We start from the raw sequence: 144179 nt of genomic DNA on the forward strand, positions 1-144179 counted from the left end.
CTTTTTTCCACTATTACCCACTTAGCGCTACGAATGTCCAGTTGCATTTTCTACAGACAGAGTGTTTCAAAACTGCTCAATCAAAAGTATGGTTTAACTCTGTTAGCTGAATGCTCAGATCAGAAAGAAGTTTCACAGAATGCTTCTGTGTAGTTTATATTTGAATATATTCCTTTTTCCACTACTACGCTCTTAGCGCTCCAAATGTCCAGTTGCATTTTCTACAGAAAGAGTGTTCAGATCTGCTCAATCAAAAGTATGGTTTAACTCTGTTAGCTGAATGCAAGGATCAGAAAGAAGTTTCACCGAATGATTCTGTGTAGTTTATATTTGAAGACATTCCTTTTTCCACTATTACCCTCTTAGCGCTCCGAATCTCCACTTGCATTTTCTACAAAAAGAGTGTTTCATAACTGCTCAATCAAAGATATGGTTTATCTCTGTTAACTGAATTTACAGATCAGAAATAAGTTTCACAGAATGCATCTGTGTAGTTTTTATTTGAAGATATTCTTTTTCCCAATGTAGGCCTCTTAGCGCTTAGCATGTCCAATTGCAGTTTCTACAGAAAGAGTGTTTCAGAACGGCTCAATCAAAAGTAAGGTTCAACTCTGTTAGTTGAATGCACAGAACAGAAAGAATTTTCACAGAATGCTACTGTGTAGTTTATATTTGAATATATTCCTTTTTCCACTATTACCCTCTTAGCGCTCCGAATGTCCACTTGCATTTTCTACAGAAAGAGTGTTCAGAACTGCGCAATCAAAAGTATGGTTTAACTCTGTTAGCTTAATGAACATATCAGAAATAAGTTTCACACAATGCTTCTGTGTAGTTTTTATTTGAAGATATTATTTTTCCAAATATAGGCCTCTTAGCGCTCAGAATGTCCAATTGCAGTTTCTAGAGAAAGAGTGTTTCAGAAAGGCTCAATCAAAAGTCAGGTTCAACTCTGTTAGTTGAATGCACAGAACAGAAAGAAGTTTCATACAATGCTTCTGTGTAGTTTATATTTGAACATATTCTTTTTTCCACTATTACCCACTTAGCGCTACGAATGTCCAGTTGCATTTTCTACAGACAGAGTGTTTCAAAACTGCTCAATCAAAAGTATGGTTTAACTCTGTTAGCTGAATGCTCAGATCAGAAAGAAGTTTCACAGAATGCTTCTGTGTAGTTTATATTTGAATATATTCCTTTTTCCACTACTACTCTCTTAGCGCTCCAAATGTCCAGTTGCATTTTCAACAGAAAGAGTGTTCAGATCTGCTCAATCAAAAGTATGGTTTAACTCTGTTAGCTGAATGCACAGATCAGAAAGAAGTTTCACAGAATGATTCTGTGTAGTTTATATTTGAAGAAATTCCTTTTTCCACTATTACCCTCTTAGCGCTCCGAATCTCCACTTGCATTTTCTACAGAAAGAGTGTTTCAGAACGGCTCAATCAAAACTAAGGTTCAACTCTTTTAGTTGAACAAACAGAACAGAAAGAAGTTTCACACAATTCTTCTGTGTAGTTTTTATTTGTAGACATTCTTTTTCCCAATATAGGCCTCTTAGCGCTCAGAATGTCCAATTGCAGTTTCTACAGAAAGAGTGTTTCAGAACGGCTCAATCAAAAGTAAGGTTCAACTCTGTTAGTTGAATGCACAGAACAGAAAGAAGTTTCATACAATGCTTCTGTGTAGTTTATATTTGAACATATTCTTTTTTCCACTATTACCCACTTAGTGCTACGAATGTCCAGTTGCATTTTCTACAGACAGAGTGTTTCAAAACTGCTCAATCAAAAGTATGGTTTAACTCTGTTAGCTGAATGCTCAGATCAGAAAGAAGTTTCACAGAATGCTTCTGTGTAGTTTATATTTGAATATATTACTTTTTCCACTACTACGCTCTTAGCGCTCCAAATGTCCAGTTGCATTTTCTACAGAAAGAGTGTTCAGATCTGCACAATCAAAAGTATGGTTTAACTCTGTTAACTGAATGCACAGATCAGAAAGAAGTTTCACAGAATGATTCTGTGTAGTTTATATTTGGAGACATTCCTTTTTCCACTATTACCCTCTTAGCGCTCCGAATCTCCACTTGCATTTTCTACAGAAAGAGTGTTTCAGAACGGCTCAATCAAATCTAAGGTTCAACTCTTTTAGTTGAACAAACAGAACAGAAAGAAGTTTCACACAATTCTTCTGTGTAGTTTTTATTTGTAGACATTCTTTTTCCCAATATAGGCCTCTTAGCGCTCAGAATGTCCAATTGCAGTTTCTACAGAAAGAGTGTTTCAGAACGGCTCAATCAAAAGTAAGGTTCAACTCTGTTAGTTGAATGCACAGAACAGAAAGAATTTTCACAGAATGCTACTGTGTTGTTTATATTTGAATATATTCCTTTTTCCACTATTACCCTCTTAGCGCTCCGAATGTCCACTTGCATTTTCTACAGAAAGAGTGGTCAGAACTGCGCAATCAAAAGTATGGTTTAACTCTGTTAGCTTAATGAACATATCAGAAATAAGTTTCACACAATGCTTCTGTGTAGTTTTTATTGAAGATATTATTTTTCCCAATAGAGGCCTCTTAGCGCTCAGAATGTCCAATTGCAGTTTCTACAGAAAGAGTGTTTCAGAAAGGCTCAATCAAAAGTAAGGTTCAACTCTGTTAGTTGAATGCACAGAACAGAAAGAAGTTTCATACAATGCTTCTGTGTAGTTTATATTTGAACATATTCTTTTTTCCACTATTACCCACTTAGCGCTACGAATGTCCAGTTGCATTTTCTACAGACAGAGTGTTTCAAAACTGCTCAATCAAAAGTATGGTTTAACTCTGTTAGCTGAATGCTCAGATCAGAAAGAAGTTTCACAGAATGCTTCTGTGTAGTTTATATTTGAATATATTCCTTTTTCCACTACTACGCTCTTAGCGCTCCAAATGTCCAGTTGCATTTTCTACAGAAAGAGTGTTCAGATCTGCTCAATCAAAAGTATGGTTTAACTCTGTTAGCTGAATGCAAGGATCAGAAAGAAGTTTCACCGAATGATTCTGTGTAGTTTATATTTGAAGACATTCCTTTTTCCACTATTACCTTCTTAGCGCTCCGAATCTCCACTTGCATTTTCTACAAAAAGAGTGTTTCATAACTTCTCAATCAAAAATATGGTTTATCTCTGTTAACTGAATTTACAGATCAGAAATAAGTTTCACAGAATGCATCTGTGTAGTTTTTATTTGAAGATATTCTTTTTCCCAATGTAGGCCTCTTAGCGCTTAGCATGTCCAATTGCAGTTTCTACAGAAAGAGTGTTTCAGAACGGCTCAATCAAAAGTAAGGTTCAACTCTGTTAGTTGAATGCACAGAACAGAAAGAATTTTCACAGAATGCTACTGTGTAGTTTATATTTGAATATATTCCTTTTTCCACTATTACCCTCTTAGCGCTCCGAATGTCCACTTGCATTCTCTACAGAAAGAGTGTTCAGAACTGCGCAATCAAAAGTATGGTTTAACTCTGTTAGCTTAATGAACATATCAGAAATAAGTTTCACACAATGCTTCTGTGTAGTTTTTATTTGAAGATATTATTTTTCCCAATATAGGCCTCTTAGCGCTCAGAATGTCCAATTGCAGTTTCTACAGAAAGAGTGTTTCAGAAAGGCTCAATCAAATGTCAGGTTCAACTCTGTTAGTTGAATGCACAGAACAGAAAGAAGTTTCATACAATGATTCTGTGTAGTTTATATTTGAACATATTCTTTTTTCCACTATTACCCACTTAGCGCTACGAATGTCCAGTTGCATTTTCTACAGACACAGTGTTTCAAAACTGCTCAATCAAAAGTATGGTTTAACTCTGTTAGCTGAATGCTCAGATCAGAAAGAAGTTTCACAGAATGCTTCTGTGTAGTTTATATTTGAATATATTCCTTTTTCCACTACTACTCTCTTAGCGCTCCAAATGTCCAGTTGCATTTTCTACAGAAAGAGTGTTCAGATCTGCTCAATCAAAAGTATGGTTTAACTCTGTTAGCTGAATGCACAGATCAGAAAGAAGTTTCACAGAATGATTCTGTGTAGTTTATATTTGGAGACATTCCTTTTTCCACTATTACCCTCTTAGCGCTCCGAATCTCCACTTGCATTTTCTACAGAAAGAGTGTTTCAGAACGGCTCAATCAAAACTAAGGTTCAACTCTTTTAGTTGAACAAACAGAACAGAAAGAATTTTCACACAATTCTTCTGTGTAGTTTTTATTTGTAGACATTCATTTTCCCAATATAGGCCTCTTAGCGCTCAGAATGTCCAATTGCAGTTTCTACAGAAAGAGTGTTTCAGAACGGCTCAATCAAAAGTAAGGTTCAACTCTGTTAGTTGAATGCACAGAACAGAAAGAATTTTCATACAATGCTTCTGTGTAGTTTATATTTGAACATATTCTTTTTTCCACTATTACCCACTTAGTGCTACGAATGTCCAGTTGCATTTACTACAGACAGAGTGTTTCAAAACTGCTCAATCAAAAGTATGGTTTAACTCTGTTAGCTGAATGCTCAGATCAGAAAGAAGTTTCACAGAATGCTTCTGTGTAGTTTATATTTGAATATATTCCTTTTTCCACTGCTACGCTCTTAGCGCTCCAAATGTCCAGTTGCATTTTCTACAGAAAGAGTGTTCAGATATGCTCAATCAAAAGTATGGTTTAACTCTGTTAGCTGAATGCACAGATCAGAAAGATGTTTCACCGAATGATTCTGTGTAGTTTATATTTGAAGACACTCCTTTTTCCACTATTACCCACTTAGCGCTCCGAATTTTCACTTGCATTTTCTACAAAAAGAGTGTTTCATAACTGCTCAATCAAAAATATGTTTTATCTCTGTTAACTGAATTTACAGATCAGAAATAAGTTTCACAGAATGCATCTGTGTAGTTTTTATTTGAAGATATTCTTTTTCCCAATATAGGCCTCTTAGCGCTTAGCATGTCCAATTGCAGTTTCTACAGAAAGAGTGTTTCAGAACGGCTCAATCAAAAGTAAGGTTCAACTCTGTTAGTTGAATGCACAGAACAGAAAGTATTTTCACAGAATGCTACTGTGTAGTTTATATTTGAATATATTCCTTTTTCCACTATTACCCTCTTAGCGCTCCGAATGTCCACTTGCATTTTCTACAGAAAGAGTGTTCAGAACTGTGCAATCAAAAGTATGGTTTAACTCTGTTAGCTTAATGAACATATCAGTAATAAGTTTCACACAATGCTTCTGTGTAGTTTTTATTTGAAGATATTATTTTTCCCAATAGAGGCCTCTTAGCGCTCAGAATGTCCAATTGCAGTTTCTACAGAAAGAGTGTTTCAGAAAGGCTCAATCAAAAGTAAGGTTCAACTCTGTTAGTTGAATGCACAGAACAGAAAGAAGTTTCATACAATGCTTCTGTGTAGTTTATATTTGAACATATTCTTATTTCCACTATTACCCACTTAGCGCTACGAATGTCCAGTTGCATTTTCTACAGACAGAGTGTTTCAAAACTGCTCAATCAAAAGTATGGTTTAACTCTGTTAGCTGAATGCTCAGATCAGAAAGAAGTTTCACAGAATGCTTCTGTGTAGTTTATATTTGAATATATTCCTTTTTCCACTACTACTCTCTTAGTGCTCCAAATGTCCAGTTGCATTTTCTACAGAAAGAGTGTTCAGATCTGCTCAATCAAAAGTATGGTTTAACTCTGTTAGCTGAATGCACAGATCAGAAAGAAGTTTCACAGAATGATTCTGTGTAGTTTATATTTGGAGACATTCCTTTTTCCACTATTACCCTCTTAGCGCTCCGAATCTCCACTTGCATTTTCTACAGAAAGAGTGTTTCAGAACGGCTCAATCAAATCTAAGGTTCAACTCTTTTAGTTGAACAAACAGAACAGAAAGAAGTTTCACACAATTCTTCTGTGTAGTTTTTATTTGTAGACATTCTTTTTCCCAATATAGGCCTCTTAGCGCTCAGAATATCCAATTGCAGTTTCTACAGAAAGAGTGTTTCAGAACGGCTCAATCAAAAGTAACATTCAACTCTGTTAGTTGAATGCACAGAACAGAAAGAAGTTTCATACAATGCTTCTGTGTAGTTTATATTTGAACATATTCTTTTTTCCACTATTACCCACTTAGCGCTACGAATGTCCAGTTGCATTTTCTACAGACAGTGTGTTTCAAAACTGCTCAATCAAAAGTATGGTTTAACTCTGTTAGCTGAATGCTCAGATCAGAAAGAAGTTTCACAGAATGCTTCTGTGTAGTTTATATTTGAATATATTCCTTTTTCCACTACTACTCTCTTAGCGCTCCAAATGTCCAGTTGCATTTTCTACAGAAAGAGTGTTCAGATCTGCTCAATCAAAAGTATGGTTTAACTCTGTTAGCTGAATGCACAGATCAGAAAGAATTTTCACAGAATGCTACTGTGTAGTTTATATTTGAATATATTCCTTTTTCCACTATTACCCTCTTAGCGCTCCGAATGTCCACTTGAATTTTCTACAGAAAGAGTGTTCAGAACTGCGCAATCAAAAGTATGGTTTAACTCTGTTAGCTTAATGAACATATCAGAAATAAGTTTCACACAATGCTTCTGTGTAGTTTTTATTTGAAGATATTCTTTTTCCCAATATAGGCCTCTTAGCGCTTAGCATGTCCAATTGCAGTTTCTACAGAAAGAGTGTTTCAGAACGGCTCAATCAAATGTAAGGTTCAACTCTGTTAGTTGAATGCACAGAACAGAAAGTATTTTCACAGAATGCTACTGTGTAGTTTATATTTGAATATATTCCTTTTTCCACTATTACCCTCTTAGCGCTCCGAATGTCCACTTGCATTTTCTACAGAAAGAGTGTTCAGAACTGAGCAATCAAAAGCATGGTTTAACTCTGTTAGCTTAATGAACATATCAGAAATAAGTTTCACACAATGCTTCTGTGTAGTTTTCATTTGAAGATATTATTTTTCCCAATATAGGCCTCTTAGAGCTCAGAATGTCCAATTGCAGTTTCTACAGAAAGAGTGTTTCAGAAAGGCTCAATCAAAAGTAAGGTTCAACTCTGTTAGTTGAATGCACAGAACAGAAAGAAGTTTCATACAATGCTTCTGTGTAGTTTATATTTGAACATATTCTTTTTTCCACTATTACCCACTTAGCGCTACGAATGTCCAGTTGCATTTTCTACAGACAGAGTGTTTCAAAACTGCTCAATCAAAAGTATGGTTTAACTCTGTTAGCTGAATGCTCAGATCAGAAAGAAGTTTCACAGAATGCTTCTGTGTAGTTTATATTTGAATATATTCCTTTTTCCACTACTACTGTCTTAGCGCTCCAAATGTCTAGTTGCATTTTCTACAGAAAGAATGTTCAGATCTGCTCAATCAAAAGTATGGTTTAACTCGGTTAGCTGAATGCACAGATCAGAAACAAGTTTCACAGAATGATTCTGTGTAGTTTATATTTGGAGACATTCATTTTTCCACTATTACCCTCTTAGCGCTCCGAATCTCCACTTGCATTTTCTACAGAAAGAGTGTTTCAGAATGGCTCAATCAAAACTAAGGTTCAACTCTTTTAGTTGAACAAACAGAACAGAAAGAAGTTTCACACAATTCTTCTGTGTAGTTTTTATTTGTAGACATTCTTTTTCCCAATATAGGCCTCTTAGCGCTCAGAATGTCCAATTGCAGTTTCTACAGAAAGAGTGTTTCAGAACGGCTCAATCAAAAGTAAAGTTCAACTCTGTTAGTTGAATGCACAGAACAGAAAGTAGTTTCATACAATGCTTCTGTGTAGTTTATATTTGAACATATTTTTTTTCCACTATTACCCACTTAGCGCTACGAATGTCCAGTTGCATTTTCTACAGACAGAGTGTTTCAAAACTGCTCAATCAAAAGTATGGTTTAATTCTGTTAGCTGAATGCTCAGATCAGAAAGAAGTTTCACAGAATGCTTCTGTGTAGTTTATATTTGAATATATTCCTTTTTCCACTACTACGCTCTTAGCGCTCCAAATGTCCAGTTGCATTTTCTACAGAAAGAGTGTTCAGATCTGCTCAACAAAAGTATGGTTTAACTCTGTTAGCTGAATGCACAGATCAGAAAGAAGTTTCACCGAATGATTCTGTGTAGTTTATATTTGAAGACATTCCTATTTCCACTATTACCCTCTTAGCGCTCCGAATCTCCACTTGCATTTTCTACAAAAAGAGTGTTTCATAACTGCTCAATCAAAAATATGTTTTATCTCTGTTAACTGAATTTACAGATCAGAAATAAGTTTCACAGAATGCATCTGTGTAGTTTTTATTTGAAGATATTCTTTTTCCCAATGTAGGCCTCTTAGCGCTTAGCATGTCCAATTGCAGTTTCTACAGAAAGAGTGTTTCAGAACGGCTCAATCAAAAGTAAGGTTCAACTCTGTTAGTTGAATGCACAGAACAGAAAGAATTTTCACAGAATGCTACTGTGTAGTTTATATTTGAATATATTCCTTTTTCCACTATTACCCTCTTAGCGCTCCGAATGTCCACTTGCATTTTCTACAGAAAGAGTGTTCAGAACTGCGCAATCAAAAGTATGGTTTAACTCTGTTAGCTTAATGAACATATCAGAAATAAGTTTCACACAATGCTTCTGTGTAGTTTTTATTTGAAGATATTATTTTTCCCAATAGAGGCCTCTTAGCGCTCAGAATGTCCAGTTGCAGTTTCTACAGAAAGAGTGTTTCAGAAAGGCTCAATCAAAAGTAAGGTTCAACTCTGTTAGTTGAATGCACAGAACAGAAAGAAGTTTCATACAATGCTTCTGTGTAGTTTATATTTGAACATATTCTTTTTTCCACTATTACCCACTTAGCGCTACGAATGTCCAGTTGCATTTTCTACAGACAGAGTGTTTCAAAACTGCACAATCAAAAGTATGGTTTAACTCTGTTAGCTGAATGCTCAGATCAGAAAGAAGTTTCACAGAATGCTTCTGTGTAGTTTATATTTGAATATATTCCTTTTTCCACTACTACTCTCTTAGCGCTCCAATTGTCCAGTTGAATTTTCTACAGAAAGAGTGTTCAGATCTGCTCAATCAAAACTATGGTTTAACTCTGTTAGCTGAATGCACAGATCAGAAAGAAATTTCACAGAATGATTCTGTGTAGTTTATATTTGGAGACATTCCTTTTTCCACTATTACCCTCTTAGCGCTCGGAATCTCCACTTGCATTTTCTACAGAAAGAGTGTTTCAGAACGGCTCAATCAAAACTAAGGTTCAACTCTTTTAGTTGAACAAACAGAACAGAAAGTAGTTTCACACAATTCTTCTGTGTAGTTTTTATTTGTAGACATTCCTTTTCCCAATATAGGCCTCTTAGCGCTCAGAATGTCCAATTGCAGTTTCTACAGAAAGAGTGTTTCAGAACGGCTCAATCAAAAGTAAGGTTCAACTCTGTTAGTTGAATGCACAGAACAGAAAGATGTTTCATACAATGCTTCTGTGTAGTTTATATTTGAACATATTCTTTTTTCCACTATTACCCACTTAGCGCTACGAATGTCCAGTTGCATTTTCTACAGAGAGAGTGTTTCAAAACTGCTCAATCAAAAGTATGGTTTAACTCAGTTAGCTGAATGCTCAGATCAGAAAGAAGTTTCACAGAATGCTTCTGTGTAGTTTATATTTGAATATATTCCTTTTTCCACTACTACGCTCTTAGCGCTCCAAATGTCCAGTTGCATTTTCTACAGAAAGAGTGTTCAGATCTGCTCAATCAAAAGTATGGTTTAACACTGTTAGCTGAATGCACAGATCAGAAAGAAGTTTCACCGAATGATTCTGTGTAGTTTATATTTGAAGACATTCCTTTTTCCACTATTACCCTCTTAGCGCTCCGAATCTCTACTTGCATTTTCTACAAAAAGAGTGTTTCATAACTGCTCAATCAAAAATATGTTTTATCTCTGTTAACTGAATTTACAGATCAGAAATAAGTTTCACAGAATGCATCTGTGTAGTTTTTATTTGAAGATATTCTTTTTCCCAATGTAGGCCTCTTAGCGCTTAGCATGTCCAATTCCAGTTTCTACAGAAAGAGTGTTTCAGAACGGCTCAATCAAAAGTAAGTTTCAACTCTGTTAGTTGAATGCACAGAACAGAAAGAATTTTCACAGAATGCTTCTGTGTAGTTTATATTTGAATATATTCCTTTTTCCACTATTACCCTCTCAGCGCTCCGAATGTCCACTTGCATTTTCTACAGAAAGAGTGTTCAGAACTGCGCAATCAAAAGTATGGTTTAACTCTGTTAGCTTAATGAACATATCAGAAATAAGTTTCACACAATGCTTCTGTGACGTTTTTATTTGAAGATATTATTTTTCCCAATATAGGCCTCTTAGCGCTCAGAATGTCCAATTGCAGTTTCTACAGAAAGAGTGTTTCAGAAAGGCTCAATCAAAAGTACGGTTCAACACTGTTAGTTGAATGCACAGAACAGAAAGAAGTTTCATACAATGCTTCTGTGTAGTTTATATTTGAACATATTCTTTTTTCCAGTATTACCTACTTAGCGCTACGAATGTCCAGTTGCATTTTCTACAGACTGAGTGTTTCAAAACTGCTCAATCAAAACTATGGTTTAACTCTGTTAGCTGAATGCTCAGATCGGAAAGAAGTTTCACAGAATGCTTCTGTGTAGTTTATATTTGAATATATTCCTTTTTCCACTACTACTCTCTTAGCGCTCCAAATGTCCAGTTGCATTTTCTACAGAAAGAGTGTTCAGATCTGCTCAATCAAAAGTATGGTTTAACTCTGTTAGCTGAATGCACAGATCAGAAAGAAGTTTCACAGAATGATTCTGTGTAGTTTATATTTGGAGACATTCCCTTTTCCACTATTACCCTCTTAGGGCTCTGAATCTCCACTTGCATTTTCTACAGAAAGTGTGTTTCAGAACGGCTCAATCAAAACTAAGGTTCAACTCTTTTAGTTGAACAAACAGAACAGAAAGAAGTTTCACACAATTCTTCTGTGTAGTTTTTATTTGTAGACATTCTATTTCCCAATATAGGCCTCTTAGCGCTCAGAATGTCCAATTGCAGTTTCTACAGAAAGAGTGTTTCAGAACGGCTCAATCAAAAGTAAGGTTCAACTCTGTTAGTTGAATGCACAGAACAGAAAGAAGTTTCATACAATGCTTCTGTGTAGTTTATATTTGAACATATTTTTTTTCCACTATTACCCACTTAGCGCTACGAATGTCCAGTTGCGTTTTCTACAGACAGAGTGTTTCAAAACTGCTCCATCAAAAGTATGGTTTAACTCTGTTAGCTGAATGCTCAGATCAGAAAGAAGTTTCACAGAATGCTTCTGTGTAGTTTATATTTGAATATATTCCTTTTTCCACTACTACGCTCTTAGCGCTCCAAATGTCCAGTTGCATTTTCTACAGAAAGAGTGTTCAGATCTGCTCAATCAAAAGTATGGTTTAACTCTGTTAGCTGAATGCACAGATCAGAAAGAAGTTTCACAGAATGCTTCTGTGTAGTTTATATTTGAATATATTCCTTTTTCCACTACTACGCTCTTAGCGCTCCAAATGTCCAGTTGCATTTTCTACAGAAAGAGTGTTCAGATCTGCTCAATCAAAAGTATGGTTTAACTCTGTTAGCTGAATGCACAGATCAGAAAGAAGTTTCACCGAATGATTCTGTGTAGTTTATTTTTGAAGACATTCCTTTTTCCACTATTACCCTCTTAGCGCTCCGAATCTCTACTTGCATTTTCTACAAAAAGAGTGTTTCATAACTGCTCAATCAAAAATATCTTTTATCTCTGTTAACTGAATTTACAGATCAGAAATAAGTTTCACAGAATGCATCTGTGTAGTTTTTATTTGAAGATATTCTTTTTCCCAATGTAGGCCTCTTAGCGCTTTGCATGTCCAATTGCAGTTTCTACAGAAAGAGTGTTTCAGAACGGCTCAATCAAAAGTAAGGTTCAAATCTGTTAGTTGAATGCACAGAACAGAAAGAATTTTCACAGAATGCTACTGTGTAATTTATATTTGAATATATTCCTTTTTCCACTATTACCCTCTTAGCGCTCCGAATGTCCACTTGCATTTTCTACAGAAAGAGTGTTCAGAACTGCGCAATCAAAAGTATGGTTTAACTCTGTTAGCTTAATGAACATATCAGAAATCAGTTTCACACAATGCTTCTGTGAAGTTTTTATTTGAAGATATTATTTTTCCCAATATAGGCCTCTTAGCGCTCAGAATGTCCAATTGCAGTTTCTACAGAAAGAGTGTTTCAGAAAGGCTCAATCAAAAGTAAGGTTCAACTCTGTTAGTTGAATGCACAGAACAGAAAGAAGTTTCATACAATGCTTCTGTGTAGTTTATATTTGAACATATTCTTTTTTCCAGTATTACCCACTTAGCGCTACGAATGTCCAGTTGCATTTTCTACAGACTGAGTGTTTCAAAACTGCTCAATCAAAACTATGGTTTAACTCTGTTAGCTGAATGCTCAGATCGGAAAGAAGTTTCACAGAATGCTTCTAAGTAGTTTATATTTGTATATATTCCTTTTTCCACTACTACTCTCTTAGCGCTCCAAATGTCCAGTTGCATTTTCTACAGAAAGAGTGTTCAGATCTGCTCAATCAAAAGTATGGTTTAACTCTGTTAGCTGAATGCACAGATCAGAAAGAAGTTTCACAGAATGATTCTGTGTAGTTTATATTTGGAGACATTCCCTTTTCCACTATTACCCTCTTAGGGCTCCGAATCTCCACTTGCATTTTCTACAGAAAGAGTGTTTCAGAACGGCTCAATCAAAACTAAGGTTCAACACTTTTAGTTGAACAAACAGAACAGAAAGAAGTTTCACACAATTCTTCTGTGTAATTTTTATTTGTAGACATTCTTTTTCCCAATATAGGCCTCTTAGCGCTCAGAATGTCCAATTGCAGTTTCTACAGAAAGAGTGTTTCAGAACGGCTCAATCAAAAGTAAGGTTCAACACTGTTAGTTGAATGCACAGAACAGAAAGAAGTTTCATACAATGCTTCTGTGTAGTTTATATTTGAACATATTTTTTTTCCACTATTACCCACTTAGCGCTACGAATGTCCAGTTGCGTTTTCTACAGAAAGAGTGTTCAGATCTGCTCAATCAAAAGTATGGTTTAACTCTGTTAGCTGAATGCACAGATCAGAAAGAAGTTTCACCGAATGATTCTGTGTAGTTTATATTTGAAGACATTCCTTTTTCCACTATTACCCGCTTAGCGCTCCGAATCTCCACTTGCATTTTCTACAAAAAGTGTGTTTCATAACTGCTCAATCAAAAATATGTTTTATCTCTGTTAACTGAATTTACAGATCAGAAATAAGTTTCACAGAATGCATCTGTGTAGTTTTTATTTGAAGATATTCTTTTTCCCAATGTAGGCCTCTTAGCGCTTTGCATGTCCAATTGCAGTTTCTACAGAAAGAGTGTTTCAGAACGGCTCAATCAAAAGTAAGGTTCAACTCTGTTAGTTGAATGCACAGAACAGAAAGAATTTTCACAGAATGCTTCTGTGTAGTTTATATTTGAATATATTCCTTTTTCCACTATTACCCTCTTAGCGCTCCGAATGTCCACTTGCATTTTCTACAGAAAGAGTGTTCAGAACTGCGCAATCAAAAGTATGGTTTAACTCTGTTAGCTTAATGAACATATCAGAAATAAGTTTCACACAATGCTTCTGTGTAGTTTTTATTTGAAGATATTATTTTTCCCAATAGAGGCCTCTTAGCGCTCAGAATGTCCAATTGCAGTTTCTACAGAAAGAGTGTTTCAGAAAGGCTCAATCAAAAGTAAGGTTCAACTCTGTTAGTTGAATGCACAGAACAGAAAGTAGTTTCATACAATGCTTCTGTGTAGTTTATATTTGAACATATTTTTTTTTCCACTATTACCCACTTAGCGCTACGAATGTCCAGTTGCATTTTCTACAGACAGAGTGTTTCAAAACTGCTCAATCAAAAGTATGGTTTAACTCTGTTAGCTGAATGCTCAGATCAGAAAGAAGTTTCACAGAATGCTTCTGTGTAGTTTATATTTGAATATATTCCTTTTTCCACTACTACTCTCTTAGCGCTCCAAATGTCCAGTTGAATTTTCTACAGAAAGAGTGTTCAGATCTGCTCAGTCAAAAGTATGGTTTAACTCTGTTAGCTGAATGCACAGATCAGAAAGAAGTTTCACAGAATGATTCTGTGTAGTTTTTATTTGGAGACATTCCTTTTTCCACTATTACCCTCTTAGCGCTCCGAACCTCCACTTGCATTTTCTACAGAAAGAGTGTTTCAGAACGACTCAATCAAAACTAAGGTTCAACTCTTTTAGTTGAACAAACAGAACAGAAAGTAGTTTCACACAATTTTTCTGTGTAGTTTTTATTTGTAGACATTCCTTTTCCCAATATAGGCCTCTTAGCGCTCAGAATGTCCAATTGCAGTTTCTACAGAAAGAGTGTTTCAGAACGGCTCAATCAAAAGTAAGGTTCAACTCTGTTAGTTGAATGCACAGAACAGAAAGATGTTTCATACAATGCTTCTGTGTAGTTTATATTTGAACATATTCTTTTTTCCACTATTACCCACTTAGCGCTACGAATGTCCAGTTGCATTGTCTACAGACAGAGTGTTTCAAAACTGCTCAATCAAAAGTATGGTTTAACTCAGTTAGCTGAATGCTCAGATCAGAAAGAAGTTTCACAGAATGCTTCTGTGTAGTTTATATTTGAATATATTCCTTTTTCCACTACTACGCTCTTAGCGCTCCAAATGTCCAGTTGCATTTTCTACAGAAAGAGTGTTCAGATCTGCTCAATCAAAAGTATGGTTTAACTCTGTTAGCTGAATGCACAGATCAGAAAGAAGTTTCACCGAATGATTCTGTGTAGTTTATATTTGAAGACATTCCTTTTTCCACTATTACCCTCTTAGCGCTCCGAATCTCCACTTGCATTTTCTACAAAAAGAGTGTTTCATAACTGCTCAATCAAAAATATGTTTTATCTCTGTTAACTGAATTTACAGATCAGAAATAAGTTTCACAGAATGCATCTGTGTAGTTTTTATTTGAAGATATTCTTTTTCCCAATATAGGCCTCTTAGCGCTTAGCATGTCCAATTGCAGTTTCTACAGAAAGAGTGTTTCAGAACGGCTCAATCAAAAGTAAGGTTCAACTCTGTTAGTTGAATGCACAGAACAGAAAATATTTTCACAGAATGCTACTGTGTAGTTTATATTTGAATATATTCCTTTTTCCACTATTACCCTCTTAGCGCTCCGAATGTCCACTTGCATTTTCTACAGAAAGAGTGTTCAGAACTGTGCAATCAAAAGTATGGTTTAACTCTGTTAGCTTAATGAACATATCAGTAATAAGTTTCACACAATGCTTCTGTGTAGTTTTTATTTGAAGATATTATTTTTCCCAATAGAGGCCTCTTAGCGCTCAGAATGTCCAATTGCAGTTTCTACAGAAAGAGTGTTTCAGAAAGGCTCAATCAAAAGTAAGGTTCAACTCTGTTAGTTGAATGCACAGAACAGAAAGAAGTTTCATACAATGCTTCTGTGTAGTTTATATTTGAACATATTCTTATTTCCACTATTACCCACTTAGCGCTACGAATGTCCAGTTGCATTTTCTACAGACAGAGTGTTTCAAAACTGCTCAATCAAAAGTATGGTTTAACTCTGTTAGCTGAATGCTCAGATCAGAAAGAAGTTTCACAGAATGCTTCTGTGTAGTTTATATTTGAATATATTCCTTTTTCCACTACTACTCTCTTAGTGCTCCAAATGTCCAGTTGCATTTTCTACAGAAAGAGTGTTCAGATCTGCTCAATCAAAAGTATGGTTTAACTCTGTTAGCTGAATGCACAGATCAGAAAGAAGTTTCACAGAATGATTCTGTGTAGTTTATATTTGGAGACATTCCTTTTTCCACTATTACCCTCTTAGCGCTCCGAATCTCCACTTGCATTTTCTACAGAAAGAGTGTTTCAGAACGGCTCAATCAAATCTAAGGTTCAACTCTTTTAGTTGAACAAACAGAACAGAAAGAAGTTTCACACAATTCTTCTGTGTAGTTTTTATTTGTAGACATTCTTTTTCCCAATATAGGCCTCTTAGCGCTCAGAATATCCAATTGCAGTTTCTACAGAAAGAGTGTTTCAGAACGGCTCAATCAAAAGTATGGTTTAACTCTGTTAGCTGAATGCTCAGATCAGAAAGAAGTTTCACAGAATGCTTCTGTGTAGTTTATATTTGAAGACATTCCTTTTTCCACTATTACTCTCTTAGCGCTCCAAATGTCCAGTTGCATTTTCTACAGAAAGAGTGTTCAGATCTGCTCAATCAAAAGTATGGTTTAACTCTGTTAGCTGAATGCACAGATCAGAAAGAATTTTCACAGAATGCTACTGTGTAGTTTATATTTGAATATATTCCTTTTTCCACTATTACCCTCTTAGCGCTCCGAATGTCCACTTGAATTTTCTACAGAAAGAGTGTTCAGAACTGCGCAATCAAAAGTATGGTTTAACTCTGTTAGCTTAATGAACATATCAGAAATAAGTTTCACACAATGCTTCTGTGTAGTTTTTATTTGAAGATATTCTTTTTCCCAATATAGGCCTCTTAGCGCTTAGCATGTCCAATTGCAGTTTCTACAGAAGGAGTGTTTCAGAACGGCTCAATCAAATGTAAGGTTCAACTCTGTTAGTTGAATGCACAGAACAGAAAGTATTTTCACAGAATGCTACTGTGTAGTTTATATTTGAATATATTCCTTTTTCCACTATTACCCTCTTAGCGCTCCGAATGTCCACTTGCATTTTCTACAGAAAGAGTGTTCAGAACTGAGCAATCAAAAGCATGGTTTAACTCTGTTAGCTTAATGAACATATCAGAAATAAGTTTCACACAATGCTTCTGTGTAGTTTTCATTTGAAGATATTATTTTTCCCAATATAGGCCTCTTAGAGCTCAGAATGTCCAATTGCAGTTTCTACAGAAAGAGTGTTTCAGAAAGGCTCAATCAAAAGTAAGGTTCAACTCTGTTAGTTGAATGCACAGAACAGAAAGAAGTTTCATACAATGCTTCTGTGTAGTTTATATTTGAACATATTCTTTTTTCCACTATTACCCACTTAGCGCTACGAATGTCCAGTTGCATTTTCTACAGACAGAGTGTTTCAAAACTGCTCAATCAAAAGTATGGTTTAACTCTGTTAGCTGAATGCTCAGATCAGAAAGAAGTTTCACAGAATGCTTCTGTGTAGTTTATATTTGAATATATTCCTTTTTCCACTACTACTGTCTTAGCGCTCCAAATGTCTAGTTGCATTTTCTACAGAAAGAATGTTCAGATCTGCTCAATCAAAAGTATGGTTTAACTCGGTTAGCTGAATGCACAGATCAGAAACAAGTTTCACAGAATGATTCTGTGTAGTTTATATTTGGAGACATTCATTTTTCCACTATTACCCTCTTAGCGCTCCGAATCTCCACTTGCATTTTCTACAGAAAGAGTGTTTCAGAATGGCTCAATCAAAACTAAGGTTCAACTCTTTTAGTTGAACAAACAGAACAGAAAGAAGTTTCACACAATTCTTCTGTGTAGTTTTTATTTGTAGACATTCTTTTTCCCAATATAGGCCTCTTAGCGCTCAGAATGTCCAATTGCAGTTTCTACAGAAAGAGTGTTTCAGAACGGCTCAATCAAAAGTAAAGTTCAACTCTGTTAGTTGAATGCACAGAACAGAAAGTAGTTTCATACAATGCTTCTGTGTAGTTTATATTTGAACATATTTTTTTTCCACTATTACCCACTTAGCGCTACGAATGTCCAGTTGCATTTTCTACAGACAGAGTGTTTCAAAACTGCTCAATCAAAAGTATGGTTTAATTCTGTTAGCTGAATGCTCAGATCAGAAAGAAGTTTCACAGAATGCTTCTGTGTAGTTTATATTTGAATATATTCCTTTTTCCACTACTACGCTCTTAGCGCTCCAAATGTCCAGTTGCATTTTCTACAGAAAGAGTGTTCAGATCTGCTCAACAAAAGTATGGTTTAACTCTGTTAGCTGAATGCACAGATCAGAAAGAAGTTTCACCGAATGATTCTGTGTAGTTTATATTTGAAGACATTCCTATTTCCACTATTACCCTCTTAGCGCTCCGAATCTCCACTTGCATTTTCTACAAAAAGAGTGTTTCATAACTGCTCAATCAAAAATATGTTTTATCTCTGTTAACTGAATTTACAGATCAGAAATAAGTTTCACAGAATGCATCTGTGTAGTTTTTATTTGAAGATATTCTTTTTCCCAATGTAGGCCTCTTAGCGCTTAGCATGTCCAATTGCAGTTTCTACAGAAAGAGTGTTTCAGAACGGCTCAATCATAAGTAAGGTTCAACTCTGTTAGTTGAATGCACAGAACAGAAAGAATTTTCACAGAATGCTACTGTGTAGTTTATATTTGAATATATTCCTTTTTCCACTATTACCCTCTTAGCGCTCCGAATGTCCACTTGCATTTTCTACAGAAAGAGTGTTCAGAACTGCGCAATCAAAAGTATGGTTTAACTCTGTTAGCTTAATGAACATATCAGAAATAAGTTTCACACAATGCTTCTGTGTAGTTTTTATTTGAAGATATTATTTTTCCCAATAGAGGCCTCTTAGCGCTCAGAATGTCCAGTTGCAGTTTCTACAGAAAGAGTGTTTCAGAAAGGCTCAATCAAAAGTAAGGTTCAACTCTGTTAGTTGAATGCACAGAACAGAAAGAAGTTTCATACAATGCTTCTGTGTAGTTTATATTTGAACATATTCTTTTTTCCACTATTACCCACTTAGCGCTACGAATGTCCAGTTGCATTTTCTACAGACAGAGTGTTTCAAAACTGCACAATCAAAAGTATGGTTTAACTCTGTTAGCTGAATGCTCAGATCAGAAAGAAGTTTCACAGAATGCTTCTGTGTAGTTTATATTTGAATATATTCCTTTTTCCACTACTACTCTCTTAGCGCTCCAAATGTCCAGTTGAATTTTCTACAGAAAGAGTGTTCAGATCTGCTCAATCAAAACTATGGTTTAACTCTGTTAGCTGAATGCACAGATCAGAAAGAAGTTTCACAGAATGATTCTGTGTAGTTTATATTTGGAGACATTCCTTTTTCCACTATTACCCTCTTAGCGCTCGGAATCTCCACTTGCATTTTCTACAGAAAGAGTGTTTCAGAACGGCTCAATCAAAACTAAGGTTCAACTCTTTTAGTTGAACAAACAGAACAGAAAGTAGTTTCACACAATTCTTCTGTGTAGTTTTTATTTGTAGACATTCCTTTTCCCAATATAGGCCTCTTAGCGCTCAGAATGTCCAATTGCAGTTTCTACAGAAAGAGTGTTTCAGAACGGCTCAATCAAAAGTAAGGTTCAACTCTGTTAGTTGAATGCACAGAACAGAAAGATGTTTCATACAATGCTTCTGTGTAGTTTATATTTGAACATATTCTTTTTTCCACTATTACCCACTTAGCGCTACGAATGTCCAGTTGCATTTTCTACAGAGAGAGTGTTTCAAAACTGCTCAATCAAAAGTATGGTTTAACTCAGTTAGCTGAATGCTCAGATCAGAAAGAAGTTTCACAGAATGCTTCTGTGTAGTTTATATTTGAATATATTCCTTTTTCCACTACTACGCTCTTAGCGCTCCAAATGTCCAGTTGCATTTTCTACAGAAAGAGTGTTCAGATCTGCTCAATCAAAAGTATGGTTTAACACTGTTAGCTGAATGCACAGATCAGAAAGAAGTTTCACCGAATGATTCTGTGTAGTTTATATTTGAAGACATTCCTTTTTCCACTATTACCCTCTTAGCGCTCCGAATCTCTACTTGCATTTTCTACAAAAAGAGTGTTTCATAACTGCTCAATCAAAAATATGTTTTATCTCTGTTAACTGAATTTACAGATCAGAAATAAGTTTCACAGAATGCATCTGTGTAGTTTTTATTTGAAGATATTCTTTTTCCCAATGTAGGCCTCTTAGCGCTTAGCATGTCCAATTCCAGTTTCTACAGAAAGAGTGTTTCAGAACGGCTCAATCAAAAGTAAGTTTCAACTCTGTTAGTTGAATGCACAGAAGAGAAAGAATTTTCACAGAATGCTTCTGTGTAGTTTATATTTGAATATATTCCTTTTTCCACTATTACCCTCTCAGCGCTCCGAATGTCCACTTGCATTTTCTACAGAAAGAGTGTTCAGAACTGCGCAATCAAAAGTATGGTTTAACTCTGTTAGCTTAATGAACATATCAGAAATAAGTTTCACACAATGCTTCTGTGACGTTTTTATTTGAAGATATTATTTTTCCCAATATAGGCCTCTTAGCGCTCAGAATGTCCAATTGCAGTTTCTACAGAAAGAGTGTTTCAGAAAGGCTCAATCAAAAGTACGGTTCAACACTGTTAGTTGAATGCACAGAACAGAAAGAAGTTTCATACAATGCTTCTGTGTAGTTTATATTTGAACATATTCTTTTTTCCAGTATTACCCACTTAGCGCTACGAATGTCCAGTTGCATTTTCTACAGACTGAGTGTTTCAAAACTGCTCAATCAAAACTATGGTTTAACTCTGTTAGCTGAATGCTCAGATCGGAAAGAAGTTTCACAGAATGCTTCTGTGTAGTTTATATTTGAATATATTCCTTTTTCCACTACTACTCTCTTAGCGCTCCAAATGTCCAGTTGCATTTTCTACAGAAAGAGTGTTCAGATCTGCTCAATCAAAAGTATGGTTTAACTCTGTTAGCTGAATGCACAGATCAGAAAGAAGTTTCACAGAATGATTCTGTGTAGTTTATATTTGGAGACATTCCCTTTTCCACTATTACCCTCTTAGGGCTCTGAATCTCCAATTGCATTTTCTACAGAAAGTGTGTTTCAGAACGGCTCAATCAAAACTAAGGTTCAACTCTTTTAGTTGAACAAACAGAACAGAAAGAAGTTTCACACAATTCTTCTGTGTAGTTTTTATTTGTAGACATTCTATTTCCCAATATAGGCCTCTTAGCGCTCAGAATGTCCAATTGCAGTTTCTACAGAAAGAGTGTTTCAGAACGGCTCAATCAAAAGTAAGGTTCAACTCTGTTAGTTGAATGCACAGAACAGAAAGAAGTTTCATACAATGCTTCTGTGTAGTTTATATTTGAACATATTTTTTTTCCACTATTACCCACTTAGCGCTACGAATGTCCAGTTGCGTTTTCTACAGACAGAGTGTTTCAAAACTGCTCCATCAAAAGTATGGTTTAACTCTGTTAGCTGAATGCTCAGATCAGAAAGAAGTTTCACAGAATGCTTCTGTGTAGTTTATATTTGAATATATTCCTTTTTCCACTACTACGCTCTTAGCGCTCCAAATGTCCAGTTGCATTTTCTACAGAAAGAGTGTTCAGATCTGCTCAATCAAAAGTATGGTTTAACTCTGTTAGCTGAATGCACAGATCAGAAAGAAGTTTCACAGAATGCTTCTGTGTAGTTTATATTTGAATATATTCCTTTTTCCACTACTACGCTCTTAGCGCTCCAAATGTCCAGTTGCATTTTCTACAGAAAGAGTGTTCAGATCTGCTCAATCAAAAGTATGGTTTAACTCTGTTAGCTGAATGCACAGATCAGAAAGAAGTTTCACCGAATGATTCTGTGTAGTTTATTTTTGAAGACATTCCTTTTTCCACTATTACCCTCTTAGCGCTCCGAATCTCCACTTGCATTTTCTACAAAAAGAGTGTTTCATAACTGCTCAATCAAAAATATGTTTTATCTCTGTTAACTGAATTTACAGATCAGAAATAAGTTTCACAGAATGCATCTGTGTAGTTTTTATTTGAAGATATTCTTTTTCCCAATGTAGGCCTCTTAGCGCTTTGCATGTCCAATTGCAGTTTCTACAGAAAGAGTGTTTAAGAACGGCTCAATCAAAAGTAAGGTTCAAATCTGTTAGTTGAATGCACAGAACAGAAAGAATTTTCACAGAATGCTACTGTGTAATTTATATTTGAATATATTCCTTTTTCCACTATTACCCTCTTAGCGCTCCGAATGTCCACTTGCATTTTCTACAGAAAGAGTGTTCAGAACGGCGCAATCAAAAGTATGGTTTAACTCTGTTAGCTTAATGAACATATCAGAAATCAGTTTCACACAATGCTTCTGTGAACTTTTTATTTGAAGATATTATTTTTCCCAATATAGGCCTCTTAGCGCTCAGAATGTCCAATTGCAGTTTCTACAGAAAGAGTGTTTCAGAAAGGCTCAATCAAAAGTAAGGTTCAACTCTGTTAGTTGAATGCACAGAACAGAAAGAAGTTTCATACAATGCTTCTGTGTAGTTTATATTTGAACATATTCTTTTTTCCAGTATTACCCACTTAGCGCTACGAATGTCCAGTTGCATTTTCTACAGACTGAGTGTTTCAAAACTGCTCAATCAAAACTATGGTTTAACTCTGTTAGCTGAATGCTCAGATCGGAAAGAAGTTTCACAGAATGCTTCTAAGTAGTTTATATTTGAATATATTCCTTTTTCCACTACTACTCTCTTAGCGCTCCAAATGTCCAGTTGCATTTTCTACAGAAAGAGTGTTCAGATCTGCTCAATCAAAAGTATGGTTTAACTCTGTTAGCTGAATGCACAGATCAGAAAGAAGTTTCACAGAATGATTCTGTGTAGTTTATATTTGGAGACATTCCCTTTTCCACTATTACCCTCTTAGGGCTCCGAATCTCCACTTGCATTTTCTACAGAAAGAGTGTTTCAGAACGGCTCAATCAAAACTAAGGTTCAACACTTTTAGTTGAACAAACAGAACAGAAAGAAGTTTCACACAATTCTTCTGTGTAATTTTTATTTGTAGACATTCTTTTTCCCAATATAGGCCTCTTAGCGCTCAGAATGTCCAATTGCAGTTTCTACAGAAAGAGTGTTTCAGAACGGCTCAATCAAAAGTAAGGTTCAACACTGTTAGTTGAATGCACAGAACAGAAAGAAGTTTCATACAATGCTTCTGTGTAGTTTATATTTGAACATATTTTTTTTCCACTATTACCCACTTAGCGCTACGAATGTCCAGTTGCGTTTTCTACAGAAAGAGTGTTCAGATCTGCTCAATCAAAAGTATGGTTTAACTCTGTTAGCTGAATGCACAGATCAGAAAGAAGTTTCACCGAATGATTCTGTGTAGTTTATATTTGAAGACATTCCTTTTTCCACTATTACCCGCTTAGCGCTCCGAATCTCCACTTGCATTTTCTACAAAAAGTGTGTTTCATAACTGCTCAATCAAAAATATGTTTTATCTCTGTTAACTGAATTTACAGATCAGAAATAAGTTTCACAGAATGCATCTGTGTAGTTTTTATTTGAAGATATTCTTTTTCCCAATGTAGGCCTCTTAGCGCTTTGCATGTCCAATTGCAGTTTCTACAGAAAGAGTGTTTCAGAACGGCTCAATCAAAAGTAAGGTTCAACTCTGTTAGTTGAATGCACAGAACAGAAAGAATTTTCACAGAATGCTTCTGTGTAGTTTATATTTGAATATATTCCTTTTTCCACTATTACCCTCTTAGCGCTCCGAATGTCCACTTGCATTTTCTACAGAAAGAGTGTTCAGAACTGCGCAATCAAAAGTATGGTTTAACTCTGTTAGCTTAATGAACATATCAGAAATAAGTTTCACACAATGCTTCTGTGTAGTTTTTATTTGAAGATATTATTTTTCCCAATAGAGGCCTCTTAGCGCTCAGAATGTCCAATTGCAGTTTCTACAGAAAGAGTGTTTCAGAAAGGCTCAATCAAAAGTAAGGTTCAACTGTGTTAGTTGAATGCACAGAACAGAAAGTAGTTTCATACAATGCTTCTGTGTAGTTTATATTTGAACATATTTTTTTTTCCACTATTACCCACTTAGCGCTACGAATGTCCAGTTGCATTTTCTACAGACAGAGTGTTTCAAAACTGCTCAATCAAAAGTATGGTTTAACTCTGTTAGCTGAATGCTCAGATCAGAAAGAAGTTTCACAGAATGCTTCTGTGTAGTTTATATTTGAATATATTCCTTTTTCCACTACTACTCTCTTAGCGCTCCAAATGTCCAGTTGAATTTTCTACAGAAAGAGTGTTCAGATCTGCTCAGTCAAAAGTATGGTTTAACTCTGTTAGCTGAATGCAAAGATCAGAAAGAAGTTTCACAGAATGATTCTGTGTAGTTTTTATTTGGAGACATTCCTTTTTCCACTATTACCCTCTTAGCGCTCCGAACCTCCACTTGCATTTTCTACAGAAAGAGTGTTTCAGAACGACTCAATCAAAACTAAGGTTCAACTCTTTTAGTTGAACAAACAGAACAGAAAGTAGTTTCACACAATTTTTCTGTGTAGTTTTTATTTGTAGACATTCCTTTTCCCAATATAGTCCTCTTAGCGCTCAGAATGTCCAATGGCAGTTTCTACAGAAAGAGTGTTTCAGAAAGGCTCAATCAAAAGTAAGTTTCAACTCTGTTAGTTGAATGCACAGAACAGAAAGAAGTTTCATACAATGCTTCTGTGTAGTTTATATTTGAACATATTCTTTTTTCCAGTATTACCCACTTAGCGCTACGAATGTCCAGTTGCATTTTCTACAGACAGAGTGTTTCAAAACTGCTCAATCAAAAGTATGGTTTAACTCTGTTAGCTGAATGCTCAGATCGGAAAGAAGTTTCATAGAATGCTTCTGTGTAGTTTATATTTGAATATATTCCTTTTTCCACTACTACTCTCTTAGCGTTCCAAATGTCCAGTTGCATTTTCTACAGAAAGAGTGTTCAGATCTGCTCAATCAAAAGTATGGTTTAACTCCGTTAGCTGAATGCACAGATCAGAAAGATGTTTCACAGAATGATTCTGTGTTGTTTATATTTGGAGACATTCCTTTTTCCACTATTACCCTCTTAGCGCTCCGAATCTCCACTTGCATTTTCTACAGAAAGAGTGTTTCAGAACGGCTCAATCAAAACTAAGGTTCAACTCTTTTAGTTGAACAAACAGAACAGAAAGAAGTTTCACACAATTCTTCTGTGTAGTTTTTATTTGTAGACATTCATTTTCCCAATATAGCCCTCTTAGCGCTCAGAATGTCCAATTGCAGTTTCTACATAAAGAGTGTTTCAGAACGGCTCAATCAAAAGTAAGGTTCAACTCTGTTAGGTGAATGCACAGAACAGAAAGGAGTTTCATACAATGCTTCTGTGTAGTTTATATTTGAACATATTTTTTTTCCACTATTACCCACTTAGCGCTACGAATGTCCAGTTGCATTTTCTACAGACAGAGTGTTTCAAACCTGCTCAATCAAAAGTATGGTTTAACTCTGTTAGCTGAATGCTCAGATCAGAAAGAAGTTTCACAGAATGCTTCTGTGTAGTTTATATTTGAATATATTCCTTTTTCCACTACTACTCTCTTAGCGCTCCAAATGTCCAGTTGCATTTTCCACAGAAAGAGTGTTCAGATCTGCTCAATCAAAAGTATGGTTTAACTCTGTTAGCTGAATGCACAGATCAGAAAGAAGTTTCACAGAATGATTCTGTGTAGTTTATATTTGGAGACATTCCTTTTTCCACTATTACCCTCTTAGCGCTCCGAATCTCCACTTGCATTTTCTACAGAAAGAGTGTTTCAGAACGGCTCAATCAAAAATATGTTTTATCTCTGTTAACTGAATTTACAGATCAGAAATAAGTTTCACAGAATGCATCTGTGTAGTTTTTATTTGAAGATATTCTTTTTCCCAATGTAGGCCTCTTAGCGCTTAGCATGTCCAATTGCAGTTTCTACAGAAAGAGTGTTTCAGAACGGCTCAATCAAAAGTAAGGTTCAACTCTGTTAGTTGAATGCACAGAACAGAAAGAAGTTTCATACAATGCTTCTGTGTAGTTTATATTTGAACATATTCTTTTTTCCACTATTACCCACTTAGCGCTACGAATGTCCAGTTGCATTTTCTACAGACAGAGTGTTTCAAAACTGCTCAATCAAAAGTATGGTTTAACTCTGTTAGCTGAATGCTCAGATCAGAAAGAAGTTTCACAGAATGCTTCTGTGTAGTTTATATTTGAATATATTCCTTTTTCCACTACTACTGTCTTAGCGCTCCAAATGTCTAGTTGCATTTTCTACAGAAAGAATGTTCAGATCTGCTCAATCAAAAGTATGGTTTAACTCGGTTAGCTGAATGCACAGATCAGAAACAAGTTTCACAGAATGATTCTGTGTAGTTTATATTTGGAGACATTCATTTTTCCACTATTACCCTCTTAGCGCTCCGAATCTCCACTTGCATTTTCTACAGAAAGAGTGTTTCAGAATGGCTCAATCAAAACTAAGGTTCAACTCTTTTAGTTGAACAAACAGAACAGAAAGAAGTTTCACACAATTCTTCTGTGTAGTTTTTATTTGTAGACATTCTTTTTCCCAATATAGGCCTCTTAGCGCTCAGAATGTCCAATTGCAGTTTCTACAGAAAGAGTGTTTCAGAACGGCTCAATCAAAAGTAAAGTTCAACTCTGTTAGTTGAATGCACAGAACAGAAAGTAGTTTCATACAATGCTTCTGTGTAGTTTATATTTGAACATATTTTTTTTCCACTATTACCCACTTAGCGCTACGAATGTCCAGTTGCATTTTCTACAGACAGAGTGTTTCAAAACTGCTCAATCAAAAGTATGGTTTAATTCTGTTAGCTGAATGCTCAGATCAGAAAGAAGTTTCACAGAATGCTTCTGTGTAGTTTATATTTGAATATATTCCTTTTTCCACTACTACGCTCTTAGCGCTCCAAATGTCCAGTTGCATTTTCTACAGAAAGAGTGTTCAGATCTGCTCAACAAAAGTATGGTTTAACTCTGTTAGCTGAATGCACAGATCAGAAAGAAGTTTCACCGAATGATTCTGTGTAGTTTATATTTGAAGACATTCCTATTTCCACTATTACCCTCTTAGCGCTCCGAATCTCCACTTGCATTTTCTACAAAAAGAGTGTTTCATAACTGCTCAATCAAAAATATGTTTTATCTCTGTTAACTGAATTTACAGATCAGAAATAAGTTTCACAGAATGCATCTGTGTAGTTTTTATTTGAAGATATTCTTTTTCCCAATGTAGGCCTCTTAGCGCTTAGCATGTCCAATTGCAGTTTCTACAGAAAGAGTGTTTCAGAACGGCTCAATCAAAAGTAAGGTTCAACTCTGTTAGTTGAATGCACAGAACAGAAAGAATTTTCACAGAATGCTACTGTGTAGTTTATATTTGAATATATTCCTTTTTCCACTATTACCCTCTTAGCGCTCCGAATGTCCACTTGCATTTTCTACAGAAAGAGTGTTCAGAACTGCGCAATCAAAAGTATGGTTTAACTCTGTTAGCTTAATGAACATATCAGAAATAAGTTTCACACAATGCTTCTGTGTAGTTTTTATTTGAAGATATTATTTTTCCCAATAGAGGCCTCTTAGCGCTCAGAATGTCCAGTTGCAGTTTCTACAGAAAGAGTGTTTCAGAAAGGCTCAATCAAAAGTAAGGTTCAACTCTGTTAGTTGAATGCACAGAACAGAAAGAAGTTTCATACAATGCTTCTGTGTAGTTTATATTTGAACATATTCTTTTTTCCACTATTACCCACTTAGCGCTACGAATGTCCAGTTGCATTTTCTACAGACAGAGTGTTTCAAAACTGCACAATCAAAAGTATGGTTTAACTCTGTTAGCTGAATGCTCAGATCAGAAAGAAGTTTCACAGAATGCTTCTGTGTAGTTTATATTTGAATATATTCCTTTTTCCACTACTACTCTCTTAGCGCTCCAAATGTCCAGTTGAATTTTCTACAGAAAGAGTGTTCAGATCTGCTCAATCAAAAGTATGGTTTAACTCTGTTAGCTGAATGCACAGATCAGAAAGAAGTTTCACAGAATGATTCTGTGTAGTTTATATTTGGAGACATTCCTTTTTCCACTATTACCCTCTTAGCGCTCGGAATCTCCACTTGCATTTTCTACAGAAAGAGTGTTTCAGAACGGCTCAATCAAAACTAAGGTTCAACTCTTTTAGTTGAACAAACAGAACAGAAAGTAGTTTCACACAATTCTTCTGTGTAGTTTTTATTTGTAGACATTCTATTTCCCAATATAGGCCTCTTAGCGCTCAGAATGTCCAATTGCAGTTTCTACAGAAAGAGTGTTTCAGAACGGCTCAATCAAAAGTAAGGTTCAACTCTGTTAGTTGAATGCACAGAACAGAAAGAAGTTTCATACAATGCTTCTGTGTAGTTTATATTTGAACATATTTTTTTTCCACTATTACCCACTTAGCGCTACGAATGTCCAGTTGCGTTTTCTACAGACAGAGTGTTTCAAAACTGCTCCATCAAAAGTATGGTTTAACTCTGTTAGCTGAATGCTCAGATCAGAAAGAAGTTTCACAGAATGCTTCTGTGTAGTTTATATTTGAATATATTCCTTTTTCCACTACTACGCTCTTAGCGCTCCAAATGTCCAGTTGCATTTTCTACAGAAAGAGTGTTCAGATCTGCTCAATCAAAAGTATGGTTTAACTCTGTTAGCTGAATGCACAGATCAGAAAGAAGTTTCACAGAATGCTTCTGTGTAGTTTATATTTGAATATATTCCTTTTTCCACTACTACGCTCTTAGCGCTCCAAATGTCCAGTTGCATTTTCTACAGAAAGAGTGTTCAGATCTGCTCAATCAAAAGTATGGTTTAACTCTGTTAGCTGAATGCACAGATCAGAAAGAAGTTTCACCGAATGATTCTGTGTAGTTTATTTTTGAAGACATTCCTTTTTCCACTATTACCCTCTTAGCGCTCCGAATCTCCACTTGCATTTTCTACAAAAAGAGTGTTTCATAACTGCTCAATCAAAAATATGTTTTATCTCTGTTAACTGAATTTACAGATCAGAAATAAGTTTCACAGAATGCATCTGTGTAGTTTTTATTTGAAGATATTCTTTTTCCCAATGTAGGCCTCTTAGCGCTTTGCATGTCCAATTGCAGTTTCTACAGAAAGAGAGTTTAAGAACGGCTCAATCAAAAGTAAGGTTCAAATCTGTTAGTTGAATGCACAGAACAGAAAGAATTTTCACAGAATGCTACTGTGTAATTTATATTTGAATATATTCCTTTTTCCACTATTACCCTCTTAGCGCTCCGAATGTCCACTTGCATTTTCTACAGAAAGAGTGTTCAGAACGGCGCAATCAAAAGTATGGTTTAACTCTGTTAGCTTAATGAACATATCAGAAATCAGTTTCACACAATGCTTCTGTGAAGTTTTTATTTGAAGATATTATTTTTCCCAATATAGGCCTCTTAGCGCTCAGAATGTCCAATTGCAGTTTCTACAGAAAGAGTGTTTCAGAAAGGCTCAATCAAAAGTAAGGTTCAACTCTGTTAGTTGAATGCACAGAACAGAAAGAAGTTTCATACAATGCTTCTGTGTAGTTTATATTTGAACATATTCTTTTTTCCAGTATTACCCACTTAGCGCTACGAATGTCCAGTTGCATTTTCTACAGACTGAGTGTTTCAAAACTGCTCAATCAAAACTATGGTTTAACTCTGTTAGCTGAATGCTCAGATCGGAAAGAAGTTTCACAGAATGCTTCTAAGTAGTTTATATTTGAATATATTCCTTTTTCCACTACTACTCTCTTAGCGCTCCAAATGTCCAGTTGCATTTTCTACAGAAAGAGTGTTCAGATCTGCTCAATCAAAAGTATGGTTTAACTCTGTTAGCTGAATGCACAGATCAGAAAGAAGTTTCACAGAATGATTCTGTGTAGTTTATATTTGGAGACATTCCCTTTTCCACTATTACCCTCTTAGGGCTCCGAATCTCCACTTGCATTTTCTACAGAAAGAGTGTTTCAGAACGGCTCAATCAAAACTAAGGTTCAACACTTTTAGTTGAACAAACAGAACAGAAAGAAGTTTCACACAATTCTTCTGTGTAATTTTTATTTGTAGACATTCTTTTTCCCAATATAGGCCTCTTAGCGCTCAGAATGTCCAATTGCAGTTTCTACAGAAAGAGTGTTTCAGAACGGCTCAATCAAAAGTAAGGTTCAACACTGTTAGTTGAATGCACAGAACAGAAAGAAGTTTCATACAATGCTTCTGTGTAGTTTATATTTGAACATATTTTTTTTCCACTATTACCCACTTAGCGCTACGAATGTCCAGTTGCGTTTTCTACAGAAAGAGTGTTCAGATCTGCTCAATCAAAAGTATGGTTTAACTCTGTTAGCTGAATGCACAGATCAGAAAGAAGTTTCACCGAATGATTCTGTGTAGTTTATATTTGAAGACATTCCTTTTTCCACTATTACCCGCTTAGCGCTCCGAATCTCCACTTGCATTTTCTACAAAAAGTGTGTTTCATAACTGCTCAATCAAAAATATGTTTTATCTCTGTTAACTAAATTTACAGATCAGAAATAAGTTTCACAGAATGCATCTGTGTAGTTTTTATTTGAAGATATTCTTTTTCCCAATGTAGGCCTCTTAGCGCTTTGCATGTCCAATTGCAGTTTCTACAGAAAGAGTGTTTCAGAACGGCTCAATCAAAAGTAAGGTTCAACTCTGTTAGTTGAATGCACAGAACAGAAAGAATTTTCACAGAATGCTTCTGTGTAGTTTATATTTGAATATATTCCTTTTTCCACTATTACCCTCTTAGCGCTCCGAATGTCCACTTGCATTTTCTACAGAAAGAGTGTTCAGAACTGCGCAATCAAAAGTATGGTTTAACTCTGTTAGCTTAATGAACATATCAGAAATAAGTTTCACACAATGCTTCTGTGTAGTTTTTATTTGAAGATATTATTTTTCCCAATAGAGGCCTCTTAGCGCTCAGAATGTCCAATTGCAGTTTCTACAGAAAGAGTGTTTCAGAAAGGCTCAATCAAAAGTAAGGTTCAACTCTGTTAGTTGAATGCACAGAACAGAAAGTAGTTTCATACAATGCTTCTGTGTAGTTTATATTTGAACATATTTTTTTTTCCACTATTACCCACTTAGCGCTACGAATGTCCAGTTGCATTTTCTACAGACAGAGTGTTTCAAAACTGCTCAATCAAAAGTATGGTTTAACTCTGTTAGCTGAATGCTCAGATCAGAAAGAAGTTTCACAGAATGCTTCTGTGTAGTTTATATTTGAATATATTCCTTTTTCCACTACTACTCTCTTAGCGCTCCAAATGTCCAGTTGAATTTTCTACAGAAAGAGTGTTCAGATCTGCTCAGTCAAAAGTATGTTTTAACTCTGTTAGCTGAATGCACAGATCAGAAAGAAGTTTCACAGAATGATTCTGTGTAGTTTTTATTTGGAGACATTCCTTTTTCCACTATTACCCTCTTAGCGCTCCGAACCTCCACTTGCATTTTCTACAGAAAGAGTGTTTCAGAACGACTCAATCAAAACTAAGGTTCAACTCTTTTAGTTGAACAAACAGAACAGAAAGTAGTTTCACACAATTTTTCTGTGTAGTTTTTATTTGTAGACATTCCTTTTCCCAATATAGGCCTCTTAGCGCTCAGAATGTCCAATTGCAGTTTCTACAGAAAGAGTGTTTCAGAACGGCTCAATCAAAAGTAAGGTTCAACTCTGTTAGTTGAATGCACAGAACAGAAAGATGTTTCATACAATGCTTCTGTGTAGTTTATATTTGAACATATTCTTTTTTCCACTATTACCCACTTAGCGCTACGAATGTCCAGTTGCATTGTCTACAGACAGAGTGTTTCAAAACTGCTCAATCAAAAGTATGGTTTAACTCAGTTAGCTGAATGCTCAGATCAGAAAGAAGTTTCACAGAATGCTTCTGTGTAGTTTATATTTGAATATATTCCTTTTTCCACTACTACGCTCTTAGCGCTCCAAATGTCCAGTTGCATTTTCTACAGAAAGAGTGTTCAGATCTGCTCAATCAAAAGTATGGTTTAACTCTGTTAGCTGAATGCACAGATCAGAAAGAAGTTTCACCGAATGATTCTGTGTAGTTTATATTTGAAGACATTCCTTTTTCCACTATTACCCTCTTAGCGCTCCGAATCTCCACTTGCATTTTCTACAAAAAGAGTGTTTCATAACTGCTCAATCAAAAATATGTTTTATCTCTGTTAACTGAATTTACAGATCAGAAATAAGTTTCACAGAATGCATCTGTGTAGTTTTTATTTGAAGATATTCTTTTTCCCAATGAAGGCCTCTTAGCGCTTTGCATGTCCAATTGCAGTTTCTACAGAAAGAGTGTTTAAGAACGGCTCAATCAAAATTAAGGTTCAACTCTGTTAGTTGAATGCACAGAACAGAAAGAATTTTCACAGAATGCTACTGTGTAATTTATATTTGAATATATTCCTTTTTCCACTATTACCCTCTTAGCGCTCCGAATGTCCACTTGCATTTTCTACAGAAAGAGTGTTCAGAACTGCGCAATCAAAAGTATGGTTTAACTCTGTTAGCTTAATGAACATATCAGAAATCAGTTTCACACAATGCTTCTGTGAAGTTTTTATTTGAAGATATTATTTTTCCCAATATAGTCCTCTTAGCGCTCAGAATGTCCAATGGCAGTTTCTACAGAAAGAGTGTTTCAGAAAGGCTCAATCAAAAGTAAGTTTCAACTCTGTTAGTTGAATGCACAGAACAGAAAGAAGTTTCATACAATGCTTCTGTGTAGTTTATATTTGAACATATTCTTTTTTCCAGTATTACCCACTTAGCGCTACGAATGTCCAGTTGCATTTTCTACAGACAGAGTGTTTCAAAACTGCTCAATCAAAAGTATGGTTTAACTCTGTTAGCTGAATGCTCAGATCGGAAAGAAGTTTCACAGAATGCTTCTGTGTAGTTTATATTTGAATATATTCCTTTTTCCACTACTACTCTCTTAGCGTTCCAAATGTCCAGTTGCATTTTCTACAGAAAGAGTGTTCAGATCTGCTCAATCAAAAGTATGGTTTAACTCCGTTAGCTGAATGCACAGATCAGAAAGATGTTTCACAGAATGATTCTGTGTTGTTTATATTTGGAGACATTCCTTTTTCCACTATTACCCTCTTAGCGCTCCGAATCTCCACTTGCATTTTCTACAGAAAGAGTGTTTCAGAACGGCTCAATCAAAACTAAGGTTCAACTCTTTTAGTTGAACAAACAGAACAGAAAGAAGTTTCACACAATTCTTCTGTGTAGTTTTTATTTGTAGACATTCATTTTCCCAATATAGGCCTCTTAGCGCTCAGAATGTCCAATTGCAGTTTCTACATAAAGAGTGTTTCAGAACGGCTCAATCAAAAGTAAGGTTCAACTCTGTTAGGTGAATGCACAGAACAGAAAGAAGTTTCATACAATGCTTCTGTGTAGTTTATATTTGAACATATTTTTTTTCCACTATTACCCACTTAGCGCTACGAATGTCCAGTTGCATTTTCTACAGACAGAGTGTTTCAAACCTGCTCAATCAAAAGTATGGTTTAACTCTGTTAGCTGAATGCTCAGATCAGAAAGAAGTTTCACAGAATGCTTCTGTGTAGTTTATATTTGAATATATTCCTTTTTCCACTACTACTCTCTTAGCGCTCCAAATGTCCAGTTGCATTTTCCACAGAAAGAGTGTTCAGATCTGCTCAATCAAAAGTATGGTTTAACTCTGTTAGCTGAATGCACAGATCAGAAAGAAGTTTCACAGAATGATTCTGTGTAGTTTATATTTGGAGACATTCCTTTTTCCACTATTACCCTCTTAGCGCTCCGAATCTCCACTTGCATTTTCTACAGAAAGAGTGTTTCAGAACGGCTCAATCAAAAATATGTTTTATCTCTGTTAACTGAATTTACAGATCAGAAATAAGTTTCACAGAATGCATCTGTGTAGTTTTTATTTGAAGATATTCTTTTTCCCAATGTAGGCCTCTTAGCGCTTAGCATGTCCAATTGCAGTTTCTACAGAAAGAGTGTTTCAGAACGGCTCAATCAAAAGTAAGGTTCAACTCTGTTAGTTGAATGCACAGAACAGAAAGAATTTTCACAGAATGCTACTGTGTAGTTTATATTTGAATATATTCCTTTTTCCACTATTACCCTCTTAGCGCTCCGAATGTCCACTTGCATTTTCTACAGAAAGAGTGTTCAGAACTGCGCAATCAAAAGTATGGTTTAACTCTGTTAGCTTAATGAACATATCAGAAATAAGTTTCACACAATGCTTCTGTGTAGTTTTTATTTGAAGGTATTATTTTTCCCAATATAGGCCTCTTAGCGCTCAGAATGTCCAATTGCAGTTTCTACAGAAAGAGTGTTTCAGAAAGGCTCAATCAAAAGTACGGTTCAACACTGTTAGTTGAATGCACAGAACAGAAAGAAGTTTCATACAATGCTTTTGTGTAGTTTATATTTGAACATATTCTTTTTTCCAGTATTACCCACTTAGCGCTACGAATGTCCAGTTGCATTTTCTACAGACTGAGTGTTTCAAAACTGCTCAATCAAAACTATGGTTTAACTCTGTTAGCTGAATGCTCAGATCGGAAAGAAGTTTCACAGAATGCTTCTGTGTAGTTTATATTTGAATATATTCCTTTTTCCACTACTACTCTCTTAGCGCTCCAAATGTCCAGTTGCATTTTCTACAGAAAGAGTGTTCAGATCTGCTCAATCAAAAGTATGGTTTAACTCTGTTAGCTGAATGCACAGATCAGAAAGAAGTTTCACAGAATGATTCTGTGTAGTTTATATTTGGAGACATTCCCTTTTCCACTATTACCCTCTTAGGGCTCTGAATCTCCACTTGCATTTTCTACAGAAAGTGTGTTTCAGAACGGCTCAATCAAAACTAAGGTTCAACTCTTTTAGTTGAACAAACAGAACAGAAAGAAGTTTCACACAATTCTTCTGTGTAGTTTTTATTTGTAGACATTCTATTTCCCAATATAGGCCTCTTAGCGCTCAGAATGTCCAATTGCAGTTTCTACAGAAAGAGTGTTTCAGAACGGCTCAATCAAAAGTAAGGTTCAACTCTGTTAGTTGAATGCACAGAACAGAAAGAAGTTTCATACAATGCTTCTGTGTAGTTTATATTTGAACATATTTTTTTTCCACTATTACCCACTTAGCGCTACGAATGTCCAGTTGCGTTTTCTACAGACAGAGTGTTTCAAAACTGCTCAATCAAAAGTATGGTTTAACTCTGTTAGCTGAATGCTCAGATCAGAAAGAAGTTTCACAGAATGCTTCTGTGTAGTTTATATTTGAATATATTCCTTTTTCCACTACTACGCTCTTAGCGCTCCAAATGTCCAGTTGCATTTTCTACAGAAAGAGTGTTCAGATCTGCTCAATCAAAAGTATGGTTTAACTCTGTTAGCTGAATGCACAGATCAGAAAGAAGTTTCACAGAATGCTTCTGTGTAGTTTATATTTGAATATATTCCTTTTTCCACTACTACGCTCTTAGCGCTCCAAATGTCCAGTTGCATTTTCTACAGAAAGAGTGTTCAGATCTGCTCAATCAAAAGTATGGTTTAACTCTGTTAGCTGAATGCACAGATCAGAAAGAAGTTTCACAGAATGATTCTGTGTAGTTTATATTTGGAGACATTCCCTTTTTCACTATTACCCTCTTAGGGCTCCGAATCTCCACTTGCATTTTCTACAGAAAGAGTGTTTCAGAACGGCTCAATCAAAACTAAGGTTCAACTCTTTTAGTTGAACAAACAGAACAGAAAGAAGTTTCACACAATTCTTCTGTGTAGTTTTTATTTGTAGACATTCTTTTTCCCAATATAGGCCTCTTAGCGCTCAGAATGTCCAATTGCAGTTTCTACAGAAAGAGTGTTTCAGAACGGCTCAATCAAAAGTAAGGTTCAACACTGTTAGTTGAATGCACAGAACAGAAAGAAGTTTCATACAATGCTTCTGTGTAGTTTATATTTGAACATATTTTTTTTCCACTATTACCCACTTAGCGCTACGAATGTCCAGTTGCGTTTTCTACAGAAAGAGTGTTCAGATCTGCTCAATCAAAAGTATGGTTTAACTCTGTTAGCTGAATGCACAGATCAGAAAGAAGTTTCACCGAATGATTCTGTGTAGTTTATATTTGAAGACATTCCTTTTTCCACTATTACCCGCTTAGCGCTCCGAATCTCCACTTGCATTTTCTACAAAAAGTGTGTTTCATAACTGCTCAATCAAAAATATGTTTTATCTCTGTTAACTGAATTTACAGATCAGAAATAAGTTTCACAGAATGCATCTGTGTAGTTTTTATTTGAAGATATTCTTTTTCCCAATGTAGGCCTCTTAGCGCTTTGCATGTCCAATTGCAGTTTCTACAGAAAGAGTGTTTCAGAACGGCTCAATCAAAGTAAGGTTCAACTCTGTTAGTTGAATGCACAGAACAGAAAGAATTTTCACAGAATTCTTCTGTGTAGTTTATATTTGAATATATTCCTTTTTCCACTATTACCCACTTAGCGCTACGAATGTCCAGTTGCATTTTCTACAGACAGAGTGTTTCAAAACTGCTCAATCAAAAGTATGGTTTAACTCTGTTAGCTGAATGCTCAGATCAGAAAGAAGTTTCACAGAATGCTTCTGTGTAGTTTATATTTGAATATATTCCTTTTTCCACTACTACTCTCTTAGCGCTCCAAATGTCCAGTTGAATTTTCTACAGAAAGAGTGTTCAGATCTGCTCAGTCAAAAGTATGGTTTAACTCTGTTAGCTGAATGCACAGATCAGAAAGAAGTTTCACAGAATGATTCTGTGTAGTTTTTATTTGGAGACATTCCTTTTTCCACTATTACCCTCTTAGCGCTCCGAACCTCCACTTGCATTTTCTACAGAAAGAGTGTTTCAGAACGACTCAATCAAAACTAAGGTTCAACTCTTTTAGTTGAACAAACAGAACAGAAAGTAGTTTCACACAATTTTTCTGTGTAGTTTTTATTTGTAGACATTCCTTTTCCCAATATAGGCCTCTTAGCGCTCAGAATGTCCAATTGCAGTTTCTACAGAAAGAGTGTTTCAGAACGGCTCAATCAAAAGTAAGGTTCAACTCTGTTAGTTGAATGCACAGAACAGAAAGATGTTTCATACAATGCTTCTGTGTAGTTTATATTTGAACATATTCTTTTTTCCACTATTACCCACTTAGCGCTACGAATGTCCAGTTGCATTTTCTACAGACAGAGTGTTTCAAAACTGCTCAATCAAAAGTATGGTTTAACTCAGTTAGCTGAATGCTCAGATCAGAAAGAAGTTTCACAGAATGCTTCTGTGTAGTTTATATTTGAATATATTCCTTTTTCCACTACTACGCTCTTAGCGCTCCAAATGTCCAGTTGCATTTTCTACAGAAAGAGTGTTCAGATCTGCTCAATCAAAAGTATGGTTTAACTCTGTTAGCTGAATGCACAGATCAGAAAGAAGTTTCACCGAATGATTCTGTGTAGTTTATATTTGAAGACATTCCTTTTTCCACTATTACCCTCTTAGCGCTCCGAATCTCCACTTGCATTTTCTACAAAAAGAGTGTTTCATAACTGCTCAATCAAAAATATGTTTTATCTCTGTTAACTGAATTTACAGATCAGAAATAAGTTTCACAGAATGCATCTGTGTAGTTTTTATTTGAAGATATTCTTTTTCCCAATGAAGGCCTCTTAGCGCTTTGCATGTCCAATTGCAGTTTCTACAGAAAGAGTGTTTAAGAACGGCTCAATCAAAATTAAGGTTCAACTCTGTTAGTTGAATGCACAGAACAGAAAGAATTTTCACAGAATGCTACTGTGTAGTTTATATTTGAATATATTCCTTTTTCCACTATTACCCTCTTAGCGCTCCGAATGTCCACTTGCATTTTCTACAGAAAGAGTGTTCAGAACTGCGCAATCAAAAGTATGGTTTAACTCTGTTAGCTTAATGAACATATCAGAAATAAGTTTCACACAATGCTTCTGTGTAGTTTTTATTTGAAGATATTATTTTTCCCAATATAGGCCTCTTAACGCTCAGAATGTCCAATTGCAGTTTCTACAGAAAGAGTGTTTCAGAAAGGCTCAACCAAAAGTAAGGTTCAACTCTGTTAGTTGAATGCACAGAACAGAAAGAAGTTTCATACAATGCTTCTGTGTAGTTTATATTTGAATATATTCTTTTTTCCAGTATTACCCACTTAGCGCTACGAATGTCCAGTTGCATTTTCTACAGACAGAGTGTTTCAAACCTGCTCAATCAAAAGTATGGTTTAACTCTGTTAGCTGAATGCTCAGATCAGAAAGAAGTTTCACAGAATGCTTCTGTGTAGTTTATATTTGAATATATTCCTTTTTCCACTACTACTCTCTTAGCGCTCCAAATGTCCAGTTGCATTTTCTACAGAAAGAGTGTTCAGATCTGCTCAATCAAAAGTATGGTTTAACTCTGTTAGCTGAATGCACAGATCAGAAAGAACTTTCACAGAATGATTCTGTGTAGTTTATATTTGGAGACATTCCTTTTTCCACTATTACCCTCTTAGCGCTCCGAATCTCCACTTGCATTTTCTACAGAAAGAGTGTTTCAGAACGGCTCAATCAAAAATATGTTTTATCTCTGTTAACTGAATTTACAGATCAGAAATAAGTTTCACAGAATGCATCTGTGTAGTTTTTATTTGAAGATATTCTTTTTCCCAATGTAGGCCTCTTAGCGCTTAGCATGTCCAATTGCAGTTTCTACAGAAAGAGTGTTTCAGAACGGCTCAATCAAAAGTAAGGTTCAACTCTGTTAGTTGAATGCACAGAACAGAAAGAATTTTCACAGAATGCTACTGTGTAGTTTATATTTGAATATATTCCTTTTTCCACTATTACCCTCTTAGCGCTCCGAATGTCCACTTGCATTTTCTACAGAAAGAGTGTTCAGAACTGCGCAATCAAAAGTATGGTTTAACTCTGTTAGCTTAATGAACATATCAGAAATAAGTTTCACTCAATGCTTCTGTGAAGTTTTTATTTGAAGATATTATTTTTCCCAATAGAGGCCTCTTAGCGCTCAGAATGTCCAATTGCAGTTTCTACAGAAAGAGTGTTTCAGAAAGGCTCAATCAAAAGTAAGGTTCAACTCTGTTAGTTGAATGCACAGAACAGAAAGAAGTTTCATACAATGCTTCTGTGTAGTTTATATTTGAACATATTCTTTTTTCCACTATTACCCACTTAGCGCTACGAATGTCCAGTTGCATTTTCTACAGACAGAGTGTTTCAAAACTGCTCAATCAAAAGTATGGTTTAACTCTGTTAGCTGAATGCACAGATCAGAAAGAAGTTTCACAGAATGATTCTGTGTAGTTTATATTTGGAGACATTCCTTTTTCCACTATTACCCTCTTAGCGCTCCGAATCTCCACTTGCATTTTCTACAGAAAGAGTGTTTCAGAACGGCTCAATCTAAACTAAGGTTCAACTCTTTCAGTTGAACAAACAGAACAGAAAGAAGTTTCACACAATTCTTCTGTGTAGTTTTTATTTGTAGACATTCTTTTTCCTAATATAGGCCTCTTAGCGCTCAGAATGTCCAATTGCAGTTTCTACAGAAAGAGTGTTTCAGAACGGCTCAATCAAAAGTAAGGTTCAACTCTGTTAGTTGAATGCACAGAACAGAAAGAAGTTTCATACAATGCTTCTGTGTAGTTTATATTTGAACATATTTTTTTTCCACTATTACCCACTTAGCGCTACGAATGTCCAGTTGCATTTTCTACAGACAGAGTGTTTCAAAACTGCTCAATCAAAAGTATGGTTTAACTCAGTTAGCTGAATGCTCAGATCAGAAAGAAGTTTCACAGAATGCTTCTGTGTAGTTTATATTTGAATATATTCCTTTTTCCACTACTACGCTCTTAGCGCTCCAAATGTCCAGTTGCATTTTCTACAGAAAGAGTGTTCAGATCTGCTCAATCAAAAGTATGGTTTAACTCTGTTAGCTGAATGCACAGATCAGAAAGAAGTTTCACCGAATGATTCTGTGTAGTTTATATTTGAAGACATTCCTTTTTCCACTATTACCCTCTTAGCGCTCCGAATCTCCACTTGCATTTTCTACAAAAAGAGTGTTTCATAACTGCTCAATCAAAAATATGTTTTATCTCTGTTAACTGAATTTACAGATCAGAAATAAGTTTCACAGAATGCATCTGTGTAGTTTTTATTTGAAGATATTCTTTTTCCCAATGTAGGCCTCTTAGCGCTTAGCATGTCCAATTGCAGTTTCAACAGAAAGAGTGTTTCAGAAAGGCTCAATCAAAAGTAAGTTTCAACTCTGTTAGTTGAATGCACAGAACAGAAAGAATTTTCACAGAATGCTACTGTGTAGTTTATATTTGAATATATTCCTTTTTCCACTATTACCCTCTTAGTGCTCCGAATGTCCACTTGCATTTTCTACAGAAAGAGTGTTCAGAACTGCGCAATCAAAAGTATGGTTTAACTCTGTTAGCTTAATGAACATATCAGAAATAAGTTTCACACAATGCTTCTGTGTAGTTTTTATTTGAAGATATTATTTTTCCCAATATAGGCCTCTTAGCGCTCAGAATGTCCAATTGCAGTTTCTACAGAAAGAGTGTTTCAGAAAGGCTCAACCAAAAGTAAGGTTCAACTCTGTTATTTGAATGCACAGAACAGAATGAAGTTTCATACAATGCTTCTGTGTAGTTTATATTTGAACATATTCTTTTTTCCAGTATTACCCACTTAGCGCTACGAATGTCCAGTTGCATTTTCTACAGACAGAGTGTTTCAAAACTGCTCAATCAAAAGTATGGTTTAACTCTGTTAGCTGAATGCTCAGATCCGAAAGAAGTTTCACAGAATGCTTCTGTGTAGTTTATATTTGAATATATTCCTTTTTCCACTACTACTCTCTTAGCGCTCCAAATGTCCAGTTGCATTTTCTACAGAAAGAGTGTTCAGATCTGCTCAATCAAAAGTATGGTTTAACTCTGTTAGCTGAATGCACAGATCAGAAAGAAGTTTCACAGAATGATTCTGTGTAGTTTATATTTGGAGACATTCCTTTTTCCACTATTACCCTCTTAGCGCTCTGAATCTCCACTTGCATTTTCTACAGAAAGAGTGTTTCAGAACGGCTCAATCAAAACTAAGGTTCAACTCTTTCAGTTGAAAAAACAGAACAGAAAGAAGTTTCACACAATTCTTCTGTGTAGTTTTTATTTGTAGATATTCTTTTTCCCAATATAGGCCTCTTAGCGCTCAGAATGTCCAATTGCAGTTTCTACAGAAAGAGTGTTTCAGAACGGCTCAATCAAAAGTAAGGTTCAACTCTGTTAGTTGAATGCACAGAACAGAAAGAAGTTTCATACAATGCTTCTGTGTAGTTTATATTTGAACATATTTTTTTTCCACTATTACCCACTTAGCGCTACGAATGTCCAGTTGCATTTTCTACAGACAGAGTGTGTCAAAACTGCTCAATCAAATGTATGGTTTAACTCTGTTAGCTGAATGCTCAGATCAGAAAGAAGTTTCACAGAATGCTTCTGTGTAGTTTATATTTGAATATATTCCTTTTTCCACTACTACGCTCTTAGCGCTCCAAATGTCCAGTTGCATTTTCTACAGAAAGAGTGTTCAGATCTGCTCAATCAAAAGTATGGTTTAACTCTGTTAGCTGAATGCACAGATCAGAAAGAAGTTTCACAGAATGATTCTGTGTAGTTTATATTTGGAGACATTCCTTTTTCCACTATTACCCTCTTAGCGCTCCGAATCTCCACTTGCATTTTCTACAGAAAGTGTGTTTCAGAACGGCTCAATCAAAACTAAGGTTCAACTCTTTTAGTTGAACAAACAGAACAGAAAGGCGTTTCACACAATTCTTCTGTGTAGTTTTTATTTGTAGACATTCGTTTTCCCAATATAGGCCTCTTAGCGCTCAGAATGTCCAATTGCAGTTTCTACAGAAAGAGTGTTTCAGAACGGCTCAATCAAAAGTAAGGTTCCACTCTGTTAGTTGAATGCACAGAACAGAAAGAATTTTCACAGAATGCTACTGTGTAGTTTATATTTGAATATATTCCTTTTTCCACTATTACCCTCTTAGCGCTCCGAATGTCCACTTGCATTTTCTACAGAAAGAGTGTTCAGAACTGCGCAATCAAAAGTATGGTTTAACTCTGTTAGCTTAATGAACATATCAGAAATAAGTTTCACACAATGCTTCTGTGTAGTTTTTATTTGAAGATATTATTTTTCCCAATATAGGCCTCTTAGCGCTCAGAATGTCCAATTGCAGTTTCTACAGAAAGAGTGTTTCAGAAAGGCTCAACCAAAAGTAAGGTTCAACTCTGTTAGTTGAATGCACAGAACAGAAAGAAGTTTCATACAATGCTTCTGTGTAGTTTATATTTGAACATATTCTTTTTTCCAGTATTACCCACTTAGCGCTACGAATGTCCAGTTGCATTTTCTACAGACAGAGTGTTTCAAAACTGCTCAATCAAAAGTATGGTTTAACTCTGTTAGCTGAATGCTCAGATCAGAAAGAAGTTTCACAGAATGCTTCTGTGTAGTTTATATTTGAATATATTCCTTTTTCCACTACTACTCTCTTAGCGCTCCAAATGTCCAGTTGCATTTTCTACAGAAAGAGTGTTCAGATCTGCTCAATCAAAAGTATGGTTTAACTCTGTTAGCTGAATGCACAGATCAGAAAGAAGTTTCACAGAATGATTCTGTGTAGTTTATATTTGGAGACATTCCTTTTTCCACTATTACCCTCTTAGCGCTCCGAAACTCCACTTGCATTTTCTACAGAAAGAGTGTTTCAGAACGGCTCAATCAAAACTAAGGTTCAACTCTTTCAGTTGAACAAACAGAACAGAAAGAAGTTTCACACAATTCTTCTGTGTAGTTTTTATTTGTAGACATTCTTTTTCCTAATATAGGCCTCTTAGCGCTCAGAATGTCCAATTGCAGTTTCTACAGAAAGAGTGTTTCAGAACGGCTCAATCAAAAGTAAGGTTCAACTCTGTTAGTTGAATGCACAGAACAGAAAGTAGTTTCATACAATGCTTCTGTGTAGTTTATATTTGAACATATTTTTTTTCCACTATTACCCACTTAGCGCTACGAATGTCCAGTTGCATTTTCTACAGACAGAGTGTTTCAAAACTGCTCAATCAAAAGTATGGTTTAACTCAGTTAGCTGAATGCTCAGATCAGAAAGAAGTTTCACAGAATGCTTCTGTGTAGTTTATATTTGAATATATTCCTTTTTCCACTACTACGCTCTTAGCGCTCCAAATGTCCAGTTGCATTTTCTACAGAAAGAGTGTTCAGATCTGCTCAATCAAAAGTATGGTTTAACTCTGTTAGCTGAATGCACAGATCAGAAATATGTTTCACCGAATGATTCTGTGTAGTTTATATTTGAAGACATTCCTTTTTCCACTATTACCCTCTTAGCGCTCCGAATCTCCACTTGCATTTTCTACAAAAAGAGTGTTTCATAACTGCTCAATCAAAAATATGTTTTATCTCTGTTAACTGAATTTAAAGATCAGAAATAAGTTTCACAGAATGCATCTGTGTAGTTTTTATTTGAAGATATTCTTTTTCCCAATGAAGGCCTCTTAGCGCTTTGCATGTCCAATTGCAGTTTCTACAGAAAGAGTGTTTAAGAACGGCTCAATCAAAAGTAAGGTTCAACTCTGTTAGTTGAATGCACAGAACAGAAAGAATTTTCACAGAATGCTACTGTGTAATTTATATTTGAATATATTCCTTTTCCCACAATTACCCTCTTAGCGCTCCGAATGTCCACTTGCATTTTCTACAGAAAGAGTGTTCAGAACTGCGCAATCAAAAGTATGGTTTAACTCTGTTAGCTTAATGAACATATCAGAAATCAGTTTCACAAAATGCTTCTGTGAAGTTTTTATTTGAAGATATTATTTTTCCCAATATAGGCCTCTTAGCGCTCAGAATGTCCAATTGCAGTTTCTACAGAAAGAGTGTTTCAGAAAGGCTCAATCAAAAGTAAGTTTCAACTCTGTTAGTTGAATGCACAGAACAGAAAGAAGTTTCATACAATGCTTCTGTGTAGTTTATATTTGAACATATTCTTTTTTCCAGTATTACCCACTTAGCGCTACGAATGTCCAGTTGCATTTTCTACAGACAGAGTGTTTCAAAACTGCTCAATCAAAAGTATGGTTTAACTCTGTTAGCTGAATGCTCAGATCGGAAAGAAGTTTCACAGAATGCTTCTGTGTAGTTTATATTTGAATATATTCCTTTTTCCACTACTACTCTCTTAGCGCTCCAAATGTCCAGTTGCATTTTCTACAGAAAGAGTGTTCAGATCTGCTCAATCAAAAGTATGGTTTAACTCTGTTAGCTGAATGCACAGATCAGAAAGATGTTTCACAGAATGATTCTGTGTTGTTTATATTTGGAGACATTCCTTTTTCCACTATTACCCTCTTAGCGCTCCGAATCTCCACTTGCATTTTCTACAGAAAGTGTGTTTCAGAACGGCTCAATCAAAACTAAGGTTCAACTCTTTTAGTTGAACAAACAGAACAGAAAGGCGTTTCACACAATTCTTCTGTGTAGTTTTTATTTGTAGACATTCGTTTTCCCAATATAGGCCTCTTAGCGCTCAGAATGTCCAATTGCAGTTTCTACAGAAAGAGTGTTTCAGAACGGCTCAATCACAAGTAAGGTTCAACTCTGTTAGTTGAATGCACAGAACAGAAAGAATTTTCACAGAATGCTACTGTGTAGTTTATATTTGAATATATTCCTTTTTCCACTATTACCCTCTTAGCGCTCCGAATGTCCACTTGCATTTTCTACAGAAAGAGTGTTCAGAACTGCGCAATCAAAAGTATGGTTTAACTCTGTTAGCTTAATGAACATATCAGAAATAAGTTTCACACAATGCTTCTGTGTAGTTTTTATTTGAAGATATTATTTTTCCCAATATAGGCCTCTTAGCGCTCAGAATGTCCAATTGCAGTTTCTACAGAAAGAGTGTTTCAGAAAGGCTCAATCAAAAGTAAGGTTCAACTCTGTTAGTTGAATGCACAGAACAGAAAGGAGTTTCATACAATGCTTCTGTGTAGTTTATATTTGAACATATTCTTTTTTCCAGTATTACCCACTTAGCGCTACGAATGTCCAGTTGCATTTTCTACAGACAGAGTGTTTCAAAACTGCTCAATCAAAAGTATGGTTTATCTCTGTTAGCTGAATGCTCAGATCAGAAAGAAGTATCACAGAATGCTTCTGTGTAGTTTATATTTGAATATATTCCTTTTTCCACTACTACTCTCTTAGCGCTCCAAATGTCCAGTTGCATTTTCTACAGAAAGAGTGTTCAGATCTGCTCAATCAAAAGTATGGTTTAACTCTGTTAGCTGAATGCACAGATCAGAAAGAAGTTTCACAGAATGATTCTGTGTAGTTTATATTTGGAGACATTCCTTTTTCCACAACAACCCTCTTAGCGCTCTGAATCTCCACTTGCATTTTCTACACAAAGAGTGTTTCAGAACGGCTCAATCAAAACTAAGGTTCAACTCTTTTAGTTGAACAAACAGATCAGAAAGAAGTTTCACACAATTCTTCTGTGTAGTTTTTATTTGTAGACATTCTTTTTCCCAATATAGGCCTCTTAGCGCTCAGAATGTCCAATTGCAGTTTCTACAGAAAGAGTGTTTCAGAACGGCTCAATCTAAAGTAAGGTTCAACTCTGTTAGTTGAATGCACAGAACAGAAAGAAGTTTCATACAATGCTTCTGTGTAGTTTATATTTGAACATATTCTTTTTTCCACTATTACCCACTTAGCGCTACGAATGTCCAGTTGCATTTTCTACAGACAGAGTGTTTCAAAACTGCTCAATCAAAAGTATGGTTTAACTCAGTTAGCTGAATGCTCAGATCAGAAAGAAGTTTCACAGAATGCTTCTGTGTAGTTTATATTTGAATATATTCCTTTTTCCACTACTACGCTCTTAGCGCTCCAAATGTCCAGTTGCATTTTCTACAGAAAGAGTGTTCAGATCTGCTCAATCAAAAGTATGGTTTAACTCTGTTAGCTGAATGCACAGATCAGAAATAAGTTTCACCGAATGATTCTGTGTAGTTTATATTTGAAGACATTCCTTTTTCCACTATTACCCTCTTAGCGCTCCGAATCTCCACTTGCATTTTCTACAAAAAGAGTGTTTCATAACTGCTCAATCAAAAATATGTTTTATCTGTGTTAACTGAATTTACAGATCAGAAATAAGTTTCACAGAATGCATCTGTGTAGTTTTTATTTGAAGATATTCTTTTTCCCAATGAAGGCCTCTTAGCGCTTTGCATGTCCAATTGCAGTTTCTACAGAAAGAGTGTTTAAGAACGGCTCAATCAAAAGTAAGGTTCAACTCTGTTAGTTGAATGCACAGAACAGAAAGAATTTTCACAGAATGCTACTGTGTAATTTATATTTGAATATATTCCTTTTTCCACTATTACCCTCTTAGCGCTCCGAATGTACACTTGCATTTTCTACAGAAAGAGTGTTCAGAACTGCGCAATCAAAAGTATGGTTTAACTCTGTTAGCTTAATGAACATATCAGAAATCAGTTTCACACAATGCTTCTGTGAAGTTTTTATTTGAAGATATTATTTTTCCCAATATAGGCCTCTTAGCGCTCAGAATGTCCAATTGCAGTTTCTACAGAAAGAGTGTTTCAGAAAGGCTCAATCAAAAGTAAGTTTCAACTCTGTTAGTTGACTGCACAGAACAGAAAGAAGTTTCATACAATGCTTCTGTGTAGTTTATATTTGAACATATTCTTTTTTCCAGTATTACCCACTTAGCGCTACGAATGTCCAGTTGCATTTTCTACAGACAGAGTGTTTCAAAACTGCTCAATCAAAAGTATGGTTTAACTCTGTTAGCTGAATGCTCAGATCGGAAAGAAGTTTCACAGAATGCTTCTGTGTAGTTTATATTTGAATATATTCCTTTTTCCACTACTACTCTCTTAGCACTCCAAATGTCCAGTTGCATTTTCTACAGAAAGAGTGTTCAGATCTGCTCAATCAAAAGTATGGTTTAACTCGGTTAGCTGAATGCACAGATCAGAAAGATGTTTCACAGAATGATTCTGTGTTGTTTATATTTGGAGACATTCCTTTTTCCACTATTACCCTCTTAGCGCTCCGAATCTCCACTTGCATTTTCTACAGAAAGAGTGTTTCAGAACGGCTCAATCAAAACTAAGGTTCAACTCTTTTAGTTGAACAAACAGAACAGAAAGAAGTTTCACACAATTCTTCTGTGTAGTTTTTATTTGTAGACATTCATTTTCCCAATATAGGCCTCTTAGCGCTCAGAATGTCCAATTGCAGTTTCTACAGAAAGAGTGTTTCAGAACGGCTCAATCAAAAGTAAGGTTCAACTCTGTTAGTTGAATGCACAGAACAGAAAGAAGTTTCATACAATGCTTCTGTGTAGTTTATATTTGAACATATTTTTTTTCCACTATTACCCACTTAGCGCTACGAATGTCCAGTTGCATTTTCTACAGACAGAGTGTTTCAAAACTGCTCAATCAAAAGTATGGTTTAACTCAGTTAGCTGAATGCTCAGATCAGAAAGAAGTTTCACAGAATGCTTCTGTGTAGTTTATATTTGAATATATTCCTTTTTCCACTACTACGCTCTTAGCGCTCCAAATGTCCAGTTGCATTTTCTACAGAAAGAGTGTTCAGATCTGCTCAATCAAAAGTATGGTTTAACTCTGTTAGCTGAATGCACAGATCAGAAATATGTTTCACCGAATGATTCTGTGTAGTTTATATTTGAAGACATTCCTTTTTCCACTATTACCCTCTTAGCGCTCCGAATCTCCACTTGCATTTTCTACAAAAAGAGTGTTTCATAACTGCTCAATCAAAAATATGTTTTATCTCTGTTAACTGAATTTAAAGATCAGAAATAAGTTTCACAGAATGCATCTGTGTAGTTTTTATTTGAAGATATTCTTTTTCCCAATGAAGGCCTCTTAGCGCTTTGCATGTCCAATTGCAGTTTCTACAGAAAGAGTGTTTAAGAACGGCTCAATCAAAAGTAAGGTTCAACTCTGTTAGTTGAATGCACAGAACAGAAAGAATTTTCACAGAATGCTACTGTGTAATTTATATTTGAATATATTCCTTTTTCCACTATTACCCTCTTAGCGCTCCGAATGTCCACTTGCATTTTCTACAGAAAGAGTGTTCAGAACTGCGCAATCAAAAGTATGGTTTAACTCTGTTAGCTTAATGAACATATCAGAAATCAGTTTCACACAATGCTTCTGTGAAGTTTTTATTTGAAGATATTATTTTTCCCAATATAGGCCTCTTAGCGCTCAGAATGTCCAATTGCAGTTTCTACAGAAAGAGTGTTTCAGAAAGGCTCAATCAAAAGTAAGTTTCAACTCTGTTAGTTGAATGCACAGAACAGAAAGAAGTTTCATACAATGCTTCTGTGTAGTTTATATTTGAACATATTCTTTTTTCCAGTATTACCCACTTAGCGCTACGAATGTCCAGTTGCATTTTCTACAGACAGAGTGTTTCAAAACTGCTCAATCAAAAGTATGGTTTAACTCTGTTAGCTGAATGCTCAGATCGGAAAGAAGTTTCACAGAATGCTTCTGTGTAGTTTATATTTGAATATATTCCTTTTTCCACTACTACTCTCTTAGCGCTCCAAATGTCCAGTTGCATTTTCTACAGAAAGAGTGTTCAGATCTGCTCAATCAAAAGTATGGTTTAACTCTGTTAGCTGAATGCACAGATCAGAAAGATGTTTCACAGAATGATTCTGTGTTGTTTATATTTGGAGACATTCCTTTTTCCACTATTACCCTCTTAGCGCTCCGAATCTCCACTTGCATTTTCTACAGAAAGAGTGTTTCAGAACGGCTCAATCAAAACTAAGGTTCAACTCTTTTAGTTGAACAAACAGAACAGAAAGAAGTTTCACACAATTCTTCTGTGTAGTTTTTATTTGTAGACATTCATTTTCCCAATATAGGCCTCTTAGCGCTCAGAATGTCCAATTGCAGTTTCTACAGAAAGAGTGTTTCAGAACGGCTCAATCAAAAGTAAGGTTCAACTCTGTTAGTTGAATGCACAGAACAGAAAGAAGTTTCATACAATGCTTCTGTGTAGTTTATATTTGAACATATTTTTTTTCCACTATTACCCACTTAGCGCTACGAATGTCCAGTTGCATTTTCTACAGACACAGTGTTTCAAAACTGCTCAATCAAAAGTATGGTTTAACTCAGTTAGCTGAATGCTCAGATCAGAAAGAAGTTTCACAGAATGCTTCTGTGTAGTTTATATTTGAATATATTCCTTTTTCCACTACTACGCTCTTAGCGCTCCAAATGTCCAGTTGCATTTTCTACAGAAAGAGTGTTCAGATCTGCTCAATCAAAAGTATGGTTTAACTCTGTTAGCTGAATGCACAGATCAGAAAGAAGTTTCACCGAATGATTCTGTGTAGTTTATATTTGAAGACATTCCTTTTTCCACTATTACCCTCTTAGCGCTCCGAATCTCCACTTGCATTTTCTACAAAAAGAGTGTTTCATAACTGCTCAATCAAAAATATGTTTTATCTCTGTTAACTGAATTTACAGATCAGAAATAAGTTTCACAGAATGCATCTGTGTAGTTTTTATTTGAAGATATTCTTTTTCCCAATGTAGGCCTCTTAGCGCTTAGCATGTCCAATTGCAGTTTCAACAGAAAGAGTGTTTCAGAAAGGCTCAATCAAAAGTAAGTTTCAACTCTGTTAGTTGAATGCACAGAACAGAAAGAATTTTCACAGAATGCTACTGTGTAGTTTATATTTGAATATATTCCTTTTTCCACTATTACCCTCTTAGCGCTCCGAATGTCCACTTGCATTTTCTACAGAAAGAGTGTTCAGAACTGCGCAATCAAAAGTATGGTTTAACTCTGTTAGCTTAATGAACATATCAGAAATAAGTTTCACACAATGCTTCTGTGTAGTTTTTATTTGAAGATATTATTTTTCCCAATATAGGCCTCTTAGCGCTCAGAATGTCCAATTGCAGTTTCTACAGAAAGAGTGTTTCAGAAAGGCTCAACCAAAAGTAAGGTTCAACTCTGTTAGTTGAATGCACAGAACAGAAAGAAGTTTCATACAATGCTTCTGTGTAGTTTATATTTGAACATATTCTTTTTTCCAGTATTACCCACTTAGCGCTACGAATGTCCAGTTGCATTTTCTACAGACAGAGTGTTTCAAAACTGCTCAATCAAAAGTATGGTTTAACTCTGTTAGCTGAATGCTCAGATCAGAAAGAAGTTTCACAGAATGCTTCTGTGTAGTTTATATTTGAATATATTCCTTTTTCCACTACTACTCTCTTAGCGCTCCAAATGTCCAGTTGCATTTTCTACAGAAAGAGTGTTCAGATCTGCTCAATCAAAAGTATGGTTTAACTCTGTTAGCTGAATGCACAGATCAGAAAGAAGTTTCACAGAATGATTCTGTGTAGTTTATATTTGGAGACATTCCTTTTTCCACTATTACCCTCTTAGCGCTCCGAATCTCCACTTGCATTTTCTACAGAAAGAGTGTTTCAGAACGGCTCAATCAAAACTAAGGTTCAACTCTTTCAGTTGAACAAACAGAACAGAAAGAAGTTTCACACAATTCTTCTGTGTAGTTTTTATTTGTAGACATTCTTTTTCCCAATATAGGCCTCTTAGCGCTCAGAATGTCCAATTGCAGTTTCTACAGAAAGAGTGTTTCAGAACGGCTCAATCAAAAGTAAGGTTCACCTCTGTTAGTTGAATGCACAGAACAGAAAGAAGTTTCATACAATGCTTCTGTGTAGTTTATATTTGAACATATTTTTTTTCCACTATTACCCACTTAGCGCTACGAATGTCCAGTTGCATTTTCTACAGACAGAGTGTTTCAAAACTGCTCAATCAAAAGTATGGTTTAACTCTGTTAGCTGAATGCTCAGATCAGAAAGAAGTTTCACAGAATGCTTCTGTGTAGTTTATATTTGAATATATTCCTTTTTCCACTACTACGCTCTTAGCGCTCCAAATGTCCAGTTGCATTTTCTACAGAAAGAGTGTTCAGATCTGCTCAATCAAAAGTATGGTTTAACTCTGTTAGCTGAATGCACAGATCAGAAAGAAGTTTCACCGAATGATTCTGTGTAGTTTATATTTGAAGACATTCCTTTTTCCACTATTACCCTCTTAGCGCTCCGAATCTCCACTTGCATTTTCTACAAAGAGTGTGTTTCATATCTGCTCAATCAAAAATATGTTTTATCTCTGTTAACTGAATTTACAGATCAGAAATAAGTTTCACAGAATGCATCTGTGTAGTTTTTATTTGAAGATATTCTTTTTCCCAATGTAGGCCTCTTAGCGCTTTGCATGTCCAATTGCAGTTTCTACAGAAAGAGTGTTTCAGAACGGCTCAATCAAAAGTAAGGTTCAACTCTGTTAGTTGAATGCACAGAACAGAAAGAATTTTCACATAATGCTTCTGTGTAGTTTATATTTGAATATATTCCTTTTTCCACTATTACCCTGTTAGCGCTCCGAATGTACAGTTGCATTTTCTACAGAAAGAGTGTTCAGAACTGCGCAATCAAAAGTATGGTTTAACTCTGTTAGCTTAATGAACATATCAGAAATAAGTTTCACACAATGCTTCCGTGAAGTTTTTATTTGAAGATATTTTTTTTCCCAACAGAGGCCTCTTAGCGCTCAGAATGTCCAATTGCAGTTTCTACAGAAAGAGTGTTTCAGAACAGCTCAATCAAAACTAAGGTTCAACTCTTTTAGTTGAACAAACAGAACAGAAAGGCGTTTCACACAATTCTTCTGTGTAGTTTTTATTTGTAGACATTCGTTTTCCCAATATAGGCCTCTTAGCGCTCAGAATGTCCAATTGCAGTTTCTACAGAAAGAGTGTTTCAGAACGGCTCAATCAAAAGTAAGGTTCAACTCTGTTAGTTGAATGCACAGAACAGAAAGAAGTTTCATACAATGCTTCTGTGTAGTTTCTATTTGAACATATTATTTTTTCCACTATTACCCACTTAGCGCTACGAATGTCCAGTTGCATTTTCTACAGACAGAGTGTTTCAAAACTGCTCAATCAAAAGTATGGTTTAACTCTGTTAGCTGAATGCTCAGATCAGAATGAAGTTTCACAGAATGCTTCTGTGTAATTTATATTTGAATATATTCCTTTTTCCACTACTACGCTCTTAGCGCTCCAAATGTCCAGTTGCATTTTCTACAGAAAGAGTGTTCAGATCTGCTCAATCAAAAGTATGGTTTAATTCTGTTAGCTGAAAGCACAGATCAGAAAGAAGTTTCACCGAATGATTCTGTGTAGTTTATATTTGAAGACATTCCTTTTTCCACTATTACCCTCTTAGCGCTCCGAATCTCCACTTGCATTTTCTACAAAAAGAGTGTTTCATAACTGCTCAATCAAAAATATGTTTTATCTCTGCTAACTGAATTTACAGATCCGAAATAAGTTTCACAGAATGCATCTGTGTAGTTTTTATTTGAAGATATTTTTTTCCCAATGTAGGCCTCTTAGCGCTTAGCATGTCCAATTGCAGTTTCTACAGAAAGAGTGTTTCAGAACGGCTCAATCAAAAGTAAGGTTCAAATCTGTTAGTTGAATGCACAGAACAGAAAGAATTTTCACAGAATTCTACTGTGTAGTTTATATTTGAATATATTCCTTTTTCCACTATTACCATCTTAGCGCTCCGAATGTCCACTTGCATTTTCTACAGAAAGAGTGTTCAGAACTGCGCAATCAAAAGTATGGTTTAACTCTGTTAGCTTAATGAACATATCAGAAATAGGTTTCACACAATGCTTCTGCGTAGTTTTTATTTGAAGATATTATTTTTCCCAATATAGGCCTCTTAGCGCTCAGAATGTCCAATTGCAGTTTCTACAGAAAGAGTGTTTCAGAACGGCTCAATCAAAACTAAGGTTCAACTCTTTTAGTTGAACAAACAGAACAGAAAGAAGTTTCACACAATTCTTCTGTGTAGTTTTTATTTGTAGACATTCTTTTTCCCAATATAGGCCTCTTAGCGCTCAGAACGTCCAATTGCAGTTTCTACAGAAAGAGTGTTTCAGAACGGCTCAATCAAAAGTAAGGTTCAACTCTGTTAGTTGAATGCACAGAACAGAAAGAAGTTTCATACAATGCTTCTGTGTAGTTTCTATTTGAACATTTTCTTTTTTCCACTATTACCCACTTAGCGCTACGAATGTCCAGTTGCATTTTCTACAGACAGAGTGTTTCAAAACTGCTCAATCAAAAGTATGGTTTAACTCTGTTAGCTGAATGCTCAGATCAGAATGAAGTTTCACAGAATGCTTCTGTGTAGTTTATATTTGAATAAATTCCTTTTTCCACTACTACGCTCTTAGCGCTCCAAATGTACAGTTGCATTTTCTACAGAAAGAGTGTTCAGATCTGCTCAATCAAAAGTATGGTTTAACTCTGTTAGCTGAATGCACAGATCAGAAAGAAGTTTCACCGAATGATTCTGTGTAGTTTATATTTGAAGACATTCCTTTTTCCACTATTACCCTCTTAGCGCTCCGAATCTCCACTTGCATTTTCTACAAAAAGAGTGTTTCATAACTGCTCAATCAAAAATATGTTTTATCTCTGTTAACTGAATTTACAGATCAGAAATAAGTTTCACAGAATGCATCTGTGTAGTTTTTATTTGAAGATATTCTTTTTCCCAATGTAGGCCTCTTAGCGCTTAGCATGTCCAATTGCAGTTTCTACAGAAAGAGTGTTTCAGAACGGCTCAATCAAAAGTAAGGTTCAAATCTGTTAGTTGAATGCACAGAACAGAAAGAATTTTCACAGAATGCTACTGTGTAGTTTATATTTGAATATATTCCTTTTTCCACTATTACCCTCTTAGCGCTCCGAATGTCCACTTGCATTTTCTACAGAAAGAGTGTTCAGAACTGCGCAATCAAAAGTATGGTTTAACTCTGTTAGCTTAATGAACATATCAGAAATAAGTTTCACACAATGCTTCTGTGTAGTTTTTATTTGAAGATATTATTTTTCCCAATATAGGCCTCTTAGCGCTCAGAATGTCCAATTGCAGTTTCTACAGAAAGAGTGTTTCAGAAAGGCTCAATCAAATGTCAGGTTCAACTCTGTTAGTTGAATGCACAGAACAGAAAGAAGTTTCATACAATGCTTCTGTGTAGTTTATATTTGAACATATTCTTTTTTCCACTATTACCCACTTAGCGCTACGAATGTCCAGTTGCATTTTCTACAGACAGAGTGTTTCAAAACTGCTCAATCAAAAGTATGGTTTAACTCTGTTAGCTGAATGCTCAGATCAGAAAGAAGTTTCACAGAATGCTTCTGTGTAGTTTATATTTGAATATATTCCTTTTTCCACTACTACGCTCTTAGCGCTCCAAATGTCCAGTTGCATTTTCTACAGAAAGAGTGTTCAGATCTGCTCAATCAAAAGTATGGCTTAACTCTGTTAGCTGAATGCAAGGATCAGAAAGAAGTTTCACCGAATGATTCTGTGTAGTTTATATTTGAAGACATTCCTTTTTCCACTATTACCCTCTTAGCGCTCCGAATCTCCACTTGCATTTTCTACAAAAAGAGTGTTTCATAACTGCTCAATCAAAAATATGGTTTATCTCTGTTAACTGAATTTACAGATCAGAAATAAGTTTCACAGAATGCATCTGTGTAGTTTTTATTTGAAGATATTCTTTTTCCCAATGTAGGCCTCTTAGCGCTTAGCATGTCCAATTGCAGTTTCTACAGAAAGAGTGTTTCAGAACGACTCAATCAAAAGTAAGGTTCAACTCTGTTAGTTGAATGCACAGAACAGAAAGAATTTTCACAGAATGCTACTGTGTAGTTTATATTTGAATATATTCCTTTTTCCACTATTACCCTCTTAGCGCTCCGAATGTCCACTTGCATTTTCTACAGAAAGAGTGTTCAGAACTGCGCAATCAAAAGTATGGTTTAACTCTGTTAGCTTAATGAACATATCAGAAATAAGTTTCACACAATGCTTCTGTGTAGTTTTTATTTGAAGATATTATTTTTCCAAATATAGGCCTCTTAGCGCTCAGAATGTCCAATTGCAGTTTCTACAGAAAGAGTGTTTCAGAAAGGCTCAATCAAAAGTCAGGTTCAACTCTGTTAGTTGAATGCACAGAACAGAAAGAAGTTTCATACAATGCTTCTGTGTAGTTTATATTTGAACATATTCTTTTTTCCACTATTACCCACTTAGCGCTACGAATGTCCAGTTGCATTTTCTACAGACAGAGTGTTTCAAAACTGCTCAATCAAAAGTATGGTTTAACTCTGTTAGCTGAATGCTCAGATCAGAAAGAAGTTTCACAGAATGCTTCTGTGTAGTTTATATTTGAATATATTCCTTTTTCCACTACTAATCTCTTAGCGCTCCAAATGTCCAGTTGCATTTTCTACAGAAAGAGTGTTCAGATCTGCTCAATCAAAAGTATGGTTTAACTCTGTTAGCTGAATGCACAGATCAGAAAGAAGTTTCACAGAATGATTCTGTGCAGTTTATATTTGGAGAAATTCCTTTTTCCACTATTACCCTCTTAGCGCTCCGAATCTCCACTTGCATTTTCTACAGAAAGAGTGTTTCAGAACGGCTCAATCAAAACTAAGGTTCAACTCTTTTAGTTGAACAAACAGAACAGAAAGAAGTTTCACACAATTCTTCTGTGTAGTTTTTATTTGTAGACATTCTTTTTCCCAATATAGGCCTCTTAGCACTCAGAATGTCCAATTGCAGTTTCTACAGAAAGAGTGTTTCAGAACGGCTCAATCAAAAGTAAGGTTCAACTCTGTTAGTTGAATGCACAGAACAGAAAGAAGTTTCATACAATGCTTCTGTGTAGTTTATATTTGAACATATTCTTTTTTCCACTATTACCCACTTAGTGCTACGAATGTCAAGTTGCATTTTCTACAGACAGAGTGTTTCAAAACTGCTCAATCAAAAGTATGGTTTAACTCTGTTAGCTGAATGCTCAGATCAGAAAGAAGTTTCACAGAATGCTTCTGTGTAGTTTATATTTGAATATATTCCTTTTTCCACTACTACGCTCTTAGCGCTCCAAATGTCCAGTTGCATTTTCTACAGAAAGAGTGTTCAGATCTGCACAATCAAAAGTATGGTTTAACTCTGTTAACTGAATGCACAGATCAGAAAGAAGTTTCACCGAATGATTCTGTGTAGTATATATTTGAAGACATTCCTTTTTCCACTATTACCCACTTAGCGCTCCGAATCTCCACTTGCATTTTCTACAAAAAGAGTGTTTCATAACTGCTCAATCAAAAATATGTTTTATCTCTGTTAACTGAATTTACAGATCAGAAATAAGTTTCACAGAATGCATCTGTGTAGTTTTTATTTGAAGATATTCTTTTTCCCAATATAGGCCTCTTAGCGCTTAGCATGTCCAATTGCAGATTCTACAGAAAGAGTGTTTCAGAACGGCTCAATCAAAAGTAAGGTTCAACTCTGTTAGTTGAATGCACAGAACAGAAAGAATTTTCACAGAATGCTACTGTGTAGTTTATATTTGAATATATTCCTTTTTCCACTATTACCCTCTTAGCGCTCCGAATGTCCACTTGCATTTTCTACAGAAAGAGTGTTCAGAAATGCGCAATCAAAAGTATGGTTTAACTCTGTTAGCTTAATGAACATATCAGAAATAAGTTTCACACAATGCTTCTGTGTAGTTTTTATTTGAAGATATTATTTTTCCCAATATAGGCCTCTTAGCGCTCAGAATGTCCAATTGCAGTTTCTACAGAAAGAGTGTTTCAGAAAGGCTCAATTAAATGTCAGGTTCAACTCTGTTAGTTGAATGCACAGAACAGAAAGAAGTTTCATACAATGCTTCTGTGTAGTTTATATTTGAACATATTCTTTTTTCCACTATTACCCACTTAGCGCTACGAATGTCCAGTTGCATTTTCTACAGACAGAGTGTTTCAAAACTGCTCAATCAAAAGTATGGTTTAACTCTGTTAGCTGAATGCTCAGATCAGAAAGAAGTTTCACAGAATGCTTCTGTGTAGTTTATATTTGAATATAATCCTTTTTCCACTACTACGCTCTTAGCGCTCCAAATGTCCAGTTGCATTTTCTACAGAAAGAGTGTTCAGATCTGCTCAATCAAAAGTATGGTTTAACTCTGTTAGCTGAATGCAAGGATCAGAAAGAAGTTTCACCGAATGATTCTGTGTAGTTTATATTTGAAGACATTCCTTTTTCCACTATTACCCTCTTAGCGCTCCGAATCTCCACTTGCATTTTCTACAAAAAGAGTGTTTCATAACTGCTCAATCAAAAATATGGTTTATCTCTGTTAACTGAATTTACAGATCAGAAATAAGTTTCACAGAATGCATCTGTGTAGTTTTTATTTGAAGATATTCTTTTTCCCAACGTAGGCCTCTTAGCGCTTAGCATGTCCAATTGCAGTTTCTACAGAAAGAGTGTTTCAGAACGGCTCAATCAAAAGTAAGGTTCAACTCTGTTAGTTGAATGCACAGAACAGAAAGAATTTTCACAGAATGCTACTGTGTAGTTTATATTTGAATATATTCCTTTTTCCACTATTACCCTCTTAGCGCTCCGAATGTCCACTTGCATTTTCTACAGAAAGAGTGTTCAGAACTGCGCAATCAAAAGTATGGTTTAACTCTGTTAGCTTAATGAACATATCAGAAATAAGTTTCACACAATGCTTCTGTGTAGTTTTTATTTGAAGATATTATTTTTCCAAATATAGGCCTCTTAGCGCTCAGAATGTCCAAATGCAGTTTCTACAGAAAGAGTGTTTCAGAAAGGCTCAATCAAAAGTCAGGTTCAACTCTGTTAGTTGAATGCACAGAACAGAAAGAAGTTTCATACAATGCTTCTGTGTAGTTTATATTTGAACATATTCTTTTTTCCACTATTACCCACTTAGCGCTACGAATGTCCAGTTGCATTTTCTACAGACAGAGTGTTTCAAAACTGCTCAATCAAAAGTATGGTTTAACTCTGTTAGCTGAATGCTCAGATCAGAAAGAAGTTTCACAGAATGCTTCTGTGTAGTTTATATTTGAATATATTCCTTTTTCCACTACTAATCTCTTAGCGCTCCAAATGTCCAGTTGCATTTTCTACAGAAAGAGTGTTCAGATCTGCTCAATCAAAAGTATGGTTTAACTCTGTTAGCTGAATGCACAGATCAGAAAGAAGTTTCACAGAATGATTCTGTGCAGTTTATATTTGGAGAAATTCCTTTTTCCACTATTACCCTCTTAGCGCTCCGAATCTCCACTTGCATTTCCTACAGAAAGAGTGTTTCAGAACGGCTCAATCAAAACTAAGGTTCAACTCTTTTAGTTGAACAAACAGAACAGAAAGAAGTTTCACACAATTCTTCTGTGTAGTTTTTATTTGTAGACATTCTTTTTCCCAATATAGGCCTCTTAGCACTCAGAATGTCCAATTGCAGTTTCTACAGAAAGAGTGTTTCAGAACGGCTCAATCAAAAGTAAGGTTCAACTCTGTTAGTTGAATGCACAGAACAGAAAGAAGTTTCATACAATGCTTCTGTGTAGTTTATATTTGAACATATTCTTTTTTCCACTATTACCCACTTAGTGCTACGAATGTCCAGTTGCATTTTCTACAGACAGAGTGTTTCAAAACTGCTCAATAAAAGTATGGTTTAACTCTGTTAGCTGAATGCTCAGATCAGAAAGAAGTTTCACAGAATGCTTCTGTGTAGTTTATATTTGAATATATTCCTTTTTCCACTACTACGCTCTTAGCGCTCCAAATGTCCAGTTGCATTTTCTACAGAAAGAGTGTTCAGATCTGCACAATCAAAAGTATGGTTTAACTCTGTTAACTGAATGCACAGATCAGAAAGAAGTTTCACCGAATGATTCTGTGTAGTATATATTTGAAGACATTCCTTTTTCCACTATTACCCACTTAGCGCTCCGAATCTCCACTTGCATTTTCTACAAAAAGAGTGTTTCATAACTGCTCAATCAAAAATATGTTTTATCTCTGTTAACTGAATTTACAGATCAGAAATAAGTTTCACAGAATGCATCTGTGTAGTTTTTATTTGAAGATATTCTTTTTCCCAATATAGGCCTCTTAGCGCTTAGCATGTCCAATTGCAGATTCTACAGAAAGAGTGTTTCAGAACGGCTCAATCAAAAGTAAGGTTCAACTCTGTTAGTTGAATGCACAGAACAGAAAGAATTTTCACAGAATGCTACTGTGTAGTTTATATTTGAATATATTCCTTTTTCCACTATTACCCTCTTAGCGCTCCGAATGTCCACTTGCATTTTCTACAGAAAGAGTGTTCAGAACTGCGCAATCAAAAGTATGGTTTAACTCTGTTAGCTTAATGAACATATCAGAAATAAGTTTCACACAATGCTTCTGTGTAGTTTTTATTTGAAGATATTATTTTTCCCAATATAGGCCTCTTAGCGCTCAGAATGTCCAATTGCAGTTTCTACAGAAAGAGTGTTTCAGAAAGGCTCAATCAAATGTCAGGTTCAACTCTGTTAGTTGAATGCACAGAACAGAAAGAAGTTTCATACAATGCTTCTGTGTAGTTTATATTTGAACATATTCTTTTTTCCACTATTACCCACTTAGCGCTACGAATGTCCAGTTGCATTTTCTACAGACAGAGTGTTTCAAAACTGCTCAATCAAAAGTATGGTTTAACTCTGTTAGCTGAATGCTCAGATCAGAAAGAAGTTTCACAGAATGCTTCTGTGTAGTTTATATTTGAATATATTCCTTTTTCCACTACTACGCTCTTAGCGCTCCAAATGTCCAGTTGCATTTTCTACAGAAAGAGTGTTCAGATCTGCTCAATCAAAAGTATGGTTTAACTCTGTTAGCTGAATGCAAGGATCAGAAAGAAGTTTCACCGAATGATTCTGTGTAGTTTATATTTGAAGACATTCCTTTTTCCACTATTACCCTCTTAGCGCTCCGAATCTCCACTTGCATTTTCTACAAAAAGAGTGTTTCATAACTGCTCAATCAAAAATATGGTTTATCTCTGTTAACTGAATTTACAGATCAGAAATAAGTTTCACAGAATGCATCTGTGTAGTTTTTATTTGAAGATATTCTTTTTCCCAATGTAGGCCTCTTAGCGCTTAGCATGTCCAATTGCAGTTTCTACAGAAAGAGTGTTTCAGAACGACTCAATCAAAAGTAAGGTTCAACTCTGTTAGTTGAATGCACAGAACAGAAAGAATTTTCACAGAATGCTACTGTGTAGTTTATATTTGAATATATTCCTTTTTCCACTATTACCCTCTTAGCGCTCCGAATGTCCACTTGCATTTTCTACAGAAAGAGTGTTCAGAACTGCGCAATCAAAAGTATGGTTTAACTCTGTTAGCTTAATGAACATATCAGAAATAAGTTTCACACAATGCTTCTGTGTAGTTTTTATTTGAAGATATTATTTTTCCAAATATAGGCCTCTTAGCGCTCAGAATGTCCAATTGCAGTTTCTACAGAAAGAGTGTTTCAGAAAGGCTCAATCAAAAGTCAGGTTCAACTCTGTTAGTTGAATGCACAGAACAGAAAGAAGTTTCATACAATGCTTCTGTGTAGTTTATATTTGAACATATTCTTTTTTCCACTATTACCCACTTAGCGCTACGAATGTCCAGTTGCATTTTCTACAGACAGAGTGTTTCAAAACTGCTCAATCAAAAGTATGGTTTAACTCTGTTAGCTGAATGCTCAGATCAGAAAGAAGTTTCACAGAATGCTTCTGTGTAGTTTATATTTGAATATATTCCTTTTTACACTACTAATCTCTTAGCGCTCCAAATGTCCAGTTGCATTTTCTACAGAAAGAGTGTTCAGATCTGCTCAATCAAAAGTATGGTTTAACTCTGTTAGCTGAATGCACAGATCAGAAAGAAGTTTCACAGAATGATTCTGTGCAGTTTATATTTGGAGAAATTCCTTTTTCCACTATTACCCTCTTAGCGCTCCGAATCTCCACTTGCATTTTCTACAGAAAGAGTGTTTCAGAACGGCTCAATCAAAACTAAGGTTCAACTCTTTTAGTTGAACAAACAGAACAGAAAGAAGTTTCACACAATTCTTCTGTGTAGTTTTTATTTGTAGACATTCTTTTTCCCAATATAGGCCTCTTAGCACTCAGAATGTCCAATTGCAGTTTCTACAGAAAGAGTGTTTCAGAACGGCTCAATCAAAAGTAAGGTTCAACTCTGTTAGTTGAATGCACAGAACAGAAAGAAGTTTCATACAATGCTTCTGTGTAGTTTATATTTGAACATATTCTTTTTTCCACTATTACCCACTTAGTGCTACGAATGTCAAGTTGCATTTTCTACAGACAGAGTGTTTCAAAACTGCTCAATCAAAAGTATGGTTTAACTCTGTTAGCTGAATGCTCAGATCAGAAAGAAGTTTCACAGAATGCTTCTGTGTAGTTTATATTTGAATATATTCCTTTTTCCACTACTACGCTCTTAGCGCTCCAAATGTCCAGTTGCATTTTCTACAGAAAGAGTGTTCAGATCTGCACAATCAAAAGTATGGTTTAACTCTGTTAACTGAATGCACAGATCAGAAAGAAGTTTCACCGAATGATTCTGTGTAGTATATATTTGAAGACATTCCTTCTTCCACTATTACCCACTTAGCGCTCCGAATCTCCACTTGCATTTTCTACAAAAAGAGTGTTTCATAACTGCTCAATCAAAAATATGTTTTATCTCTGTTAACTGAATTTACAGATCAGAAATAAGTTTCACAGAATGCATCTGTGTAGTTTTTATTTGAAGATATTCTTTTTCCCAATATAGGCCTCTTAGCGCTTAGCATGTCCAATTTCAGATTCTACAGAAAGAGTGTTTCAGAACGGCTCAATCAAAAGTAAGGTTCAACTCTGTTAGTTGAATGCACAGAACAGAAAGAATTTTCACAGAATGCTACTGTGTAGTTTATATTTGAATATATTCCTTTTTCCACTATTACCCTCTTAGCGCTCCGAATGTCCACTTGCATTTTCTACAGAAAGAGTGTTCAGAACTGCGCAATCAAAAGTATGGTTTAACTCTGTTAGCTTAATGAACATATCAGAAATAAGTTTCACACAATGCTTCTGTGTAGTCTTTATTTGAAGATATTATTTTTCCCAATATAGGCCTCTTAGCGCTCAGAATGTCCAATTGCAGTTTCTACAGAAAGAGTGTTTCAGAAAGGCTCAATCAAATGTCAGGTTCAACTCTGTTAGTTGAATGCACAGAACAGAAAGAAGTTTCATACAATGCTTCTGTGTAGTTTATATTTGAACATATTCTTTTTTCCACTATTACCCACTTAGCGCTACGAATGTCCAGTTGCATTTTCTACAGACAGAGTGTTTCAAAACTGCTCAATCAAAAGTATGGTTTAACTCTGTTAGCTGAATGCTCAGATCAGAAAGAAGTTTCACAGAATGCTTCTGTGTAGTTTATATTTGAATATATTCCTTTTTCCACTACTACGCTCTTAGCGCTCCAAATGTCCAGTTGCATTTTCTACAGAAAGAGTGTTCAGATCTGCTCAATCAAAAGTATGGTTTAACTCTGTTAGCTGAATGCAAGGATCAGAAAGAAGTTTCACCGAATGATTCTGTGTAGTTTATATTTGAAGACATTCCTTTTTCCACTATTACCCTCTTAGCGCTCCGAATCTCCACTTGCATTTTCTACAAAAAGAGTGTTTCATAACTGCTCAATCAAAAATATGGTTTATCTCTGTTAACTGAATTTACAGATCAGAAATAAGTTTCACAGAATGCATCTGTGTAGTTTTTATTTGAAGATATTCTTTTTCCCAATGTAGGCCTCTTAGCGCTTAGCATGTCCAATTGCAGTTTCTACAGAAAGAGTGTTTCAGAACGACTCAATCAAAAGTAAGGTTCAACTCTGTTAGTTGAATGCACAGAACAGAAAGAATTTTCACAGAATGCTACTGTGTAGTTTATATTTGAATATATTCCTTTTTCCACTATTACCCTCTTAGCGCTCCGAATGTCCACTTGCATTTTCTACAGAAAGAGTGTTCAGAACTGCGCAATCAAAAGTATGGTTTAACTCTGTTAGCTTAATGAACATATCAGAAATAAGTTTCACACAATGCTTCTGTGTAGTTTTTATTTGAAGATATTATTTTTCCAAATATAGGCCTCTTAGCGCTCAGAATGTCCAATTGCAGTTTCTACAGAAAGAGTGTTTCAGAAAGGCTCAATCAAAAGTCAGGTTCAACTCTGTTAGTTGAATGCACAGAACAGAAAGAAGTTTCATACAATGCTTCTGTGTAGTTTATATTTGAACATATTCTTTTTTCCACTATTACCCACTTAGCGCTACGAATGTCCAGTTGCATTTTCTACAGACAGAGTGTTTCAAAACTGCTCAATCAAAAGTATGGTTTAACTCTGTTAGCTGAATGCTCAGATCAGAAAGAAGTTTCACAGAATGCTTCTGTGTAGTTTATATTTGAATATATTCCTTTTTCCACTACTACTCTCTTAGCGCTCCAAATGTCCAGTTGCATTTTCTACAGAAAGAGTGTTCAGATCTGCTCAATCAAAAGTATGGTTTAACTCTGTTAGCTGAATGCACAGATCAGAAAGAAGTTTCACAGAATGATTCTGTGTAGTTTATATTTGGAGAAATTCCTTTTTCCACTATTACCCTCTTAGCGCTCCGAATCTCCACTTGCATTTTCTACAGAAAGAGTGTTTCAGAACGGCTCAATCAAAACTAAGGTTCAACTCTTTTAGTTGAACAAACAGAACAGAAAGAAGTTTCACACAATTCTTCTGTGTAGTTTTTATTTGTAGACATTCTTTTTCCCAATATAGGCCTCTTAGCGCTCAGAATGTCCAATTGCAGTTTCTACAGAAAGAGTGTTTCAGAACGGCTCAATCAAAAGTAAGGTTCAACTCTGTTAGTTGAATGCACAGAACAGAATATAGTTTCATACAATGCTTCTGTGTAGTTTATATTTGAACATATTCTTTTTTCCACTATTACCCACTTAGTGCTACGAATGTCCAGTTGCATTTTCTACAGACAGAGTGTTTCAAAACTGCTCAATCAAAAGTATGGTTTAACTCTGTTAGCTGAATGCTCAGATCAGAAAGAAGTTTCACAGAATGCTTCTGTGTAGTTTATATTTGAATATATTCCTTTTTCCACTACTAAGCCCTTAGCGCTCCAAATGTCCAGTTGCATTTTCTACAGAAAGAGTGTTCAGATCTGCTCAATCAAAATTATGGCTTAACTCTGTTAGCTGAATGCACAGATCAGAAAGAAGTTTCACCGAATTATTCTGTGTAGTATATATTTGAAGACATTCCTTTTTCCACTATTACCCACTTAGCGCTCCGAATCTCCACTTGCATTTTCTACAAAAAGAGTGTTTCATGACTGCTCAATCAAAAATATGTTTTATCTCTGTTAACTGAATTTACAGATCAGAAATAAGTTTCACAGAATGCATCTGTGTAGTTTTTATTTGAAGATATTCTTTTTCCCAATGTAGGCCTCTTAGCGCTTAGCATGTCCAATTGCAGTTTCTACAGAAAGAGTGTTTCAGAACGGCTCAATCAAAAGTAAGGTTCAACTCTGTTAGTTGAATGCACAGAACAGAAAGAATTTTCACAGAATGCTACTGTGTTGTTTATATTTGAATATATTCCTTTTTCCACTATTACCCTCTTAGCGCTCCGAATGTCCACTTGCATTTTCTACAGAAAGAGTGTTCAGAACTGCGCAATCAAAAGTATGGTTTAACTCTGTTAGCTTAATGAACATATCAGAAATAAGTTTCACACAATGCTTCTGTGTAGTTTTTATTTGAAGATATTATTTTTCCCAATAGAGGCCTCTTAGCGCTCAGAATGTCCAATTGCAGTTTCTACAGAAAGAGTGTTTCAGAAAGGCTCAATCAAAAGTAAGGTTCAACTCTGTTAGTTGAATGCACAGAACAGAAAGATGTTTCATACAATGCTTCTGTGTAGTTTATATTTGAACATATTCTTTTTTCCACTATTACCCACTTAGCGCTACGAATGTCCAGTTGCATTTTCTACAGACAGAGTGTTTCAAAACTGCTCAATCAAAAGTATGGTTTAACTCTGTTAGCTGAATGCTCAGATCAGAAAGAAGTTTCACAGAATGCTTCTGTGTAGTTTATATTTGAATATATTCCTTTTTCCACTACTACGCTCTTAGCGCTCCAAATGTCCAGTTGCATTTTCTACAGAAAGAGTGTTCAGATCTGCTCAATCAAAAGTATGGTTTAACTCTGTTAGCTGAATGCAAGGATCAGAAAGAAGTTTCACCGAATGATTCTGTGTAGTTTATATTTGAAGACATTCCTTTTTCCACTATTACCCTCTTAGCGCTCCGAATCTCCACTTGCATTTTCTACAAAAAGAGTGTTTCATAACTGCTCAATCAAAAATATGGTTTATCTCTGTTAACTGAATTTACAGATCAGAAATAAGTTTCACAGAATGCATCTGTGTAGTTTTTATTTGAAGATATTCTTTTTCCCAATGTAGGCCTCTTAGCGCTTAGCATGTCCAATTGCAGTTTCTACAGAAAGAGTGTTTCAGAACGGCTCAATCAAAAGTAAGGTTCAACTCTGTTAGTTGAATGCACAGAACAGAAAGAATTTTCACAGAATGCTACTGTGTAGTTTATATTTGAATATATTCCTTTTTCCACTATTACCCTCTTAGCGCTCCGAATGTCCACTTGCATTTTCTACAGAAAGAGTGTTCAGAACTGCGCAATCAAAAGTATGGTTTAACTCTGTTAGCTTAATGAACATATCAGAAATAAGTTTCACACAATGCTTCTGTGTAGTTTTTATTTGAAGATATTATTTTTCCAAATATAGGCCTCTTAGCGCTCAGAATGTCCAATTGCAGTTTCTACAGAAAGAGTGTTTCAGAAAGGCTCAATCAAAAGTAAGGTTCAACTCTGTTAGTTGAATGCACAGAACAGAAAGAAGTTTCATACAATGCTTCTGTGTAGTTTATATTTGAACATATTCTTTTTTCCACTATTACCCACTTAGCGCTACGAATGTCCAGTTGCATTTTCTACAGACAGAGTGTTTCAAAACTGCTCAATCAAAAGTATGGTTTAACTCTGTTAGCTGAATGCTCAGATCAGAAAGAAGTTTCACAGAATGCTTCTGTGTAGTTTATATTTGAATATATTCCTTTCTCCACTACTAATCTCTTAGCGCTCCAAATGTCCAGTTGCATTTTCTACAGAAAGAGTGTTCAGATCTGCTCAATCAAAAGTATGGTTTAACTCTGTTAGCTGAATGCACAGATCGGAAAGAAGTTTCACAGAATGATTCTGTGCAGTTTATATTTGGAGAAATTCCTTTTTCCACTATTACCCTCTTAGCGCTCCGAATCTCCACTTGCATTTTCTACAGAAAGAGTGTTTCAGAACGGCTCAATCAAAACTAAGGTTCAACTCTTTTAGTTGAACAAACAGAACAGAAAGAAGTTTCACACAATACTTCTGTGTAGTTTTTATTTGTAGACATTCTTTTTCCCAATATAGGCCTCTTAGCACTCAGATTGTCCAATTGCAGTTTCTACAGAAAGAGTGTTTCAGAACGGCTCAATCAAAAGTAAGGTTCAACTCTGTTAGTTGAATGCACAGAACAGAAAGAAGTTTCATACAATGCTTCTGTGTAGTTTATATTTGAACATATTCTTTTTTCCACTATTACCCACTTAGTGCTACGAATGTCCAGTTGCATTTTCTACAGACAGAGTGTTTCAAAACTGCTCAATCAAAAGTATGGTTTAACTCTGTTAGCTGAATGCTCAGATCAGAAAGAAGTTTCACAGAATGCTTCTGTGTAGTTTATATTTGAATATATTCCTTTTTCCACTACTACGCCCTTAGCGCTCAAAATGTCCAGTTGCATTTTCTACAGAAAGAGTGTTCAGATCTGCTCAATCAAAATTATGGTTTAACTCTGTTAGCTGAATGCACAGATCAGAAAGAAGTTTCACCGAATGATTCTGTGTAGTATATATTTGAAGACATTCCTTTTTCCACTATTACCCACTTAGCGCTCCTAATCTCCACTTGCATTTTCTACAAAAAGAGTGTTTCATGACTGCTCAATCAAAAATATGTTTTATCTCTGTTAACTGAATTTACAGATCAGAAATAAGTTTCACAGAATGCATCTGTGTAGTTTTTATTTGAAGATATTCTTTTTCCCAATGTAGGCCTCTTAGCGCTTAGCATGTCCAATTGCAGTTTCTACAGAAAGAGTGTTTCAGAACGGCTCAATCAAAATTAAGGTTCAACTCTGTTAGTTGAATGCACAGAACAGAAAGAATTTTCACAGAATGCTACTGTGTAGTTTATATTTGAATATATTCCTTTTTCCACTATTACCCTCTTAGCGCTCCGAATGTCCACTTGCATTTTCTACAGAAAGAGTGTTCAGAACTGCGCAATCAAAAGTATGGTTTAACTCTGTTAGCTTAATGAACATATCAGAAATAAGTTTCACACAATGCTTCTGTGTAGTTTTTATTTGAAGATATTATTTTTCCCAATAGAGGCCTCTTAGCGCTCAGAATGTCCAATTGCAGTTTCTACAGAAAGAGTGTTTCAGAAAGGCTCAATCAAAAGTAAGGTTCAACTCTGTTAGTTGAATGCACAGAACAGAAAGAAGTTTCATACAATGCTTCTGTGTAGTTTATATTTGAACATATTCTTTTTTCCACTATTACCCACTTAGCGCTATGAATGTCCAGTTGCATTTTCTACAGACAGAGTGTTTCAAAACTGCTCAATCAAAATTATGGTTTAACTCTGTTAGCTGAATGCTCAGATCAGAAAGAAGTTTCACAGAATGCTTCTGTGTAGTTTATATTTGAATATATTCCTTTTTCCACTACTACGCTCTTAGCGCTCCAAATGTCCAGTTGCATTTTCTACAGAAAGAGTGTTCAGATCTGCTCAATCAAAAGTATGGTTTAACTCTGTTAGCTGAATGCAAGGATCAGATATAAGTTTCACCGAATGATTCTGTGTAGTTTATATTTGAAGACATTCCTTTTTCCACTATTACCCTCTTAGCGCTCCGAATCTCCACTTGCATTTTCTACAAAAAGAGTGTTTCATAACTGCTCAATCAAAAATATGTTTTATCTCTGTTAACTGAATTTACAGATCAGAAATAAGTTTCACAGAATGCATCTGTGTAGTTTTTATTTGAAGATATTCTTTTTCCCAATGTAGGCCTCTTAGCGCTTAGCATGTCCAATTGCAGTTTCTACAGAAAGAGTATTTCAGAACGGCTCAATCAAAAGTAAGGTTCAACTCTGTTAGTTGAATGCACAGAACAGAAAGAATTTTCACAGAATGCTACTGTGTAGTTTATATTTGAATATATTCCTTTTTCCACTATTACCCTCTTAGCGCTCCGAATGTCCACTTGCATTTTCTACAGAAAGAGTGTTCAGAACTGCGCATTCAAAAGTATGGTTTAACTCTGTTAGCTTAATGAACATATCAGAAATAAGTTTCACACAATGCTTCTGTGTAGTTTTTATTTGAAGATATTATTTTTCCAAATATAGGCCTCTTAGCGCTCAGAATGTCCAATTGCAGTTTCTACAGAAAGAGTGTTTCAGAAAGGCTCAATCAAAAGTCAGGTTCAACTCTGTTAGTTGAATGCACAGAACAGAAAGAAGTTTCATACAATGCTTCTGTGTAGTTTATATTTGAACATATTCTTTTTTCCACTATTACCCACTTAGCGCTACGAATGTCCAGTTGCATTTTCTACAGACAGAGTGTTTCAAAACTGCTCAATCAAAAGTATGGTTTAACTCTGTTAGCTGAATGCTCAGATGAGAAAGAAGTTTCACAGAATGCTTCTGTGTAGTTTATATTTGAATATATTCCTTTTTCCACTACTACTCTCTTAGCGCTCCATATGTCCAGTTGCATTTTCTACAGAAAGAGTGTTCAGATCTGCTCAATCAAAAGTATGATTTAACTCTGTTAGCTGAATGCACAGATCAGAAAGAAGTTTCACAGAATGATTCTGTGTAGTTTATATTTGGAGAAATTCCTTTTTCCACTATTACCCTCTTAGCGCTCCGAATCTCCACTTGCATTTTCTACAGAAAGAGTGTTTCAGAACGGCTCAATCAAAACTAAGGTTCAACTCTTTTAGTTGAACAAACAGAACAGAAAGAAGTTTCACACAATTCTTCTGTGTAGTTTTTATTTGTAGACATTCTTTTTCCCAATATAGGCCTCTTAGCGCTCAGAATGTCCAATTGCAGTTTCTACAGAAAGAGTGTTTCAGAACGGCTCAATCAAAAGTAAGGTTCAACTCTGTTAGTTGAATGCACAGAACAGAAAGAAGTTTCATACAATGCTTCTGTGTAGTTTATATTTGAACATATTCTTTTTTCCACTATTACCCACTTAGTGCTACGAATGTCCAGTTGCATTTTCTACAGACAGAGTGTTTCAAAACTGCTCAATCAAAAGTATGGTTTAACTCTGTTAGCTGAATGCTCAGATCAGAAAGAAGTTTCACAGAATGCTTCTGTGTAGTTTATATTTGAATATATTCCTTTTTCCACTACTACGCTCTTAGCGCTCCAAATGTCCAGTTGCATTTTCTACAGAAAGAGTGTTCAGATCTGCACAATCAAAAGTATGGTTTAACTCTGTTAACTGAATGCACAGATCAGAAAGAAGTTTCACCGAATGATTCTGTGTAGTATATATTTGAAGACATTCCTTTTTCCACTATTACCCACTTAGCGCTCCGAATCTCCACTTGCATTTTCTACAAAAAGAGTGTTTCATAACTGCTCAATCAAAAATATGTTTTATCTCTGTTAACTGAATTTACAGATCAGAAATAAGTTTCACAGAATGCATCGGTGTAATTTTTATTTGAAGATATTCTTTTTCCCAATATACGCCTCTTAGCGCTTAGCATGTCCAATTGCAGTTTCTACAGAAAGAGTGTTTCAGAACGGCTCAATCAAAAGTAAGGTTCAACTCTGTTAGTTGAATGCACAGAACAGAAAGAATTTTCACAGAATGCTACTGTGTAGTTTATATTTGAATATATTCCTTTTTCCACTATTACCCTCTTAGCGCTCCGAATGTCCACTTGCATTTTCTACAGAAAGAGTGTTCAGAACTGTGCAATCAAAAGTATGGTTTAACTCTGTTAGCTTAATGAACATATCAGTAATAAGTTTCACACAATGCTTCTGTGTAGTTTTTATTTGAAGATATTATTTTTCCCAATAGAGGCCTCTTAGCGCTCAGAATGTCCAATTGCAGTTTCTACAGAAAGAGTGTTTCAGAAAGGCTCAATCAAAAGTAAGGTTCAACTCTGTTAGTTGAATGCACAGAACAGAAAGAAGTTTCATACAATGCTTCTGTGTAGTTTATATTTGAACATATTCTTATTTCCACTATTACCCACTTAGCGCTACGAATGTCCAGTTGCATTTTCTACAGACAGAGTGTTTCAAAACTGCACAATCAAAAGTATGGTTTAACTCTGTCAGCTGAATGCTCAGATCAGAAAGAAGTTTCACAGAATGCTTCTGTGTAGTTTATATTTGAATATATTCCTTTTTCCACTACTACTCTCTTAGCGCTCCAAATGTCCAGTTGCATTTTCTACAGAAAGAGTGTTCAGATCTGCTCAATCAAAAGTATGGTTTAACTCTGTTAGCTGAATGCACAGATCAGAAAGAAGTTTCACAGAATGATTCTGTGTAGTTTATATTTGGAGACATTCCTTTTTCCACTATTACCCTCTTAGCGCTCCGAATCTCCACTTGCATTTTCTACAGAAAGAGTGTTTCAGAACGGCTCAATCAAAACTAAGGTTCAACTCTTTTAGTTGAACAAACAGAACAGAAAGTAGTTCCACACAATTCTTCTGTGTAATTTTCATTTGTAGACATTCCTTTTCCCAATATAGGCCTCTTAGCGCTCAGAATGTCCAATTGCAGTTTCTACAGAAAGAGTGTTTCAGAACGGCTCAATCAAAAGTAAGGTTCAACTCTGTTAGTTGAATGCACAGAACAGAAAGATGTTTCATACAATGCTTCTGTGTAGTTTATATTTGAACATATTCTTTTTTCCACTATTACCCACTTAGCGCTACGAATGTCCAGTTGCATTTCCTACAGACAGAGTGTTTCAAAACTGCTCAATCAAAAGTATGGTTTAACTCAGTTAGCTGAATGCTCAGATCAGAAAGTAGTTTCACAGAATGCTTCTGTGTAGTTTATATTTGAATATATTCCTTTTTCCACTACTACGCTCTTAGCGCTCCAAATGTCCAGTTGCATTTTCTACAGAAAGAGTGTTCAGATCTGCTCAATCAAAAGTATGGTTTAACTCTGTTAGCTGAATGCACAGATCAGAAAGAAGTTTCACCGAATGATTCTGTGTAGTTTATATTTGAAGACATTCCTTTTTCCACTATTACCCTCTTAGCGCTCCGAATCTCCACTTGCATTTTCTACAAAAAGAGTGTTTCATAACTGCTCAATCAATAATATGTTTTATCTCTGTTAACTGAATTTACAGATCAGAAATAAGTTTCACAGAATGCATCTGTGTAGTTTTTATTTGAAGATATTCTTTTTCCCAATGTAGGCCTCTTAGCGCTTAGCATGTCCAATTGCAGTTTCTACAGAAAGAGTGTTTCAGAACGGCTCAATCAAAAGTAAGGTTCAACTCTGTTAGTTGAATGCACAGAACAGAAAGAATTTTCACAGAATGCTACTGTGTAGTTTATATTTGAATATATTCCTTTTTCCACTATTACCCTCTTAGCGCTCCGAATGTCCACTTGCATTTTCTACATAAAGAGTGTTCAGAACTGCGCAATCAAAAGTATGGTTTAACTCTGTTAGCTTAATGAACATATCAGAAATAAGTTTCACACAATGCTTCTGTGTAGTTTTTATTTGAAGATATTATTTTTCCCAATAGAGGCCTCTTAGCGCTCAGAATGTCCAATTGCAGTTTCTACAGAAAGAGTGTTTCAGAAAGGCTCAATCAAAATTAAGGTTCAACTCTGTTAGTTGAATGCACAGAACAGAAAGAAGTTTCATACAATGCTTCTGTGTAGTTTATATTTGAACATATTCTTTTTTCCACTATTACCCACTTAGCGCTACGAATGTCCAGTTGCATTTTCTACAGACAGAGTGTTTCAAAACTGCTCAATCAAAAGTATGGTTTAACTCTGTTAGCTGAATGCTCAGATCAGAAAGAAGTTTCACAGAATGCTTCTGTGTAGTTTATATTTGAATATATTCCTTTTTCCACTACTACTCTCTTAGCGCTCCATATGTCCAGTTGCATTTTCTACAGAAAGAGTGTTCAGATCTGCTCAATCAAAAGTATGATTTAACTCTGTTAGCTGAATGCACAGATCAGAAAGAAGTTTCACAGAATGATTCTGTGTAGTTTATATTTGGAGAAATTCCTTTTTCCACTATTACCCTCTTAGCGCTCCGAATCTCCACTTGCATTTTCTACAGAAAGAGTGTTTCAGAACGGCTCAATCAAAACTAAGGTTCAACTCTTTTAGTTGAACAAACAGAACAGAAAGAAGTTTCACACAATTCTTCTGTGTAGTTTTTATTTGTAGACATTCTTTTTCCCAATATAGGCCTCTTAGCGCTCAGAATGTCCAATTGCAGTTTCTACAGAAAGAGTGTTTCAGAACGGCTCAATCAAAAGTAAGGTTCAACTCTGTTAGTTGAATGCACAGAACAGAAAGAAGTTTCATACAATGCTTCTGTGTAGTTTATATTTGAACATATTCTTTTTTCCACTATTACCCACTTAGTGCTACGAATGTCCAGTTGCATTTTCTACAGACAGAGTGTTTCAAAACTGCTCAATCAAAAGTATGGTTTAACTCTGTTAGCTGAATGCTCAGATCAGAAAGAAGTTTCACAGAATGCTTCTGTGTAGTTTATATTTGAATATATTCCTTTTTCCACTACTACGCTCTTAGCGCTCCAAATGTCCAGTTGCATTTTCTACAGAAAGAGTGTTCAGATCTGCACAATCAAAAGTATGGTTTAACTCTGTTAACTGAATGCACAGATCAGAAAGAAGTTTCACCGAATGATTCTGTGTAGTATATATTTGAAGACATTCCTTTTTCCACTATTACCCACTTAGCGCTCCGAATCTCCACTTGCATTTTCTACAAAAAGAGTGTTTCATAACTGCTCAATCAAAAATATGTTTTATCTCTGTTAACTGAATTTACAGATCAGAAATAAGTTTCACAGAATGCATCTGTGTAATTTTTATTTGAAGATATTCTTTTTCCCAATATACGCCTCTTAGCGCTTAGCATGTCCAATTGCAGTTTCTACAGAAAGAGTGTTTCAGAACGGCTCAATCAAAAGTAAGGTTCAACTCTGTTAGTTGAATGCACAGAACAGAAAGAATTTTCACAGAATGCTACTGTGTAGTTTATATTTGAATATATTCCTTTTTCCACTATTACCCTCTTAGCGCTCCGAATGTCCACTTGCATTTTCTACAGAAAGAGTGTTCAGAACTGTGCAATCAAAAGTATGGTTTAACTCTGTTAGCTTAATGAACATATCAGTAATAAGTTTCACACAATGCTTCTGTGTAGTTTTTATTTGAAGATATTATTTTTCCCAATAGAGGCCTCTTAGCGCTCAGAATGTCCAATTGCAGTTTCTACAGAAAGAGTGTTTCAGAAAGGCTCAATCAAAAGTAAGGTTCAACTCTGTTAGTTGAATGCACAGAACAGAAAGAAGTTTCATACAATGCTTCTGTGTAGTTTATATTTGAACATATTCTTATTTCCACTATTACCCACTTAGCGCTACGAATGTCCAGTTGCATTTTCTACAGACAGAGTGTTTCAAAACTGCACAATCAAAAGTATGGTTTAACTCTGTTAGCTGAATGCTCAGATCAGAAAGAAGTTTCACAGAATGCTTCTGTGTAGTTTATATTTGAATATATTCCTTTTTCCACTACTACTCTCTTAGCGCTCCAAATGTCCAGTTGAATTTTCTACAGAAAGAGTGTTCAGATCTGCTCAATCAAAAGTATGGTTTAACTCTGTTAGCTGAATGCACAGATCAGAAAGAAGTTTCACAGAATGATTCTGTGTAGTTTATATTTGGAGACATTCCTTTTTCCACTATTACCCTCTTAGCGCTCCGAATCTCCACTTGCATTTTCTACAGAAAGAGTGTTTCAGAACGGCTCAATCAAAACTAAGGTTCAACTCTTTTAGTTGAACAAACAGAACAGAAAGTAGTTTCACACAATTCTTCTGTGTAGTTTTTATTTGTAGACATTCCTTTTCCCAATATAGGCCTCTTAGCGCTCAGAATGTCCAATTGCAGTTTCTACAGAAAGAGTGTTTCAGAACGGCTCAATCAAAAGTAAGGTTCAACTCTGTTAGTTGAATGCACAGAACAGAAAGATGTTTCATACAATGCTTCTGTGTAGTTTATATTTGAACATATTCTTTTTTCCACTATTACCCACTTAGCGCTACGAATGTCCAGTTGCATTTTCTACAGACAGAGTGTTTCAAAACTGCTCAATCAATAGTATGGTTTAACTCAGTTAGCTGAATGCTCAGATCAGAAAGTAGTTTCACAGAATGCTTCTGTGTAGTTTATATTTGAATATATTCCTTTTTCCACTACTACGCTCTTAGCGCTCCAAATGTCCAGTTGCATTTTCTACAGAAAGAGTGTTCAGATCTGCTCAATCAAAAGTATGGTTTAACTCTGTTAGCTGAATGCACAGATCAGAAAGAAGTTTCACCAAATGATTCTGTGTAGTTTATATTTGAAGACATTCCTTTTTCCACTATTACCCTCTTAGCGCTCCGAATCTCCACTTGAATTTTCTACAAAAAGAGTGTTTCATAACTGCTCAATCAATAATATGTTTTATCTCTGTTAACTGAATTTACAGATCAGAAATAAGTTTCACAGAATGCATCTGTGTAGTTTTTATTTGAAGATATTCTTTTTCCCAATGTAGGCCTCTTAGCGCTTAGCATGTCCAATTGCAGTTTCTACAGAAAGAGTGTTTCAGAACGGCTCAATCAAAAGTAAGGTTCAACTCTGTTAGTTGAATGCACAGAACAGAAAGAATTTTCACAGAATGCTACTGTGTAGTTTATATTTGAATATATTCCTTTTTCCACTATTACCCTCTTAGCGCTCCGAATGTCCACTTGCATTTTCTACATAAAGAGTGTTCAGAACTGCGCAATCAAAAGTATGGTTTAACTCTGTTAGCTTAATGAACATATCAGAAATAAGTTTCACACAATGCTTCTGTGTAGTTTTTATTTGAAGATATTATTTTTCCCAATAGAGGCCTCTTAGCGCTCAGAATGTCCAATTGCAGTTTCTACAGAAAGAGTGTTTCAGAAAGGCTCAATCAAAATTAAGGTTCAACTCTGTTAGTTGAATGCACAGAACAGAAAGAAGTTTCATACAATGCTTCTGTGTAGTTTATATTTGAACATATTCTTTTTTCCACTATTACCCACTTAGCGCTACGAATGTCCAGTTGCATTTTCTACAGACAGAGTGTTTCAAAACTGCTCAATCAAAAGTATGGTTTAACTCTGTTAGCTGAATGCTCAGATCAGAAAGAAGTTTCACAGAATGCTTCTGTGTAGTTTATATTTGAATATATTCCTTTTTCCACTACTACTCTCTTAGCGCTCCAAATGTCCAGTTGCATTTTCTACAGAAAGAGGGTTCAGATCTGCTCAATCAAAAGTATGGTTTAACTCTGTTAGCTGAATGCACAGATCAGAAAGAAGTTTCACAGAATGATTCTGTGTAGTTTATATTTGGAGACATTCCTTTTTCCACTATTACCCTCTTAGCGCTCCGAATCTCCACTTGCCTTTTCTACAGAAAGAGTGTTTCAGAACGGCTCAATCAAAACTAAGTTTCAAATCTTTCAGTTGAACAAACAGAACAGAAAGAAGTTTCACACAATTCTTCTGTGTAGTTTTTATTTGTAGACATTCTTTTTCCCAATATAGGCCTCTTAGCGCTCAGAATGTCCAATTGCAGTTTCTACAGAAAGAGTGTTTCAGAACGGCTCAATCAAAAGTAAGGTTCAACTCTGTTAGTTGAATGCACAGAACAGAAAGAAGTTTCATACAATGCTTCTGTGTAGTTTATATTTGAACATATTTTTTTTCCACTATTACCCACTTAGCGCTACGAATGTCCAGTTGCGTTTTCTACAGACAGAGTGTTTCAAAACTGCTCAATCAAAAGTATGGTTTAACTCTGTTAGCTGAATGCGCAGATCAGAAAGAAGTTTCACAGAATGCTTCTGTTTTGTTTATATTTGAATATATTCCTTTTTCCACTACTACGCTCTTAGCGCTCCAAATGTCCAGTTGCATTTTCTACAGAAAGAGTGTTCAGATCTGCTCAATCAAAAGTATGGTTTAACTCTGTTAGCTGAATGCACAGATCAGAAAGAAGTTTCACAGAATGCTTCTGTGTAGTTTATATTTGAATATATTCCTTTTTCCACTACTACGCTCTTAGCGCTCCAAATGTCCAGTTGCATTTTCTACAGAAAGAGTGTTCAGATCTGCTCAATCAAAAGTATGGTTTAACTCTTTTAGCTGAATGCACAGATCAGAAAGAAGTTTCACCGAATGATTCTGTGTAGTTTATATTTGAAGACATTCCTTTTTCCACTATTACCCTCTTAGCGCTCCGAATCTCCACTTGCATTTTCTACAAAAAGAGTGTTTCATAACTGCTCAATCAAAAATATGTTTTATCTCTGTTAACTGAATTTACAGATCAGAAATAAGTTTCACAGAATGCATCTGTGTAGTTTTTATTTGAAGATATTCTTTTTCCCAATGTAGGCCTCTTAGCGCTTTGCATGTCCAATTGCAGTTTCTACAGAAAGAGTGTTTAAGAACGGCTCAATCAAAAGTAAGGTTCAAATCTGTTAGTTGAATGCACAGAACAGAAAGAATTTTCACAGAATGCTACTGTGTAATTTATATTTGAATATATTCCTTTTTCCAGTATTACCCTCTTAGCGCTCCGAATGTCCACTTGCATTTTCTACAGAAAGAGTGTTCAGAACTGCGCAATCAAAAGTATGGTTTAACTCTGTTAGCTTAATGAACATATCAGAAATCAGTTTCACACAATGCTTCTGTGAAGTTTTTATTTGAAGATATTATTTTTCCCAATATAGGCCTCTTAGCGCTCAGAATGTCCAATTGCAGTTTCTACAGAAAGAGTGTTTCAGAAAGGCTCAATCAAAAGTAAGGTTCAACTCTGTTAGTTGAATGCACAGAACAGAAAGAAGTTTCATACAATGCTTCTGTGTAGTTTATATTTGAACATATTCTTTTTTCCAGTATTACCCACTTAGCGCTACGAATGTCCAGTTGCATTTTCTACAGACTGAGTGTTTCAAAACTGCTCAATCAAAATTATGGTTTAAATCTGTTAGCTGAATGCTCAGATCGGAAAGAAGTTTCACAGAATGCTTCTGTGTAGTTTATATTTGAATATATTCCTTTTTCCACTACTACTCTCTTAGCGCTCCAAATGTCCAGTTGCATTTTCTACAGAAAGAGTGTTCAGATCTGCTCAATCAAAAGTATGGTTTAACTCTGTTAGCTGAATGCACAGATCAGAAAGAAGTTTCACAGAATGATTCTGTGTAGTTTATATTTGGAGACATTCCCTTTTCCACTATTACCCTCTTAGGGCTCCGAATCTCCACTTGCATTTTCTACAGAAAGAGTGTTTCAGAACGGCTCAATCAAAACTAAGGTTCAAATCTTTTAGTTGAACAAACAGAACAGAAAGAAGTTTCACACAATTCTTCTGTGTAGTTTTTATTTGTAGACATTCTTTTTCCCAATATAGGCCTCTTAGCGCTCAGAATGTCCAATTGCAGTTTCTACAGAAAGAGTGTTTCAGAACGGCTCAATCAAAAGTAAGGTTCAACTCTGTTAGTTGAATGCACAGAACAGAAAGAAGTTACATACAATGCTTCTGTGTAGTTTATATTTGAACATATTTTTTTTCCACTATTACCCACTTAGCGCTACGAATGTCCAGTTGCGTTTTCTACAGACAGAGTGTTTCAAAACTGCTCAATCAAAAGTATGGTTTAACTCTGTTAGCTGAATGCTCAGATCAGAAAGAAGTTTCACAGAATGCTTCTGTGTAGTTTATATTTGAATATATTCCTTTTTCCACTACTACGCTCTTAGCGCTCCAAATGTCCAGTTGCATTTTCTACAGAAAGAGTGTTTAGATCTGCTCAATCAAAAGTATGGTTTAACTCTATTAGCTGAATGCACAGATCAGAAAGAAGTTTCACAGAATGCTTCTGTGTAGTTTATATTTGAATATATTCCTTTTTCCACTACTACGCTCTTAGCGCTCCAAATGTCCAGTTGCATTTTCTACAGAAAGAGTGTTCAGATCTGCTCAATCAAAAGTATGGTTTAACTCTGTTAGCTGAATGCACAGATCAGAAAGAAGTTTCACCGAATGATTCTGTGTAGTTTATATTTGAAGACATTCCTTTTTCCACTATTACCCTCTTAGCGCTCCGAATCTCCACTTGCATTTTCTACAAAAAGAGTGTTTCATAACTGCTCAATCAAAAATATGTTTTATCTCTGTTAACTGAATTTACAGATCAGAAATAAGTTTCACAGAATGCATCTGTGTAGTTTTTATTTGAAGATATTCTTTTTCCCAATGTAGGCCTCTTAGCGCTTTGCATGTCCAATTGCAGTTTCTACAGAAAGAGTGTTTAAGAACGGATCAATCAAAAGTAAGGTTCAACTCTGTTAGTTGAATGCACAGAACAGAAAGAATTTTCACAGAATGCTACTGTGTAATTTATATTTGAATATATTCCTTTTTCCACTATTACCCTCTTAGCGCTCCGAATGTCCACTTGCATTTTCTACAGAAAGAGTGTTCAGAACTGCGCAATCAAAAGTATGGTTTAACTCTGTTAGCTTAATGAACATATCAGAAATCTGTTTCACACAATGCTTCTGTGAAGTTTTTATTTGAAGATATTATTTTTCCCAATATAGGCCTCTTAGCGCTCAGAATGTCCAATTGCAGTTTCTACAGAAAGAGTGTTTCAGAAAGGCTCAATCAAAAGTAAGGTTCAACTCTGTTAGGTGAATGCACAGAACAGAAAGAAGTTTCATACAATGCTTCTGTGTAGTTTATATTTGAACATATTCTTTTTTCCAGTATTACCCACTTAGCGCTACGAATGTCCAGTTGCATTTTCTACAGACAGAGTGTTTCAAAACTGCTCAATCAAAAGTATGGTTTAACTCTGTTAGCTGAATGCTCAGATCGGAAAGAAGTTTCACAGAATGCTTCTGTGTAGTTTATATTTGAATATATTCCTTTTTCCACTACTACTCTCTTAGCGCTCCAAATGTCCAGTTGCATTTTCTACAGAAAGAGTGTTCAGATCTGCTCAATCAAAAGTATGGTTTAACTCTGTTAGCTGAATGCACAGATCAGAAAGAAGTTTCACCGAATGATTCTGTGTAGTTTATATTTGAAGACATTCCTTTTTCCACTATTACCCTCTTAGCGCTCCGAATCTCCACTTGCATTTTCTACAAAAAGAGTGTTTCAGAACGGCTCAATCAAAACTAAGGTTCAACTCTTTTAGTTGAACAAACAGAACAGAAAGAAGTTTCACACAATTCTTCTGTGTAGTTTTTATTTGTAGACATTCTTTTTCCCAATATAGGCCTCTTAGCGCTCAGAATGTCCAATTGCAGTTTCTACAGAAAGAGTGTTTCAGAACGGCTCAATCAAAAGTAAGTTTCAACTCTGTTAGTTGAATGCACAGAACAGAAAGAAGTTTCATACAATGCTTCTGTGTAGTTTATATTTGAACATATTTTTTTTCCACTATTACCCACTTTGCGCTACGAATGTCCAGTTGCATTTTCTACAGACAGAGTGTTTCAAAACTGCTCAATCAAAAGTATGGTTTAACTCAGTTAGCTTAATGCTCAGATCAGAAAGTAGTTTCACAGAATGCTTCTGTGTAGTTTATATTTGAATATATTCCTTTTTCCACTACTACGCTCTTAGCGCTCCAAATGTCCAGTTGCATTTTCTACAGAAAGAGTGTTCAGATCTGCTCAATCAAAAGTATGGTTTAACTCTGTTAGCTGAATGCACAGATCAGAAATAAGTTTCACCGAATGATTCTGTGTAGTTTATATTTGAAGACATTCCTTTTTCCACTATTACCCTCTTAGCGCTCCGAATCTCCACTTGCATTTTCTACAAAAAGAGTGTTTCATAACTGCTCAATCAAAAATATGTTTTATCTCTGTTAACTGAATTTACAGATCAGAAATAAGTTTCACAGAATGCATCTGTGTAGTTTTTATTTGAAGATATTCTTTTTCCCAATGAAGGCCTCTTAGCGCTTTGCATGTCCAATTGCAGTTTCTACAGAAAGAGTGTTTAAGAACGGCTCAATCAAAAGTAAGGTTCAACTCTGTTACTTGAATGCACAGAACAGAAAGAATTTTCACAGAATGCTACTGTGTAATTTATATTTGAATATATTCCTTTTTCCACTATTACCCTCTTAGCGCTCCGAATGTCCACTTGCATTTTCTACAGAAAGAGTGTTCAGAACTGCGCAATCAAAAGTATGGTTTAACTCTGTTAGCTTAATGAACATATCAGAAATCAGTTTCACACAATGCTTCTGTGAAGTTTTTATTTGAAGATATTATTTTTCCCAATATAGGCCTCTTAGCGCTCAGAATGTCCAATTGCAGTTTCTACAGAAAGAGTGTTTCAGAAAGGCTCAATCAAAAGTAAGGTTCAACTCTGTTAGTTGAATGCACAGAACAGAAAGAAGTTTCATACAATGCTTCTGTGTAGTTTATATTTGAACATATTCTTTTTTCCAGTATTACCCACTTAGCGCTACGAATGTCCAGTTGCATTTTCTACAGACAGAGTGTTTCAAAACTGCTCAATCAAAAGTATGGTTTAACTCTGTTAGCTGAATGCTCAGATCGGAAAGAAGTTTCACAGAATGCTTCTGTGTAGTTTATATTTGAATATATTCCTTTTTCCACTACTACTCTCTTAGCGCTCCAAATGTCCAGTTGCATTTTCTACAGAAAGAGTGTTCAGATCTGCTCAATCAAAAGTATGGTTTAACTCTGTTAGCTGAATGCACAGATCAGAAAGATGTTTCACAGAATGATTCTGTGTAGTTTATATTTGGAGACATTCCTTTTTCCACTATTACCCTCTTAGCGCTCCGAATCTCCACTTGCATTTTCTACAGAAAGAGTGTTTCAGAACGGCTCAATCAAAACTAAGGTTCAACTCTTTTAGTTGAACAAACAGAACAGAAAGAAGTTTCACACAATTCTTCTGTGTAGTTTTTATTTGTAGACATTCTTTTTCCCAATATAGGCCTCTTAGCGCTCAGAATGTCCAATTGCAGTTTCTACACAAAGAGTGTTTCAGAACGGCTCAATCAAAAGTAAGGTTCAACACTGTTAGTTGAATGCACAGAACAGAAAGAAGTTTCATACAATGATTCTGTGTAGTTTATATTTGAACATATTTTTTTTCCACTATTACCCACTTAGCGCTACGAATGTCCAGTTGCATTTTCTACAGACAGAGTGTTTCAAAACTGCTCAATCAAAAGTATGGTTTAACTCAGTTAGCTGAATGCTCAGATCAGAAAGAAGTTTCACAGAATGCTTCTGTGTAGTTTATATTTGAATATATTCCTTTTTCCACTACTGCGCTCTTAGCGCTCCAAATGTCCAGTTGCATTTTCTACAGAAAGAGTGTTCAGATCTGCTCAATCAAAAGTATGGTTTAACTCTGTTAGCTGAATGCACAGGTCAGAAAGAAGTTTCACCGAATGATTCTGTGTAGTTTATATTTGAAGACATTCCTTTTTCCACTATTACCCTCTTAGCGCTCCGAATCTCCACTTGCATTTTCTACAAAAAGAGTGTTTCATTACTGCTCAATCAAAAATATGTTTTATCTCTGTTAACTGAATTTACAGATCAGAAATAAGTTTCACAGAATGCATCTGTGTAGTTTTTATTTGAAGATATTCTTTTTCCCAATGTAGGCCTCTTAGCGCTTAGCATGTCCAATTGCAGTTTCTACAGAAAGAGTGTTTCAGAAAGGCTCAATCAAAAGTAAGGTTCAACTCTGTTAGTTGAATGCACAGAACAGAAAGAATTTTCACAGAATGCTACTGTGTAGTTTATATTTGAATATATTCCTTTTTCCACTATTACCCTCTTAGCGCTCCGAATGTCCACTTGCATTTTCTACAGAAAGAGTGTTCAGAACTGCGCAATCAAAAGTATGGTTTAACTCTGTTAGCTTAATGAACATATCAGAAATAAGTTTCACACAATGCCTCTGTGTAGTTTTTATTTGAAGATATTATTTTTCCCAATATAGGCCTCTTAGCGCTCAGAATGTCCAATTGCAGTTTCTACAGAAAGAGTGTTTCAGAAAGGCTCAATCAAAAGTAAGGTTCAACTCTGTTAGTTGAATGCACAGAACAGAAAGAAGTTTCATACAATGCTTCTGTGTAGTTTATATTTGAACATATTCTTTTTTCCAGTATTACCCACTTAGCGCTACGAATGTCCAGTTGCATTTTCTACAGACAGAGTGTTTGAAAACTGCTCAATCAAAAGTATGGTTTAACTCTGTTAGCTGAATGCTCAGATCAGAAAGAAGTTTCACAGAATGCTTCTGTGTAGTTTATATTTGAATATATTCCTTTTTCCACTACTACTCTCTTAGCGCTCCAAATGTCCAGTTGCATTTTCTACAGAAAGAGTGTTCAGATCTGCTCAATCAAAAGTATGCTTTAACTCTGTTAGCTGAATGCACAGATCAGAAAGAAGTTTCACAGAATGATTCTGTGTAGTTTATATTTGGAGACATTCCTTTTTCCACTATTACCCTCTTAGCGCTCCGAATCTCCACTTGCATTTTCTACACAAAGAGTGTTTCAGAACGGCTCAATCAAAACTAAGGTTCAAATATTTTAGTTGAACAAACAGATCAGAAAGAAGTTTCACACAATTCTTCTGTGTAGTTTTTATTTGTAGACATTCTTTTTCCCAATATAGGCCTCTTAGCGCTCAGAATGTCCAATTGCACTTTCTACAGAAAGAGTGTTTCAGAACGGCTCAATCAAAAGTAAGGTTCAACTCTGTTAGTTGAATGCACAGAACAGAAAGAAGTTTCATACAATGCTTCTGTGTAGTTTATATTTGAACATATTCTTTTTTCCACTATTACCCACTTAGCGCTACGAATGTCCAGTTGCATTTTCTACAGACAGAGTGTTTCAAAACTGCTCAATCAAAAGTATGGTTTAACTCAGTTAGCTGAATGCTCAGATCAGAAAGAAGTTTCACAGAATGCTTCGGTGTAGTTTATATTTGAATATATTCCTTTTTCCACTACTACGCTCTTAGCGCTCCAAATGTCCAGTTGCATTTTCTACAGAAAGAGTGTTCAGATCTGCTCAATCAAAAGTATGGTTTAACTGTGTTAGCTGAATGCACAGATCAGAAACAAGTTTCACCGAATGATTCTGTGTAGTTTATATTTGAAGACATTCCTTTTTCCACTATTACCCTCTTAGCGCTCCGAATCTCCACTTGCATTTTCTACAAAAAGAGTGTTTCATAACTGCTCAATCAAAAATATGTTTTATCTCTGTTAACTGAATTTACAGATCAGAAATAAGTTTCACAGAATGCATCTGTGTAGTTTTTATTTGAAGATATTCTTTTTCCCAATAGAGGCCTCTTAGCGCTCAGAATGTCCAATTGCAGTTTCTACAGAAAGAGTGTTTCAGAAAGGCTCAATCAAAAGTAAGGTTCAACTCTGATAGTAGAATGCACAGAACAGAAAGAAGTTTCATACAATGCTTCTGTGTACTTTATATTTGAACATATTCTTTTTTCCACTATTACCCACTTAGCGCTACGAATGTCCAGTTGCATTTTCTACAGACAGAGTGATTCAAAACTGCTCAATCTAAAGTATGGTTTAACTCTGTTAGCTGAATGCTCAGATCAGAAAGAAGTTTCACAGAATGCTTCTGTGTAGTTTATATTTGAATATATTCCTTTTTCCACTACTACTCTCTTAGCGCTCCAAATGTCCAGTTGCATTTTCTACAGAAAGAGTGTTCAGATCTGCTCAATCAAAAGTATGGTTTAACTCTGTTAGCTGAATGCACAGATCAGAAAGAAGTTTCACAGAATGATTCTGTGTAGTTTATATTTGGAGACATTCCTTTTTCCACTATTACCCTCTTAGCGATCCGAATCTCCACTTGCATTTTCTACAGAAAGAGTGTTTCAGAACGGCTCAATCAAAACTAAGGTTCAACTCTTTCAGTTGAACAAACAGAACAGAAAGAAGTTTCACACAATTCTTCTGTGTAGTTTTTATTTGTAGACATTCTTTTTCCCAATATAGGCCTCTTAGCGCTCAGAATGTCCAATTGCAGTTTCTACAGAAAGAGTGTTTCAGAACGGCTCAATCAAAAGTAAGGTTCAACTCTGTTAGTTGAATGCACAGAACAGAAAGAAGTTTCATACAATGCTTCTGTGTAGTTTATATTTGAACATATTTTTTTTCCACTATTACCCACTTAGCGCTACGAATGCCCAGTTGCATTTTCTACAGACAGAGTGTTTCAAAACTGCTCAATCAAAAGTATGGTTTAACTCTGTTAGCTGAATGCTCAGATCAGAAAGAAGTTTCACAGAATGCTTCTGTGTAGTTTATATTTGAATATATTGCTTTTTCCACTACTACGCTCTTAGCGCTCCAAATGTCCAGTTGCATTTTCTACAGAAAGAGTGTTCAGATCTGCTCAATCAAAAGTATTGTTTAACTCTGTTAGCTGAATGCACAGATCAGAAATAAGTTTCACCGAATGATTCTGTGTAGTTTATATTTGAAGACATTCCTTTTTCCACTATTACCCTCTTAGCGCTCCGAATCTCCACTTGCATTTTCTACAAAAAGTGTGTTTCATAACTGCTCAATCAAAAATATGTTTTATCTCTGTTAACTGAATTTACAGATCAGAAATAAGTTTCACAGAATGCATCTGTGTAGTTTTTATTTGAAGATATTCTTTTTCCCAATGTAGGCCTCTTAGCGCTTTGCATGTCCAATTGCAGTTTCTACAGAAAGAGTGTTTCAGAACGGCTCAATCAAAAGTAAGGTTCAACTCTGTTAGTTGAATGCACAGAACAGAAAGAATTTTCACAGAATGCTACTGTGTAGTTTATATTTGAATATATTCCTTTTTCCACTATTACCCTCTTAGCGCGCCGAATGTCCACTTGCATTTTCTACAGAAAGAGTGTTCAGAACTGCGCAATCAAAAGTATGGTTTAACTCTGTTAGCTTAATGAACATATCAGAAATAAGTTTCACACAATGCTTCTGTGAAGTTTTTATTTGAAGATATTATTTTTCCCAATATAGGCCTCTTAGCGCTCAGAATGTCCAATTGCAGTTTCTACAGAAAGAGTGTTTCAGAAAGGCTCAATCAAAAGTACGGTTCAACTCTGTTAGTTGAATGCACAGAACAGAAAGAAGTTTCATACAATGCTTCTGTGTAGTTTATATTTGAACATATTCTTTTTTCCAGTATTACCCACTTAGCGCTACGAATGTCCAGTTGCATTTTCTACAGACAGAGTGTTTCAAAACTGCTCAATCAAAAGTATGGTTTAACTCTGTTAGCTGAATGCTCAGATCAGAAAGAAGTTTCACAGAATGCTTCTGTGTAGTTTATATTTGAATATATTCCTTTTTCCACTACTACTCTCTTAGCGCTCCAAATGTCCAGTTGCATTTTCTACAGAAAGAGTGTTCAGATCTGCTCAATCAAAAGTATGGTTTAACTCTGTTAGCTGAATGCACAGATCAGAAAGAAGTTTCACAGAATGATTCTGTGTAGTTTATATTTGGAGACATTCCTTTTTCCACTATTACCCTCTTAGCGCTCCGAATCTCCACTTGCATTTTCTACACAAAGAGTGTTTCAGAACGGCTCAATCAAAACTAAGGTTCAACTCTTTTAGTTGAACAAACAGATCAGAAAGAAGTTTCACACAATTCTTCTGTGTAGTTTTTATTTGTAGACATTCTTTTTCCCAATATAGGCCTCTTAGCGCTCAGAATGTCCAATTGCAGTTTCTACAGAAAGAGTGTTTCAGAACGGCTCAATCAAAAGTAAGGTTCAACTCTGTTAGTTGAATGCACAGAACAGAAAGAAGTTTCATACAATGCTTCTGTGTAGTTTATATTTGAACATATTCTTTTTTCCACTATTTCCCACTTAGCGCTACGAATGTCCAGTTGCATTTTCTACAGACAGAGTGTTTCAAAACTGCTCAATCAAAAGTATGGTTTAACTCTGTTAGCTGAATGTTCAGATCAGAAAGAATTTTCACAGAATGCTTCTGTGTAGTTTATATTTGAATATATTCCTTTTTCCACTACTACGCTTTTAGCGCTCCAAATGTCCAGTTGCATTTTCTACAGAAAGAGTGTTCAGATCTGCTCAATCAAAAGTATGTTTTAAATCTGTTAGCTGAATGCACAGATCAGAAAGAAGTTTCACCGAATGATTCCGTGTAGTTTATATTTGAAGACATTCCTTTTTCCACTATTACCCTCTTAGCGCTCCGAATCTCCACTTGCATTTTCTACAAAAAGAGTGTTTCATAACTGCTCAATCTAAAATATGTTTTATCTCTGTTAACTGAATTTACAGATCAGAAATAAGTTTCACAGAATGCATCTGTGTAGTTTTTATTTGAAGATATTCTTTTTCCCAATGTAGGCCTCTTAGCGCTTAGCATGTCCAATTGCAGTTTCTACAGAAAGAGTGTTTCAGTACGGCTCAATCAAAAGTAAGGTTCAACTCTGTTAGTTGAACGCACAGAACAGAAAGAATTTTCACAGAATGCTACTGTGTAGTTTATATTTGAATATATTCCTTTTTCCACTATTACCCTCTTAGCGCTCCGAATGTCCGCTTGCATTTTCTACAGAAAGAGTGTTCAGAACTGCGCAATCAAAAGTATGGTTTAACTCTGTTAGCTTAATGAACATATCAGAAATAAGTTTCACACAATGCTTCTGTGAAGTTTTTATTTGAAGATATTTTTTTTCCCAACAGAGGCCTCTTAGCGCTCAGAATGTCCAATTGCAGTTTCTACAGAAAGAGTGTTTCAGAAAGGCTCAATCAAAAGTAAGGTTCTACTCTGTTAGTTGAATGCACAGAACAGAAAGAAGTTTCATACAATGCTTCTGTGTAGTTTATATTTGAACATATTCTTTTTTCCACTATTACACACTTAGTGCTACGAATGTCCAGTTGCATTTTCTACAGACAGAGTGTTTCAAAACTGCTCAATCAAAAGTATGGTTTAACTCTGTTAGCTGAATGCTCAGATCAGAAAGAAGTTTCACAGAATGCTTCTGTGTAGTTTATATTTGAATATATTGCTTTTTCCACTACTACGCTCTTAGCGCTCCAAATGTCCAGTTGCATTTTCTACAGAAAGAGTGTTCAGATCTGCTCAATCAAAAGTATGGTTTAACACTGTTAGCTGAATGCACAGATCAGAAAGAAGTTTCACAGAATGATTCTGTGTAGTTTATATTTGGAGACATTCCTTTTTCCACTATTACCCTCTTAGCGCTCCGAATCTCCACTTGCATTTTCTACAGAAAGAGTGTTTCAGAACGGCTCAATCAAAACTAAGGTTCAACTCTTTTAGTTGAACAAACAGAACAGAAAGGCGTTTCACACAATTCTTCTGTGTAGTATTTATTTGTAGACATTCTTTTTCCCAATATAGGCCTCTTAGCGCTCAGAATGTACAATTGCAGTTTCTACAGAAAGAGTGTTTCAGAACGGCTCAATCAAAAGTAAGGTTCAACTCTGTTAGTTGAATGCACAGAACAGAAAGAAGTTTCATACAATGCTTCTGTGTAGTTTATATTTGAACATATTCTTTTTTCCACTATTACCCACGTAGCGCTACGAATGTCCAGTTGCATTTTCTACAGACAGAGTGTTTCAAAACTGCTCAATCAAAAGTGTGGTTTAACTCTGTTAGCTGAATGCTCAGATCAGAAAGAAGTTTCACAGAATGATTCTGTGTAGTTTATATTTGAATATATTCCTTTTTCCACTACTACGCTCTTAGCCCTCCAAATGTCCAGTTGCATTTTCTACAGAAAGAGTGTTCAGATCTGCTCAATCAAAAGTATGGTTTAACTCTGTTAGCTGAATGCACAGATCAGAAAGAAGTTTCACCGAATGGTTCTGTGTAGTTTATATTTGAAGACATTCCTTTTTCCACTATTACCCACTTAGCGCTCCGAATCTCCACTTGCATTTTCTACAAAAAGAGTGTTTCATAACTGCTCAATCAAAAATATGTTTTATCTCTGCTAACTGAATTTACAGATCCGAAATAAGTTTCACAGAATGCATCTGTGTAGTTTTTATTTGAAGATATTTTTTTCCCAATGTAGGCCTCTTAGCGCTTAGCATGTCCAATTGCAGTTTCTACAGAAAGAGTGTTTCAGAACGGCTCAATCAAAAGTAAGGTTCAACTCTGTTAGTTGAATGCACAGAACAGAAAGAATTTTCACAGAATGCTACTGTGTAGTTTATATATGAATATATTCCTTTTTCCACTATTACCCTCTTAGCGCTCCGAATGTCCACTTGCATTTTCTACAGAAAGAGTGTTCAGAACTGCGCAATCAAAAGTATGGTTTAACTCTGTTAGCTTAATGAACATATCAGAAATAAGTTTCACACAATGCTTCTGTGTAGTTTTTATTTGAAGATATTATTTTTCCCAATATAGGCCTCTTAGCGCTCAGAATGTCCAATTGCAGTTTCTACAGAAAGAGTGTTTCAGAAGGGCTCAATCAAAACTAAGGTTCAACTCTTTTAGTTGAACAAACAGAACAGAAAGAAGTTTCACACAATTCTTCTGTGTAGTTTTTATTTGTAGACATTCTTTTTCCCAATATAGGCCTCTTAGCGCTCAGAATGTCCAATTGCAGTTTCTACAGAAAGAGTGTTTCAGAAAGGCTCAATCAAAAGTAAGGTTCAACTCTGTTAGTTGAATGCACAGAACAGAAAGTAGTTTCATACAATGCTTCTGTGTAGTTTATATTTGAACATATTCTTTTTTCCACTATTACCGACTTAGCTCTACGAATGTCCAGTTGCATTTTCTACAGACAGAGTGTTTCAAAACTGCTCAATCAAAAGTATGGTTTAACTCTGTTAGCTGAATGCTCAGATCTGAAAGAAGTTTCACAGAATGCTTCTGTGTAGTTTATATTTGAATATGTTCCTTTTTCCACTACTACTCTCTTAGCGCTCCAAATGTCCAGTTGCATTTTCTACAGAAAGAGTGTTCAGAGCTGCTCAATCAAAAGTATGGTTTAACACTGTTAGCTGAATGCACAGATCAGAAAGAAGTTTCACCGAATGATTCCGTGTAGTTTATATTTGAAGACATTACTTTTTCCACTATTACCCTCTTAGCGCTCCGAATCTCCACTTGCATTTTCTACAAAAAGAGTTTTTCATAACTGCTCAATCTAAAATATGTTTTACCTCTGTTAACTGAATTTACAGATCAGAAATAAGTTTCACAGAATGCATCTGTTTAGTTTTTATTTGAAGATATTCTTTTTCCCAATGTAGGCCTCTTAGCGCTTAGCATGTCCAATTGCAGTTTCTACAGAAAGAGTGTTTCAGAACGGCTCAATCAAAAGTAAGGTTCAACTCTGTTAGTTGAATGCACAGAACAGAAAGAATTTTCACAGAATGCTACTGTGTAGTTTATATTTGAATATATTCCTTTTTCCACTATTACCCTCTTAGCGCTCCGAATGTCCGCTTGCATTTTCTACAGAAAGAGTGTTCAGAACTGCGCAATCAAAAGTATGGTTTAACTCTGTTAGCTTAATGAACATATCAGAAATAACTTTCACACAATGCTTCTGTGAAGTTTTTATTTGAAGATATTATTTTTCCCAACAGAGGCCTCTTAGCGCTCAGAATGTCCAATTGCAGTTTCTACAGAAAGAGTGTTTCAGAAAGGCTCAAACAAAAGTAAGGTTCCACTCTGTTAGTTGAATGCACAGAACAGAAAGAAGTTTCATACAATGCTTCTGTGTAGTTTATATTTGAACATATTCTTTTTTCCACTATTACACACTTAGCGCTACGAATGTCCAGTTGCATTTTCTACAGACAGAGTGTTTCAAAACTGCTCAATCAAAAGTATGGTTTAACTCTGTTAGCTGAATGCTCAGATCAGAAAGAAGTTTCACAGAATGCTTCTGTGTAGTTTATATTTGAATATATTCCTTTTTCCACTACTACTATCTTAGCGCTCCAAATGTCCAGTTGCATTTTCTACAGAAAGAGTGTTCAGATCTGCTCAATCAAAAGTATGGTTTAACACTGTTAGCTGAATGCACAGATCAGAAAGAAGTTTCACAGAATGATTCTGTGTAGTTTATATTTGGAGATATTCCTTTTTCCACTATTACCCTCTTAGCGCTCCGAATCTCCACTTGCATTTTCTACAGAAAGAGTGTTTCAGAACGGCTCAATCAAAACTAAGGTTCAAATCTTTTAGTTGAACAAACAGAACAGAAAGGCGTTTCACACAATTCTTCTGTGTAGTTTTTATTTGTAGACATTCCTTTTCCCAATATAGGCATCTTAGCGCTCAGAATGTCCAATTGCAGTTTCTACAGAAAGAGTGTTTCAGAACGGCTCAATCAAAAGTAAGGTACAACTCTGTTAGTTGAATGCACAGAACAGAAAGAATTTTCACAGAATGCTACTGTGTAGTTTATATTTGAATATATTCCTTTTTCCACTATTACCCTCTTAGCGCTCCGAATGTCCACTTGCATTTTCTACAGAAAGAGTGTTCAGAACTGCGCAATCAAAAGTATGGTTTAACTCTGTTAGCTTAATGAACATATCATAAATAAGTTTCACACAATGCTTCTGTGTAGTTTTTATTTGAAGATATTATTTTTCCCAATATAGGCCTCTTATCGCTCAGAATGTCCAATTGCAGTTTCTACAGAAAGAGTGTTTCAGAACGGCTCAATCAAAACTTAGGTTCAACTCTTTTAGTTGAACAAACAGAACAGAAAGATGTTTCACCCAATTCTTCTGTGTAGTTTTTATTTGTAGACATTCATTTTCCCAATATAGGCCTCTTAGCGCTCAGAATGTCCAATTGCAGTTTCTACAGAAAGAGTGTTTCAGAACGGCTCAATCAAAAGCAAGGTTCAACTCTGTTAGTTGAATGCACAGAACAGAAAGAAGTTTCATACAATGCTTCTGTGTAGTTTATATTTGAACATATTCTTTTTTCCACTATTACCCACTTAGCGCTACGAATGTCCATTTGCATTTTCTACAGACAGAGTGTTTCAAAACTGCTCAATGAAAAGTATGGTTTAACTCTGTTAGCTGAATGCTCAGATCAGAAAGAAGTTTCACAGAATGCTTCTGTGTAGTTTATATTTGAATATATTCCTTTTTCCACTACTACTCTCTTAGCGCTCCAAATGTCCAGTTGCATTTTCTACAGAAAGAGTGTTCAGATCTGCTCAATCAAAAGTATGGTTTAACTCTGTTAGCTGAATGCACAGATCAGAAAGAAGTTTCACAGAATTATTCTGTGTAGTTTATATTTGGAGACATTCCTTTTTCCACTATTACCCTTTTAGCGCTCCGAATCTCCACTTGCATTTTCTACAGAAAGAGTGTTTCAGAACGGCTCAATCAAAACTAAGGTTCAACTCTTTTAGTTGAACAAACAGAACAGAAAGAAGTTTCACACAATTCTTCTGTGTAGTTTTTATTTGTAGACATTCTTTTTCCCAATATAGGCCTCTTAGCGCTCAGAATGTCCAATTGCAGTTTCTACAGAAAGAGTGTTTCAGAACGGCTCAATCAAAAGTAAGGTTCAACTCTGTTAGTTGAATGCACAGAACAGAAAGAAGTTTCATACAATGCTTCTGTGTAGTTTATATTTGAACATATTCTTTTTTCCACTATTACCCACTTAGCGCTACGAATGTCCAGTTGCATTTTCTACAGACAGAGTGTTTCAAAACTGCTCAATCAAAAGTATGGTTTAACTCTGTTAGCTGAATGCTCAGATCCGAAAGAAGTTTCACAGAATGCTTCTGTGTAGTTTATATTTGAATATATTCCTTTTTCCACTACTACGCTCTTAGCACTCCAAATGTCCAGTTGCATTTTCTACAGAAAGAGTGTTCAGATCTGCTCAATCAAAAGTATGGTTTAACTCTGTTAGCTGAATGCACAGATCAGAAAGAAGTTTCACCGAATGATTCTGTGTAGTTTATATTTGAAGACATTCCTTTTTCCACTATTACCCTCTTAGCGCTCCGAATCTCCACTTGCATTTTCTACAAAAAGAGTGTTTCATAACTGCTCAATCAAAAATATGTTTTATCTCTGCTAACTGAATTTACAGATCAGAAATAAGTTTCACAGAATGCATCTGTGTAGTTTTTATTTGAAGATATTCTTTTTCCCAATGTAGGCCTCTAAGCGCTTAGCATGTCAAATTGCAGTTTCTACAGAAAGAGTGTTTCAGAACGGCTCAATCAAAAGTAAGGTTCAACTCTGTTAGTTGAATGCACAGAACAGAAAGAAGTTTCATACAATGCTTCTGTGTAGTTTATATTTGAACATATTCTTTTTTCCACTATTACCCACTTAGCGCTACGAATGTCCAGTTGCATTTTCTACAGACAGAGTGTTTCAAAACTGCTCAATCAAAAGTATGGTTTAACTCTGTTAGCTGAATGTTCAGATCAGAAAGAAGTTTCACAGAATGCTTCTGTGTAGTTTATATTTGAATATATTCCTTTTTCCACTACTACGCTCTTAGCGCTCCAAATGTCCAGTTGCATTTTCTACAGAAAGAGTGTTCAGATCTGCTCAATCAAAAGTATGGTTTAAATCTGTTAGCTGAATGCACAGATCAGAAAGAAGTTTCACCGAATGATTCCGTGTAGTTTATATTTGAAGACATTCCTTTTTCCACTATTACCCTCTTAGCGCTCCGAATCTCCACTTGCATTTTCTACAAAAAGAGTGTTTCATAACTGCTCAATCTAAAATATGTTTTATCTCTGTTAACTGAATTTACAGATCAGAAATAAGTTTCACAGAATGCATCTGTGTAGTTTTTATTTGAAGATATTCTTTTTCCCAATGTAGGCCTCTTAGCGCTTAGCATGTCCAATTGCAGTTTCTACAGAAAGAGTGTTTCAGAACGGCTCAATCAAAAGTAAGGTTCAACTCTGTTAGTTGAACGCACAGAACAGTAAGAATTTTCACAGAATGCTACTGTGTAGTTTATATTTGAATATATTCCTTTTTCCACTATTACCCTCTTAGCGCTCCGAATGTCCGCTTGCATTTTCTACAGAAAGAGTGTTCAGAACTGCGCAATCAAAAGTATGGTTTAACTCTGTTAGCTTAATGAACATATCAGAAATAAGTTTCACACGATGCTTCTGTGAAGTTTTTATTTGAAGATATTATTTTTCCCAACAGAGGCCTCTTAGCGCTCAGAATGTCCAATTGCAGTTTCTACAGAAAGAGTGTTTCAGAAAGGCTCAATCAAAAGTAAGGTTCTACTCTGTTAGTTGAATGCACAGAACAGAAAGAAGTTTCATACAATGCTTCTGTGTAGTTTATATTTGAACATATTCTTTTTTCCACTATTACACACTTAGTGCTACGAATGTCCAGTTGCATTTTCTACAGACAGAGTGTTTCAAAACTGTTCAATCAAAAGTATGGTTTAACTCTGTTAGCTGAATGCTCAGATCAGAAAGAAGTTTCACAGAATGCTTCTGTGTAGTTTATATTTGAATATATTCCTTTTTCCACTACTACTCTCTTAGCGCTCCAAATGTCCAGTTGCATTTTCTACAGAAAGAGTGTTCAGATGTGCTCAATCAAAAGTATGGTTTAACTCTGTTAGCTGAATGCACAGATCAGAAAGAAGTTTCACAGAATGATTCTGTGTAGTTTATATTTGGAGACATTCCTTTTTCCACTATTACCCTCTTAGCGCTCCGAATCTCCACTTGCATTTTCTACAGAAAGAGTGTTTCAGAACGGCTCAATAAAAACTAAGGTTCAACTCTTTTAGTTGAACAAACAGAACAGAAAGGCGTTTCACACAATTCTTCTGTGTAGTTTTTATTTGTAGACATTCTTTTTCCCAATATAGGCCTCTTAGCGCTCAGAATGTACAATTGCAGTTTCTACAGAAAGAGTGTTTCAGAACGGCTCAATCAAAAGTAAGGTTCAACTCTGTTAGTTGAATGCACAGAACAGAAAGAAGTTTCATACAATGCTTCTGTGTAGTTTATATTTGAACATATTCTTTTTTCCACTATTACCCACGTAGCGCTACGAATGTCCAGTTGCATTTTCTACAGACAGAGTGTTTCAAAACTGCTCAATCAAAAGTATGGTTTAACTCTGTTAGCTGAATGCACAGATCAGAAAGAAGTTTCACCGAATGATTCTGTGTAGTTTATATTTGAAGACATTCCTTTTTCCACTATTACCCTCTTAGCGCTCCGAATCTCCACTTGCATTTTCTACAAAAAGAGTGTTTCATAACGGCTCAATCAAAAATATGTTTTATCTCTGCTAACTGAATTTACAGATCCGAAATAAGTTTCACAGAATGCATCTGTGTAGTTTTTATTTGAAGATATTTTTTTCCCAATGTAGGCCTCTTAGTGCTTAGCATGTCCAATTGCAGTTTCTACAGAAAGAGTGTTTCAGAACGGCTCAATCAAAAGTAAGGTTCAACTCTGTTAGTTGAATGCACAGAACAGAAAGAATTTTCACAGAATGCTACTGTGTAGTTTATATTTGAATATATTCCTTTTTCCACTATTACCCTCTTAGCGCTCCGAATGTCCACTTGCATTTTCTACAGAAAGAGTGTTCAGAACTGCGCAATCAAAAGTATGGTTTAACTCTGTTAGCTTAATGAACATATCAGAAATAAGTTTCACACAATGCTTCTGTGTAGTTTTTATTTGAAGATATTATTTTTCCCAATATAGGCCTCTTAGCGCTCAGAATGTCCAATTGCAGTTTCTACAGAAAGAGTGTTTCAGAACAGCTCAATCAAAACTAAGGTTCAACTCTTTTAGTTGAACAAACAGAACAGAAAGAAGTTTCACACAATTCTTCTGTGTAGTTTTTATTTGTAGACATTCTTTTTCCCAATATAGGCCTCTTAGCGCTCAGAATGTCCAATTGCAGTTTCTACAGAAAGAGTGTTTCAGAACGGCTCAATCAAAAGTAAGGTTCAACTCTGTTAGTTGAATGCACAGAACAGAAAGAAGTTTCATACAATGCTTCTGTGTAGTTTCTATTTGAACATATTCTTTTTTCCACTATTACCCACTTAGCGCTACGAATGTCCAGTTGCATTTTCTACAGACAGAGTGTTTCAAAACTGCTCAATCAAAAGTATGGTTTAACTCTGTTAGCTGAATGCTCAGATCAGAATGAAGTTTCACAGAATGCTTCTGTGTAGTTTATATTTGAATATATTCCTTTTTCCACTACTACGCTCTTAGCGCTCCAAATGTACAGTTGCATTTTCTACAGAAAGAGTGTTCAGATCTGCTCAATCAAAAGTATGGTTTAACTCTGTTAGCTGAATGCACAGATCAGAAAGAAGTTTCACCGAATGATTCTGTGTAGTTTATATTTGAAGACATTCCTTTTTCCACTATTACCTTCTTAGCGCTCCGAATCTCCACTTGCATTTTCTACAAAAAGAGTGTTTCATAACTGCTCAATCAAAAATATGTTTTATCTCTGCTAACTGAATTTACAGATCAGAAATAAGTTTCACAGAATGCATGTGTGTAGTTTTTATTTGAAGATATTCTTTTTCCCAATGTAGGCCTCTTAGCGCTTAGCATGTCAAATTGCAGTTTCTACAGAAAGAGTGTTTCAGAACGGCTCAATCAAAAGTAAGGTTCAACTCTGTTAGTTGAATGCACAGAACAGAAAGAATTTTCACAGAATGCTACTGTGTAGTTTATATTTGAATATATTCCTTTTTCCACTATTACCCTCTTAGCGCTCCGAATGTCCACTTGCATTTTCTCCAGAAAGAGTGTTCAGAACTGCGCAATCAAAAGTATGGTTTAACTCTGTTAGCTTAATGAACATATCAGAAATAAGTTTCACACAATGCTTCTGTGAAGTTTTTATTTGAAGATATTATTTTTCCCAACAGAGGCCTCTTAGCGCTCAGAATGTCCAATTGCAGTTTCTACAGAAAGAGTGTTTCAGAAAGGCTCAAACAAAAGTAAGGTTCAACTCTGTTAGTTGAATGCACAGAACAGAAAGAGGTTTCATACAATGCTTCTGTGTAGTTTATATTTGAACATATTCTTTTTTCCACTATTACACACTTAGCGCTACGAATGTCCAGTTGCATTTTCTACAGACAGAGTGTTTCAAAACTGCTCAATCAAAAGTATGGTTTAACTCTGTTAGCTGAATGCTCAGATCAGAAAGAAGTTTCACAGAATGCTTCTGTGTAGTTTATATTTGAATATATTCCTTTTTCCACTACTACTCTCTTAGCGCTCCAAATGTCCAGTTGCATTTTCTACAGAAAGAGTGTTCAGATCTGCTCAATCAAAAGTATGGTTTAACACTGTTAGCTGAATGCACAGATCAGAAAGAAGTTTCACAGAATGATTCTGTGTAGTTTATATTTGGAGATATTCCTTTTTCCACTATTACCCTCTTAGCGCTCCGAATCTCCACTTGCATTTTCTACAGAAAGAGTGTTTCAGAACGGCTCAATCAAAACTAAGGTTCAACTCTTTTAGTTGAACAAACAGAACAGAAAGGCGTTTCACACAATTCTTCTGTGTAGTTTTTATTTGTAGACATTCTTTTTCCCAATATCGGCCTCTTAGCGCTCAGAATGTCCAATTGCAGTTTCTACAGAAAGAGTGTTTCAGAACGGCTCAATCAAAAGTAAGGTACAACTCTGTTAGTTGAATGCACAGAACAGAAAGAATTTTCACAGAATGCTACTGTGTAGTTTATATTTGAATATATTCCTTTTTCCACTATTACCATCTTAGCGCTCCGAATGTCCACTTGCATTTTCTACAGAAAGAGTGTTCAGAACTGCGCAATCAAAAGTATGGTTTAACTCTGTTAGCTTAATGAACATATCAGAAATAAGTTTCACACAATGCTTCTGTGTAGTTTTTATTTGAAGATATTATTTTTCCCAATATAGGCCTCTTAGCGCTCAGAATGTCCAATTGCAGTTTCTACAGAAAGAGTGTTTCAGAAGGGCTCAATCAAAACTTAGGTGCAACTCTTTTAGTTGAACAAACAGAACAGAAAGAAGTTTCACACAATTCTTCTGTGTAGTTTTTATTTGTAGACATTCATTTTCCCAATATAGGCCTCTTAGCGCTCAGAATGTCCAATTGCAGTTTCTACAGAAAGAGTGTTTCAGAAAGGCTCAATCAAAAGTAAGGTTCAACTCTGTTAGTTGAATGCACAGAACAGAACGTAGTTTCATACAATGCTTCTGTGTAGTTTATATTTGAACATATTCTTTTTTCCACTATTACCCACTTAGCGCTACGAATGTCCAGTTGCATTTTCTACAGACAGAGTGTTTCAAAACTGCTCAATCAAAAGTATGGTTTAACTCTGTTAGCTGAATGCTCAGATCAGAAAGAAGTTTCACAGAATGCTTCTGTGTAGTTTATATTTGAATATATTCATTTTTCCACTACTACTCTCTTAGCGCTCCAAATGTACAGTTGCATTTTCTACAGAAAGAGTGTTCAGATCTGCTCAATCAAAAGTATGGTTTAACTCTGTTAGCTGAATGCACAGATCAGAAAGAAGCTTCACCGAATGATTCTGTGTAGTTTATATTTGAAGACATTCCTTTTTCCACTATTACTCTCTTAGCGCTCCGAATCTCCACTTGCATTTTCTACAAAAAGAGTGTTTCATAACTGCTCAATCAAAAATATGTTTTATCTCTGCTAACTGAAATTACAGATCAGAAATAAGTTTCACAGAATGCATCTGTGTAGTTTTTATTTGAAGATATTCTTTTTCCCAATGTAGGCCTCTTAGCGCTTAGCATGTCCAATTGCAGTTTCTACAGAAAGAGTGTTTCAGAACGGCTCAATCAAAAGTAAGGTTCAACTCTGTTAGTTGAATGCACAGAACAGAAAGAATTTTCACAGAATGCTACTGTGTAGTTTATATTTGAATATATTCCTTTTTCCACTATTACCGTCTTAGCGCTCCGAATGTCCACTTGCATTTTCTACAGAAAGAGTGCTCAGAACTGCGCAATCAAAAGTATGGTTTAACTCTGTTAGCTTAATGAACATACCAGAAATAAGTTTCACACAATGCTTCTGTGTAGTTTTTATTTGAAGATATTTTTTTTCCCAATATAGGCCTCTGAGCGCTCAGAATGTCCAATTCAGTTTCTGCAGAAAGAGTGTTTCAGAAAGGCTCAATCAAATGTAAGGTTCAACTCTGTTAGTTGAATGCACAGAACAGAAAGTAGTTTCATACAATGCTTCTGTGTAGTTTATATTTGAACATATTCTTTTTTCCACTATTACCCACTTAGCGCTACGAATGTCCAGTTGCATTTTCTACAGACAGAGTGTTTCAAAACTGCTCAATCAAAAGTATGGTTTAACTCTGTTAGCTGAATGCACAGATCAGAAAGAAGTTTCACCGAATGGTTCTGTGTAGTTTATATTTGAAGACATTCCTTTTTCCACTATTACCCTCTTAGCGCTCCGAATCTCCACTTGCATTTTCTACAAAAAGTGTGTTTCATAACTGCTAAATCAAAAAGTTGTTTTATCTCTGCTAACTGAATTTACAGATCCGAAATAAGTTTCACAGAATGCATCTGTGTAGTTTTTATTTGAAGATATTTTTTTCCCAATGTAGGCCTCTTAGCGCTTAGCATGTCCAATTGCAGTTTCTACAGAAAGAGTGTTTCAGAACGGCTCAATCAAAAGTAAGGTTCAACTCTGTTAGTTGAATGCACAGAACAGAAAGAATTTTCTCAGAATGCTACTGTGTAGTTTATATTTGAATATATTCCTTTTTCCACTATTACCCTCTTAGCGCTCCGAATGTCCACTTGCATTTTCTACAGAAAGAGTGTTCAGAACTGCGCAATCAAAAGTATGGTTTAACTCTGTTAGCTTAATGAACATATCAGAAATAAGTTTCACACAATGCTTCTGTGTAGTTTTTATTTGAAGATATTATTTTTCCCCATATAGGCCTCTTAGCGCTCAGAATGTCCAATTGCAGTTTCTACAGAAAGAGTGTTTCAGAAAGGCTCAATCAAAAGTAAGGTTCAACTCTGTTAGTTGAATGCACAGAACAGAACGTAGTTTCATACAATGCTTCTGTGTAGTTTATATTTGAACATATTCTTTTTTCCACTATTACCCAATTAGCGCTACGAATGTCCAGTTGCATTTTCTACAGACAGAGTGTTTCAAAACTGCTCAATCAAAAGTATGGTTTAACTCTGTTAGCTGAATGCTCAGATCAGAAAGAAGTTTCACAGAATGCTTCTGTGTAGTTTATATTTGAATATATTCCTTTTTCCACTACTACTCTCTTAGCGCTCCAAATGTACAGTTGCATTTTCTACAGAAAGAGTGTTCAGATCTGCTCAATCAAAAGTATGGTTTAACTCTGTTAGCTGAATGCACAGATCAGAAAGAAGCTTCACCGAATGATTCTGTGTAGTTTATATTTGAAGACATTCCTTTTTCCACTATTACTCTCTTAGCGCTCCGAATCTCCACTTGCATTTTCTACAAAAAGAGTGTTTCATAACTGCTCAATCAAAAATATGTTTTATCTCTGCTAACTGAAATTACAGATCAGAAATAAGTTTCACAGAATGCATCTGTGTAGTTTTTATTTGAAGATATTCTTTTTCCCAATGTAGGCCTCTTAGCGCTTAGCATGTCCAATTGCAGTTTCTACAGAAAGAGTGTTTCAGAACGGCTCAATCAAAAGTAAGGTTCAACTCTGTTAGTTGAATGCACAGAACAGAAAGAATTTTCACAGAATGCTACTGTGTAGTTTATATTTGAATATATTCCTTTTTCCACTATTACCGTCTTAGCGCTCCGAATGTCCACTTGCATTTTCTACAGAAAGAGTGCTCAGAACTGCGCAATCAAAAGTATGGTTTAACTCTGTTAGCTTAATGAACATATCAGAAATAAGTTTCACACAATGCTTCTGTGTAGTTTTTATTTGAAGATATTTTTTTTCCCAATATAGGCCTCTGAGCGCTCAGAATGTCCAATTCAGTTTCTGCAGAAAGAGTGTTTCAGAAAGGCTCAATCAAATGTAAGGTTCAACTCTGTTAGTTGAATGCACAGAACAGAAAGTAGTTTCATACAATGCTTCTGTGTAGTTTATATTTGAAAATATTCTTTTTTCCACTATTACCCACTTAGCGCTACGAATGTCCAGTTGCATTTTCTACAGACAGAGTGTTTCAAAACTGCTCAATCAAAAGTATGGTTTAACTCTGTTAGCTGAATGCACAGATCAGAAAGAAGTTTCACCGAATGGTTCTGTGTAGTTTATATTTGAAGACATTCCTTTTTCCACTATTACCCTCTTAGCGCTCCGAATCTCCACTTGCATTTTCTACAAAAAGAGTGTTTCATAACTGCTAAATCAAAAAGTTGTTTTATCTCTGCTAACTGAATTTACAGATCCGAAATAAGTTTCACAGAATGCATCTGTGTAGTTTTTATTTGAAGATATTTTTTTCCCAATGTAGGCCTCTTAGCGCTTAGCATGTCCAATTGCAGTTTCTACAGAAAGAGTGTTTCAGAACGGCTCAATCAAAAGTAAGGTTCAACTCTGTTAGTTGAATGCACAGAACAGAAAGAATTTTCTCAGAATGCTACTGTGTAGTTTATATTTGAATATATTCCTTTTTCCACTATTACCCTCTTAGCGCTCCGAATGTCCACTTGCATTTTCTACAGAAAGAGTGTTCAGAACTGCGCAATCAAAAGTATGGTTTAACTCTGTTAGCTTAATGAACATATCAGAAATAAGTTTCACACAATGCTTCTGTGTAGTTTTTATTTGAAGATATTATTTTTCCCCATATAGGCCTCTTAGCGCTCAGAATGTCCAATTGCAGTTTCTACAGAAAGAGTGTTTCAGAAAGGCTCAATCAAAAGTAAGGTTCAACTCTGTTAGTTGAATGCACAGAACAGAACGTAGTTTCATACAATGCTTCTGTGTAGTTTATATTTGAACATATTCTTTTTTCCACTATTACCCACTTAGCGCTACGAATGTCCAGTTGCATTTTCTACAGACAGAGTGTTTCAAAACTGCTCAATCAAAAGTATGGTTTAACTCTGTTAGCTGAATGCTCAGATCAGAAAGAAGTTTCACAGAATGCTTCTGTGTAGTTTATATTTGAATATATTCCTTTTTCCACTACTACTCTCTTAGCGCTCCAAATGTACAGTTGCATTTTCTACAGAAAGAGTGTTCAGATCTGCTCAATCAAAAGTATGGTTTAACTCTGTTAGCTGAATGCACAGATCAGAAAGAAGCTTCACCGAATGATTCTGTGTAGTTTATATTTGAAGACATTCCTTTTTCCACTATTACTCTCTTAGCGCTCCGAATCTCCACTTGCATTTTCTACAAAAAGAGTGTTTCATAACTGCTCAATCAAAAATATGTTTTATCTCTGCTAACTGAAATTACAGATCAGAATTAAGTTTCACAGAATGCATCTGTGTAGTTTTTATTTGAAGATATTCTTTTTCCCAATGTAGGCCTCTTAGCGCTTAGCATGTCCAATTGCAGTTTCTACAGAAAGAGTGTTTCAGAACGGCTCAATCAAAAGTAAGGTTCAACTCTGTTAGTTGAATGCACAGAACAGAAAGAATTTTCACAGAATGCTACTGTGTGGTTTATATTTGTATATATTCCTTTTTCCACTATTACCGTCTTAGCGCTCCGAATGTCCACTTGCATTTTCTACAGAAAGAGTGTTCAGAACTGCGCAATCAAAAGTATGGTTTAACTCTGTTAGCTTAATGAACATATCAGAAATAAGTTTCACACAATGCTTCTGTGTAGTTTTTATTTGAAGATATTTTTTTTCCCAATATAGGCCTCTTAGCGCTCAGAATGTCCAATTCAGTTTCTACAGAAAGAGTGTTTCAGAAAGGCTCAATCAAATGTAAGGTTCAACTCTGTTAGTTGAATGCACAGAACAGAAAGTAGTTTCATACAATGCTTCTGTGTAGTTTATATTTGAACATATTCTTTTTTCCACTATTACCCACTTAGCGCTACGAATGTCCAGTTGCATTTTCTACAGACAGAGTGTTTCAAAACTGCTCAATCAAAAGTATGGTTTAACTCTGTTAGCTGAATGTTCAGATCAGAAAGAAGTTTCACAGAATGCTTCTGTGTAGTTTATATTTGAATATATTCCTTTTTCCACTACTACTCTCTTAGCGCTCCAAATGTCCAGTTGCATTTTCTACAGAAAGAGTGTTCAGATGTGCTCAATCAAAAGTATGGTTTAACTCTGTTAGCTGAATGCACAGATCAGAAAGAAGTTTCACAGAATGATTCTGTGTAGTTTATATTTGGAGACATTCCTTTTTCCACTATTACCCTCTTAGCGCTCTGAATCTCCACTTGCATTTTCTACACAAAGAGTGTTTCAGAACGGCTCAATCAAAACTAAGGTTCAACTCTTTTAGTTGAACAAACAGATCAGAAAGTAGTTTCACACAATTCTTCTGTGTAGTTTTTATTTGTAGACATTCTTTTTCCCAATATAGGCCTCTTAGCGCTCAGAAAGTCCAATTGCAGTTTCTACAGAAAGAGTGTTTCAGAACGGCTCAATCAAAAGAAAGGTTCAACTCTGTTAGTTGAATGCACAGAACAGAAAGAAGTTTCATACAATGCTTCTGTGTAGTTTATATTTGAACATATTTTTTTTCCACTATTACACACTTAGCGCTACGAATGTCCAGTTGCATTTTCTACAGACAGAGTGTTTCAAAACTGCTCAATCAAAAGTATGGTTTAACTCTGTTAGCTGAATGCTCAGATCAGAAAGAAGTTTCACAGAATGCTTCTGTGTAGTTTATATTTGAATATATTCCTTTTTTCACTACTACTCTCTTAGCGCTCCAAATGTCCAGTTGCATTTTCTACAGAAAGAGTGTTCAGATCTGCTCAATCAAAAGTATGGTTTAACACTGTTAGCTGAATGCACAGATCAGAAAGAAGTTTCACAGAATGATTCTGTGTAGTTTATATTTGGAGACATTCCTTTTTCCACTATTACCCTCTTAGCGCTCCGAATCTCCACTTGCATTTTCTACAGAAAGAGTGTTTCAGAACGGCTCAATCAAAACTAAGGTTCAACTCTTTTAGTTGAACAAACAGAACAGAAAGGCGTTTCACACAATTCTTCTGTGTAGTTTTTATTTGTAGACATTCATTTTCCCAATATAGGCCTCTTAGCGCTCAGAATGTCCAATTGCAGTTTCTACAGAAAGAGTGTTTCAGAACGGCTCAATCAAAAGTAAGGTTCAACTCTGTTAGTTGAATGCACAGAACAGAAAGAAGTTTCATACAATGCTTCTGTGTAGTTTATATTTGAACATATTCTTTTTTCCACTATTACCCACGTAGCGCTACGAATGTCCAGTTGCATTTTCTACAGACAGAGTGTTTCAAAACTGGTCAATCAAAAGTATGGTTTAACTCTGTTAGCTGAATGCACAGATCAGAAAGAAGTTTCACCGAATGATTCTGTGTAGTTTATATTTGAAGACATTCCTTTTTCCACTATTACCCTCTTAGCGCTCCGAATCTCCACTTGCATTTTCTACAAAAAGAGTGTTTCATAACTGCTCAATCAAAAATATGTTTTATCTCTGCTAACTGAATTTACAGATCCGAAATAAGTTTCACAGAATGCATCTGTGTAGTTTTTATTTGAAGATATTTTTTTCCAAATGTAGGCCTCTTAGCGCTTAGCATGTCCAATTGCAGTTTATACAGAAAGAGTGTTTCAGAACGGCTCAATCAAAAGTAAGGTTCAACTCTGTTAGTTGAATGCACAGAACAGAAAGAATTTTCTCAGAATGCTACTGTGTAGTTTATATTTGAATATATTCCTTTTTCCACTATTACCCTCTTAGCGCTCCGAATGTCCACTTGCATTTTCTACAGAAAGAGTGTTCAGAACTGCGCAATCAAAAGTATGGTTTAACTCTGTTAGCTTAATGAACATATCAGAAATAAGTTTCACACAATGCTTCTGTGTAGTTTTTATTTGAAGATATTATTTTTCCCAATATAGGCCTCTTAGCGCTCAGAATGTCCAATTGCAGTTTCTACAGAAAGAGTGTTTCAGAAGGGCTCAATCAAAACTTAGGTTCAACTCTTTTAGTTGAACAAACAGAACAGAAAGAAGTTTCACACAATTCTTCTGTGTAGTTTTTATTTGTAGACATTCATTTTCCCAATATAGGCCTCTTAGCGCTCAGAATGTCCAATTGCAGTTTCTACAGAAAGAGTGTTTCAGAAAGGCTCAATCAAAAGTAAGGTTCAACTCTGTTAGTTGAATGCACAGAACAGAACGTAGTTTCATACAATGCTTCTGTGTAGTTTATATTTGAACATATTCTTTTTTCCACTATTACCCACTTAGCGCTACGAATGTCCAGTTGCATTTTCTACAGACAGAGTGTTTCAAAACTGCTCAATCAAAAGTATGGTTTAACTCTGTTAGCTGAATGCTCAGATCAGAAAGAAGTTTCACAGAATGCTTCTGTGTAGTTTATATTTGAATATATTCCTTTTTCCACTACTACTCTCTTAGCGCTCCAAATGTACAGTTGCATTTTCTACAGAAAGAGTGTTCAGATCTGCTCAATCAAAAGTATGGTTTAACTCTGTTAGCTGAATGCACAGATCAGAAAGAAGCTTCACCGAATGATTCTGTGTAGTTTATATTTGAAGACATTCCTTTTTCCACTATTACTCTCTTAGCGCTCCGAATCTCCACTTGCATTTTCTACAAAAAGAGTGTTTCATAACTGCTCAATCAAAAATATGTTTTATCTCTGCTAACTGAATTTACAGATCCGAAATAAGTTTCACAGAATGCATCTGTGTAGTTTTTATTTGAAGATATTCTTTTTCCCAATGTAGGCCTCTTAGCGCTTAGCATGTCCAATTGCAGTTTCTACAGAAAGAGTGTTTCAGAACGGCTCAATCAAAAGTAAGGTTCAACTCTGTTAGTTGAATGCACAGAACAGAAAGAATTTTCACATAATGCTACTGTGTAGTTTATATTTGAATATATTCCTTTTTCCACTATTACCGTCTTAGCGCTCCGAATGTCCACTTGCATTTTCTACAGAAAGAGTGTTCAGAACTGCGCAATCAAAAGTATGGTTTAACTCTGTTAGCTTAATGAACATATCAGAAATAAGTTTCACACAATGCTTCTGTGTAGTTTTTATTTGAAGATATTTTTTTTCCCAATATAGGCCTCTGAGCGCTCAGAATGTCCAATTCAGTTTCTACAGAAAGAGTGTTTCAGAAAGGCTCAATCAAATGTAAGGTTCAACTCTGTTAGTTGAATGCACAGAACAGAAAGTAGTTTCATACAATGCTTCTGTGTAGTTTATATTTGAACATATTCTTTTTTCCACTATTACCCACTTAGCGCTACGAATGTCCAGTTGCATTTTCTACAGACAGAGTGTTTCAAAACTGCTCAATCAAAAGTATGGTTTAACTCTGTTAGCTGAATGCACAGATCAGAAAGAAGTTTCACCGAATGGTTCTGTGTAGTTTATATTTGAAGACATTCCTTTTTCCACTATTACCCTCTTAGCGCTCCGAATCTCCACTTGCATTTTCTACAAAAAGAGTGTTTCATAACTGCTAAATCAAAAAGATGTTTTATCTCTGCTAACTGAATTTACAGATCCGAAATAAGTTTCACAGAATGCATCTGTGTAGTTTTTATTTGAAGATATTTTTTTCCCAATGTAGGCGTCTTAGCGCTTAGCATGTCCAATTGCAGTTTCTACAGAAAGAGGGTTTCAGAACGTCTCAATCAAAAGTAAGGTTCAACTCTGTTAGTTGAATGCACAGAACAGAAAGAATTTTCTCAGAATGCTACTGTGTAGTTTATATTTGAATATATTCCTTTTTCCACTATTACCCTCTTAGCGCTCCGAATGTCCACTTGCATTTTCTACAGAAAGAGTGTTCAGAACTGCGCAATCAAAAGTATGGTTTAACTCTGTTAGCTTAATGAACATATCAGAAATAAGTTTCACACAATGCTTCTGTGTAGTTTTTATTTGAAGATATTATTTTTCCCCATATAGGCCTCTTAGCGCTCAGAATGTCCAATTGCAGTTTCTACAGAAAGAGTGTTTCAGAAAGGCTCAATCAAAAGTAAGGTTCAACTCTGTTAGTTGAATGCACAGAACAGAACGTAGTTTCATACAATGCTTCTGTGTAGTTTATATTTGAACATATTCTTTTTTCCACTATTACCCACTTAGCGCTACGAATGTCCAGTTGCATTTTCTACAGACAGAGTGTTTCAAAACTGCTCAATCAAAAGTATGGTTTAACTCTGTTAGCTGAATGCTCAGATCAGAATGAAGTTTCACAGAATGCTTCTGTGTAGTTTATATTTGAATATATTCCTTTTTCCACTACTACTCTCTTAGCGCTCCAAATGTACAGTTGCATTTTCTACAGAAAGAGTGTTCAGATCTGCTCAATCAAAAGTATGGTTTAACTCTGTTAGCTGAATGCACAGATCAGAAAGAAGCTTCACCGAATGATTCTGTGTAGTTTATATTTGAAGACATTCCTTTTTCCACTATTACTCTCTTAGCGCTCCGAATCTCCACTTGCATTTTCTACAAAAAGAGTGTTTCATAACTGCTCAATCAAAAATATGTTTTATCTCTGTTAACTGAATTTACAGATCAGAAATAAGTTTCACAGAATGCATCTGTGTAGTTTTTATTTGAAGATATTCTTTTTCCCAATGTAGGCCTCTTAGCGCTTAGCATGTCCAATTGCAGTTTCTACAGAAAGAGTGTTTCAGAACGGCTCAATCAAAAGTAAGGTTCAACTCTGTTAGTTGAATGCACAGAACAGAAAGAATTTTCACAGAATGCTACTGTGTGGTTTATATTTGTATATATTCATTTTTCCACTATTACCGTCTTAGCGCTCCGAATGTCCACTTGCATTTTCTACAGAAAGAGTGTTCAGAACTGCGCAATCAAAAGTATGGTTTAACTCTGTTAGCTTAATGAACATATGAGAAATAAGTTTCACACAATGCTTCTGTGTAGTTTTTATTTGAAGATATTTTTTTTCCCAATATAGGCCTCTTAGCGCTCAGAATGTCCAATTCAGTTTCTACAGAAAGAGTGTTTCAGAAAGGCTCAATCAAATGTAAGGTTCAACTCTGTTAGTTGAATGCACAGAACAGAAAGTAGTTTCATACAATGCTTCTGTGTTGTTTATATTTGAACATATTCTTTTTTCCACTATTACCCACTTAGCGCTACGAATGTCCAGTTGCATTTTCTACAGACAGAGTGTTTCAAAACTGCTCAATCAAAAGTATGGTTTAACTCTGTTAGCTGAATGTTCAGATCAGAAAGAAGTTTCACAGAATGCTTCTGTGTAGTTTATATTTGAATATATTCCTTTTTCCACTACTACTCTCTTAGCGCTCCAAATGTCCAGTTGCATTTTCTACAGAAAGAGTGTTCAGATGTGCTCAATCAAAAGTATGGTTTAACTCTGTTAGCTGAATGCACAGATCAGAAAGAAGTTTCACAGAATGATTCTGTGTAGTTTATATTTGGAGACATTCCTTTTTCCACTATTACCCTCTTAGCGCTCTGAATTTCCACTTGCATTTTCTACACAAAGAGTGTTTCAGAACGGCTCAATCAAAACTAAGGTTCAACTCTTTTAGTTGAACAAACAGATCAGAAAGTAGTTTCACACAATTCTTCTGTGTAGTTTTTATTTGTAGACATTCTTTTTCCCAATATAGGCCTCTTAGCGCTCAGAAAGTCCAATTGCAGTTTCTACAGAAAGAGTGTTTCAGAACGGCTCAATCAAAAGTAAGGTTCAACTCTGTTAGTTGAATGCACAGAACAGAAAGAAGTTTCATACAATGCTTCTGTGTAGTTTATATTTGAACATATTCTTTTTTCCACTATTACACACTTAGCGCTACGAATGTCCAGTTGCATTTTCTACAGACAGAGTGTTTCAAAACTGCTCAATCAAAAGTATGGTTTAACTCTGTTAGCTGAATGCTCAGATCAGAAAGAAGTTTCACAGAATGCTTCTGTGTAGTTTATATTTGAATATATTCCTTTTTTCACTACTACTCTCTTAGCGCTCCAAATGTCCAGTTGCATTTTCTACAGAAAGAGTGTTCAGATCTGCTCAATCAAAAGTATGGTTTAACACTGTTTGCTGAATGCACAGATCAGAAAGAAGTTTCACAGAATGATTCTGTGTAGTTTATATTTGGAGACATTCCTTTTTCCACTATTACCCTCTTAGCGCTCCGAATCTCCACTTGCATTTTGTACAGAAAGAGTGTTTCAGAACGGCTCAATCAAAACTAAGGTTCAACTCTTTTAGTTGAACAAACAGAACAGAAAGGCGTTTCACACAATTCTTCTGTGTAGTTTTTATTTGTAGACATTCATTTTCCCAATATAGGCCTCTTAGCGCTCAGAATGTCCAATTGCAGTTTCTACAGAAAGAGTGTTTCAGAATGGCTCAATCAAAAGTAAGGTTCAACTCTGTTAGTTGAATGCACAGAACAGAAAGAAGTTTCATACAATGCTTCTGTGTAGTTTATATTTGAACATATTCTTTTTTCCACTATTACCCACGTAGCGCTACGAATGTCCAGTTGCATTTTCTACAGACAGAGTGTTTCAAAACTGCTCAATCAAAAGTATGGTTTAACTCTGTTAGCTGAATGCACAGATCAGAAAGAAGTTTCACCGAATGATTCTGTGTAGTTTATATTTGAAGACATTCCTTTTTCCACTATTACCCTCTTAGCGCTCCGAATCTCCACTTGCATTTTCTACAAAAAGTGTGTTTCATAACTGCTCAATCAAAAATATGTTTTATCTCTGCTAACTGAATTTACAGATCCGAAATAAGTTTCACAGAATGCATCTGTGTAGTTTTTATTTGAAGATATTTTTTTCCCAATGTAGGCCTCTTAGCGCTTAGCATGTCCAATTGCAGTTTATACAGAAAGAGTGTTTCAGAACGGCTCAATCAAAAGTAAGGTTCAACTCTGTTAGTTGAATGCACAGAACAGAAAGAATTTTCTCAGAATGCTACTGTGTAGTTTATATTTGAATATATTCCTTTTTCCACTATTACCCTCTTAGCGCTCCGAATGTCCACTTGCATTTTCTACAGAAAGAGTGTTCAGAACTGCGCAATCAAAAGTATGGTTTAACTCTGTTAGCTTAATGAACATATCAGAAATAAGTTTCACACAATGCTTCTGTGTAGTTTTTATTTGAAGATATTATTTTTCCCAATAAAGTCCTCTTAGCGCTCAGAATGTCCAATTGCAGTTTCTACAGAAAGAGTGTTTCAGAACGGCTCAATCAAAACTACGGTTCAACTCTTTTAGTTGAACAAACAGAACAGAAAGAAGTTTCACACAATTCTTCTGTGTAGTTTTTATTTGTAGACATTCTTTTTCCCAATATAGGCCTCTTAGCGCTCAGAATGTCCAATTGCAGTTTCTACAGAAAGAGTGTTTCAGAACGGCTCAATAAAAAGTAAGGTTCAACTCTGTTAGTTGAATGCACAGAACAGAAAGAAGTTTCATACAATGCTTCTGTGTAGTTTCTATTTGAACATATTCTTTTTTCCACTATTACCCACTTAGCACTACGAATGTCCAGTTGCATTTTCTACAGACAGAGTGTTTCAAAACTGCTCAATCAAAAGTATGGTTTAACTCTGTTAGCTGAATGCTCAGATCAGAATGAAGTTTCACAGAATGCATCTGTGTAGTTTATATTTGAATATATTCCTTTTTCCACTACTACGCTATTAGCGCTCCAAATGTACAGTTGCATTTTCTACAGAAAGAGTGTTCAGATCTGCTCAATCAAAAGTATGGTTTAACTCTGTTAGCTGAATGCACAGATCAGAAAGAAGTTTCACCGAATGATTCTGTGTAGTTTATATTTGAAGACATTACTTTTTCCACTATTACCCTCTTAGCGCTCCGAATCTCCACTTGCATTTTCTACAAAAAGAGTGTTTCATAACTGCTCAATCAAAAATATGTTTTATCTCTGCTAACTGAATTTACAGATCAGAAATAAGTTTCACAGAATGCATGTGTGTAGTTTTTATTTGAAGATATTCTTTTTCCCAATGTAGGCCTCTTAGCGCTTAGCATGTCCAATTGCAGTTTCTACAGAAAGAGTGTTTCAGAACGGCTCAATCAAAAGTAAGGTTCAACTCTGTTAGTTGAATGCACAGAACAGAAAGAATTTTCACAGAATGCTACTGTGTAGTTTATATTTGAATATATTCCTTTTTCCACTATTACCCTCTTAGCGCTCCGAATGTCCACTTGCATTTTCTACAGAAAGAGTGTTCAGAACTGCGCAATCAAAAGTATGGTTTAACTCTGTTAGCTTAATGAACATATCAGAAATAAGTTTCACACAATGCTTCTGTGAGGTTTTTATTTGAAGATATTATTTTTCCCAATATAGGCCTCTTAGCGCTCAGAATGTCCAATTGCAGTTTCTACAGAAAGAGTGTTTCAGAAAGGCTCAATCAAAAGTAAGGTTCAACTCTGTTAGTTGAATGCACAGAACAGAAAGTAGTTTCATACAATGCTTCTGTGTAGTTTATATTTGAACATATTCTTTTTTCCACTATTACCCACTTAGCGCTACGAATGTCCAGTTGCATTTTCTACAGACAGAGTGTTTCAAAACTGCTCAATCAAAAGTATGGTTTAACTCTGTTAGCTGAATGCTCAGATCTGAAAGAAGTTTCACAGAATGCTTCTGTGTAGTTTATATTTGAATATATTCCTTTTTCCACTACTACTCTCTTAGCGCTCCAAATGTCCAGTTGCATTTTCTACAGAAAGAGTGTTCAGATCTGCTCAATCAAAAGTATGGTTTAACACTGTTAGCTGAATGCACAGATCAGAAAGAAGTTTCACCGAATGATTCCGTGTAGTTTATATTTGAAGACATTACTTTTTCCACTATTACCCTCTTAGCGCTCCGAATCTCCACTTGCATTTTCTACAAAAAGGGTTTTTCATAACTGCTCAATCTAAAATATGTTTTATCTCTGTTAACTGAATTTACAGATCAGAAATAAGTTTCACAGAATGCATCTGTGTAGTTTTTATTTGAAGATATTCTTTTTCCCAATGTAGGCCTCTTAGCGCTTAGCATGTCCAATTGCAGTTTCTACAGAAAGAGTGTTTCAGAACGGCTCAATCAAAAGTAAGGTTCAACTCTGTTAGTTGAACGCACAGAACAGAAAGAATTTTCACAGAATGCTACTGTGTAGTTTATATTTGAATATATTCCTTTTTCCACTATTACCCTCTTAGCGCTCCGAATGTCCGCTTGCATTTTCTACAGAAAGAGTGTTCAGAACTGCGCAATCAAAAGTATGGTTTAACTCTGTTAGCTTAATGAACATATCAGAAATAAGTTTCACACAATGCTTCTGTGAAGTTTTTATTTGAAGATATTATTTTTCCCAACAGAGGCCTCTTAGCGCTCAGAATGTCCAATTGCAGTTTCTACAGAAAGAGTGTTTCAGAAAGGCTCAAACAAAAGTAAGGTTCAACTCTGTTAGTTGAATTCACAGAACAGAAAGAAGTTTCATACAATGTTTCTGTGTAGTTTATATTTGAACATATTCTTTTTTCCACTATTACACACTTAGCGCTACGAATGTCCAGTTGCATTTTCTACAGACAGAGTGTTTCAAAACTGCTCAATCAAAAGTATGGTTTAACTCTGTTAGCTGAATGCTCAGATCAGAAAGAAGTTTCACAGAATGCTTCTGTGTAGTTTATATTTGAATATATTCCTTTTTCCACTACTACTCTCTTAGCGCTCCAAATGTCCAGTTGCATTTTCTACAGAAAGAGTGTTCAGATCTGCTCAATCAAAAGTATGGTTTAACACTGTTAGCTGAATGCACAGATCAGAAAGAAGTTTCACAGAATGATTCTGTGTAGTTTATATTTGGAGATATTCCTTTTTCCACTATTACCCTCTTAGCGCTCCGAATCTCCACTTGCATTTTCTACAGAAAGAGTGTTTCAGAACGGCTCAATCAAAACTAAGGTTCAACTCTTTTAGTTGAACAAACAGAACAGAAAGGCGTTTCACACAATTCTTCTGTGTAGTTTTTATTTGTAGTCATTCCTTTTCCCAATATAGGCCTCTTAGCGCTCAGAATGTCCAATTGCAGTTTCTACAGAAAGAGTGTTTCAGAACGGCTCAATCAAAAGTAAGGTACAACTCTGTTAGTTGAATGCACAGAACAGAAAGAATTTTCACAGAATGCTACTGTGTAGTTTATATTTGAATATATTCCTTTTTCCACTATTACCCTCTTAGCGCTCCGAATGTCCACTTGCATTTTCTACAGAAAGAGTGTTCAGAACTGCGCAATCAAAAGTATGGTTTAACTCTGTTAGCTTAATGAACATATCAGAAATAAGTTTCACACAATGCTTCTGTGTAGTTTTTATTTGAAGATATTATTTTTCCCAATATAGGCCTCTTAGCGCTCAGAATGTCCAAATGCAGTTTCTACAGAAAGAGTGTTTCAGAAAGGCTCAATCAAAAGTAAGGTTCAACTCTGTTAGTTGAATACACAGAACAGAAAGTAGTTTCATACAATGCTTCTATGTAGTTTATATTTGAACATATTCTTTTTTCCACTATTACCCACTTAGCGCTACGAATGTCCAGTTGCATTTTCTACAGACAGAGTGTTTCAAAACTGCTCAATCAAAAGTATGGTTTAACTCTGTTAGCTGAATGCTCAGATCTGAAAGAAGTTTCACAGAATGCTTCTGTGTAGTTTATATTTGAATATATTCCTTTTTCCACTACTACTCTCTTAGCGCTCCAAATGTCCAGTTGCATTTTCTACAGAAAGAGTGTTCAGATCTGCTCAATCAAAAGTATGGTTTAACACTGTTAGCTGAATGCACAGATCAGAAAGAAGTTTCACCGAATGATTCCGTGTAGTTTATATTTGAAGACATTACTTTTTCCACTATTACCCTCTTAGCGCTCCGAATCTCCACTTGCATTTTCTACAAAAAGGGTTTTTCATAACTGCTCAATCTAAAATATGTTTTATCTCTGTTAACTGAATTTACAGATCAGAAATAAGTTTCACAGAATGCATCTGTGTAGTTTTTATTTGAAGATATTCTTTTTCCCAATGTAGGCCTCTTAGCGCTTAGCATGTCCAATTGCAGTTTCTACAGAAAGAGTGTTACAGAACGGCTCAATCAAAAGTAAGGTTCAACTCTGTTAGTTGAACGCACAGAACAGAAAGAATTTTCACAGAATGCTACTGTGTAGTTTATATTTGAATATATTCCTTTTTCCACTATTACCCTCTTAGCGCTCCGAATGTCCGCTTGCATTTTCTACAGAAAGAGTGTTCAGAACTGCGCAATCAAAAGTATGGTTTAACTCTGTTAGCTTAATGAACATATCAGAAATAAGTTTCACACAATGCTTCTGTGAAGTTTTTATTTGAAGATATTATTTTTCCCAACAGAGGCCTCTTAGCGCTCAGAATGTCCAATTGCAGTTTCTACAGAAAGAGTGTTTCAGAAAGGCTCAAACAAAAGTAAGGTTCAACTCTGTTAGTTGAATTCACAGAACAGAAAGAAGTTTCATACAATGCTTCTGTGTAGTTTATATTTGAACATATTCTTTTTTCCACTATTACACACTTAGCGCTACGAATGTCCAGTTGCATTTTCTACAGACAGAGTGTTTCAAAACTGCTCAATCAAAAGTATGGTTTAACTCTGTTAGCTGAATGCTCAGATCAGAAAGAATTTTCACAGAATGCTTCTGTGTAGTTTATATTTGGAGATATTCCTTTTTCCACTATTACCCTCTTAGCGCTCCGAATCTCCACTTGCATTTTCTACAGAAAGAGTGTTTCAGAACGGCTCAATCAAAACTAAGGTTCAACTCTTTTAGTTGAACAAACGGAACAGAAAGGCGTTTCACACAATTCTTCTGTGTAGTTTTTATTTGTAGACATTCCTTTTCCCAATATAGGCCTCTTAGCGCTCAGAATGTCCAATTGCAGTTTCTACAGAAAGAGTGTTTCAGAACGGCTCAATCAAAAGTAAGGTACAACTCTGTTAGTTGAATGCACAGAACAGAAAGAATTTTCACAGAATGCTACTGTGTAGTTTATATTTGAATATATTCCTTTTTCCACTATTACCCTCTTAGCGCTCCGAATGTCCACTTGCATTTTCTACAGAAAGAGTGTTCAGAACTGCGCAATCAAAAGTATGGTTTAACTCTGTTAGCTTAATGAACATATCAGAAATAAGTTTCACACAATGCTTCTGTGTAGTTTTTATTTGAAGATATTATTTTTCCCAATATAGGCCTCTTAGCGCTCAGAATGTCCAATTGCAGTTTCTACAGAAAGAGTGTTTCAGAAGGGCTCAATCAAAACTTAGGTTCAACTCTTTTAGTTGAACAAACAGAACAGAAAGATGTTTCACCCAATTCTTCTGTGTAGTTTTTATTTGTAGACATTCATTTTCCCAATATAGGCCTCTTAGCGCTCAGAATGTCCAATTGCAGTTTCTACAGAAAGAGTGTTTCAGAACGGCTCAATCAAAAGCAAGGTTCAACTCTGTAAGTTGAATGCACAGAACAGAAAGTAGTTTCATACAATGCTTCTGTGTAGTTTATATTTGAACATATTCTTTTTTCCACTATTACCCACTTAGCGCTACGAATGTCCAGTTGCATTTTCTACAGACAGAGTGTTTCAAAACTGCTCAATCAAAAGTATGGTTTAACTCTGTTAGCTGAATGCTCAGATCAGAAAGAAGTTTCACAGAATGCTTCTGTGTAGTTTATATTTGAATATATTCATTTTTCCACTACTACTCTCTTAGCGCTCCAAATGTCCAGTTGCATTTTCTACAGAAAGAGTGTTCAGATCTGCTCAATCAAAAGTATGGTTTAACTCTGTTAGCTGAATGCACAGATCAGAAAGAAGTTTCACAGAATTATTCTGTGTAGTTTATATTTGGAGACATTCCTTTTTCCACTATTACCCTCTTAGCGCTCCGAATCTCCACTTGCATTTTCTACAGAAAGAGTGTTTCAGAACGGCTCAATCAAAACTAAGGTTCAACTCTTTTAGTTGAACAAACAGAACAGAAAGAAGTTTCACACAATTCTTCTGTGTAGTTTTTATTTGTAGACATTCTTTTTCCCAATATAGGCCTCTTAGCGCTCAGAATGTCCAATTGCAGTTTCTACAGAAAGAGTGTTTCAGAACGGCTCAATCAAAAGTAAGGTTCAACTCTGTTAGTTGAATGCACAGAACAGAAAGAAGTTTCATACAATGCTTCTGTGTAGTTTATATTTGAACATATTCTTTTTTCCACTATTACCCACTTAGCGCTACGAATGTCCAGTTGCATTTTCTACAGACAGAGTGTTTCAAAACTGCTCAATCAAAAGTATGGTTTAACTCTGTTAGCTGAATGCTCAGATCAGAAAGAAGTTTCACAGAATGCTTCTGTGTAGTTTATATTTGAATATATTCCTTTTTCCACTACTACGCTCTTAGCGCTCCAAATGTCCAGTTGCATTTTCTACAGAAAGAGTGTTCAGATCTGCTCAATCAAAAGTATGGTTTAACTCTGTTAGCTGAATGCACAAATCAGAAAGAAGTTTCACCGAATGATTCTGTGTAGTTTATATTTGAAGACATTCCTTTTTCCACTATTACCCTCTTAGCGCTCCGAATCTCCACTTGCATTTTCTACAAAAAGAGTGTTTCATAACTGCTCAATCAAAAATATGTTTTATCTCTGCTAACTGAATTTACAGATCAGAAATAAGTTTCACAGAATGCATCTGTGTAGTTTTTTTTGAAGATATTCTTTTTCCCAATGTAGGCCTCTTAGCGCTTAGCATGTCCAATTGCAGTTTCTACAGAAAGAGTGTTTCAGAACGGCTCAATCAAAAGTAAGGTTCAACTCTGTTAGTTGAATGCACAGAACAGAAAGAATTTTCACAGAATGCTACTGTGTGGTTTATATTTGAATATATTCCTTTTTCCACTATTACCCTCTTAGCGCTCCGAATGTCCACTTGCATTTTCTACAGAAAGAGTGTTCAGAACTGCGCAATCAAAAGTATGGTTTAACTCTGTTAGCTTAATGAACATATCAGAAATAAGTTTAACACAATGCTTCTGTGTAGTTTTTATTTGAAGATATTATTTTTCCCAATATAGGCCTCTTAGCGCTCAGAATGTCCAATTGCAGTTTCTACAGAAAGAGTGTTTCAGAAAGGCTCAATCAAAAGTAAGGTTCAACTCTGTTAGTTGAATGCACAGAACAGAACGTAGTTTCATACAATGCTTCTGTGTAGTTTATATTTGAACATATTCTTTTTTCCACTATTACCCACTTAGCGCTACGAATGTCCAGTTGCATTTTCTACAGACAGAGTGTTTCAAAACTGCTCAATCAAAAGTATGGTTTAACTCTGTTAGCTGAATGCTCAGATCAGAATGAAGTTTCACAGAATGCTTCTGTGTAGTTTATATTTGAATATATTCCTTTTTCCACTACTAGTCTCTTAGCGCTCCAAATGTACAGTTGCATTTTCTACAGAAAGAGTGTTCAGATCTGCTCAATCAAAAGTATGGTTTAACTCTGTTAGCTGAATGCACATATCAGAAAGAAGCTTCACCGAATGATTCTGTGTAGTTTATATTTGAAGACATTCCTTTTTCCACTATTACTCTCTTAGCGCTCCGAATCTCCACTTGCATTTTCTACAAAAAGAGTGTTTCATAACTGCTCAATCAAAAATATGTTTTATCTCTGCTAACTGAAATTACAGATCAGAAATAAGTTTCACAGAATGCATCTGTGTAGTTTTTATTTGAAGATATTCTTTTTCCCTATGTAGGCCTCTTAGCGCTTAGCATGTCCAATTGCAGTTTCTACAGAAAGAGTGTTTCAGAACGGCTCAATCAAAAGTAAGGTTCAACTCTGTTAGTTGAATGCACAGAACAGAAAGAATTTTCACAGAATGCTACTGTGTAGTTTATATTTGAATATATTCCTTTTTCCACTATTACCGTCTTAGCGCTCCGAATGTCCACTTGCATTTTCTACAGAAAGAGTGTTCAGAACTGCGCAATCAAAAGTATGGTTTAACTCTGTTAGCTTAATGAACATATCAGAAATAAGTTTCACACAATGCTTCTGTGTAGTTTTTATTTGAAGATATTTTTTTTCCCAATATAGGCCTCTTAGCGCTCAGAATGTCCAATTCAGTTTCTACAGAAAGAGTGTTTCAGAAAGGCTCAATCAAATGTAAGGTTCAACTCTGTTAGTTGAATGCACAGAACAGAAAGTAGTTTCATACAATGCTTCTGTGTAGTTTATATTTGAACATATTCTTTTTTCCACTATTACCCACTTAGCGCTACGAATGTCCAGTTGCATTTTCTACAGACAGAGTGTTTCAAAACTGCTCAATCAAAAGTATGGTTTAACTCTGTTAGCTGAATGTTCAGATCAGAAAGAAGTTTCACAGAATGCTTCTGTGTAGTTTATATTTGAATATATTCCTTTTTCCACTGCTACTCTCTTAGCGCTCCAAATGTCCAGTTGCATTTTCTACAGAAAGAGTGTTCAGATGTGCTCAATCAAAAGTATGGTTTAACACTGTTAGCTGAATGCACAGATCAGAAAGAAGTTTCACAGAATGATTCTGTGTAGTTTATATTTGGAGACATTCCTTTTTCCACTATTACCCTCTTAGCGCTCCGAAACTCCACTTGCATTTTCTACAGAAAGAGTGTTTCAGAACGGCTCAATCAAAACTAAGGTTCAACTCTTTTAGTTGAACAAACAGAACAGAAAGGCGTTTCACACAATTCTTCTGTGTAGTTTTTATTTGTAGACATTCTTTTTCCCAATATAGGCCTCTTAGCGCTCAGAATGTCCAATTGCAGTTTCTACAGAAAGAGTGTTTCAGAACGGCTCAATCAAAAGTAAGGTTCAACTCTGTTAGTTGAATGCACAGAACAGAAAGAAGTTTCATACAATGCTTCTGTGTAGTTTACATTTGAACATATTCTTTTTTCCACTATTACCCACGTAGCGCTACGAATGTCCAGTTGCATTTTCTACAGACAGAGTGTTTCAAAACTGCTCAATCAAAAGTATGGTTTAACTCTGTTTGCTGAAAGCACAGATCAGAAAGAAGTTTCACCGAATGATTCTGTGTAGTTTATATTTGAAGACATTCCTTTTTCCACTATTACCCTCTTAGCGCTCCGAATCTCCACTTGCATTTTCTACAAAAAGAGTGTTTCATAACTGCTCAATCAAAAATATGTTTTATCTCTGCTAACTGAATTTACAGATCCGAAATAAGTTTCACAGAATGCATCTGTGTAGTTTTTATTTGAAGATATTTTTTTCCCAATGTAGGCCTCTTAGCGCTTAGCATGTCCAATTGCAGTTTCTACAGAAAGAGTGTTTCAGAACGGCTCAATCAAAAGTAAGGTTCAACTCTGTTAGTTGAATGCACAGAACAGAAAGAATTTTCTCAGAATGCTACTGTGTAGTTTATATTTGAATATATTCCTTTTTCCACTATTACCCTCTTAGCGCTCCGAATGTCCACTTGCATTTTCTACAGAAAGAGTGTTCAGAACTGCGCAATCAAAAGTATGGTTTAACTCTGTTAGCTTAATGAACATATCAGAAATAAGTTTCACACAATGCTTCTGTGTAGTTTTTATTTGAAGATATTATTTTTCCCAATATAGGCCTCTTAGCGCTCAGAATGTCCAATTGCAGTTTCTACAGAGAGAGTGTTTCAGAACGGCTCAATCAAAACTAAGGTTCAACTCTTTTAGTTGAACAAACAGAACAGAAAGAAGTTTCACACAATTCTTCTGTGTAGTTTTTATTTGTAGACATTCTTTTTCCCAATATAGGCCTCTTAGCGCTCAGAATGTCCAATTGCAGTTTCTACAGAAAGAGTGTTTCAGAACGGCTCAATCAAAAGTAAGGTTCAACTCTGTTAGTTGAATGCACAGAACAGAAAGAAGTTTCATACAATGCTTCTGTGTAGTTTCTATTTGAACATATTCTTTTTTCCACTATTACCCACTTAGCGCTACGAATGTCCAGTTGCATTTTCTACAGACAGAGTGTTTCAAAACTGCTCAATCAAAAGTATGGTTTAACTCTGTTAGCTGAATGCTCAGATCAGAATGAAGTATCACAGAATGCTTCTGTGTAGTTTATATTTGAATATATTCCTTTTTCCACTACTACGCTCTTAGCGCTCCAAATGTACAGTTGCATTTTCTACAGAAAGAGTGTTCAGATCTGCTCAATCAAAAGTATGGTTTAACTCTGTTAGCTGAATGCACAGATCAGAAAGAAGTTTCACCGAATGATTCTGTGTAGTTTATATTTGAAGACATTCCTTTTTCCACTATTACCCTCTTAGCGCTCCGAATCTCCACTTGCATTTTCTACAAAAAGAGTGTTTCATAACTGCTCAATCAAAAATATGTTTTATCTCTGCTAACTGAATTTACAGATCAGAAATAAGTTTCACAGAATGCATGTGTGTAGTTTTTATTTGAAGATATTCTTTTTCCCAATGTAGGCCTCTTAGCGCTTAGCATGTCCAATTGCAGTTTCTACAGAAAGAGTGTTTCAGAACGGCTCAATCAAAAGTAAGGTTCAACTCTGTTAGTTGAATGCACAGAACAGAAAGAATTTTCACAGAATGCTACTGTGTAGTTTATATTTGAATATATTCCTTTTTCCACTATTACCCTCTTAGCGCTCCGAATGTCCACTTGCATTTTCTACAGAAAGAGTGTTCAGAACTGCGCAATCAAAAGTATGGTTTAACTCTGTTAGCTTAATGAACATATCAGAAATAAGTTTCACACAATGCTTCTGTGTAGTTTTTATTTGAAGATATTATTTTTCCCAATATAGGCCTCTTAGCGCTCAGAATGTCCAATTGCAGTTTCTACAGAAAGAGTGTTTCAGAAAGGCTCAATCAAAAGTAAGGTTCAACTCTGTTAGTTGAATGCACAGAACAGAAAGTAGTTTCATACAATGCTTCTGTGTAGTTTATATTTGAACATATTCTTTTTTCCACTATTACCCACTTAGCGCTACGAATGTCCAGTTGCATTTTCTACAGACAGAGTGTTTCAAAACTGCTCAATCAAAAGTATGGTTTAACTCTGTTAGCTGAATGCTCAGATCTGAAAGAAGTTTCACAGAATGCTTCTGTGTAGTTTATATTTGAATATATTCCTTTTTCCACTACTACTCTCTTAGCGCTCCAAATGTCCAGTTGCATTTTCTACAGAAAGAGTGTTCAGATCTGCTCAATCAAAAGTATGGTTTAACACTGTTAGCTGAATGCACAGATCAGAAAGAAGTTTCACCGAATGATTCCGTGTAGTTTATATTTGAAGACATTACTTTTTCCACTATTACCCTCTTAGCGCTCCGAATCTCCACTTGCATTTTCTACAAAAAGGGTTTTTCATAACTGCTCAATCTAAAATATGTTTTATCTCTTAACTGAATTTACAGATCAGAAATAAGTTTCACAGAATGCATCTGTGTAGTTTTTATTTGAAGATATTCTTTTTCCCAATGTAGGCCTCTTAGCGCTTAGCATGTCCAATTGCAGTTTCTACAGAAAGAGTGTTTCAGAACGGCTCAATCAAAAGTAAGGTTCAACTCTGTTAGTTGAACGCACAGAACAGAAAGAATTTTCACAGAATGCTACTGTGTAGTTTATATTTGAATATATTCCTTTTTCCACTATTACCCTCTTAGCGCTCCGAATGTCCGCTTGCATTTTCTACAGAAAGAGTGCTCAGAACTGCGCAATCAAAAGTATGGTTTAACTCTGTTAGCTTAATGAACATATCAGAAATAAGTTTCACACAATGCTTCTGTGAAGTTTTTATTTGAAGATATTATTTTTCCCAACAGAGGCCTCTTAGCGCTCCAAATGTCCAGTTGCATTTTCTACAGAAAGAGTGTTCAGATCTGCTCAATCAAAAGTATGGTTTAACTCTGTTAGCTGAATGCACAGATCAGAAAGAAGTTTCACAGAATGATTCTGTGTAGTTTATATTTGGAGACATTCCGTTTTCCACTATTACCCTCTTAGCGCTCCGAATCTCCACTTGCATTTTCTACAGAAAGAGTGTTTCAGAACGGCTCAATCAAAACTAAGGTTCAACTCTTTTAGTTGAACAAACAGAACAGAAAGGCGTTTCACACAATTCTTCTGTGTAGTTTTTATTTGTAGACATTCCTTTTCCCAATATAGGCCTCTTAGCGCTCAGAATGTCCAATTGCAGTTTCTACAGAAAGAGTGTTTCAGAACGGCTCAATCAAAAGTAAGGTACAACTCTGTTAGTTGAATGCACAGAACAGAAAGAATTTTCACAGAATGCTACTGTGTAGTTTATATTTGAATATATTCCTTTTTCCACTATTACCCTCTTAGCGCTCCGAATGTCCACTTGCATTTTCTACAGAAAGAGTGTTCAGAACTGCGCAATCAAAAGTATGGTTTAACTCTGTTAGCTTAATGAACATATCAGAAATAAGTTTCACACAATGCTTCTGTGTAGTTTTTATTTGAAGATATTATTTTTCCCAATATAGGCCTCTTAGCGCTCAGAATGTCCAATTGCAGTTTCTACAGAAAGAGTGTTTCAGAAGGGCTCAATCAAAACTTAGGTTCAACTCTTTTAGTTGAACAAACAGAACAGAAAGAAGTTTCACCCAATTCTTCTGTGTAGTTTTTATTTGTAGACATTCATTTTCCCAATATAGGCCTCTTAGCGCTCAGAATGTCCAATTGCAGTTTCTACAGAAAGAGTGTTTCAGAACGGCTCAATCAAAAGCAAGGTTCAACTCTGTTAGTTGAATGCACAGAACAGAAAGTAGTTTCATACAATGCTTCTGTGTAGTTTATATTTGAACATATTCTTTTTTCCACTATTACCCACTTAGCGCTACGAATGTCCAGTTGCATTTTCTACAGACAGAGTGTTTCAAAACTGCTCAATCAAAAGTATGGTTTAATTCTGTTAGCTGAATGCTCAGATCAGAAAGAAGTTTCACAGAATGCTTCTGTGTAGTTTATATTTGAATATATTACTTTTTCCACTACTACTCTCTTAGCGCTCCAAATGTCCAGTTGCATTTTCTACAGAAAGAGTGTTCAGATCTGCTCAATCAAAAGTATGGTTTAACTCTGTTAGCTGAATGCACAGATCAGAAAGAAGATTCACAGAATTATTCTGTGTAGTTTATATTTGGAGACATTCCTTTTTCCACTATTACCCTCTTAGCGCTCCGAATCTCCACTTGCATTTTCTACAGAAAGAGTGTTTCAGAACAGCTCAATCAAAACTAAGGTTCAACTCTTTTAGTTGAACAAACAGAACAGAAAGAAGTTTCACACAATTCTTCTGTGTAGTTTTTATTTGTAGACATTCTTTTTCCCAATATAGGCCTCTTAGCGCTCAGAATGTCCAATTGCCGTTTCTACAGAAAGAGTGTTTCAGAACGGCTCAATCAAAAGTAAGGTTCAACTCTGTTAGTTGAATGCACAGAACAGAAAGAAGTTTCATACAATGCTTCTGTGTAGTTTATATTTGAACATATTCTTTTTTCCACTATTACCCACTTAGCGCTACGAATGTCCAGTTGCATTTTCTACAGACAGAGTGTTTCAAAACTGCTCAATCAAAAGTATGGTTTAACTCTGTTAGCTGAATGCTCAGATCAGAAAGAAGTTTCACAGAATGCTTCTGTGTAGTTTATATTTGAATATATTCCTTTTTCCACTACTACGCTCTTAGCGCTCCAAATGTCCAGTTGCATTTTCTACAGAAAGAGTGTTCAGATCTGCTCAATCAAAAGTATGGTTTAACTCTGTTAGCTTAATGAATATATCAGAAATAAGTTTAACACAATGCTTCTGTGTAGTTTTTATTTGAAGATATTATTTTTCCCAATATAGGCCTCTTAGCGCTCAGAATGTCCAATTGCAGTTTCTACAGAAAGAGTGTTTCAGAAAGGCTCAATCAAAAGTAAGGTTCAACTCTGTTAGTTGAATGCACAGAACAGAACGTAGTTTCATACAATGCTTCTGTGTAGTTTATATTTGAACATATTCTTTTTTCCACTATTACCCACTTAGCGCTACGAATGTCCAGTTGCATTTTCTACAGACAGAGTGTTTCAAAACTGCTCAATCAAAAGTATGGTTTAACTCTGTTAGCTGAATGCTCAGATCAGAAAGAAGTTTCACAGAATGCTTCTGTGTAGTTTATATTTGAATATATTCCTTTTTCCACTACTAGTCTCTTAGCGCTCCAAATGTACAGTTGCATTTTCTACAGAAAGAGTGTTCAGATCTGCTCAATCAAAAGTATGGTTTAACTCGGTTAGCTGAATGCACAGATCAGAAAGAAGCTTCACCGAATGATTCTGTGTAGTTTATATTTGAAGACATTCCTTTTTCCACTATTACTCTCTTAGCGCTCCGAATCTCCACTTGCATTTTCTACAAAAAGAGTGTTTCATAACTGCTCAATCAAAAATATGTTTTATCTCTGCTAACTGAAATTACAGATCAGAAATAAGTTTCACAGAATGCATCTGTGTAGTTTTTATTTGAAGATATTCTTTTTCCCAATGTAGGCCTCTTAGCGCTTAGCATGTCCAATTGCAGTTTCTACAGAAAGAGTGTTTCAGAACGGCTCAATCAAAAGTAAGGTTCAACTCTGTTAGTTGAATGCACAGAACAGAAAGAATTTTCACAGAATGCTACTGTGTAGTTTATATTTGAATATATTCCTTTTTCCACTATTACCGTCTTAGCGCTCCGAATGTCCACTTGCATTTTCTACAGAAAGAGTGTTCAGAACTGCGCAATCAAAAGTATGGTTTAACTCTGTTAGCTTAATGAACATATCAGAAATAAGTTTCACACAATGCTTCTGTGTAGTTTTTATTTGAAGATATTTTTTTTCCCAATATAGGCTTCTTAGCGCTCAGAATGTCCAATTCAGTTTCTACAGAAAGAGTGTTTCAGAAAGGCTCAATCAAATGTAAGGTTCAACTCTGTTAGTTGAATGCACAGAACAGAAAGTAGTTTCATACAATGCTTCTGTGTAGTTTATATTTGAACATATTCTTTTTTCCACTATTACCCACTTAGCGCTACGAATGTCCAGTTGCATTTTCTACAGACAGAGTGTTTCAAAACTGCTCAATCAAAAGTATGGTTTAACTCTGTTAGCTGAATGCTCAGATCAGAAAGAAGTTTCACAGAATGCTTCTGTGTAGTTTATATTTGAATATATTCCTTTTTCCACTACTACTCTCTTAGCGCTCCAAATGTCCAGTTGCATTTTCTACAGAAAGAGTGTTCAGATCTGCTCAATCAAAAGTATGGTTTAACTCTGTTAGCTGAATGCACAGATCAGAAAGAAGTTTCACAGAATGATTCTGTGTAGTTTATATTTGGAGACATTTCTTTTTCCACTATTACCCTCTTAGCGCTCCGAATCTCCACTTGCATTTTCTACAGAAAGAGTGTTTCTGAACGGCTCAATCAAAACTAAGGTTCAACTCTTTTAGTTGAACAAACAGAACAGAAAGAAGTTTCACACAATTCTTCTGTGTAGTTTTTATTTGTAGACATTCTTTTTCCCAATATAGGCCTCTTAGCACTCAGAATGTCCAATTGCAGTTTCTACAGAAAGAGTGTTTCAGAACGGCTCAATCAAAAGTAAGGTTCAACTCTGTTAGTTGAATGCACAAAACAGAAAGAAGTTTCATACAATGCTTCTGTGTAGTCTATATTTGAACACATTCTTTTTTCCACTATTACCCACTTAGCCCTACGAATGTCCAGTTGCATTTTCTACAGACAGAGTGTTTCAAAACTGCTCAATCAAAAGTATGGTTTAACTCTGTTAGCTGAATGCTCAGATCAGAAAGTAGTTTCACAGAATGCTTCTGTGTAGTTTATATTTGAATATATTCCTTTTTCCACTACTACGCTCTTAGCGCTCCAAATGTCCAGTTGCATTTTCTATAGAAAGAGTGTTCAGATCTGCTCAATTAAAAGTATGGTTTAACTCTGTTAGCTGAATGCACAGATCAGAAAGAAGTTTCAACGAATGATTCTGTGTAGTTTATATTTGCAGACATTCCTTTTTCCACTATTACCCTCTTAGCGCTCCGAATCTCCACTTGCATTTTCTACAAAAAGAGTGTTTCATAACTGCTCAATCAAAAATATGTTTTATCTCTGCTAACTGAATTTACAGATCAGAAATAAGTTTCACAGAATGCATCTGTGTAGTTTTTATTTGAAGATATTCTTTTTCCCAATGTAGGCCTCTTAGCGCTTAGCATGTCCAATTGCAGTTTCTACAGAAAGAGTGTTTCAGAACGGCTCAATCAAAAGTAAGGTTCAACTCTGTTAGTTGAATGCACAGAACAGAAAGAATTTTCACAGAATGCTACTGTGTAGTTTATATTTGAATATATTCCTTTTTCCACTATTACCCTCTTAGCGCTCCGAATGTCCACTTGCATTTTCTACAGAAAGAGTGTTCAGAACTGCGCAATCAAAAGTATGGTTTAACTCTGTTAGCTTAATGAATATATCAGAAATAAGTTTAACACAATGCTTCTGTGTAGTTTTTATTTGAAGATATTATTTTTCCCAATATAGGCCTCTTAGCGCTCAGAATGTCCAATTGCAGTTTCTACAGAAAGAGTGTTTCAGAAAGGCTCAATCAAAAGTAAGGTTCAACTCTGTTAGTTGAATGCACAGAACAGAACGTAGTTTCATACAATGCTTCTGTGTAGTTTATATTTGAACATATTCTTTTTTCCACTATTACCCACTTAGCGCTACGAATGTCCAGTTGCATTTTCTACAGACAGAGTGTTTCAAAACTGCTCAATCAAAAGTATGGTTTAACTCTGTTAGCTGAATGCTCAGATCAGAAAGAAGTTTCACAGAATGCTTCTGTGTAGTTTATATTTGAATATATTCCTTTTTCCACTACTAGTCTCTTAGCGCTCCAAATGTACAGTTGCATTTTCTACAGAAAGAGTGTTCAGATCTGCTCAATCAAAAGTATGGTTTAACTCGGTTAGCTGAATGCACAGATCAGAAAGAAGCTTCACCGAATGATTCTGTGTAGTTTATATTTGAAGACATTCCTTTTTCCACTATTACTCTCTTAGCGCTCCGAATCTCCACTTGCATTTTCTACAAAAAGAGTGTTTCATAACTGCTCAATCAAAAATATGTTTTATCTCTGCTAACTGAAATTACAGATCAGAAATAAGTTTCACAGAATGCATCTGTGTAGTTTTTATTTGAAGATATTCTTTTTCCCAATGTAGGCCTCTTAGCGCTTAGCATGTCCAATTGCAGTTTCTACAGAAAGAGTGTTTCAGAACGGCTCAATCAAAAGTAAGGTTCAACTCTGTTAGTTGAATGCACAGAACAGAAAGAATTTTCACAGAATGCTACTGTGTAGTTTATATTTGAATATATTCCTTTTTCCACTATTACCGTCTTAGCGCTCCGAATGTCCACTTGCATTTTCTACAGAAAGAGTGTTCAGAACTGCGCAATCAAAAGTATGGTTTAACTCTGTTAGCTTAATGAACATATCAGAAATAAGTTTCACACAATGCTTCTGTGTAGTTTTTATTTGAAGATATTTTTTTTCCCAATAGAGGCCTCTTAGCGCTCAGAATGTCCAATTCAGTTTCTACAGAAAGAGTGTTTCAGAAAGGCTCAATCAAATGTAAGGTTCAACTCTGTTAGTTGAATGCACAGAACAGAAAGTAGTTTCATACAATGCTTCTGTGTAGTTTATATTTGAACATATTCTTTTTTCCACTATTACCCACTTAGCGCTACGAATGTCCAGTTGCATTTTCTACAGACAGAGTGTTTCAAAACTGCTCAATCAAAAGTATGGTTTAACTCTGTTAGCTGAATGCTCAGATCAGAAAGAAGTTTCACAGAATTCTTCTGTGTAGTTTATATTTGAATATATTCCTTTTTCCACTACTACTCTCTTAGCGCTCCAAATGTCCAGTTGCATTTTCTACAGAAAGAGTGTTCAGATCTGCTCAATCAAAAGTATGGTTTAACTCTGTTAGCTGAATGCACAGATCAGAAAGAAGTTTCACAGAATGATTCTGTGTAGTTTATATTTGGAGACATTTCTTTTTCCACTATTACCCTCTTAGCGCTCCGAATCTCCACTTGCATTTTCTACAGAAAGAGTGTTTCTGAACGGCTCAATCAAAACTAAGGTTCAACTCTTTAGTTGAACAAACAGAACAGAAAGAAGTTTCACACAATTCTTCTGTGTAGTTTTTATTTGTAGACATTCTTTTTCCCAATATAGGCCTCTTAGCACTCAGAATGTCCAATTGCAGTTTCTACAGAAAGAGTGTTTCAGAACGGCTCAATCAAAAGTAAGGTTCAACTCTGTTAGTTGAATGCACAAAACAGAAAGAAGTTTCATACAATGCTTCTGTGTAGTCTATATTTGAACACATTCTTTTTTCCACTATTACCCACTTAGCCCTACGAATGTCCAGTTGCATTTTCTACAGACAGAGTGTTTCAAAACTGCTCAATCAAAAGTATTGTTTAACTCTGTTAGCTGAATGCTCAGATCAGAAAGAAGTTTCACAGAATGCTTCTGTGTAGTTTATATTTGAATATATTCCTTTTTCCACTACTACGCTCTTAGCGCTCCAAATGTCCAGTTGCATTTTCTATAGAAAGAGTGTTCAGATCTGCTCAATCAAAAGTATGGTTTAACTCTGTTAGCTGAATGCACAGATCAGAAAGAAGTTTCAACGAATGATTCTGTGTAGTTTATATTTGCAGACATTCCTTTTTCCACTATTACCCTCTTAGCGCTCCGAATCTCCACTTGCATTTTCTACAAAAAGAGTGTTTCATAACTGCTCAATCAAAAATATGTTTTATCTCTGCTAACTGAATTTACAGATCAGAAATAAGTTTCACAGAATGCATCTGTGTAGTTTTTATTTGAAGATATTCTTTTTCCCAATGTAGGCCTCTTAGCGCTTAGCATGTCCAATTGCAGTTTCTACAGAAAGAGTGTTTCAGAACGGCTCAATCAAAAGTAAGGTTCAACTCTGTTAGTTGAATGCACAGAACAGAAAGAATTTTCACAGAATGCTACTGTGTAGTTTATATTTGAATATATTCCTTTTTCCACTATTACCCTCTTAGCGCTCCGAATGTCCACTTGCATTTTCTACAGAAAGAGTGTTCAGAACTGCGCAATCAAAAGTAAGGTTTAACTCTGTTAGCTTAATGAACATATCAGAAATAAGTTTAACACAATGCTTCTGTGTAGTTTTTATTTGAAGATATTATTTTTCCCAATATAGGCCTCTTAGCGCTCAGAATGTCCAATTGCAGTTTCTACAGAAAGAGTGTTTCAGAAAGGCTCAATCAAAAGTAAGGTTCAACTCTGTTAGTTGAATGCACAGAACAGAACGTAGTTTCATACAATGCTTCTGTGTAGTTTATATTTGAACATATTCTTTTTTCCACTATTACCCACTTAGCGCTACGAATGTCCAGTTGCATTTTCTACAGACAGAGTGTTTCAAAACTGCTCAATCAAAAGTATGGTTTAACTCTGTTAGCTGAATGCTCAGATCAGAAAGAAGTTTCACAGAATGCTTCTGTGTAGTTTATATTTGAATATATTCCTTTTTCCACTACTACTCTCTTAGCGCTCCAAATGTACAGTTGCATTTTCTACAGAAAGAGTGTTCAGATCTGCTCAATCAAAAGTATGGTTTAACTCTGTTAGCTGAATGCACAGATCAGAAAGAAGCTTCACCGAATGATTCTGTGTAGTTTATATTTGAAGACATTCCTTTTTCCACTATTACTCTCTTAGCGCTCCGAATCTCCACTTGCATTTTCTACAAAAAGAGTGTTTCATAACTGCTCAATCAAAAATATGTTTTATCTCTGCTAACTGAAATTACAGATCAGAAATAAGTTTCACAGAATGCATCTGTGTAGTTTTTATTTGAAGATATTCTTTTTCCCAATGTAGGCCTCTTAGCGCTTAGCATGTCCAATTGCAGTTTCTACAGAAAGAGTGATTCAGAACGGCTCAATCAAAAGTAAGGTTCAACTCTGTTAGTTGAATGCACAGAACAGAAAGAATTTTCACAGAATGCTACTGTGTAGTTTATATTTGAATATATTCCTTTTTCCACTATTACCCTCTTAGCGCTCCGAATGTCCACTTGCATTTTCTACAGAAAGAGTGTTCAGAACTGCGCAATCAAAAGTATGGTTTAACTCTGTTAGCTTAATGAACATATCAGAAATAAGTTTCACACAATGCTTCTGTGTAGTTTTTATTTGAAGATATTTTTTTTCCCAATATAGGCCTCTTAGCGCTCAGAATGTCCAATTCAGTTTCTACAGAAAGAGTGTTTCAGAAAGGCTCAATCAAATGTAAGGTTCAACTCTGTTAGTTGAATGCACAGAACAGAAAGTAGTTTCATACAATGCTTCTGTGTAGTTTATATTTGAACATATTCTTTTTTCCACTATTACCCACTTAGCGCTACAAATGTCCAGTTGCATTTTCTACAGACAGAGTGTTTCAAAACTGCTCAATCAAAAGTATGGTTTAAATCTGTTAGCTGAATGCTCAGATCAGAAAGAAGTTTCACAGAATGCTTGTGTGTAGTTTATATTTGAATATATTCCTTTTTCCACTACTACTCTCTTAGCGCTCCAAATGTCCAGTTGCATTTTCTACAGAAAGAGTGTTCAGATCTGCTCAATCAAAAGTATGGTTTAACTCTGTTAGCTGAATGCACAGATCAGAAAGAAGTTTCACAGAATGATTCTGCGTAGTTTATATTTGGAGACATTACTTTTTCCACTATTACCCTCTTAGCGCTCTGAATCTCCACTTGCATTTTCTACAGAAAGAGTGTTTCAGAACGGCTCAATCAAAACTAAGGTTCAACTCTTTTAGTTGAACAAACAGAACAGAAAGAAGTTTCACACAATTCTTCTGTGTAGTTTTTATTTGTAGACATTCTTTTTCCCAATATAGGCCTCTTAGCGCTCAGAATGTCCAATTGCAGTTTCTACAGAAAGAGTATTTCAGAACGGCTCAATCAAAAGTAAGGTTCAACTCTGTTAGTTGAATGCACAGAACAGAAAGAAGTTTCATACAATGCTTCTGTGTAGTCTATATTTGAACACATTGTTTTTTCCACTATTACCCACTTAGCGCTACGAATGTCCAGTTGCATTTTCTACAGACAGAGTGTTTCAAAACTGCTCAATCAAAAGTATGGTTTAACTCTGTTAGCTGAATGCTCAGATCAGAAAGAAGTTTCACAGAATGCTTCTGTGTAGTTTATATTTGAATATATTCCTTTTTCCACTACTACGCTCTTAGCGCTCCAAATGTCCAGTTGCATTTTCTACAGAAAGAGTGTTCAGATCTGCTCAATCAAAAGTATGGTTTAACTCTGTTAGCTGAATGCACAGATCAGAAAGAAGTTTCACCGAATGATTCTGTGTAGTTTATATTTGAAGACATTCCTTTTTCCACTATTACCCTCTTAGCGCTCCGAATCTCCACTTGCATTTTCTACAAAAAGAGTGTTTCATAACTGCTCAATCAAAAATATGTTTTATCTCTGCTAACTGAATTTACAGATCACAAATAAGTTTCACAGAATGCATCTGTGTAGTTTTTATTTGAAGATATTCTTTTTCCCAATGTAGGCCTCTTAGCGCTTAGCATGTCCAATTGCAGTTTCTACAGAAAGAGTGTTTCAGAACGGCTCAATCAAAAGTAAGGTTCAACTCTGTTAGTTGAATGCACAGAACAGAAAGAATTTTCACAGAATGCTACTGTGTAGTTTATATTTGCATATATTCCTTTTTCCACTATTACCCTCTTAGCGCTCCGAATGTCCACTTGCATTTTCTACAGAAAGAGTGTTCAGAACTGCGCAATCAAAAGTATGGTTTAACTCTGTTAGCTTAATGAACATATCAGAAATAAGTTTCACACAATGCTTCTGTGTAGTTTTTATTTGAAGATATTATTTTTCCCAATATAGGCCTCTTAGCGCTCAGAATGTCCAATTGCAGTTTCTACAGAAAGAGTGTTTCAGAAAGGCTCAATCAAAAGTAAGGTTCAACTCTGTTAGTTGAATGCACAGAACAGAAAGTAGTTTCATACAATGCTTCTGTGTAGTTTATATTTGAACATATTCTTTTTTCCACTATTACCCACTTAGCGCTACGAATGTCCAGTTGCATTTTCTACAGACAGAGTGTTTCAGAACTGCTCAATCAAAAGTATGGTTTATCTCTGATAGCTGAATGCTCAGATCAGAAAGAAGTTTCACAGAATGCTTCTGTGTAGTTTATATTTGAATATATTCCTTTTTCCACTACTACTCTCTTAGCGCTCCAAATGTCCAGTTGCATTTTCTACAGAAAGAGTGTTCAGATCTGCTCAATCAAAAGTATGGTTTAACTCTGTTAGCTGAATGCACAGATCAGAAAGAAGTTTCACAGAATGATTCTGTGTAGTTTATATTTGGAGACATTCCTTTTTCCACTATTACCCTCTTAGCGCTCCGAATCTCCACTTGCATTTTCTACAGAAAGAGTGTTTCAGAATGGCTCAATCAAAACTAAGGTTCAACTCTTTTAGTTGAACAAACAGAACAGAAAGAAGTTTCACACAATTCTTCTGTGTAGTTTTTATTTGTAGACATTCTTTTTCCCAATATAGGCCTCTTAGCGCTCAGAATGTCCAATTGCAGTTTCTACAGAAAGAGTGTTTCAGAACGGCTCAATCAAAAGTAAGGTTCAACTCTGTTAGTTGAATGCACAGAACAGAAAGAAGTTTCATACAATGCTTCTGTGCAGTCTATATTTGAACACATTCTTTTTTCCACTATTACCCACTTAGCGCTACGAATGTCCAGTTGCATTTTCTACAGACAGAGTGTTTCAAAACTGCTCAATCAAAAGTATGGTTTAACTCTGTTAGCTGAATGCTCAGATCAGAAAGAAGTTTCACAGAATGCTTCTGTGTAGTTTATATTTGAATATATTCCTTTTTCCACTACTACGCTCTTAGCGCTCCAAATGTCCAGTTGCATTTTCTACAGAAAGAGTGTTCAGATCTGCTCAATCAAAAGTATGGTTTAACTCTGTTAGCTGAATGCACAGATCAGAAAGAAGTTTCACCGAATGATTCTGTGTAGTTTATATTTGAAGACATTCCTTTTTCCACTATTACCCTCTTAGCGCTCCGAATCTCCACTTGAATTTTCTACAAAAAGAGTGTTTAATAACTGCTCAATCAAAAATATGTTTTATCTCTGCTAACTGAATTTACAGATCAGAAATAAGTTTCACAGAATGCATCTGTGTAGTTTTTATTTGAAGATATTCTTTTTCCCAATGTAGGCCTCTTAGCGCTTAGCATGCCCAATTGCAGTTTCTACAGAAAGAGTGTTTCAGAACGGCTCAATCAAAAGTAAGGTTCAACTCTGTTAGTTGAATGCACAGAACAGAAAGAATTTTCACAGAATGCTACTGTGTAGTTTATATTTGAATATATTCCTTTTTCCACTATTACCCTCTTAGCGCTCCGAATCTCCACTTGCATTTTCTACAGAAAGAGTGTTTCAGAATGGCTCAATCAAAACTAAGGTTCAACTCTTTTAGTTGAACAAACAGAACAGAAAGAAGTTTCACACAATTCTTCTGTGTAGTTTTTATTTGTAGACATTCTTTTTCCCAATATAGGCCTCTTAGCGCTCAGAATGTCCAATTGCAGTTTCTACAGAAAGAGTGTTTCAGAACGGCTCAATCAAAAGTAACGTTCAACTCTGTTAGTTGAATGCACAGAACAGAAAGTAGTTTCATACAATGCTTCTGTGCAGTCTATATTTGAACACATTCTTTTTTCCACTATTACCCACTTAGCGCTACGAATGTCCAGTTGCATTTTCTACAGACAGAGTGTTTCAAAACTGCTCAATCAAAAGTATGGTTTAACTCTGTTAGCTGAATGCTCAGATCAGAAAGAAGTTTCACAGAATGCTTCTGTGTAGTTTATATTTGAATATATTCCTTTTTCCACTACTACGCTCTTAGCGCTCCAAATGTCCAGTTGCATTTTCTACAGAAAGAGTGTTCAGATCTGCTCAATCAAAAGTATGGTTTAACTCTGTTAGCTGAATGCACAGATCAGAAAGAAGTTTCACCGAATGATTCTGTGTAGTTTATATTTGAAGACATTCCTTTTTCCACTATTACCCTCTTAGCGCTCCGAATCTCCACTTGCATTTTCTACAAAAAGAGTGTTTAATAACTGCTCAATCAAAAATATGTTTTATCTCTGCTAACTGAATTTACAGATCAGAAATAAGTTTCACAGAATGCATCTGTGTAGTTTTTATTTGAAGATATTCTTTTTCCCAATGTAGGCCTCTTAGCGCTTAGCATGTCCAATTGCAGTTTCTACAGAAAGAGTGTTTCAGAACGGCTCAATCAAAAGTAAGGTTCAACTCTGTTAGTTGAATGCACAGAACAGAAAGAATTTTCACCGAATTCTACTGTGTAGTTTATATTTCCATATATTCCTTTTTCCACTATTACCCTCTTAGCGCTCCAAATGTCCACTTGCATTTTCTACAGAAAGAGTGTTCAGAACTGCGCAATCAAAAGTATGGTTTAACTCTGTTAGCTTAATGAACATATCAGAAATAAGTTTCACACAATGCTTCTGTGTAGTTTTTATTTGAAGATATTATTTTTCCCAATATATGCCTCTTAGCGCTCAGAATGTCCAATTGCAGTTTCTACAGAAAGAGTGTTTCAGAAAGGCTCAATCAAAAGTAAGGTTCAACTCTGTTAGTTGAATGCACAGAACAGAAAGTAGTTTCATACAATGCTTCTGTGTAGTTTATATTTGAACATATTCTTTTTTCCACTATTACCCACTTAGCGCTACGAATGTCCAGTTGCATTTTCTACAGACAGAGTGTTTCAAACCTGCTCAATCAAAAGTATGGTTTAACTCTGTTAGCTGAATGCTCAGATCAGAAAGAAGTTTCACAGAATGCTTCTGTGTAGTTTATATTTGAATATATTCCTTTTTCCACTACTACTCTCTTAGCGCTCCAAATGTCCAGTTGCATTTTCTACAGAAAGAGTGTTCAGATCTGCTCAATCAAAAGTATGGTTTAACTCTGTTAGCTGAATGCACAGATCAGAAAGATGTTTCACAGAATGATTCTGTGTAGTTTATATTTGGAGACATTCCTTTTTCCACTATTACCCTCTTAGCGCTCCGAATCTCCACTTGCATTTTCTACAGAAAGAGTGTTTCAGAACGGCTCAATCAAAACTAAGGTTCAACTCTTTTAGTTGAACGAACAGAACAGAAAGAAGTTTCACAAAATTCTTCTGTGTAGTTTTTATTTGTAGACATTCTTTTTCCCAATATAGGCCTCTTAGCGCTCAGAATGTCCAATTGCACTTTCTACAGAAAGAGTGTTTCAGAACGGCTCAATCAAAAGTAAGGTTCAACTCTGTTAGTTGAATGCACAGAACAGAAAGAAGTTTCATAAAATGCTTCTGTGTAGTTTATATTTGAACATATTCTTTTTTCCACTATTACCCACTTAGCGCTACGAATGTCCAGTTGCATTTTCTACAGACAGAGTGTTTCAAAACTGCTCAATCAAAAGTATGGTTTAAATCTGTTAGCTGAATGCTCAGATCAGAAAGAAGTTTCACAGAATGCTTCTGTGTAGTTTATATTTGAATATATTCCTTTTTCCACTACTACTCTCTTAGCGCTCCAAATGTCCAGTTGCATTTTCTACAGAAAGAGTGTTCAGATCTGCTCAATCAAAAGTATGGTTTAACTCTGTTAGGTGAATGCACAGATCAGAAAGAAGCTTCACCGAATGATTCTGTGTAGTTTATATTTGAAGACATTCCTTTTTCCACTATTACCCTCTTAGCGCTCCGAATCTCCACTTACATTTTCTACAAAAAGGGTGTTTCATAACTGCTCAATCAAAAATATGTTTTATCTCTGCTAACTGAATTTACAGATCAGAAATAAGTTTCACAGAATGCATCTGTGTAGTTTTTATTTGAAGATATTCTTTTTCCCAATATAGGCCTCTTAGCGCTTAGCATGTCCAATGGCAGTTTCTACAGAAAGAGTGTTTCAGAACGGCTCAATCAAAAGTAAGGTTCAACTCTGTTAGTTGAATGCACAGAACAGAAAGAATTTTCACAGAATGCTACTGTGTAGTTTATATTTGAATATAATCCTTTTTCCACTATTACCCTCTTAGCGCTCCGAATGTGCACTTGCATTTTCTACAGAAAGAGTGTTCAGAACTGCGCAATCAAAAGTATGGTTTAACTCTGTTAGCTTAATGAACATATCAGAAATAAGTTTCACACAATGCTTCTGTGTAGTTTTTATTTGAAGATATTATTTTTCCCAATATAGGCCTCTTAGCGCTCAGAATGTTCAATTGCAGTTTCTACAGAAAGAGTGTTTCAGAAAGGCTCAATCAAAAGTGAGGTTCAACTCTGTTAGTTGAATGCACAGAACAGAAAGTAGTTTCATACAATGCTTCTGTGTAGTTTATATTTGAACATATTCTTTTTTCCACTATTACCCACTTAGCGCTACGAATGTCCAGTTGCATTTTCTACAGACAGAGTGTTTCAAAACTGCTCAATCAAAAGTATGGTTTAACTCTGTTAGCTGAATGCTCAGATCAGAAAGAAGTTTCACAGAATGCTTCTGTGTAGTTTATATTTGAATATATTCCTTTTTCCACTACTACTCTCTTAGCGCTCCAAATGTCCAGTTGCATTTTCTACAGAAAGAGTGTTCAGATCTGCTCAATCAAAAGTATGGTTTAACTCTGTTAGCTGAATGCACAGATCAGAAAGAAGCTTCACCGAATGATTCTGTGTAGTTTATATTTGAAGACATTCCTTTTTCCACTATTACCCCCTTAGCGCTTCGAATCTCCACTTGCATTTTCTACAAAAAGAGTGTTTCATAACTGCTCAATCAAAAATATGTTTTATCTCTGTTAACTGAATTTACAGATCAGAAATAAGTTTCACAGAATGCATCTGTGTAGTTTTTATTTGAAGATATTCTTTTTCCCAATGTAGGCCTCTTAGCGCTAAGCATGTCCAATTGCAGTTTCTACAGAAAGAGTGTTTCAGAACGGCTCAATCAAAAGTAAGGTTCAACTCTGTTAGTTGAATGCACAGAAGAGAAAGAATTTTCACAGAATGCTACTGTGTAGTTTATATTTGAATATATTCCTTTTTCCACTATTACCCTCTTAGCGCTCCGAATGTCCACTTGCATTTTCTACAGAAAGAGTGTTCAGAACTGCGCAATCAAAAGTATGGTTTAACTCTGTTAGCTTAATGAACATATCAGAAATAAGTTTCACACAATGTTTCTGTGTAGTTTTTATTTGAAGATATTATTTTTCCCAATTGAGGCCTCTTAGCGCTCAGAATGTCCAATTGCAGTTTCTACAGAAACAGTGTTTCAGAAAGGCTCAATCAAATGTAAGCTTCAACTCTGTTAGTTGAATGCACAGAACAGAAAGAAGTTTCATACAATGCTTCTGTGTAGTTTATATTTGAACATATTCTTTTTTCCACTATTACCCACTTAGCGCTACGAATGTCCAGTTGCATTTTCTACAGACAGAGTGTTTCAAAACTGCTCAATCAAAAGTATGGTTTAACTCTGTTAGCTGAATGCTCAGATCAGAAAGAAGTTTCACAGAATGCTTCTGTGTAGTTTATATTTGAGTATATTCCTTTTTCCACTACTACTCTCTTAGCGCTCCAAATGTCCAGTTGCATTTTCTACAGAAAGAGTGTTCAGATCTGCTCAATCAAAAGTATGGTTTAACTCTGTTAGCTGAATGCAGAGATCAGAAAGAAGTTTCACAGAATGATTCTGTGTAGTTTATATTTTTAGACATTCCTTTTTCCACTATTACCCTCTTAGCGCTCCGAATCTCCACTTGCATTTTCTACAGAAAGAGTGTTTCAGAACGGCTCAATCAAAACTAAGGTTCAACTCTTTTAGTTGAACAAACAGAACAGAAAGAAGTTTCACACAATTCTTCTGTGTAGTTTTTATTTGTAGACATTCTTTTTCCCAATATAGGCCTCTTAGCGCTCAGAATGTCCAATTGCAGTTTCTACAGAAAGAGTGTTTCAGAACGGCTCAATCAAAAGTAAGGTTCAACTCTGTTAGTTGAATGCACAGAACAGAAAGAAGTTTCATACAATGCTTCTGTGTAGTTTATATTTGAACATATTCTTTTTTCCACTATTACCCACTTAGCACTACGAATGTCCAGTTGCATTTTCTACAGACAGAGTGTTTCAAAACTGCTCAATCAAAAGTATGGTTTAACTCTGTTAGCTGAATGCTCAGATCAGAAAGAAGTTTCACAGAATGCTTCTGTGTAGTTTATATTTGAATATATTCCTTTTTCCACTACTACTCTCTTAGCGCTCCAAATGTCCAGTTGCATTTTCTACAGAAAGAGTGTTCAGATCTGCTCAATCAAAAGTATGGTTTAACTCTGTTAGCTGAATGCACAGATCAGAAAGATGTTTCACAGAATGATTCTGTGTAGTTTATATTTGGAGACATTCCTTTTTCCACTATTACCCTCTTAGCGCTCCGAATCTCCACTTGCATTTTCTACAGAAAGAGTGTTTCAGAACGGCTCAATCAAAACTAAGGTTCAACTCTTTTAGTTGAACGAACAGAACAGAAAGAAGTTTCACAAAATTCTTCTGTGTAGTTTTTATTTGTAGACATTCTTTTTCCCAATATAGGCCTCTTAGCGCTCAGAATGTCCAATTGCACTTTCTACAGAAAGAGTGTTTCAGAACGGCTCAATCAAAAGTAAGGTTCAACTCTGTTAGTTGAATGCACAGAACAGAAAGAAGTTTCATAAAATGCTTCTGTGTAGTTTATATTTGAACATATTCTTTTTTCCACTATTACCCACTTAGCGCTACGAATGTCCAGTTGCATTTTCTACAGACAGAGTGTTTCAAAACTGCTCAATCAAAAGTATGGTTTAAATCTGTTAGCTGAATGCTCAGATCAGAAAGAAGTTTCACAGAATGCTTCTGTGTAGTTTATATTTGAATATATTCCTTTTTCCACTACTACTCTCTTAGCGCTCCAAATGTCCAGTTGCATTTTCTACAGAAAGAGTGTTCAGATCTGCTCAATCAAAAGTATGGTTTAACTCTGTTAGGTGAATGCACAGATCAGAAAGAAGCTTCACCGAATGATTCTGTGTAGTTTATATTTGAAGACATTCCTTTTTCCACTATTACCCTCTTAGCGCTCCGAATCTCCACTTACATTTTCTACAAAAAGGGTGTTTCATAACTGCTCAATCAAAAATATGTTTTATCTCTGCTAACTGAATTTACAGATCAGAAATAAGTTTCACAGAATGCATCTGTGTAGTTTTTATTTGAAGATATTCTTTTTCCCAATATAGGCCTCTTAGCGCTTAGCATGTCCAATGGCAGTTTCTACAGAAAGAGTGTTTCAGAACGGCTCAATCAAAAGTAAGGTTCAACTCTGTTAGTTGAATGCACAGAACAGAAAGAATTTTCACAGAATGCTACTGTGTAGTTTATATTTGAATATATTCCTTTTTCCACTATTACCCTCTTAGCGCTCCGAATGTCCACTTGCATTTTCTACAGAAAGAGTGTCCAGAACTGCGCAATCAAAAGTATGGTTTAACTCTGTTAGCTTAATGAACATATCAGAAATAAGTTTCACAAAATGCTTCTGTGTAGTTTTTATTTGAAGATATTATTTTTCCCAATATAGGCCTCTTAGCGCTCAGAATGTCCAATTGCAGTTTCTACAGAAAGAGTGTTTCAGAAAGGCTCAATCAAAAGTAAGGTTCAACTCTGTTAGTTGAATGCACAAAACAGAAAGTAGTTTCATACAATGCTTCTGTGTAGTTTATATTTGAACATATTCTTTTTTCCACTATTACCCACTTAGCGCTACGAATGTCCAGTTGCATTTCCTACAGACAGAGTGTTTCAAAACTGCTCAATCAAAAGTATGGTTTAACTCTGTTAGCTGAATGCTCAGATCAGAAAGAAGTTTCACAGAATGCTTCTGTGTAGTTTACATTTGAATATATTCCTTTTTCCACTAGTAATCTCTTAGCGCTCCAAATGTCCAGTTGCATTTTCTACAGAAAGAGTGTTCAGATCTGCTCAATCAAAAGTATGGTTTAACTCTGTTAGCTGAATGCACAGATCAGAAAGAAGTTTCACAGAATGATTCTGTGTAGTTTATATTTGGAGACATTCCTTTTTCCACTATTACCCTCTTAGCGCTCCGAATCTCCACTTGCATTTTCTACAGAAAGAGTGTTTCAGAACGGCTCAATCAAAACTAAGGTTCAACTCTTTTAGTTGAACAAACAGAACAGAAAGAAGTTTCACACAATTCTTCTGTGTAGTTTTTATTTGTAGACATTCTTTTTCCCAATATAGGCCTCCTAGCGCTCAGAATGTCCAATTGCAGTTTCTACAGAAAGAGTGTTTCAGAACGGCTCAATCAAAAGTAAGGTTCAACTCTGTTAGTTGAATGCACAGAAGAGAAAGAAGTTTCATACAATGCTTCTGTGTAGTTTATATTTGAACATATTCTTTTTTCCACTATTACCCACTTAGCGCTACGAATGTCCAGTTGCATTTTCTACAGACAGAGTGTTTCAAATCTGCTCAATCAAAAGCATGGTTTAACTCTGTTTGCTGAATGCTCAGATCAGAAAGATGTTTCACAGAATGCTTCTGTGTAGTTTATATTTGAATATATTCCTTTTTCCACTACTACGCTCTTAGCGCTCCAAATGTCCAGTTGCATTTTCTACAGAAAGAGTGTTCAGATCTGCTCAATCAAAAGTATGGTTTAACACTGTTAGCTGAATGCACAGATCAGAAAGATGTTTCCGAATATTCTGTGTAGTTTATATTTGAAGACATTACTTTTTCCACTATTACCCTCTTAGCGCTCCGAATCTCAACTTGCATTTTCTACAAAAAGAGTGTTTCATAACTGCTCAATCAAAAATATGTTTTATCTCTGTTAACTGAATTTACAGATCAGAAATAAGTTTCACAGAATGCATCTGTGTAGTTTTTATTTGAAGATATTCTTTTTCCCAATGTAGGCCTCTTAGCGCTTAGCATGTCCAATTGCAGTTTCTACAGAAAGAGTGTTTCAGAACGGCTCAATCAAAAGTAAGGTTCAACTCTGTTAGTTGAATGCACAGAACAGAAAGAATTTTCACAGAATGCCACTGTGTAGTTTATATTTGAATATATTCCTTTTTCCACTATTACCCTCTTAGCGCTCCGAATGTCCACTTTGATTTTCTACAGAAAGACTGTTCAGAACTGCGCAATCAAAATTATGGTTTAACTCTGTTAGCTTAATGAACATATCAGAAATAAGTTTCACACAATGCTTCTGTGTAGTTTTTATTTGAAGATATTATTTTTCCCAATATAGGCCTCTTAGCGCTCAGAATGTCCAATTGCAGTTTCTACAGAAAGAGTGTTTCAGAAAGGCTCAATCAAAAGTAAGGTTCAACTCTGTTAGTTGAATGCACAGAACAGAAAGAAGTTTCATAAAATGCTTCTGTGTAGTTTATATTTGAACATATTCTTTTTTCCACTATTACCCACTTAGCGCTACGAATGTCCAGTTGCATTTTCTACAGACAGAGTGTTTCAAAACTGCTCAATCAAAAGTATGGTTTAACTCTGTTAGCTGAATGCTCAGATCAGAAAGAATTTTCACAGAATGCTTCTGTGTAGTTTATATTTGAATATATTCCTTTTTCCACTACTACTCTCTTAGCGCTCCAAATGTCCAGTTGCATTTTCTACAGAAAGAGTGTTCAGATCTGCTCAATCAAAAGTATGGTTTAACTCTGTTAGCTGAATGCACAGATCAGAAAGAAGTTTCACAGAATGATTCTGTGTAGTTTATATTTGGAGACATTCCTTTTTCCACTATTACCCTCTTAGCGCTCCGAATCTCCACTTGCATTTTCTACAGAAAGAGTGTTTCAGAACGGCTCAATCAAAACTAAGGTTCAACTCTTTTAGTTGAACAAACAGAACAGAAATAAGTTTCACACAATTCTTCTGTGTAGTTTTTATTTGTAGACATTCTTTTTACCAATATAGGCCTCCTAGCGCTCAGAATGTCCAATTGCAGTTTCTACAGAAAGAGTGTTTCAGAACGGCTCAATCAAAAGTAAGGTTCAACTCTGTTAGTTGAATGCACAGAACCGAAAGAAGTTTCATACAATGCTTCTGTGTAGTTTATATTTGAACATATTCTTTTTTCCACTATTACCCACTTAGCGCTACGAATGTCCAGTTGCATTTTCTACAGACAGAGTGCTTCAAAACTGCTCAATCAAAAGCATGGTTTAACTCTGTTAGCTGAATGCTCAGATCAGAAAGAAGTTTCACAGAATGCTTCTGTGTAGTTTATATTTGAATATATTGCTTTTTCCACTACTACGCTCTTAGCGCTCCAAATGTCCAGTTGCATTTTCTACAGAAAGAGTGTTCAGATCTGCTCAATCAAAAGTATGGTTTAACTCTTTTAGCTGAATGCACAGATCAGAAAGAAGTTTCACCGAATATTCTGTGTAGTTTATATTTGAAGACATTCCTTTTTCCACTATTACCCTCTTAGCGCTCCGAATCTCCACTTGCATTTTCTACAAAAAGAGTGTTTCATAACTGCTCAATCAAAAATATGTTTTATCTCTGTTAACTGAATTTACAGATCAGAAATAAGTTTCACAGAATGCATCTGTGTAGTTTTTATTTGAAGATATTCTTTTTCCCAATATAGGCCTCTTAGCGCTTAGCATGTCCAATGGCAGTTTCTACAGAAAGAGTGTTTCAGAACGGCTCAATCAAAAGTAAGGTTCAACTCTGTTAGTTGAATGCACAGAACAGAAAGAATTTTCACAGAATGCTACTGTGTAGTTTATATTTGAATATAATCCTTTTTCCACAATTACCCTCTTAGCGCTCCGAATGTGCACTTGCATTTTCTACAGAAAGAGTGTTCAGAACTGCGCAATGAAAAGTATGGTTTAACTCTGTTAGCTTAATGAACATATCAGAAATAAGTTTCACACAATGCTTCTGTGTAGTTTTTATTTGAAGATATTATTTTTCCCAATATAGGCCTCTTAGCGCTCAGAATGTTCAATTGCAGTTTCTACAGAAAGAGTGTTTCAGAAAGGCTCAATCAAAAGTGAGGTTCAACTCTGTTAGTTGAATGCACAGAACAGAAAGTAGTTTCATACAATGCTTCTGTGTAGTTTATATTTGAACATATTCTTTTTTCCACTATTACCCACTTAGCGCTACGAATGTCCAGTTGCATTTTCTACAGACAGAGTGTTTCAAAACTGCTCAATCAAAAGTATGGTTTAACTCTGTTAGCTGAATGCTCAGATCAGAAAGAAGTTTCACAGAATGCTTCTGTGTAGTTTATATTTGAATAT

The sequence above is a fragment of the Symphalangus syndactylus genome, chromosome 16 (assembly GCF_028878055.3).
Source record: "Symphalangus syndactylus isolate Jambi chromosome 16, NHGRI_mSymSyn1-v2.1_pri, whole genome shotgun sequence".
In the NCBI taxonomy this organism is placed as follows: Eukaryota; Metazoa; Chordata; class Mammalia; order Primates; family Hylobatidae; genus Symphalangus; species Symphalangus syndactylus.